At 49.0% G+C, this 121,896-nt stretch overlaps 1 protein-coding gene across 9 annotated transcripts; it reads left to right on the forward strand.

Annotated features, from left to right (window-relative positions):
• Window positions 1–7,221: 7,221 nt before the first annotated feature.
• NFATC1 (nuclear factor of activated T cells 1) lies at window positions 7,222–119,151 on the forward strand. 9 transcript variants are annotated; one of them, XM_055799502.1, is made up of 11 exons: window positions 7,222–7,698; window positions 16,395–17,493; window positions 26,471–26,630; window positions 51,210–51,412; window positions 54,513–54,685; window positions 57,022–57,162; window positions 72,639–72,694; window positions 73,962–74,094; window positions 87,513–88,199; window positions 109,657–109,772; window positions 116,585–119,151. In XM_055799502.1, the coding sequence occupies exons 1-10, from the start codon at window positions 7,566–7,568 to the stop codon at window positions 109,725–109,727; spliced, it is 2,856 nt and encodes a 951-aa protein (XP_055655477.1). In that variant the 5' UTR covers window positions 7,222–7,565; the 3' UTR covers window positions 109,728–109,772; window positions 116,585–119,151. The 9 variants fall into 9 exon arrangements, with proteins under 9 accessions (XP_055655477.1, XP_055655479.1, XP_055655478.1 ...); XM_055799504.1 differs by lacking the exons at window positions 109,657–109,772; window positions 116,585–119,151 and adding an exon at window positions 112,709–113,094 and having other exon boundaries at window positions 87,513–87,892; window positions 88,004–88,199; XM_055799503.1 differs by lacking the exon at window positions 109,657–109,772.
• Window positions 119,152–121,896: the final 2,745 nt, after the last annotated feature.

Here is a 121,896-nt window from a genome sequence, read left to right on the forward strand (position 1 = left end):
CCAAATCCTCTTCATAAAGTTTGTGAAGGTGAGCCCAGAAAAGTTTAAAGCAATGATTTTGGGTTTGCTGGACTTTAACAAGGTTACTGACTGTGCATCAGAAAATGAGGTCAGTAAAAAGTATACAAGCGTTGGAGTATCGATATTGGAAGGATAAACTTGGGTTAGAGAAGAGAGAAGTGCAATAAATAGGACTGTGCACAGGGAGAGAGCTAACAGGCTGGATCTGCCGGGGCTTGGTGCCAGGACTTGTTCTGTTTAAGAGTTTTGTACAAATGAGCCCGAGGCTGGCGCAATACTCTGGGTGTCCAGATGCGGATGACATCATGATAGGAGGGGAGGCTGCTGATAAATTTCAGGAATGCACCAGACTACAGGAGGATTTGGAGGCACTAGGGGAACAGGCTAATACAAAGGAATTCAATATTACTCAATGAAACGTTATTCGTTTAGGGAGAACCAATAGCACATTTAAATGCAAGTTTAATGAACTAGAGCAGGAGGAAACTCATGAAGGAAAAGACTCAGGCTGGTGCTGAGGAGCAACCCAAGTAAATAACAGTACAGCTGCAATTTTGGAAAAAGGGCTCATGCTGCAACCAAAGGGTCCAGGACTTCACAGCAGGTCACTCATTTCATGGGGCAACCAGGGTGCTCTCGGCATCGGACTTGAGTCCCAAACGGGCCAGTCCCTGGTTATGGAGAGGGAGGCTACACAGGGCACTTCGCCGCTGCTGGACCTGCGCATGGGGATGCGGAGCCTTGGATCCGAGGGGAGATGCTGCAGTAGCATGTATCTTGGCAGGGACAGCTGAGTTTGGGCCGCCTGGGCACGTGGCTGTGAGCACAGCTTAACAACCCTGCTGCCTGTGGTGTAAATCAGATGGGCCTAGGTCTCCTCTGGCTGCAGCAGGAGACGCGCTCGGGGACCAGCTAGTGGCAGAGGGGAGAGGACAAGGAGTTACAGGCGCCTGTTACTAAAGGCAGGCTTCCCAGGGGATGTAGAGCTTATGGGCTTGTCGAGTGGGAAAGGAGCCCCTTTTGCAGTAATAGAGCCCCGCGCAGCCGTTCCTAACTCCTGAGCATCCAAGGCTGAGCCGCTGGCCACTGGGCTGCCGTGTGAAGCAGCACCGCCACACCTGCAGCCAGCCCAGGCTCCGTGTCGGTCCCCCTGGGTCACCACTGCCACAGAGCCTCCTGTGTCAGCTCCACTCCTGCAGGTGAAACATCAGCATCTGGAAAAAACTGCTGTGCACTGCTGGACAATGAAGGTGCAACCCTGCAGCTCAGAGGATGGATGAGGTGGAAGCCGCCGTCCCCACAGTGTGCAGGAACCGATACCTACCAGGGTCCCGGTCTCCCGCAGACATCGTAAATCTATTTCCCTTCCCCTTCCCCGCGGAAGGGTCTGCTCTGCTGCCGGCTGGTGTCCCTGGGTACCCAACCAGCCTCTCCTTCATTCAATCCTAAGGCAAAAAACTTGTTACCACCCCCTGTAACAGCAACTGGGGAAGTCTGAAATGTAAAATATTTCTGGAGCTAAAATATATTGTCTGGTAGAAAACATTGTCACTGCTCCTTTGCAAGCCTGTCTGTGCTGCACAGGCATCAAAACTGGCCAGATCTTTAGTACTGTTCTACAAACGGAGCATTATACGTGCTCTCATTTTTTAACCACCCACCGTACCGCACATTTCACTGGTGGTGCCCAGGAAGAAACGTGGAGTATCGGTGTTTTCATTTCTGATGGTTTTGCTGTGGGAGAGGGTTGCCTGAAGCGCCTTGGTGGGACTCGGGGGTCACGCCACGGAGCTGGGGTTCAGCCTGCTGCTGGCACCCACCAAGCAGCCGTGGAGGGGAGATGCTACAGCGGCGAGGGGTCTGCCCCGAACGCCGGGCGCCTGCCTGCCTGAGATCCAGGTTTGTGCAAGGGGCAAACCTAAGAGGAAACAAAGCGGCACCAATGCAGCGTGTATCATTATGAAATTATTTCTCTGAACTAATGTCTCGGTTTAATTCAGTCGCAGCTTTCTGTATATGGGTCTGGTGTGGCTGTTTGATGTCTGTCTTGATTTTAAGAAGTCGGTGTCTGAATGGGTGACTGTAGCTCCGAAAAGGCTTAAGGTCCTTTGCCTGCAGTCCCTGGCTGCATTCCTAAATAGTCATTTAAAAAGAGTCCACTAAATCAAAAGCCAGGTAAATCAACAGAGCACTCAGCGTCGTAATGAGACCGGTTATAAGGTAAATTACAACATTATTCAAGCACACAAAATTCCTCCTCTGGCATTTGTCCTGCTAAGTGCAATGCACCTTAAAAGTGGTGAAATGATTTCTGGCAGGCTGTGAAAGAGGCTGTGTCTGGGGGATGGGAGGCTGAGCCCAGCCCCTGCCTTTGCATCGACTTCTGACTTTGGGGGGGCTTCTGGCAGCAGCTGGCCACCCCTCGGGTGTGCTCTGTGCTGTGTGTGAGGTGGTCATGGGTGTGTTTGCAAAATGGTCCGATGTCGGCCGTGAACACTGGCCATGTGCTCTCTCACTTCCCAGCAAACCTTCTTACAATTTTCAAAGCAGGGGATTAGAAAGACTTTAATTAGGGACTTGGTTTGGGGGGCTTGAGACTTATAAATCTTTTGTTACAATGACTGAAATTCTGAACAGATGCTGATGCTTTTGAAGCTGCCAAGACCCAAAAGATGGGCGGGCAGACCCTAAGGAGGTGGTCGTTATTATATATATATGTTATATATAAAAGGCTACAAGGGCAAGAAGCCCAAAACAAAACAAAATTTCTGTGCGGAGCATGGGTGGCTTTTTCTGATCCGTATCTTGGATGGTGGGATTCTGTGTGTTTATTGTAAGAAAATATGTGATATTGGTAAACATCAGAGAGAGGAGTCCCCGCGACCCTGCTTTCAAAATACTTTTGTACAGACACAGCTGAAAGATTCTCATTTTGCAGGACACGGCGTGGAGAAGCAGTTGGCCTCGAGCCTTGCAAGCCTGTCTGTTGTGCCACGCTACTTGACTATATCCCCTGGTGAGGCGATAACAAAGACATTTTGGTTGAATTAGGGGTTCTCCGAGGAATACTGTAGCTACTGTATACAAAGTTCCATGCAAACCCTCCCTCCTAGTCCGCTGAGACCCAAGGGAAAGGAGAGAAAAGCAAAACACAAGAGGGAACACATGCACTCACACGACTTAATATAATGTGAAACTAATCTAGTCAGCATGAATCAAACTCTTGGTGATTAAAACATCCTGTATAAATACCCCTCAGGTTTGGGGATGCTTTTTAAAGGATAGCACTACATTTACATGCAAGAGCTGAGGACAGAGGGAGTATTTATAGCTTTGCTCGCAAAGATGAACAGAAGGGGTAAAAAGCAACCCAAAAGTGCCCGTTGGAGCTCGCGGTGTTTGGCTCCTTCCTGCAGCAAAGGAGCAGTGCCTGCAGCTCGGGGGCTGCGGGTGCTCCAGCAGCGGAGGGCTGCAGCCCGGCAGTATCCCAAAGTCCTGTGGTGCTGCAGCTGGGTGGCAAGAGGGAGGGAAAGCTCCTTTCCTACTCCTGCCCTCCTTCCTTCGACGGTATACAGATATTTTTTTCTTGTGATTTTTCCAGTACAAATTGCTTGCTGTCAGGGCAGTGGAAAATCCGTGGGAACCCAGAAAAGGCTGTGGCCTAAGACAGAGGCTCTGTGGCCTGCTCTGTTCCCTGCAGTGCTTCACCCCCTTCTTCCCAAACTCTCTCCCCAGTCCAGCCACTTCCCATGAGGGAGAGCCGTGCCGTACCACCGCCCAGGAGCATCGCCATGCTGTACCACCTCCCAGGAGCATCTCCTCAGCCCACGGCCACACGGACAAGCTGCTTAGCCTGACCCAGGCTACACAAGCCACTGTGTGCTCTGCCTCAGCCGAGGTGGAAAGGTAGAGCGGGGCAGCTGAACTCTCCCTGGAAAATAACCTAATTACTGGCTATCCAGGGGGCTACAGGCTGGTGCCAGGGAAGGTTCCAGAGCAGCTCACCCTGAGTCCCACCACGTGGCACATGCGGGGCAGCCGGGGGATCAGGCCCAGCCAGTGTGGAGTCATGGAAGGCAGGTCCTGTGTGACCTTCTGTGACAAGGTGACCCGCTCAGCGGATGGGGGACAGGCTGTTGTGGTGCCTGCTGGGGCCTTAGTACTATCTGCTCCCAGGGAAGGAGCGACAGGAGCAGAGGGAACGGCCTCGAGCTGCGCCAGGGCAGGGTTAGGGTGGGGGTGAGGGGACATTTCTTCCCTGGAAGGGTGGTCAGGCACCGGCACAGGCTGCCCGGGGAGGGGGCACCCGCACTGGGGGCGTTTAAGGAACACGTAGATGCAGCACTCAGGGACATGGTTTGGTGGTGGGCTGGGCAGTGCTGGGTTAAGGGTTGGGCTTGGTGATCTCAAAGGTCTTTTCCAACTGAAATGATTCTGTGATTCTGAAAGCAGCAAGAGTGGGAGGGGGAGCACCAGCTCACCCCCTTCTCCTTGCTGTGGGACACATGGATGGAGACAGACGGCCCAGGGAGCCCATACAACTCTTTGCAGCAGAGATGGACAGTGGTAGAAGAGGAGCCAGTGGAAGCACTTGCGTGGAAAGCTGGAGACGGTTGGCTGCATGGTGATGAAGGCAGGTGAGACACAGCCTGGCACAGCATCCGTGCCAGGGGAGGACTCCTTGCTGGGGTACCCATGTGCTCAGCCCTTGTGTGAACGAGGCCCCCCCAGCTCTGCCGTGAATTACCCACAAGGGGTTAGGGAGCCTCATGTCCAGTCTTGGAGCCCGAGCTGCCAGGCGATTCCCACATGGCCGAAGGGTGCCAGGGAGCGAGGCAGAGGGCTGCTCCATCGCCCCACTGCCCCGGGACTGCTGAGCTGAAGCTGAACGCACAGACCTTCCTCCTCCGTGCTGCATGCGGGAGGCTGAGGAGTCCTGGCGCATGCCTCAGACAGCGAGGGGCTGCTGCCTCTGCTCCTGCTGACCCAGTGCTGCAGGTCCAGGTTGCCCCACATGCTCCAAGACTTTATTTTTTCTGTCCTTTTCTTTTTTTTTTCTCCATTTTTCTTCTGTGGAAAGAGTTGTAGGTTTGTGTTTGGGAAAGTCCAAATTAATTAAGACCAATTGTAGGCATAGCAATTACGGGCAGGGTTTAGGTAGTAGATGGAGGGAAGCAAAGCAATCAACGGCAGGCCGTCCACACACCTCGGCGGCAGCACGGGAGAAAAGCCTTGGCATCTGGGAAGTGCCTTTTGAAAGTGGCCAGGGTGCATTTGCTACAATAATCCACTGAAACAACAGCCGTCTAAAAATAAGGTTGTTTTCTGTACTAAGCTCCTTTTAACTTCGTTAGTCATCACCAGCTCCCAAAATAAGCTCCGTGTAACAGTCTCTCCTAGTAGCGGCTGTAAACAAACTTGGGGAGCCGGGAGGGGAAGGGAAGGGGAGCAGCGGGCGGCCCCGGGACGGCGGGGCCGGGGTCGGGGCCGGGGGGGGCTCGGAGGGGCCGGGGGGCGGCCGCGGGCCCCGCGCTGCGCTGCCGCCTCTGCCTGCGCCGGCTGGCGGGGCCTTGGAGCGGAGCCACGGTGGTCCGGGCAACGGCATTAAACAGGAGGAAACAGACGGGGGATTCCGTCATTTCGGGGGGAGCGCGGGGGGGGCGGGCAGGAAAGGAGAGTCCCGCTGAGGGGAGCGCGGCTGCCGCCCGCCCCGCGCCTCACCCCCGCTCCGGCGTCCCGGGAAGGCGCCGGGATCTCCCCCCCCCCCCCCCCGCCCCCCCCCCCCGCCCCGTCGGGCAGCGACCCAGGACCGGGGCGGGGGGGACGGACACGGGACACCCCCACCCTGCCGGTAGCGCCGAGCGCCGCCCCGGGGCCGCGCCGTCGGAGGGGGGCGCTGCAGCACCGCCCCGCGCCCGCCCCGCTCCGCAGCGCCCCCTGGCGGTGCCCGGCGGTGCAAGGCCGCTCCGCGCCTCTTGCGCGGGTGGCGGGCGGCGAGCTCCGCGGCCGCGGAACCCACGGCGGGGCGCCTGGGGGGAGGCGTGGGGGGCCGGGGCCGCCGCGGGGTGAGGGGTCTGTCTTTCCCCCTCCCGATTCGGTTTTCCTTGAACGAAAAGCGCTGCCAGTGCTGGTCGGGTGCCGGTGTTTCCCCCGAGGGGGCGGCCGGGTGGGCTGCGCCGCGCGGTGGGGACCGGCCGCCGCCGTGATTTAGTGGAGGAGCTCGCCCCGAGGAGCCGGCCGCGGCCTCCCGTTCCCCAGAGGCAGGCAGGATTTCGTTTATATTGGATTTATTTCCAACCACATATGGGTGTCAGGCACTAGATTTATGATTTTTTTATTTTTCTTTTTTTTTTCCCCCTTCATACACCAAATATGCCCAAACCCATCCCGCCTCGCCGCCATCCAACCCCCCAGGAAAGCGCAGTCCCCTGCTCCTGCCAGCTGCGGGGGCGGGGGTGGGGAGCGCTCGGAGCGGGAGCGGGGCCGAGGGGGCTCGGAGCGGCGGGGGCGCCCCCCGCCCCGCGGGCAGCCCCGCCTGTGCCGGGGTGTCACGGCCACGTCGGGAGCCGGGACGGGGCATCCCGGAGGTGGGAGGCGGGAGGAGGAGTCGCGGTGGGCTGGAAGCCTCTCCTTTCACCGCTACGGAGCGATGAGATACAACTGTGTTGCTGAGATATTTACAGGATAATAATAAATAAAATAATAATAATAAAACTGGAGCGACTGAGACCGAGTCCGCCGGGTCTGTTAGCAATTTAGCAGAACGGGATTTTCCTTTCCCTCGCCTGCCAGTTGATGCTCTTTTCCAAATTTCCACAGCGGGGGAAGCCTGCGATTTTTTACATAATGATTTCAGCATGCGAGGCTGCCTGCCTCGCTTTTTTTTTTATTATTTTATTTTCCCCCCTCCCCGCCTGCCCCCCCCGCCTTCCCTCCGCGACCCGCCTCGCCGCGCTCCCCCCGCGGCAGGGGGGCACCCGGTCCCGCCGGCTGCCGGGACCCCGCGGGCGGCGGCGGGACCGGGGCTGGGCGGACAGGGGGGGCTCGTCGCTGCCCGCCGGTGCCCGCCTCCCGCTGGCCGCCCGCCGTCGGCGTGGCCGGGGCCCAGCTGACATCACGGGGCCGGGGCGGGGAGAGGGGCCGGGAGGGGAAGGGAGGTGGGGGGGTGTTTTCCAGCTTTAAAAAGGCGGCGCCGGGCGCGCAGCCCTGCGTCAGAGCGAGACTTCCCCGCTCCGCACACCCCCTCGCCCCCGGCCCCGCCTAAGGCACCGGGCGGGCGGGCAGCGCCCGCCGCCCCGTCGCGGGCAGTGCCGCCGAAGTCCCCACGCACACCCGCCCTCCCCTCCATGCCCCGGCCCCGGGGGGGCGGCGGCGGCGGCGAGCTCGTGTGCCTACGCGGGCGCGGCTCCCACGCCGGGGGCGGCGCGGCCCCGGCCTCCGGGGCGTGAAGGCGGGCGGGGGGGGGCGCGGCAGCGGGGCAGGCGGCGAGGGGCCCGACAGCGGCCCGGGGCGCGGCGCCGGGGCTCCGCCGCCCCGCCGGGTGGATGCCAAGCGCTGCCCCGCCGGCCGCCGCCGCGCCGCCGTCGCGGGACCCAGGCAGCGGGAGAGAGGGGCCGGCGGCGGCCCCGCAGCGCGGCCCGCGCCCGCTCGGCAGCACCATGAAGGCGGCAGAGGAAGGTAACGGGCGGGCGGGCGCGTCCCCCGGGGCTCCCCCGCCGCGGCACGGAGGTTTGCCGGCGGCCGCTCACTGAGCTGGCTCCGCCGCCTGCCGCCAGGCCCGGGCCCGCTCCCGGTGGCCGGGGCAGCGTCGCAGGGGCTCGGAGGCGCCGGCGAGGACCTGGGGTCGGGCCGGGGGAAAAGCCGCGGAGGAGATCGGGGATTCCCCCCGCGGAGCCGGGGCTGCTCGGGGGGAAGGTCGCGATACAGCCCACAATCGCGGCCGTGCCTCGCGTGGCGGGGGCAGGAGGGACGCCCCGGGGAAAGCGGCTCCGGGCAGCGCCGGGCGCCGGGCGAGGCACCGGAGCGGCCGGGCGCGTCGCGGCCGGGCTGCGGGGCTGGGCCTCGCGTGTCCCCCCGCGCCCCCGGGGCTGCCAGCCCCCGCCGCCGGCCCGGCTCCAGGGCAGCCTGGCCCTGCGATTCCGGCTCTGTCCCGACTCCTTTCCATGCCCCGCAGTACCTCCGCAGTAACCAGAAGTGCGCCGAAAACACGGCGGCAAAGTTTCTAGGGAGAGGGACGGATGGTGGGCGGGGGGCTGGAGTAGCTGCTCGCCCGGGCTGAACTTGACCCTGCCAGGAGCTGGAGCCGGGACCGGCTTCTCCTGCGCCAGTCGGGACAACCCCCCCCCCCCCCCCCCCCCCCCCCCCCCCTCCGCCGCGGAGCATCGCGACCCAGCACCGCTGCGCCCCCCGGGTAAAGCCCCGCTTGCCTCTGCCCGCGCCCCGGGAGCGGGACCGGCACCGGGCATCGCCGCGGCAGGTGCGGGCCCGGGGGCAGCCCCGCTGTGCCCCGGCCCCCCGCCCGCTGCCGGGCTGCCCGCCGGTCTCCGCGGCCGGGGGGGGGGGGGGGGCGGGGGGCGCCCCGGGCCGCGCATTGTGGGGGGACGTGGGGAGGAAGCGGAGGGGGGGGGGGTCGCGCCCGCGTGCGCGGTGTTTATTCCGCGCGAGGGACGGGGGGCTCCTTCCGCGGGGCGGGCCGCGGCAGCTGGAGGGGCGCTCAGCGCCCATCTCCTCAGTTTGCTCGGGGCTTTGTTTTTTGGTTGTGTTTGGGTTTGTTGTTGTTTTTTTTTTGACACAGATGTTTTCACTCCGGGGGTTCATTTCACTTGACAGGATCCTGCCAGCGCGAGAGCTGCAAGCGCGGCTGTGACTGTGGCTCCGCTTTTGAAGCATGCGAGCGCCTTTTTGGATGAAAGTTAATTACGTTTTATTTAATAGCATTGGCTTGCGTGCCCTTCGCGCGCGGGGACCTCCGCGGGCTGCAGGGACGGCGCGTCCAGCGCTCGGGGCTCCAGGGGCACCAGCGCACCAACCCGCAAAACCTGCGCCCAAAGGCAGCTGATACAAAATCCGTACCGGAGCGTCTTGTCAAAAAAAACCCAAACCCCCCCCAAAAAAACAAGCCCCCCCCCCCCCCCTTTTATTTCTCTGGCGTTTCTGATGCCTGTGCTAAAATGTCGCCAGCCCTCGTCAATAGTTCTCTTCCATGTTGATGTATTTTGTAAGGGACTAAGAAAACGAGGCCAGCCAGAAAGTGTGACCCAATCAAGGAAACACGCAGGGGAGCCCTGCAAGGCAGGATTGCTGCCGCCAAATTAAGGTGCCCCTTGATTGCCAAACTCCGGCAATCAGAGAAAATACTTTATTTCTTGCATAGTCGGGGAAGAAACTCTTGCAGCGTGCCCCGGTGGGAGGACCCCGCTTTTTTTTCTTTAGGTGGGAGCGAGGGGTCCTTCGGCGCGGGGACCCCGGCGGGTTAGTGCCGCGTACGAGTGAGACTCCACAAGCGGCACGGGGACGGGGTCGCCGGGGCACACCGGCCCCTTTCGCTCTCCCGTTTAATGGCACTGTTTTAACTGGATTATTCCCTGGCGCCACGCTGTTACTCTGTCCCCACGTGTGACATCGCTTCGGTTGTGCCTCTCCGCCGCATATCTCCCCCCTCCCTCCGGCGGGGTGGGGGGCGACCCACGCGGTTCAGGGCAGCGCTGGTAGTTTATGGCACTGGCAAATCAAAGCCGCCCGTAAACAAGTTCGCGGCGACGTACCCGGCTCGCAGGTACCAGATGTGGGAGAGGCAAAGGGGCGAGAACAGCAGGGCCTTGGGAGCCCCTGCTCGGCTCCCCGCCCCGGGGGGAGATGGCAGGAACCCGGCGGGGAGGGGGCCTGCGCCCCGGGGGTCGGGGCTGTCCCGCCTGCAGGCCCGGGACGGGTGGCGCGTCAGCCCGCGCCCTCGGGGCAGGGGCTGCGGGAGGCGGCCGGGCAAAGCGGGTGCTTGTCCCCGCGGCGCAGCCCCTCGCCCGGGCTGGGGGCGAGCCTGCCCCAGCATCCCGGGGAGAGCACGGCCCTGAGGGGCTGGCAGCCGCGGGCGGAGTGGCTCCGCGGCTGCCAAGGCCTTTTGCGCACTCGGGTGACTCAGCCCCGGCGCTTCGGGGAGGCGGCTGCGAGCAGGAGACCGAGGGCAGCCCCACGGCGGCCACCCGACGGCTGCCTCGCCTCCGCCTCAAAGCAGACCCTATGCCCCCTCGGTGCAGAGCCTGGCCCCGCGGCGGGGCCGCCCGCTGGCAGCACCCCGGGGCCAGGGGTCCTGCGTGCCGGGGGCTGCCCCCTCGGGTCCCGGTGCACGTCGGTGCCCGCTGGCTCCTGCAAGAGACGGGACGGCAGCGCGGCTCGTCCCGGGGAGGAGCGAGGAAAGTGTAACAGGCTCTGATGGAAAAAAATGAGGTTTTCCTGGCACTTTGTAACGGAGATTTCAGCCATAAGCCTGGAAAATGGTATTCCCTGAGTTTGTAAGGGAACACCATTTCCATGAGTTTTAAAAAACAACTATTCCTTTTGAAATCTGGCCTGGAGCTCGGGAGCCGGGGCGAGCCGAGCTGCTAGGGCTCCTTTGCCTGGCGGAGACTTCCAAACGTCCGTAATCTGACAGGAGTGCGTTTCAAAACAGAAAAAAATAGTTTAATGTATTTTTAAAATTGATTTTTAACGCCGCCGCTCGCCTGGCCCCGCCACCGGAGCCCTTCGCAGGCGCTGCCGGTGCCTCGGCCCGGGACCTTCCCGTGCCGGTGCAGGAGGCAGCCGGGAACGCTGCGGGTCCCGCTTTAATGCGCTTTTTATAGCAGTTGGCACTAGTGGGTGCTGCAACTAAGCAAAATAAATAATAAATAAACGACAGCGAAGCCTCCTGCCTCGCAGAGGCGGCGCGGTGGGGACCCTCGGGGGAAGCCTTAGCGGCAGGCAGCGAAGAGGGGGACGGGCCGCTGTTCCAGACGGGCGAGCAGAGCCCCCCCAGCCCCCCCCAAGCCCCCCGGCCGAGAGCGGGAAGCGCCGCTCCTGCCCCGGAGCCCTGGGGCAGGTCGCTGCCGCCGGGCGGGAGCAGGTGAATGTCTCGCTGCCCGCGGCCTCCCCAACCCGCCCCCGCCAAGCCGGGGGTGTGTGTGGGGAGGTACTCCCCGCAGCCCGGTGCCGGGACCCCCCGCGCGAGGGGCGCAGTCGCGGTCCCGGAGGGGGTTTCCCGCAGCGCGCAGGCTGCGCGTGGGGGACTGAGCCCAGACCGGGGGGGTGCGGGGCGGGGGTGTGCGTGTGCGGGGCGGTTGTTTGCATCGACCCGGAAACATCAGCAGCGGGCGGGAGGCGGATCAGAGGCGGTGGCAGCGAGATAGGCCGCCCGTCGGGGCCGGGGTCACGTTACCGCCCGCAGCCGCCGCGTCCTGCGCCGTGCCGGGGCTGCGGCAGCCCGTGAGCCGGCCGGCAGCGGCTGTCCGGGCGCAGCGGGGCGGCCCCGACGGGGCGGGCCGGGGGTCGCGGTGCCGGAGCGTGGCGGGGGTCGCGGCGGAGCCATGACGGGCGTGGAGGCCGAGCAGGAGTTTGATTTCGATTTCCTCTTCGAGTTCAAGCACAGCGATGAGGGCGGAGGTGGGTGGCGATGGGGCACCGGGGGCGCTGGCGGACGGGTGTTGCGGGGATCCTCCCCCCGCACAGCCCGGTTGGAAAGGGGGGAAGGTTTTCCTCCCTGGGGGGAGGGGGGCTGGTCCCCGCCGCAACGTGGGGGAGCGCGACCCTGCCCCTGCAGCACCCGGGTGAGCGGTGGGGGGGGAGGAGGAGGTGGACGGTGCCTCAGTTGTAAAACTTCGGGACTTTGCGCTATGCAGACCCCTGCGCTGCCCGCTCCATGGCTGCCCCCACCTGCCCGCGGCCCCCGCGCTGCGGGGGGCGGCCCCGGCACAGCCCTCAGCGCCCCGAAGCCCCTGGGGGTGGGCGTGGAGGTTGGGTCTTGCCCCTTACAGCGGCGGGCCAGAGCCCGCTCCTGCCCCCCTGCCAGCCCCCGGGAGCCGGAGCTAGTTAGGCTCGGGGTTTAGCTTGAAGGTCACCCGTAAATAAAAATAACGGGCCTGGATTTATCCCGGGTCACACCGTTCATAACGGCGGTGTCTCGGTCCGGCTGACTCGGTTTATGGCTTGGAACAGCCCTGGCGGTGGAAGGGGGCGGCGAGCAGGGCTGGGACCGACCCAGGGAGGGTGAGTCACCCCGTGCTGGCCTCGGTGGCTGCTCACCAGGAGCCAGGCTGCCCGCCCCCCCGGCCCTGCTCTCCCTTCGGCTCTGAAACTGCAGCAGGTTCCCAAACCCTGGCCCGCCAAGATGCAGGTGGAGGTGCAGAGCTCCCCTTCCTGATGCTCTCCAGTTGCCCAGCTCCCTGGCACATTGGTGGTGTCCAAATAGTTGCTTGGAGCTTCTCAGATTTTAGAAAAACCTGCCGTTTTAAGAGTTTCACTCAGCTTTTCAGCCGAGTGTCCCAGTAGTTAGACACCTGGGAAGTGGAGGGGCCTGAGTGTGTTAAAGTGTTAAAGTCCTAATGAGAGAAGTACCTAACTCCATTAGGCAATTTTGAAACATGAATTTAAGCATGGACCTAGTCGTGGCTTTGTCTTTAGAAAGGTAAAATAGCCCTCACCTCTGCAAAGCCCCTCTGAGCTGCAGGTGGTCAGCATTCCTGCTTCAAGAATGTGAATAAAACCTGATGGTGCCCTGTGCCCGGTGCCTTGCAGGATCAGCCCATTAACAGCAGAAAGGAATAAAACCTTTGCTCTGCGAAATTAACTGGAGAAAAAAAAATCTGAATTTTTTATGTTGTCACAAAGTGAAATGTAAGATGTGAAGGTGTGCTCGCAAATCAAGGGGTCCAGTTTCTTGTCCTAGTTACACTTAATGCAAGTGTGGATTTGCTGGAACAGAGCTGTTGCAGACCTGCGCTGCTCTATCCGATACTGGGTTGGGCTCAAGATATTAAAATACACTACTGGAAGTGACTTGGTACTAAATGCACGTAAGGCGCTGGGGGCCTCTGTGGCTCAAGGTCGTGGCAGCAGCCCCAGGTTGAAGCGTACCTGCCTCTTGTCCACGCCGTTGCTGTCAGGTAACCCGGCACAGCTGCGTTAGGCGATGCAGTTTCATGCTTTTGCACCCTCCTCTCTCCTGTCCCTCAAGACTGGCCCTAATTCCCCCGGTGAGGAAAGCATCAGCATGTTACGAACGCTGACTCTGTATGTGTATGTGATGAATTTTGTCAGTACAGAAGTTATGGAGAAGAACGTGCTTTTCCAGAAATTATAGCTGGTGGGTTTTAGCTCACAAGCTGAGGACTGGGTCCCGTTCCTAGTTCTGGCTTCGGGGCTTTTGTATTTGGTGGGCATGCTTTCTGTGTGCTGCCTGGAAATGTAAGATACCTGAGTGTATTGGGAAGTCTTTGGATCTTGCTTCTCTCAATTTTGAGTACTGTTATGTGAGAAGTTGTATGACACAGTGTATCTCTTGGCCCTTTAAAAGGTCACTTAAAAAATACACATAATAACTCTAGAGAGACTATTACTTGCCACCTGCGTTAGGGGAACTTGTTTCTTGGAACACTTGAGGCTTTCTTTTAAATTATATATATATATATATGAATATAATTTTTTTTAAACTGGATTCCGAAGGCTGGTCTGAGCCTTTATATTGCTCAGCCTGGGCTGCAGATCTCCAGCAGACTTTGGTGTTTGAATTTCACCCTAGTCGTGCACTAGATTTTAAGAGAACTGCTGGGCTCACAGCGCTTTTCACGCCAGTAATAATTATCCCTGTTATTTTGTTTCTTTACCTATTTATTTTTAATAAAAGACCTAAAGGCACTGATTCTGCAGCCAGCGGATGCTGCTGTTGCCTCCCGCCTGTAAAGCCCACCTGGTGGGCGCGGAGACGGGGCAGCCTGCGGAGCCCGTGGTCCCCTGCCTGGGGGGGAGCTGTCTGGCTGTGTGGTGGGGACAGACTGGAGGTGCCACCCAGCTGTGCCATGTCACCAGTGCCATCCATCTGCATGCCAGGCCAGGAGGCCGTGGAAAGGCCCGGGGGATGTATGTGGAAGTGCCTGGCCAGCGTCCTGGCAGCAGTGCAGTGCCAAGGACATCACCTTCCTCTGGAGCTGGAGGAAGCAGGGAAGGCACTGAAGCTGCCTTACCGGCACTGCTTAGACCCTTTCTCTGAGCTGATTTCTGAAACGGAGAAGATCTTACCACTGCTGTACCACTTGGTTATATTTTTTTTTCAATGCAGGTGGTGGTGGTTGTGGTGGCATAGAGCGGCCATGTGGCCCGGCAGCAACTATAGGGGACTGATTTTGGGAGGAGAGGACTGTGATCTCTCAGGCAGGTCTGCACCTCGCTGTGACCACTGCAGTCGATTACCCCTGTCAGAGTAGCACCTCTTTCCCCATAGCTCCTGCCTGCCTTGTTTGAATGGAGCGTGAAGCTGCAGCATATTTTGAATAATCCGGTTTTATTTGTGGCATGCTCCGGTGTAATTTAATGACCCTTCCTCAGTAAACGGGCGGTCTCTGAAGGCAGGCGAGAGAGTGAGTTCAAAAGGTGGTGTTGCTCATCGTTCCTGACTGTTACCTGACGTGACATGCATCAGCTGGAACATCACAGAGTTGCTGTGGAACTGCGACAGCACAATAATTTTTCCTAAGTACCGTTTGCCTTGGAGTCGTTGCCAGCAAGAAAGGCGAGTGGGATCGCCGGAGATGACACCAGAGAGGGCTGAGCTGATAAACAAAAGAAAGACAATAGCCGGCTGCGCTGCTGCGGCCAGCGTGGAGGCTCCTTTGCATTTGCAGCGCTCCCGGGAGCGGGTCGTGTTGGGAATAACAGCTGCAGTAATTAACGCAGCTTTTCCCTGTCTCCTAGGGAAGGTGGGCAAGGGGGGCGGCCGAGGGAGCTTGCCCCCCGCGAGGGGAAGGGGCAGGCTCCCCGTGCGGACCGGCTGTGGCTGGGGGGATGCAGGGTTTCCCCTCTGTCCTGCAGGGAAGTGCTGCTGCCGGAATGAACCTGGGGAAGGCGGGTGTGCTGCAAGCGCAGCGTGGGGCTGGGGGCAACCCGCAGAACGGCGTTAGCCAGGCTCAGAGTTCAGTGGCTGTTGTCTCTGATAGAAAAGTTTTGCTGCCTTGTCTCAGTAAGGCAAGACGAGCCGGTGCAGGGGCTGCAGAGCCTCCCAGCATCAGGAGGGTGGGTGGCTCCTGCTCCCATCACAGCTCGCAGCACCAGGGGCATGCTGCTCCTGGTTGTGGGCTCCCCACGCGCAGCCCACCAGTGTCTCCGTCTGGCAATGGGAGACACGCAGGCGGCCCTGAGCTGGAGGGGCAGCGCTGAAGGAGTCCCTTCAGCAGAGTGGCAGCAAGGCGAGGCAGGGACAGTCTCCTGTGGACCAGCTTTTTGCTGCTGGTCCCCGTCGCGCAGCAGGTCTGGAGGCATGCAAAGGGCAGGTTGTTCCCCTGCGTGTGGGCAAGGAGCCCGTTGGTGCAGGTCTGTGATGTGATCTGTCACCTTCCAGGTTTCCACGCCAACCATGCAGCTCTGCTAGTGCTTTTATACACCCGGAGCTGCTCCATGGTTAGACCGTTGGCCGAGTGTGCGCTGCTGGCAGCGCTCGACGTGGCGTGCACAATAACCAGCAATTTTAGTGGAATTTCAGCTATCGCAAAGTAGTGAGACATCCATGTTTATCCTTCACCTGGCCTCTGCCAGTTGGGCTGGAGGGATAAGTGGTCCCAGAAACCAGAGCAGGTCAATAGATCCATCTTGTTCCAAAATCCTAGTTAACTGGAACCAGTTGGAAACTTGCTGTAATGGAAATTTTGGTTGTGTATAGTTTTTTTAACAGGATGCAGTTGATCGCGTTCTTTGCTTTAGTCTGCCTCCACTTTTGTTTTTCGTCTTGTGTTTTTTGTGTATTCCAACTTCTCAGGGAGGCAATTAGGCCCACTTACATAAAAGCACATCTCTCGAGCAGCACTGCAGGGTGTGAACGCTGAAGTACCGTTGTCTGAAGACTCGATTATTTGCTCTGAAGGTTTGCATAGGAAGAGTGTCCTCAAGACAAACTCAGTCTGCATACATCGCCCTCCCAAGATAGCTTGTCTTGTGCTGTTCGGCTACCAGCATTGGCAAGGATGCTGGTCCACAGCTTCTCCGCTGGCGCGGTGTGCCTGTCGGCTGGGTTGTTATGGAGAGCTGTGCTTTTGTGTGTTGTGCCATGTCCCTCCACTCCAGCGGGGTATGTTACTGAGCAAGTATATTTGTGCCGCACCTCATATCATTCTTTTTTTGTTTGTCTGTTTGTTTTCTAGAACACTATAATTATACATCTTCAAATGTAAATGCTGGCTTGCCTCTAAATGTGGCACATTCCTCATTGTCAACTCCATGTCATGGCCTTCAGGCATCAAATCCCGTCATTTCAGTTGTCCCATCAACAAATCATCCTTCTGGTTACGGAGGACACATCGATGGTGGGGCCTCCGACTACTACCTGCCACCAAACATCAGACCTAATGGAGCTCCAGCGCTAGAGAGCCCTAGAATTGAGATCACTTCTTACATGGGACTTCATCATAACAATAACCAGTTTTTCCATGATGAGGTTGAGGAGGCCATCCCAAATGCCAAGCGGTCACCTTCCACTGCCACTTTGAACTTACCGAACATCGAGGCGTACAGAGACCCGTCCTGCCTGAGTCCAGCGAGTAGCTTGTCTTCCAGAAGCTGCAACTCTGAAGCGTCTTCCTACGAGTCCAACTACTCGTATCCGTACACGTCACCCCAGACCTCCCCGTGGCAGTCGCCGTGCGTCTCTCCGAAGACCACTGACACAGAGGAGGGCTACCAGCGCAGCATGGTGGCCTGCACTCTGCTCAGTTCCCCAAGGCACTCTCCGTCAACGTCTCCCAGGACGAGCATCACAGAGGAGAACTGGCTGGGGGCTCGCAACTCCAGACCTCCGTCTCCCTGCAACAAGAGAAAGTATAGCCTCAACGGCCGGCAGACCTCCTACTCCCCGCACCACTCCCCCACACCTTCCCCACAGAACTCACCACGAGTGAGCATCACCGATGAGACATGGCTGGGGAACACTAACCAGTACACCAGCTCCGCCATTGTTGCCGCCATCAACGCCCTCACCACTGACAGCACCATAGATATGAACGATGGGATTCCCATCAAGTCAAGGAAGACTGCCATCGACCATACCCCGTCCATGACTCTCAAAACTGAACCGGCTGGCGAGGATCACGGGACCATATCGCCAACCGCCGATTTGTCACCAGAGGATTTCTCCAGCTTTCAGCACATCAGGAAGGGAAACTTCTGCGAGCAGTACCTGTCTGTGCCACAGCATCCCTACCAGTGGGCCAAACCAAAGTCTCTGTCTCCAACATCCTACATGAGGTAAGGAACCCCAGCCTGGAGGGCAATCCTGACAGTATCTTTATTGCATGCTTTTTTCCCCTCCTTGCCCTTTCTGTCTCTGTCTCCTGCCAAATCTGCCCATCTACCCATTGCGCGTAGCCCTGTCTTGTGATGCTGCCTCCGCTGTTGCCGTGGTGTGACCACGCGTAAAGCCTGCGGGGGTTAAAGAGGCTGTTCTAGGAGCTGGCCACACGTGGGTTGTAACTGGTTATCTGCTTCCTGGGGGACGAGGCCCAGCCCTGGCAGTCTGGACATGGGGCATTCAGAAGCTTGTCAGGCAGCGAGACAGTTCGGTACCATCAGACCTCTGGCTTTACTTGAAATGGATCATCCTGTCTTAGGTTTTGTTGCAGGACAAGGAGCTGGGCTCGTTATTGTGGCTGTTACAGGGCTTTTTACATTTACGCTTTGTAGACAGTGAGTACAAATGGAATAGGAGTACGGTTCTTTTGTGCATTATTTCAGCTTTTACTTCACTACACCTGAAAGCTGCTTATCAGTTGTCCTTCCTTCCTGCCCTTGCTGGACAGTGATTTTATTTTTTCCCTCTTCCCCACTGCTTTTGTGTTGAAAGAAGAAAATCGTGTTTGTCAGCTGATCATACTTAATATACTGGTCGCATTAATTTATCGCAGGAGGACCCTGGGTAGGGAGAACTGCAGAACAGCCAGAGTCTGAGTTACATCCATTGCTTTCTGTTTTGATCTCGGTGTTGGTCTTTATTTTGAGGTCTTCTGAAGGCTGTATAGACAGAAGCACATGCTGCAGGAGGACAGTTTTGTTTTCCAGAAGTTTGCAGGCTGTGCTCAGTCGCTGGCTGTAATGGCCACCCCCTCTCCTCTTCCAGCCACTCCCACCCCCCCGAACACCTGGCCTCCTGCTTTTGCATTTTCTCAGAATGAAAGAAGTGGGCTGAAATGTTTGAGTTAGGGATGCGCGCCCTGGCTCTCAGCCTTGGCAGCCTCACTCTTCTCCAGCCAGCACCTCTCTGCTACGTACTGGCTCCCCAAACTGAGCCTGAGCAGCCCACAGCCCTTTGCGTTACAGCATGTCATGCTGCAGTCCACTTCCTCATCATTCTCCTCCTCCTCCTCTCCGCGTTGCCCAAGCTTCTCACAGGACCCACGCTTGGTTTCACGTTGGGAAGTGTGGCAACCCCTTTGGGTCTGGCCACCTGGAGGTGGGCACTGGCTGCCTTTCAGCGCTGGGATAGAGGCTTCTAACACCGGGCGACTCTTTGGAGCCTTCCCACGTACTTCAGCAAAGCCTTCCACGTGCTCCCACTGCAGTGCTGAGCAGCCCGCGCTGGTCAGAGGGGCCGCCGGCCGGCTCCTGCGCTGGGGGGCTGCTCTTTGCCCAGCGCTTCCAGGGCACTGGTAGGACCAATCCGGCTTGTGCCCTTCAGTGGCAGCGGGGGCTGTGGGTGCTGTGCTGCTGTCCGTCGGGGGCAGCCGGCATGCCTGCGCGCTGACACAGACAACAAAGGTGAAGTGTACAAAACGGAGCCCCACTACGTTTTGTACTTAACATTTTTTTCCACTGTTTTGGTCTTGTATAAAATATGTTTCCTGGTTCACAATATGTTTCCATGTGATCTCATTAACTCGTGCTCTAGGGCAGTTGGAAGTTACTGGTGAAATGTGATTTTAAGTTATTTTACCAATCAGATACACTGACCGTGCTTCCTTCCACCGAAAATACCTCCCGTTTTATGTATATGAAAGCGCTGGGCAAGTGAGCACGGACGTCAACAGGATCACAGCCTACGCAACAGAAACTGTTATTTTAAATCTTTCCAAAAAAATTTGTTAAGAATTTGTCACAACAGAGCTGGATTTTTTTCCTGTTATGTTACACATCTGTTCTATTTCAAACACAAGGGCTGGAGGGGTGGGTTCCAAAAAACAACTTGGGCTCCAAAATCTAGCCGGTCATAATGATTTTGAGATAACCAGATTTGATTACCTCCTCTGTCTCTTCCTGAATATGCGGTACAGTTTTCATCAAAAGCCAGCGTGCCTTGGAAAATCACTGACGCCTTTCCCTCCCTCTCTGGCATTCCCATCTCTTTGGGGGCAGGAGGGAGCCAGATCGGGCATACCCTCAGCCAGGTGCCGTCGCCCTTCCCAGGGTTTTGTGGCGGGCATCAGCCTGAGAGGGAAACCACTTTTTTCTGTTGTTTTAAAAATTGATTATGTTTTTCATTTGGTGTAATTAAAGCTCTACCCACTTTAGGCTTTCCAAGTCCCAGAGCAAGGGAATAACGAGTCCATAATAAGGTATAATACATAATAACGCCCGCCCTAACAGAAACACTTTCTGTTCTTTCTGTGCCTCGTGCTTCCCTCGGGTGCTTGCAAGGGCTGTGAGCCCAGCGGCTCAGCCGGGTCCTCGGGCTGCGGGCTCTGGGAGCAGGACCCCCGGGGCTGTGGGCTCTGGGAGCAGGCTGGGGCTGGCACCCCCCGGGCTGCGGGCGCGTGGCTGTGCTCCTGTGTGGGGCTTGGTGCACGGGTGCTGAGGCTGCGAGGCAGGGTGGGTGGGCAGAGCCAGGGCTGAAGCCACATGGGGTCACCCAGCTGTGCCGGGGGGTTGCCCATGGTGCTTTGGCTGCAGCCCAGGGCCTCATGCCAAACCTTTGGATACAGGAAACGAGACGGGGCAGAGATTGTCTGAGGATGCTTCAGAATGAGCCCTGAGGTAGCGATGGGGACCGTGCCTTTTCCAGACCAATAGTTCAGGATTTGTGCATTGTGCTATCTCACTCAAATGTGAGAAGCTTCTGCCTGTAGTCCTTTTATAGTTAACGTGGCAAATAGTTTCAAAAGAAGCGCTCTAGCAGGCAGTGATGGCATGAGCAGGTGATGCTGTGCTTTCCCAAGCCCTCGCTGTCCCAGTCACGTTCCTTTCAGTGACATTCCCTGCTGCTCTGCAGTGCTGTGCAATGCAGAATCTCTCACAGGCAAAAATGCCAAAGCCGAAGTGGACGTACATGGCTGGGCTTCTGCCCTTGGGTACTGGGGCACTGTTAGTAGCTGTTTCCAAAGCTAAAATCCCATTTTTATTTTTTACCTGCTCATTAGCATGTCCCAAATCATCCTATATTACAACCAAAAGTATAGGCGCTCATGGAAGTGCTGGGTTTCTGAGTATATTACACATTTTTTAGGACTTCCTCTTTAGCCTCTGTATTTGACCAAACACAGCCTGAAATTTCCTAGAGACAGTTCCATACTCGTTGAAGAGCAATGTGTTGTACTTCTTTCAGGCATCATCAGTTTAATCCAGGAAGTATGTTGGCCTGTAACACTTGAGTTTTCATTAAATGTAGTGTTTTGTAGGGGAGGGGGAAGAGAAATGGTGGGGTTTCTTGGTTGGACGTATGGCATGTATGAGGTCTACCACACCAAAAAGGAGCTTCCAGAAATAGACACCCAGCTCCAGGTGGCTTATAAAAGCCCCCTACTGTATCTTCTTGTACAGTTTATATTTTTAACCGTTGAAAGCCACATTTTATTTAGCTGGAGTCTCTTTTTCAACCTCAAAAATATACCTGTATGTCCTTGACCTCACAGGCACAGGGTCATGCCGTTTTGCAGAGGGAGGCTGCAGTGAGGGCTGGGTACCAGTCTGCCCGCTGCCAGAGCACGTTTGGCTTTTATCTGCATCACTGGGCTAGTTTAATTTTTGTGGATTTTTTGGATTCCACTTTTGTGACTGTGACAGTATTAAACCCAAGCATGCAAAAATTGTCCACTGAGGCCCCAAACCATATGATTTCCTTAAACATCATGATTTTAAAATGTCGCATGTGTTTTTCCTTCTTTCTTTTGATTTGTGGACCTTTGTTGCCCTTTTTACATTTTTTAAAATTTTTTTTACATAGATGTTTTGTTCCAGATCATGAGATAGGGGGCCGCCTTACTTGGGAGAAGCTGAGTTTCTCGATAAACTGGGACTTTCTGAAGATGGGAAAGGGCACCAGCTATCTTAAGAAGACATGGTCCCCCGTGCAGCAGCACCGGATTTGCTGACCTGCGCATTCATGGCCAACTTGCGTGTTTATGGCAAGCCAGAGGAAGTCCCTCAGACAAAGCAAAGGCAGGGCTGTCTGGGCAAGACCCAGTGAAGTGGGGACTGGTGGCTGTGTGTCGGTGACCATCTCCTGGGGCTCATTAGTATTAATTGAGGGGCAGGGAGAGCAGGCAGGGCAGAGCCCACAATGCCTCTGTTCTTTTCCTCTCTCTTGCCATATTCGTGGGGATGGGGGTATTTAGATGCTTTAACAAGTCGGGTTTGCCCCCACGTAGCAATTGATTAATTGGTTGCATTAATTGATTAATTGATTGCATTAGGTTGCTGCACTATAGGGCTGAAGACTGCTTGGAAGCCTGTTTGAATGAACTGATTTTTTGTTGGTTGGTTTGCTTGTTTGATGTAATCCTCCCCACGCTTTCTCCTGCCTGTTTTTCAGTTCATTCAAACACCCCTGTGAGCATCTTATTAATGGCCTTCCTTCACCAGCTTGTTTTAGCACCATGTGATTCTAAATTCAGAACGAGCAGAAATGCGCTGCCAGCCACTTGTTATCTCCATTCCCCCAGCAATAGTTTCTTGTTCTTTCTCTAAGCCAACAGATGCAAAACTTCCCATGCAAATCGATCTCTGAATGTGAGATTGTAGGACAGTAGTATTGTCTGGGCGTATGACGACAGCGCTCATTCTCAGACTGCAGCATGAGGAAATCCAGTGCCACATGCACTCCACGGAGGAGCTACTTGCTCCGCATGCCAGCAAAGCCCAGCCAAGTCTGGGGTGGGACGCAGCATCTATTTTAACAGCTCGCAGCCGGATTGCTCAATTGTCAGACAGGAAATTAAAAAAAAAAAAAAGAAAAAAGAGAGAAAAAATCTACCCGCGTTAACTCATAGGTGAAATATAAAGTGGGTATGTCTTTCTGACCACAGTCAAGTTGGTGGACATATAGGCATCACCGTTGTTTTCTCACTTTTCCAGAAAACACCCAAAGGTCTTTAACAGGCATCCGCTTCAATGTGAGACATGGGTAATAAATAATAAATTGTAACCATATTTGCATTTGGTGCACAGTTGGAGCAGGGGCAAGCTGGCAGCCTGGCAAAAGTTTCAGCAGCCCTGTGGTTTCTCTAGTTTATGTTTTTGTTTCTGAAGGAACACTCCCTGTTAGAGAAAATGGGTCGAGTGCAGGGCACTGAGCCTCAGCCATGCTCCTGCCGAGTCCCTTGGTTTGCTCTGGGTGCTGAGCCACGCTTGCCAGCCGGCTTTCCCAGGGTGGCAGAGCCGCTGGCTGGGTCATGCCCCCCGCCATGGACTAGCCCCCACATGGGGCTGGCAAGCCCTCCAACGCCTGTCGCACAGCAGCCTAGGTAAGGCCAAAGATGCTCGCATGCCTCTTTTTTCAAGTGGCCTTGGGCATCTAGTAGCTTAGAAAATGTAATGGTAATTTAATTCCCGATTGCATAGCAGCCATGTGAAAATGGGGCTTAAACACCTTTGCAAAGGTCAGTAGAAGTTTTTGGCTTTGTTTCCTCGCTGTCTTTATTCCAGTGTGCTGCTTAGTATCTTTCCTTTTTGCTTTCTGTAACTTGATAAATCTCTCTGCTAAAGGCAGAAGTCAGCCAGACTGGATAATCTGTTTTTGATTTAATCATACTCTGTATCTGGTGGATGCAAAATAAATCACTATTCATCTGTATTGTAATCTGATTTATGTAGGACCCAGTTGCATTGAGCAAGTTTTCTGCAGCCCAGCACCGGGTTTTGCAAAGCCACCTCGCCGCAGCGTCCCTCTGCGTGGCGTTCGGGGGGCGACAGTTAGATTTATTGCAGCGTGGAAAGGCATGGGACAGGTTTTCAGCTGGTGGAAAGTTGGATCCGAGGGGAATGCGGCAGCGCGTGCTGGCCAGGCATCCTGCGCCAAGACCTTCCCTTTCTCCTCTTGACCCTGTGGAGGGGCTCTGCTCCCCTCCCCGTGGCGCTGCCTGGGTGAGGTGCTTTGGGCCTTTTCAAGTTGATAAGGCTTGTTTGCAGCTACCAGATTTTATTTTACCACTACACCATTCGCTTGGTGACTTTTTCCTTTAACCATGTTTAGCCACAGGAAATTAAATGCACGATGAAGATAACCTAACATAGGAAATAGCTCTGACAGCCCCAGCCCATGACACTGTTAAAGGCATCACTCGGCTTCCTTTATCAGGAAAACTGCCATTAATTGTCAATTTATAATCGGGCAGGTGGTATTTTGGAATTTCAACAATAGATTGCAGGCTAGCAGCAAACTATATTTTTGTTTTCGGGCTTTATTTGAGAACATGAATTGTACAACTTAATTATATTGACATTTTCAGGTGCTGATTTGAAGGGGGGGTTTGTGGGTTTTTTTCTTTGTTTTTTTAAAGAGATGTAATTAGTTTTGGAGCTATTACTTACTTCCACGCATCTTAAAACAAATCCTTCTTCACCTGAGGGCTACCTGCTGCCAGTCAGAGTTGTCCTTTTTAATTAAGTGTTAAAAATTTCTAATCTGATGGATGTTGTGTCCTCAGAAAAAAAGAAGATCCAGCAAGTGAGAATTTACTTGAAACTAGAAACATCTGTTTAAAAATGTGTGCTGATCATCACCAGGAGAGACACAGCTGTTTTGCTCTTCTGTCTGTCATTTATCATTAGTCAAATGTGGCTTATCCAGAATTTTGGGTTTTTTTCCAGACATTTTCAAATTAAAGTATGTGTACCTAGTGTGGTAGGCAGAGTAGCGGCTATATACAGTGGTTGAGAGCCTGTAATTTTTTGCCATCACCTTGCGCTTTGTACGAGCGTCTAGCAGTGGAAGAGTTTCTCCTCACCCCCGGGATGGGCCCTGGCCGCTCTGGGGGAGCAGCGTGCGCAGGAGCTGGGAAGGTGCAGCGTCCTTGGAGCTCCTGTGCTTGATGGGGGGGCAGCCAGGTTCAGGATTTGTGCTTGGCAGGGTCTTGCCTCTGCAGAGGGTGCCCCACGGGCTGCTGCTGGGCCCAGATGTTCGTGGAGCCCTCACAGAGGAGCATCTTTCTGTTGGCCAGGCTTCCGTCTGGGCTGAGCTGGGAACTGTGTGGATACTTTCTCCCCCTCTGTTATTTGTGAGGATGCTCCCTGTCCTGAGGGCTGGAGAGCAGAACGGCTGGAGGTTTGGATCAAGCTGGGCTCGGGTATCAGGAGTGCCCACGCAGGGCGGGTGGTCCTGTCCGCACCCAGGGCAAGGACTTGGTGGCTTCAGCTGAGCCCTGTAATGCACGTAGTGCGTGTCTGTAGGCGTTCAAATCACGTGGCTCAAACTTAAAAGCAGCGAAGAAAGATAGTGTAGAGAAACACAGCACCGTCTGAAGTCCCACCGGTGTATGTGCACTGATGCACTAGCAGATGCATGTTAGATATGCTGGTGATAATGGGCTGGATAAGCACTAAAAAAAATAAATAAGGGAAAAGCAAAATAAAAGCCAGTGGAAGTGGTTAAAGTCTCTGTCCTGCAGTGGGCGGCAGCAGGGACACTTTGGGGGATGTGAGGGCTGCGTGCCTGAGGAGCTGCGAGCACATGGGTCACTGGGGTGGCAAATGGAGTGCTCAGTCTGCAGCTGGATGTGTGCTTGCAATGCGTGGCCAGCGCGGAAGCTCCTCTGCATCCTTTCCCCCCGCCGGCTCATGTGGGCTGTGATGTAGCAGGGGCACGGGGGTCCCCCAGGGCCAGCCCCCACCAGGCTCGTCAGCCTTCCAGCTCCCTCACCGCTGCTGCGGCCGGAGGAGCCCTCTCGCTGTGGCAGGTAGCCCTGCTCCGTGGGACGGGGACTGGGATTTGCTGCTCGCTGGGCATCTTCTCCAGGGTGGTGGAGAGAGGATGAAGTTTGGTGTAGGGAGGCAGGGTAGCATGTGGGGTTGTGCTGCGTAGTTCTTTGTCAAGGCTCCTGAAGGGCACCTGGTGCGGAGAATTCGCCAAAGGGAAGAATATATGCTGAACATGAAATCAGTGTTTTCATTGTGAAGCTTTTTGCTTCAATTTCAAGATCAATACATTTGTCTCAGGCCTGCTGTTTCTACGGTGCTTGTTTGCCTCTTTTTTTTATTTTTTTTTTCAACCCAAAGCATCGACTTGGCGTTCCTCACAGCCAAGCTCTCCTGACTATTTCCTAGACTGGTTTTACACTGGAGTTGGGTTTCTAAGAGTGACACTTTCCCCACCATTGCATGATGTCAACCCTGCTTGCTTTTGCAGTGGTAATGAGTCCATAATATTTCAGTTAATTGAAGACTCAATACGGGGCCAGAAGAGTGAGCTGGGTTTCCTTCAGGCTTGTGCGTCACCGTTGGTAGGACTTGTGAGTTCTGACCTCAGAGCTTGCTCCCTTGTGTGCATGGACCAGAATGAGATTGGCTTCACTTTGAGACCCTCTGACGTGTTTTCTGTTGGGAAGGAAGCTGGAAACGGCTTTTTTTCTTCTTTCCACCCCCTGCAAACTGAGCAGATTTGTTGAAATCCATTAGATTCATTAAATGTAGAACCCCTCCAGAGCTGGTTTGGCATTCACTTTCACAGCAGTGAAAGCAGTAGGTTCCTCTGCATCTTCCTGCCTACCTTTTTTTTTCTCTTTGGTTCAAGAATCAATATATTAAGATCTTTGTAAGCTGTGTCTTAACATTTTTCCATTTTGGTTACAAATTGGGTAGCATCTGGGCCACCAGCTATTCTTGACCTGTAAATCTTCATAAAATAACCATTGCCTTCTAAATTACTTATGTTGTGGCATTACCCATATTGATGAAATTTTAAATGTAAGATGGTGAAGGATGAACTGCGAAGCACGGTCTCTAAAGTAATAGTGCTGGATGCTTGTGGTTTGTGATAGTGTACTTGATGTTAATTTTTAATATGTTTTCTTTTCCATTATAGCCCATCCCTGCCTGCCCTTGATTGGCAGCTGCCATCTCACTCAGGACCTTATGAACTGCGTATTGAAGTGCAGCCGAAATCCCACCACCGAGCTCATTATGAGACAGAAGGCAGTCGAGGGGCTGTGAAGGCATCTGCGGGGGGCCACCCTATCGTGCAGGTACCAAAACTTGTAACGAGCAGCACAGGTTGTTTGTCTTGGTGCGCTGCTGTGCACACCTTTTCTTCTCCAAAACTGAGAAGCGATGGGAGGTTTTTCCTGTCCTCAAAGATTCCTGCGCCTTAAAGTGTGTTTTAAATGGGGTGGACCAAGCCTTCGTTAAAAGCAAGGTGAGAGCATCTACTCGCTTTCGGCAGCATGAGTACAGTGCAGGCGGGGTGCTGCTCCGTCAGTGTGCAGCTCCACAAGCGTTCAGCTGGCAGGCGGTGACTGGGGACCTATCTGTGCAGCTGGATTCCAGGCATGCACTGTATGCTGAGATCAGCTGGGGACGTGCCTCAGTACATTTAGTCCTGAACTTGCGGTTGGGTCTCATCAGAGCTGCAAACACATGTTGGAGGGCAGAGCTGTAGCAGTAGTGTGGAACTATGTTGCTGGTCTGGATGTTGCAGCGAGTGCTGAGCTTTTGAATTTCTTCTGTTTAGTCCCTTAAACGCTTCCAGCCACCCTGGAAAGCCTCTGAGGTCTGAATCTAGTTTCATGAGTTCTACCAAACTCTTCAGTTACTGCATATAAAGCATTTAATTTAATAACACTGTAAACTGACCCTTAATTCATTTATATGACTAGTCTCATTCATTTTTAAAGGACCCTTCGCAGGGGTAGGAAGAACAAGATTTCATTGTTTAACACACACACAAAGAGAAAAATAGCGGGAGAGAGCCAGCTGTGCCTGTCCCTCCCTAGCTGCTCCTTTCTCCCCCAGAAGTTAAAATGTCCAGTGCCTTCTGGCAGGGCTGTGACCTGCTGTGCAGCAGGGCCCGCGTTGGACCCTGGCCGGTGGCCACGGACCCCCGGCTGTCAGGGGGGCAGGGGCTGCCACCGTGCTGGCGCTGCCTGGCTTTATGCTGCAGCTCTTCCTGCAGGAGCAGCGGCTTGGCGAGGGAGCGGGTGCGGGAGGCGATGTGCAGGGAGGCGATGTGCAGACCGCGTGTGTAGGGCTCAGGGGCACGTGTGTTTATTTGGTGTAAAACCCTGTTAGCAAACACAGTGTTTTGAAGGAGTGATGCGAGTCAGAGATGATGCCGGGCAGGGACTGCGCCTGAAGAATGTGTGCGCTGCTGCTGCTGCTGCTGCTGTGGCAGCTGGGAAAGGAAAGTGAAGGGAGTTGTCAGCAGCAAACACAGTTCGCTCTTTAGCTCTGCCAAAACTCATCAGTGACATAGGATTATGAAGTGATCTGCTGAAAGACGAAAGGTTTTAGCAGAACATTTGTAAGTGATATTAAAGAGGAGTTTGTGGCAGACACGCTTGATGACAATTAATACCTACGCTCTTTGTGGCTTTGATGCAAGGAAATGTAAATGGGGAGGCATCAATTCGCAGCGGCCAGCCTGGTGTTTAAAGTTTCCTACGTGCTTTTTGAAAAGACTGAATGTGATGCCAACATTTAATTGGACTAAATGTGTCCAGACATTTCCCCTCTCATCCCCTGTCCTGGTCTGTTGGGAGGGAGCGTGCTGCTTCCAAACACAAACAAGTGTCAGAAGAGAGGAGAGGAAACTGCGGAAGGGCATGGAGGGAGAGGGGAGGAAGCAGCCAGTCCTAGCCCTGTCAGATGGCTCTACCGGTTTAATAAGGATTAATGCATTTTTCAGTCCTTTCATTACAACCTGAACACTCTTTCTCCAAAAAGAACAGAAACATAAAAAGGGCCAGAAGAGGCTTCTCCACACTGCATTGCCATCCCGGCTTGAGTTATCTGTTTGAGGAAATACTTTAAGGCTTCTGGCTTAGACCAGAGTTGGGTGGATGGATGAACAGTACTTCCAGAAAGAAAGAACTTATAAATACTTTTTATGAGAGAAGTAGTAAGCACTTACAAACAAAGAAGGACTTTAAAAACAAAAATGCAAGGAGGAGGAGGAAATCTAGGGAGTAACTTCTGATAAACTGGTGACTGACAAAAGCTGCAGTCTGCATCTGTACATCGATGTGTGTCCAGATGTTGCAGGTGTTTGGGCTGGGTTAGATTCAGTTCACTCTGTTACACAGAAGGGAGCTCAGGCTTCAGAGTTCACACTTGGGTGTAAGCTCAACCAGTATCTGAGTGTGTTCAGCTGAGAGATTTCAGATCAAGCTTTTCCCTCTGATATTTCCTGCTGTTTTCAGTGATGCTGACTCAGAAAAGCCCCTCATAAAACTGCTCTGACCTCTCGCACTGCCCTTGTGTGTTACTCTTTTGCCCTCTGTGGGCAGTCAGAGCTTTCTTATGTCACTGCTTTGGGGGAGTCTGCTTAAATTCTGCTTTTGTTAAAGCTCTCCACCTTTACCTTGGGCAAAAGGAGAATGTGGAAGAGGTCTCTTCCTCCCTTCTCTGTTTCAAACCCCCTCTCACTCGCATCCTGCTTTCCAAACCAGGAGATTTTCTCACGCTGATACCTCCACATATCTGTGCAGCATGCTAAGGCAGAGGAGAAGTAAATCCAGAAAGCATCCACTGCTCAGGGCACAGTTCCCCAGGGCACAGTTCCCCAGCAAAACTGCCGGGAGGTTGCTTTCCCTGCAGCCAGAGTGTGTTTATCTTTTTTTTCCAAGCAACATTAGCTTCCTTGGTGCTGCTCCATCTCTTCTTGTAGGAGGTGGAACATCTGAGAATCAAAGGTTTCAGAGGCGAGCGTGCTGGACGAGGTGGCACAGGAGGACAGGAGTGTGGTGTGTCCCACCTTTTGGGTGTGACATGAAGCCCAGTGTTAGGAGAAAAATTGGGAGACCCCTTTTTTCCTTGGTTCTGGTGGCTCCCCCAGGCTGGTAACTTTTCTCTGGAGCTGGAGAGGGCCCCATGTGGGAGCTTTGCACTGGGGCTGGGCAGCGTGCTGAACACCCGCCAGTGCCTGCGATGACTCTTTTCTCCCAGACTGAGCCAGGGAAGGGCTGAGCATGGCTGGCTGCCAGGGGTTCATGCCGACCCCCCGAGGGGCGAGCCTGGCAGGTGCTGGCAGCTGCCTGCGGTACCAGAGCCTTGCCCCAGCCCGGTGCTGGAAGGCACCGCTCGCTCCTTATCATCTCGCTGTCATCTGCCCAGAGCTTGCTCATGGAGGCTCCTGCCGGCTGTCCTGGGCGTCTTTCATCCACCAGGATTTCCTATGGATTTCCTTCTGTGGGGTGGCTGCCCTGTCCCTTCTGCACTTTGGAACGATACAGTTTTGGGTGCTTCAAGTTGTCTGTGAAGGCTAATGAGCCCGATAATGCAATATTCCCCTCTCTCACATTGCGCCATTGCCTGTTTGGGTGTTGGGCTGCCGTGGCAGCCCGAAGCTATTGCCGTTCTCGATTGCTAAACGTTTTGAGAGTGGGCTGAGCCGGCACACCTAGCCAGCTGAAAGTGCTGCAGCAGACTGGCAAGCCAGCGGTGCCAGGGAGCGATGCTGGTGAGCTCATGGCTGGCACCGGCTCATACCCCTTAGCCGGGGGAAGTATTTTGCCGGTTGTCGTTGCCTTCGGTGAGTGCAGGCTGGGTCCTTCCCTCCCTGAGTCAGAGCAGGGCTGCTGCCCCAGCTGGTATCAGGCGCGACGAGGCTGCTGGCTGTGCCAGGTGAGGGTGAAACTGGGGACCACTTTGGGGAGCAAAATCATGGTTCGTAGCATCCTGCTGGCACCTCTGCACTTGCAGGAGCTCACGACTCAGGTGAGGTTTTCTCTAAATGAAGCAAGATGAAGTCAGTGGTGGCTTCAGGAACCCCACAGGGTTAGATAGCTACAGCCATATTTTAAGTGAGGTGAATTTAATTCAAGGGGTTTACATCCAGAATGCCTTAAAAACGTCCTCTGGACCTATCTCCCATTCCTCATTCAGACCATGGCAGTGAGGAGTTGCTCAGGATGGGGTTTACATTCCAGCCAGCGATGGCTCTGTGTCAGCTGCAGGTAAGTAATCTGGCAGATAAAAGTTTGGGCTCCCTGGGGAGGGATGGCACCAGATTATAAATATATGGTCTATAGATATTCTAATTAATAACTCATCTTTGGAATAAGTCAAACACGTTGGCTGCCTGAGATGGAATTTTTACAAGCAGGGTGCGGTGTATCTGTGAGATAAAATCCAAGTACTCAAGAATGTTTAATTAAAGGGTATGATGTACTCCCGTGGAAGACTGGACTAAATGGTGAAAGAAAATATTCAAATGCACAGAACAGTCTAGTAAGCACTTTCAAGAGTCATGATGATTATTCAGTTTTTTGACACAAAATATGCCAGGAATTTTCTTCAAGATCATGCTTGATGTGAGGTAGATAAATTGGTTAGAAAAAGGGAAGAAAAGGAGTTGTAGGGGTTTTCCTTTTTTATCTAGGTAATGGGGACTAAGCAGAATTTTTTTCCCTCTTGGAAAAAATAAGTTAACATCGATGAGACAGTGAGTGCTGCCTTGCCTTCCCCTGTACCGCCTTGCCACGAGGTGGTGGAGGCTGTGCACGGCTGGTGTGCTCCAATGCAGAACTTGATCTGAGCCTGCGAGCAGATGCATAGTCTGAACCCCCTCATTTTACAGGCAAAGCACAATAATTTGGCTGCTGATTTGCATTGTCAAAATGTTGTCTGTGCCAGGAGACTTGCTCACAGGAGCTGGCTGTGTTGTTCCTCAACAAGATCTCCAGTAGGCACTTTGGGTCTGATTTTCAAGGGCCTTGAGGCATACGTTGGGATTTTTAAATCCCCTTATGACTAACAAGTGTTGAAGCCTCCCCTAAAGCAATTGCTGCCTCAGTGGTTTTGTACCTTTCCGCATCAAGATAATGAGGCAGCAGCATGCCCCTGGGCTGTTTGTGCACCCCGGTAACACACTCCACGCGTTACTGTTTGCTTGCCATGGGTCAGCTGGTTTTGTTGCGTTTGGATAATGAGCTCAAGTAGCCCGGGTCCAGGTGGTGGCCACCGCAGGTATCTGTCAGAGCCCTTTCATCTGCCAGACCCAGGAGCCATGAATACCTTTTGCGAACCCCTCAGGGAATAGAAAGCCTTGCTGATCAAACCATGGTACATGGAGGGGGGCAGCAGTCAGTCCAGCGAGCTGCAGATGCTGTCAGCTGGGGGCTGGGTGTGTGTCCCCCCGGTCCCACGTGGCACCTCTCGTGCACCCGGCTTCGGAAATGTCACTGGGCTTGTGCAGTTACACAGCAGGCAGGATGGGAAGGAGAGAGAAATGCAGAGCTAAAGGCAAAGACTGGAAAGAAGTTGTTCACCACTGATGCCAGGGAGGAGATAACGGGATAAGGAAGCCGAGAGAAAGGCTCTTCCAGACAGAGTGGGGCGAGCCCTTCACAGCACTGCTCTGGTGCTGCACAGCAAGAGTGAGCCCCTGGTTAATTTAATGAAGTACAGGGTATGAGACTAATCATATCCTTGCAGTGAGTGTGTAAGTGCTTTTCTTGGTAGGGGTACCACAGTGCTGCCACCATTGTTGGGGGCGTCAAGGGAGTTGGGAAGAAAACAGTCCCTGGTGGGTCCAGCTCATGGCCATCTGACCGGGAGGAGTGGATGTGGAAAAAATCTTGTTAGTGGCTTTCCCCTTCCCCCTCTGGGTCTATCGCCAGAGAAGAGGGCATATTCTCGTGAGTAAGCAGTGATTCAACTCATCATGCCACCATAAACTTCCTCTCTGTGCTGCTCTTGACTTCTTTGTAGAAGACAGCATCACCCCTTTATCCAGATGGAAATACAATCCTTTCTTATGGTGAGGATATAAAGACATTGGCAAGCACCTGTTAGCCAGGTTGCAATTAATAGCACAAAGCCATGCAACCATACAACAAACCAGACAGGGAGCCTATGTTTTATAGCCTTGTTTTAGACAGCCGGTACTTCTTAAGAATAAATCTAACCTGAATGGCTTTCTCACTTCTTGCATCTGTATAGTTAAAGCTAACCTCAAACTGGCAGACAGATAATCAAAAGTGAAAAGTAGAATGATTTGGCAGATGTTTTAAGGCTGCTATTGCTTCTCTAAATCCAACAAATGGAAGAAAGCCCACTGAAAGCTTTCTATCATGGTTTTTCATCATTAGAGGATCGTGTTTTGGGAAGGGGGGAGTTTCTCTCTTTTGTGTTTCACATGAAGCCGGTCCTGCAGGGTAGGCGCAGCCATAGGGTGGCTTATGGCCCCCTGGGAAGGGCAGAGCCCAGGAGGGCACTGCGCTGGGAAGTGTGCTGCTGTCAGCCGGTAAAGGTTTCACAACCCTGAAAACGCAATTTCAGCTCTGATTTCTGAGCGGTCCTGGGGACAGGCCTCTGCTGTTCGGTGCAACAGCCCCTTCCAAAGGCAAAGCAAATTTTCCCGCACCCAGCGCTGTGGGGACGATCTCTGCTCTCCTTCAAACTGATCCCTTGCCCACGCTCAGCCTGACCGACGTGATGCACATCCCGGCTGTTGGCATGCCAAGGTGTTCAAGCTTTCCAGCCTGAAGGATTTAGCCCCACATCCTGGCTTTGCCAGCGGTTTGGGCTCACTGGCTGCTGGCAAAGCATAAGTTAGTGGTGGCCTTGTGGGAGGAGGGGATGGAAAGTGGTCCCACTCCTCCGCTGTCTCTGTCTCCGTTCCCTTGGGAAAGGGGGGTGATGGTATCAGCTCCTGGTTTTCCTCTTCCTTGGCGTCTCCCGGTTTCCTTTCTGCCTCATACTTTGTGACAAGGGAGTCAGTGGCATTGCTCTCGCTGTGTGGGGTGTCTTCTAGCCGTCCTCTGGTGGTGGCTGATAAGGCAAAGAGCTTCTAGGTTAGACCTAGGAAGGAAGGAGATGAGTCATCCTTATCTCTAGCACTGCTCGCAGAGCCGTCCTTTCTGCCTCCCTGGGCAGGCTGGTTTTGGTGGTCAGCAGCACACGCACCCGGCGTGGTGGCAAGCAGCATGATGGAAGGCTCTGCAAGACCAAGGCAGAACATGAATGCAGTAGCCTTTCTTCTCTTACTCCTCATTTACTTTGTCCTTGGGTCTCACACTGCTCCTTTCACTTGGTGAATTTTTTGCAGTGTGGACAGGGTTTTTCCTGCACATTGTCTGAAAGGGTGATTGATTGTTTTAGAAGCATACCTCAAAAACGTGTATCACTACTTTCTGGGGACGAATCAGGACTCATCCGTGACTGTTTGAGTGCTGTGCTGCTTTTTGTCCTGTGCATCCCTTATGGCACCTACTTAATAATTGCATCACTCCTGCTAAAAGTTGCAGATGCCCTGTCTCTTGCTCTGTTTGAGTTTTATTTCTAGAAGCTGGCATTCCCCTCTCCTGCCAGCGGTCAGGTCCCAGGCAACATAAGTAAAATCCTCCTTGCCTTGGTTTTTTCTACATACCTAAATAAAGTGTGAGTGTGTCTGTACGCCTGGGGAGTATCCGTCAGTGGGTGGTGCTCAATGAAGATGGAAAGAAAGAAATTAATATAATAGGCAGGTGAAATAAATAGGTGATTTCTTTGCAGCGGTGTGCTAGGAAGATACCTGCATGAGCTGCAGCAGCCAGGCAAAGAGGTGTTTGTGGTACTGCTGGTGAGGCTGCTGCAAATGTGCTTATGGAGCTAAATGTTCCCAGTTCCTTCCTTTACACACGCTGTCAAGATCTGCTAGAGCTCAGGAGCCCATCGAGTGATCTGTTCACTCTTACATTTCTTCTTTAAAAAAAGAAAGAAATGGTTCAGCTTGATACAAGAAGAGAAAAGCAACAGCCAGTGAGATTCTGGAGAGGTTTGGCACATTTGAAAGTTTTTTAAATGGTCATAATGTAAAAACAAAAATTTCCAATTGCTTAATGCATGTTCTAATAGGTCTTTGTCTTTTGGGAATGTTATTCGAATGCCTGAGCTGTTCGTGTTAAAAAACGGCCCCTGCATCTGCATGGTGATTGCTTTCTCACAAGGCCAGTTGATTTTTCCCCAGTAATCTGTGGTGGAAGCACCTTCCACTGAAGATGCTTGCAGCAGGGGGAACACCTAGAAGCGATGAGAGTCTCAGAGTCCGCAGGCCAGAGTCCTGCAGACCTCTCTGAGCTTCACCAGCTCTTCTTCTGCCCTCCCTGTACCAAGAGGGAGCTGCAGACGCTTCTGGTTAGCCAAAAGAGGCTACCGGTAGTGCTACAAATGGGTACCTGCTTTTCTAAGGGAATTTACAACATGGGTAGATCTTTTGTGTGCCCCAAATTACCAGACCTCAGTTACAAAAAAAAAAAAAAACTAAACCCAACAAACAGCCAAAAAAACCCCAAACCCAACCACATTCAAAGCAGTACTGGGATATTCCTGGGGTCAATCGGCTTAGCCTGCTTAATTCAAGCACATGCTTAGGAGTTTGCTGACTCTTAATCAGTTTAGCTGTTTTTAAGAAAATAAGACTGTGGATGGGTAAGATCTTGAGGACTGGGTTTAAAACAATTTTACAGGGAGGTTCAGATGATACGTGAGGCTGTGGTCTAGGCGTGAACCACGGTTGTTACTTGACTTAGTTTTGGTGGCAGTTGAGAAGACCTACACCAAAGTTACCAATCAGCAAATCTGCTCCAGACTTGTCAGATTATTGCACGTTGACATGCACCCAAAAGCTGAAATGAAACACGGTTAAAATTAAAATGCAGCCTTACCAAAAGCCAGATGCTTCATTACGAGCTGAGCTAACCTACCTGCCAAATACTGCTAACCTGCATGAGGCAGGTGATTAATTTTTTACAAGTCTGCTTTCGTAACTAGACATCTGTCCTCTATTCCTAAAACTAATATCTCAGGGCAAACGATATTTTTTTTCTTCTGGGTACTCCAAATTACATAAAACTTATATATCATGAAAATTATATTGTGTGCATTCAGTATGAAGGTATAAGGGGGGGTGGGGCAGTTCGTATTTCAGATTGCTTTCACACCAACGTAACTCCATTGGAATAATTTCTGGTTTTATACTTTCTTATTTTTATATGTAAGAAGAGTAAAAAAATCACATCCATAATGTACCTTGTAACCTGGAATGTCAGTATATGTGGTTATAATATAGATTTTCCATTTTAATCAGTCATTGTTCCAAATAACAGGCTGAATCAGTGGAAAATGTGGTGTCAAATTACTCAGTTGCTCTCTCAAAGTACGTTGCAGCTTTCATTATGAGCAGGGGTTTATACTTTCTTTCCTTGTGAAGAATAGCTCGAGATATTCTCTGATACGTGCCATGAAAAGGAGATGATCCATTACAGCATCTGCTATATACATACACATAAGCAAACTACGTTGCTTGCTGTTGGTGCAGCAAAGTCAAATAAACTTTCTCCTCCCTCCACATGTTTAAGAAATAATTTAGCAAGAGTTGCATATTTTCACCGAAACAGTTGAAACATGCTAGTGATCAATTTACTTGCGCATGGTAAAAATAATACAGGTTGCAGACAGATTTGTAACACAGTTTTTAAACACCTGGTTTTAATGTTTCAGTACCCAATAAAGCGGAGGAACTCCTGCTCTTGGTTTGCACGCAGACATTCTGTGCGCTGGGGTTTAGAAGCCTGCTGCCCGGGTTCCAGATGCAGCCCTGGTGGAGCAGTCAGCAGCCCCTGCGGGCACCGCGTGGGTACGGTGTCGAGAGCTCCTCGGCACTTCGGTTACAGACACCAAAGTGCCCCTCAATGAGTTTTGCTCTTTGACATGATGCTACAGCCAGACAGGCGTCCTGGCAAAAACCCATCGTCCTCACCAGAAAGCGAGCTCCCCCCTTGCCGCTTGCAGGGAACGCCCCTCGTGTGAAAATACTGCTGGGCCAGTCCTGTGGAGAGTAAGGGAAAGGACGTGAAAGAGATTGAGCAAAGTGATCCATTAACAGAGCACTTAAGTGATCCTTACATTTTCGTAAATTGGGATTAATTGTTGAACATGTGCTTTAAGTTTTCTACCAAGTAAGGGTACATGGATCAACTGGCAATTAATCATGTAACTTGCTGTTGCTTGGGTTACTCAGTGGCAAAATCTGGGCTAAGACATCTCTCCCCGCCATGCACGGGCGTTATGAGAGGTTGTGTCACACGCGGGCGTGTGGGCTGCCAGCTGCCCGAGAGAGCACGAGAAAGGGAAGCAAGCGGCAGAATCTGTGCTCTGTTCCTGCAGAGCTCTTCGCTGCCTTTCAGGAGATCCATTAAGCTTTCCCTCGTAAAAATCAGATGCACTTTGGGTATCGGTTGTAGTGGCTCGTATGCCGCTGCTTCCTTCTGATGGTTTTCTGGTGAATGCTGTTAACGGGATCCTCCTTTGCCCCTGTCTGTGCCTTTGGTCCCTTTGATTTTGGGATCCCTTGGGATGATGGCATCTTCTTTTTGCTCTGCCACCATTACTCCTGCCCACATCTAACAGGCATGAAGCCCCCATGTTTCTGAAGCTTTTACTGGATGTCTCAAGAGCAAGTCGGGCGTAATGATGCTAGAGCCAAGCTTCCCATCGCTGTCCAAAATCTGCCCATTACTTTCCTCTGCCTTTAGGCAGACCATACCTTTCTTCACGCCATTTAAGTCTGTAAGTTAGCCTGGTTGCTGAAGTGTGCTATATTTAGCTGTCCCTGTGCCTGTATCAAAATAGCAGTATCAGCGTATCATACGTGCCCTGCTCAGGACATGGATGCACCCATTCTGCTGTACCTAATAAGCCACACGTTGCTGTCCCCTGGGCTGTCTGCCTGTGGCAGGGCAGTGGCTAGCATTCGGGATGCCCACAGCATGCTGCGGCGGTGCAAACAGAAATAGCCAGAAGGGAGTGGGTCGAAAGGGAGATCACGTCTGGGTTCTGGAGAGCTGCTGGGAGCTGAGCCGTGCTTGCAGCCTGGGTATGGTTCAGGCACACGGGGCTTAGTCCCAAGTTTTCGCCCCCCTGCTAGCATCTTCACCTGAGCACTGCAGGGAGAGAGACCTGAGCCTGACCGAGGTGGTTGCGACATGTCGGGATTAAGAAACTGGAGCAGGGGTGCTTGCGGGGGCCAGGACTGCCAGTGCCGTGGCTCTGCTGCTTGTGCGCACTGGGATGCAGCGCTTTGGTTGTGAGCACGTGGTGCAGGAGGGATGCGAGTGCCTGTCTCCAATGAGCCCGACTGTTGCCAAAGCCAGGACCGCGCTGGATGCAGCCAGGGGGCGAGGGTATGGGTGCTGCGTGGTGGGGGGGCCGAGGTCCCACCGCCACCCCCTGTCCTGCGGATCCTGGCCTGGCGTGTTGTTGTTATGATTGCTATGGAAATAATTTCAATGTGTTTTGTAGTTCTGAGATGCTGTGTCTTGCATTGTTTGGCTGGAAAGCTGCTTGACTGGTTTTAGAGGGTGGCTGTACGTGCACAAACACTAGCTGATTTTTTTTGTGGTGGAAAGTAGGAGATTCACAGCATGGTTTTAATTAGAATCGCTCATTTAGTCTTTCACTGCAGTGTGTTCTTTAGTTGAAAGATAATTTAATTTTCTTTGTTTTGGAAGATTTCCGTGCTTGTCTGTGTGAAATGTCTTTATTTACTGTGCCTCATTGTGCTTTGTGCATAGCTTTGACTGTGAGGAGAGTCAAACCCGAACACTTCCCTAGGCTGTATTATTTTTCACCTGCTGTGGCTTTTAATACAGTCTCACTGCTATACATGTACGGAGTGCCTGCGTTCCAGGAGAAAAAACACCGGAGAAAATTGGCAAAGCCTGCAGGGTTAGATTTAGCCGTTAAACACTCATTGACTTGAAGAGGAATAGCACGCCTAAGAGTTGTGAAATGCCAAAGAAGTGTAACTGGTATGGGGCGGGTTGGCTTTTTGTCTCTGAGAAGTCTGCAGAAGCAAACAAAGGCAAAATGAAAAAAAAAAAATGCTGTTGCTCTTTGCAGAACTCTCTATCAGGATCCTGTAACACCCCCTGTGCTACAGGGAGTATTTGGTGTGGCTGAAACACAGTGCAGCACAGAGCTGCTGTGTTCATACGTGTAACGAAATTTAGGTAATGTTTGTCATCTTAGAGTAGAAAAAAAAAGCTACATAAGGTATGTATGTCTTTCCCCATATATGCAGGAATTCACAAAATGGCTTGGAATGTGCAGCTTTTTTTAGAAAAAAGATATAGACAGCCTTTATTCATCAGCAATCCATAATAATCCTGCAATAATTTTCCCAGTGACTTTCAAATTAATTTTCAACCACTTCTCTTGCAGTGGTGTTATTTTCTTTACGTGGGCCTTATGTCTCGGTGCTTTTATTCTGCAGTAATGTAATATTCCTCAATATAGACTCAAATATTGTTACCGAACATAGGTTGTAGAGTGTTATGGACTACGGAATGGCTTACAGTTACAGATTATTACACAAACTCCACCCACAGCTGCAAACATCAGCTTCCAGGGACAAACAAATCTAGACCACAACTTGCAGGCACATGTGCTAGCAGCGTCGAGGTGCACAAGTAATCTCAAGCACATGTCCTGAACACATCAAAGCCCCATTTTCTGATCCCTCCCGGTTGTGAGGAAAACCTTAAAATATGCGAACTGCCGTGGCCCTGCTGCTGGCTGCAGGCGCCCTCGCTGGGGTGGCGGCGGACTGGGGCGGTTGTGCAAGGAGCAAGGCGGCACGGTGGCGGTGCTGGCGCAGGCTGTGGCTCTGCGGGATGCTGGTGTTGGTGAAGGTGCTGACGCTCTCAGCCCAGGTAGATGGTGTATGGGTAGTTACTGTAATCACAGGGCAGCATTAACTGAGAAGCCTGGCCCGAATAGCAGATGCTTTTAGGAGAACCATCTGATGAGTAAAAGCATTATTCTGTTCCTCCAGTCTTGACTAAAGTAAATAAAATAAAGAAAAATATGATGAAATTTGCCCTTTAGCCTCTCGTATCTCCAGTTGTTAGCAAATGCACTTTTCCCTCTTTGTAGCAGAAAAGCATGTAATACGTGTTCAAATTTAATATAAAAATGAACGTTAGCAGCAATAGTGCTCGGGGCTGTATTTTTGTTGTGATTGCAACACGCACCCCAGTTTTGACGCAACAGCAAGGCCACTGAAAATGCACGTGGTGCTGCTGCAAGATTGCCCGTGTGCTGCAGAGCTGAGGTTGGGCCGGGGGGGTTGCTGCAGTCTTTGCACGCGAATGAGTTGCCCCTTGCTGCACCGCTGTGCTGGGGGAAGGGAGGGGACATCAGCTGCGTCTCAGGCATGGGCAGGGAGGCTGGAGGTCTCCATCTTCCAGCTGCAACCACCTGCTGCCCGCCCTGCGTTGTTGGGTGCGAGGTACCTGAAGTCAGGGTGGAGAAGCTGAAGCACTGAAGCTCAGCAGTGCTGGAGCTGAGCCTGCCCTTCCCTGCTGGGCGAGCAAAGGGCTGCAGAGCAGCCATCTGAGCGGGTGGTCCCGTAGCCCTGCGGTGGAAGCCGTAGGTGACCGCCCAAAGTGCGTGCTGGTCGTGGGACACCCCACGCTGGAGCGTGGCCTGGGCTGGCACAGGGGCACGTCTGCGTTTGGGCTGCTTTGGCTAACCGTAGGTGGCTGCAGGTGAGCTCATTGCCTCAGTTTCTCTCTGTAATCAGGGGAAGGCTTGTTGGTGTAGGGTTCAGGGAGCTATTAATTTTGCCTTGATGTGAACTTCTGAAGCAGCCCAGGCAGGTCACACCTTCAGAGTGCATGCCTTGCTGTGCTGGCTGCGAAGGCAGTCAAAGTGACTAGACCCTGTTGTTGTCCAGCCTGTGCATGTTAAAGTTAGGTGGCGTGAATCACCTCGCTTTTCCCTGTTTCTTTTTGACTTGATGTGTTGTGTGTAATTACGCGTAGCTGGGCCCAGCAGGCTTTAAGATCCTACCGGTTTGCCAGGACCGAGGTTTACTTCTTAGGTTAGACACCCTGGCGGGGCGTGAGTGTGGCAGGAGGAGCAGTGCCTGCTAAAGCTCTGCTGTGCCTACTGCTGGCTGGGGGCTTGACATGTGCCAGAGCCTTTGTGTCTGAGGTCAGCAGGTCGATAGAGCTGCTGTCTTGGTTTGTGTGCAAAAACACAGGGCCTGGCCACCAGCACTCACCGTACCTCCCTTCAAAGGAGAAGGTGCTGCCCTCAGCATCCTTGCATCCTGCTGCGGCAACTGCAGCAAGGTGTCGTCCGTTTGCAGCAGCGGGTTAAGCTGCTCCGTAAAGCTCTTACTGGCAAGTTCTGCCATTAACATTTGCAACATGTTATTTGGCTGTCTTGCTAGCTTTAAGCAGGGCTGTGGTATTAGCTTGTCAGTATTTGGATGAAATTCTAGTGCAACAGCTGTTGCTAAAGAATGTTACTCAACATGACAATGTTTAGAATGATCAATTGAAAATAGTCTGTATATGTTGAGAAAGTTTATCTAAGAGACTTTTGTGCTTCTTTTATTTACTTGTGGTTGGAGATCACAGGCCTTTCAGTTCACTTTAGTCCCTGTGGCCTGCTGGGCAGAGCTGCTGCGTTATGTGTGTTGGTCAGAGCCTGCTCTGTTGCATCCTTTGATTTTTTATTTTGGTAAAAAAAGTGACGTCAACCAGTGGCATCACCATTGCCCTCAAACAGTTTACAGTGTGGAATCCAATCTCGCTGGATTTTTCACAGTTTAGTCAGACTGCCTTGGAGGTCAAAACCTTGAAGCTGAGCTATAAGATATACCTGACCTATTTTTATGGCTGCAGTAAGATGTTTCCGTGGCAGGCACGCTCTCAGATAAAACTGCAGCGTAATCGGAGCTGTAGGACCAGGTGGATCAAAGGTGGCTTGTGGAAGGAGAGTAGGACTAGAAGTGTATAGTGACCTGGCAAAATGCACTGCCCTTCTCTGCTCCCAGGCAGGAGTCACAAACAGCCTCTTTATGAATCTTGTGCATGTGGCGACAACACTTTTTTGGAGTTGGGATGCAGAACCTGTCTTGAGGGATATACACATGCAGACAGCGCTCTTCTGACACCAAAGAGTGAGGGGGTTGCATTAAGCTGCTTTACTCCCCAAGGAACACGGGTGTAAATCATGTGAGGATTGGAACCAGAGCGCTGCATTTTCCATCGTGAAGAAAGAGTTACCCGGCCACATGGCACAGTTACTGGCTTTTATTTTATAAGAAGGCTGAAGCCCAAATTGATTAAACATAGAGCAGGCTGGAAATATGTAAAAACTTGTTATGAAATTTTCTCTGCTCTAATCAAGTCATGTATCCATGATGAAGCAAAAGCTATCTGGCAGAGCTGGAGACGGGAACTCGATCAGCCTATGCCCCACTCACTGCTCCTTCAGCTGTGAAGCCATCCTTGCTCTGCACTTTTATAAAATGTCTTGAAATGCTCTCCTTCTTCAATTAGTTTCTGCATTAAAAAAAAAACACCAAAAAGCGGACAGAGTTACCAGGAAATTTGGAAGCCATCGGTATTCATGTGACTTGCAGAAGCAGTGAGGAGGTTTATTTCAGCTCTCCCGCCAGCCTCCCTCCCCGCTCCCTCCATTCCCCAAAGGCAGAAGGCAGGCAGGGTTTGACTCATGGGCTGCCTATTATAACAAGTCCCACTTGGGACGTTGGGCTCTGTAGCGTGCTAGTGCACTATGTGCTTTGTCTGCCTCTATCACTGAGTTTTCAGTTCCTGCTCTGTGCTGTGGCCTTTGACTCCGATGGCTAATTAAATAGCAAGACGTCTTACATAAGACTTTTTTTTTTGTCTTTTTAAAGGAGTTCTTGGCAAATCCAAGAAATTAAGAATTGGAAGTATATTTATAGTAATTTTTGTGGCAACAGAACAGTAAGTCCAATTTTCATGTTATGAATATGGCTCAGTATTTATAGCTCTCCAAATATTTACAGAGATAAAGCCTTTAAACATAGCCCCAGCTTTCTGTCTTCAGTAGCAGTTGAAATAAATGTCGTTTGGATAGGAGTTAAAATTTCAGGGGAAAGCAACCATTTCTGGTCTAATACCGCCTCACTGGTGTTGCTGAACCCCAGATGTGTTCTGCCTGGGCTGTGTTGCCCCCGTCCCGTGCAAGCCCGCGCAGATCTCAGTGTGCAGGAGCGGCCCGCCAGGAGCCTTGGCCTGGAGCAGACAGCCCCAGCGGAGCTGGGCACCCCGCTGCTCTCGGCTCTGCAGGGGCGGCGTTCCAAGTGCCGCAGATCGTGCCACGCTGGCGGGCCACCGAGTGACAGCACGGCGCTCGGGCCTGGGGGTGCTTGACGTCTGGGGGAGCCGCCGGTGGGCATGGGCAGCAGGGCTGGGCAGCATCAGTGAGGGCATCGCGCCCGTCCTGCTGGCGCTGACGGCACCTGGCACACGCCTGAGCATCCCGGCCTGTGCTCAGCCACAAATGGGAGCGTGCTGGATGCAGGCGATGTGTCAGCGGCATGACGAAAGGCAGGTTCGCAAGTACAAGCTTGCCTGGGGTATCTGCTTGAGAATATGTAATAAATTCCTGTTGCAGTGCTCCGGTGATTTATTTTTTTTTTAACTGTTACATGGCTGTGGGTGTGACTGTCCAAACTGACAGCTGTTACGGATGCTGAGGGCAAATGTTTGAGTGGCAGCTGAGTAGATCGAGGGGTTGGGTAGTTCAGGGAGGGCACTAGTGCACTGGACTTACCCCCAGACCCGGAATTTTAATCGTGGTTTCCAGAGCCCCTCTCTCCGTTGCCAGCCTCCATTTACTTAATGCAATTTAAAGCCTCCCTGTGCTTCAGCTTTGTTCTGCTCAGGATCGCACCCAGCCGCAGGTGCGCGCGAGCTGCCGGGGGCAACCCCGAAGGCTCTCACACAGTGGCCATGCAGTAGGGCAAGCTGTCCGGGGGAGCAGCTCTCCTCCCCTGCGACAGCCAAAGGAAAAGGTCTGCATTTAAGTGGCCTGCCTGGCATGGGTGTCCTCTGCATCCCTCCGCGGGGAGCAGCTCTCCGCAGCCCTGTCCCACGGGGAGCTTTGGGAGTGATGGTGGGGAGGGGGCTGGCTGCCAGGCTGGGGAGCGTGGGGAGACAGCAGGGGTTAGGGGAAGGACGTCTCTTCAGTCTTCTGCTAGAAGATGGCATGACTTCCCGGTGTCCCAGTGAATAAGGTGCCCAGGACCTACACGTTCATTCTCCTTTTCTGATGGGCATCCCTCTTGTGAGTCTGACAGTTTCAGGAGCGGTGTGACTTGGGCTGGTTTCTAGGTACGTGTATTTTTGAGGAGGAAAATCCTTCCTAGAAATAGGGACCAGCGTCTTGCGGCTGTTTAGACAAGGAGATTGCATGGTTGTGCTGAGAGCCAGCAGCCACGAAGCCTGTTTTTCCCTGGATAGAAACCGAAATTACTTGTGAGCCAGTGACTGAGTGTACAGCATTCTATTACATTAAGATTAATAATTCCTCGCAGCGTATTTGCAGCTGGAAGTTTTATATAGATCTTTATTCATCATGATGTGAACAGCTGCTCTTTTGCTGCACTGTTGAATTAAAGTCCAAGTGGCAGCACTAGAAAGTGCCACATAAAACACACTCCTGCTGTTTTCCATTCACTCTTCCTGTCCAGCTCTCACCCTCTGCCCAAGCTTAGCCCTTTGCAGGAGCAAGCCATCTTATTTTTATTTGTGGACTGACTACACTTGGATCTTAAAACAGAGTTTGAGTGAATCCAAGGAAAATTAGTTTTAGAAAGGAAAAATAAATCTTGAAAGCAGCACAAAAAAAACCCCTGTAGGAATTCCTGTTACATTTTTACTTGAAGTGAAGGACTAAGGGGCAGTAGCATGTATATTAAGTCAGAAAGGGCATAAATTAGACACTTTTATTGGTTAACTGTGTCAGATAAAGTTCAGCAGAAGCTGCAGAAGAGAAGAGGGTCACCTCAGCTCCTAAGGAGGTGTTTTATTTTCTGGGTTTATTTATTTATTTGTTTAATTATTTCTTAGTCTGAAGTCTGTCTGCTCTGCTGCATCTCGAGTAAGATGCTCCTCTTTTTTTGTTTTTGGTTTGTGCTCTCACAAGAGAACAGAGTGTACAGGAGCATCCCAGTGGGCCAAGTTTAGCACCTTCATTTTGACTCCATGCCAACAAGGAGTCTGGGCCTGAGCTTTGCACCTCATCCGAAAACTGGAAGGGGTACTGCTCAGGACGATGTGCCTCTCTCAGCCCCAGGTATGCTGTGCTGCAGCAGCCTGCATCCTTCTGGGTGGCCAGAAACCTAAAAAGCGCGAAGGGCACGTGTGTGGTACGGCAGCGGCTGAAGCACGTGCACCTGCAGAGCGTGATGCTGAAGGTGGAGAGAAATGGCTCAAAAGAAGCGGGGATGATGCGCACCGCTGTGGTGAGTGGGTGCTGCAGCGGTCTGCAGATACTGCATGCCTGGCTGTGTCTGCAGTGCCAGGGCTGCTCCGTGTCCCTCAGCGGGGGGGTTGCCGGACCTGGAGCCCACCCTGTAGCGCAGGGGCAGCTGCCTGCTGGCTCCCTGCAGCTGCCCTGGCCCGCAGCGGGGGCGCCCGGCTTCCCCCTCCAGCAGGGGGGCCTGAGTCCCTGTTAGTCAGCGAGCCACCGCGCGCGTGGCACTGGGTGCTAAGCCCTTTGGCTTGGGGGAGGAGGCTGAGCGGAGAGCATCTACAGCCACCTGCCATGGGCACCTGAGATGTGTGTTTTCCTGAAGCCTCCCCTAGCAAAGGAGTTTGGAGCCAAAAAGGGGCAGAACAGGTGGAGGGAATTTTGCAATGAGGAAGGCAGCCTTTTTGCATCTTTTCCACCAGCGCCATAGGCTGCTGGCTCCCTCAGCCTTCAGTGGGAGGCTCTGGGTGTCAGCCGGGGGCACGGAGGCAGGTGAAGGTCGGGCGAGATCTCTGCGGTGCACACCAGAACAGATGCCCAGACTCCTGACTTCGCCCTCGGTGCCTTCGCTTCACATCACAGTCATTGCTTGCAAGACCAGCTTTTCCCTCTTCCCATTTAAGCCCATGGTGCGATGGCTTACGTCTTCTAGTGCTTCTCCATGGTAGCTGAAAGTACATTCTTTTTCTTAAAAATCAGATTGATGACCCTATTTTTATGTGTGCTTGGTGCTCGCAGCTGAAATCAATACCCAAAATGTTTGTGCATTTTCTTTGTAGTTCAAATAGTTTGATGTTCAATTTGGTTTTTAAAAAAATCAGGATGCTGAGCACTTGCTGATGCTACTTTTTGAGGCTGTATATTTGGTACTTTTTCAAGATGTGACAATTTGTTTCATTTTATCATTCACTTGTGCAGTTACAAAAAAGACCTGCTGCTTGAGAAAGTTCGCAATCAAGCGATTTAGCATGTCGCTCCCAGAGCTCTGGCTGAGAGAGGAGAGCAGCAATCACTTCATAAATTTCACTGTTTTATAGATTTTATCCTGTTTGACCTTTTTGAAAGCATTGGAATTATGTTCAAAACACTGATGGGAAAAAAAGGGACGGAAGCCCCCTTTCCCCAGACTGGGTGTTTAGTCTCACTTATGATTCTCTCCAGACCGACTCCGGGTGTTCCCTGAGCAGGTCTCAGAGTGCAGGTGGGATGGATGGATGTGTAAGGCAATGCTGAGCGTAAGCGCTGCGGTACCTGCTGCAGGCAGCGTGGCCATCCCTTACGTGGTTGGATAAGAAAATGTCAATGTTGTCCTTACTATTTTTAGAGGCATAAGTGGGTGTATTTACTTGTTGCCTTTATTGTGTACTGAACGTACAAAGAACAGGCACACGTGTTTGTAGATGCATGGCTGATAGGGATGTTACCTGTGGAATTTTTGGGCACATCCTTATCATTAAGGATGCAACCCCCAGTAGCTTGCTGCCTGGCTTAGAGGGTCAATGTGAAGCCCCTGGTCATGCCCCACTTTGGTATTTGTGGGAGCTCTGCCCTGAGCGCCCTGCGCGGGGCTGAGCCCTAAATCAGCCGCTGCGGTCATTTCATGTATTTACAGAGTCAGAGTGTGAAGGAGTGGACTGCTGTTGGGTGTTTGCAGCCTTTTCCCAGAGCTCCCAAGGAGTGCGCTGAAAAGCTGTTCTGTGGGGCAGTTCCCTTTTTTCCTGGCGGCACGGGTGGGTGTGCAGGGTGTACCTGGCTGGGGGGTCCCGTCGGAACGGGGCCATGCTTTCGGTGGCCTCCCGGAGCCTCTCCAGGCACAGAGGGCTCCCTGTTATGACAGGTAGCTTTCTGAGCATTTAAACAGATACTTCGGCATGCCAAAAGCATAAAGCGCTTGGAAGGGAGCACACAGAATATTTCAACCATGTTTCTTAAAATAAATGCCGTGGCTTAAATAATAGAGGTTTTCTCACAGACTCTAGAATAACCACTGATGCTGAAATAGCATTTGAGTTATTGGACGTGACATTTGCAAAAATTCCTCAAAATTCAGTAACTATAGTGAGGTTTGGGGAGGTTTTGCTTTTTTTCACTAACGCTGGTGTTAAAAGCTCCTCACCTCCTTCTGCTCATCGTTTTTCAAGTCTGTTTAATTCCCATTGCCAGATTTCATAGATGTGCACCGGGCACACAGTTGGGATCCAGGCAGGCTGGGTGCGCTCATGTCTGGGATAAACCTCAGGTTATCGTTGCTGTAGGACTGAATCAGGCAGTACCTTGCAGTCGCTGTGGGCTGTGAGGGATGATGCAGACCGTTCCTCTTGCAATTTGCTGGCCGCCGGAGGAAGATGCCTGGCATTCAGCGCCGCGACACCTGGACGGGCAGAAACATTGAGCCCTGACGCACAGCGCTCGGCGCTCTCCCCGGGGAGAGGCTGGGGTTTGCTTTGGCACCCGGCGCCGAGATGAGCGGCAGTCTGCTGCTGAGAATCAAGACGTGCTGGTGGGAGAGGGCGTTGTGAAAGCGATGACGGAGAGGTGTAGGAATCCCAGGGAAAGCTTGGTGCGGTGGAGCAGTCGCCCAGCTGGTGCAGCCTTTCCCTTGCTCTTGCGTAAGATGATGTAGGGTGACAAAGAGCTTAACTGTGATCGGTCCTGTTTGGCTGTTAATTACCAGTAACTGCATCGCTTCTGATAGAGTTAGGGGAGTATAAAACAGGCCCACAGTTAAGTCTGATTTTGATCTTAGCAGCTTCAGACAATATAAATGCAAATATCATTTGAGACCAGTTCAGACATTTTCAGCAGTGTTGCTCAGAGGGAAAAAGAGCAGAGTAGTCAGTGGTCGGTCAGAACGAGAGAATTATGACCTACTTTCATTTCAAAACCCAAAAACACAGACCACAGAGGCCTTATCTGCATACCTAAGTTTTGCATGCATCTGCTTTTGCACTAAACCGTGTGACTGCTGTATCCTCACCTTTATTTGGGAAGGAAAACTCATTCAAAAACATTGTGCACCTGATCCGGATTTGCAGCTAAGTCCTTTTGCACTTTCACAGCAGGGGAAAGTACAGCTCTTTCCACTTGCATCTACATATTGCCAAGCAAAGCATGCTTGGTAGGGAAGGCATATCCTTTATTATGAATGCTGTAGCTGAGAGCAGCCTTTGTCACCTGTGCTCAGCCGCTGAGTCATTAAGAGAAGAGCTTTGGACTGTGTTACACAGAGAAAAAGATAAAAATAGGGTGTCTGACGCATGCATCCCATGTTGCACGCCAGGAAACAGAATCGTTATACCACTGAGTACAGTATTCCAGAGCATGTTTGGAAAATATGCATGGATGTGAACGTGCAAGATCTTTCCTCACCAAGAAAAACACTCAGTCCCCTTTTCCCCCCGTCCCCTTTTACATCTGTCCTGTTGGATATTCCCTTTACCTGTTGATAAATCTGTCAGCCGGCAGTACAGCAGCTCTGCCTTCCCTGCCACCGCTCCCCTCGTTGCCATGCTGAGCGACATGATGGTAATGCTATGCTCCTGTATTTTGAGGGAGCCGCAGAATCTTCTTGCTGCGCCCAGCTGAGGGTAAGCAAAACGTTTCCCATTCTCCAGACACCTACAGCATGCTGAAAACTCCCAGAGCTCCACACTGTCTGTCACAGAAATCGTGCGTGGGGTGCATGATCTAAAATTAGTCACCCAGTATGTGCCCCTTTAAATGTTAATCCTTGCATCATTTTCTTTTATTGCTTCTGTTGGCATACATGATTATATGACATAATACAAAAGTAAATAATGTGATGCAATGGGTAAAATGCAAAGGGAAATACATATTGGAGATCAGGCACCTCCTACGGCAGAATGCGGCATGAAGCTTCCAGTATGACGTGAGTGCGGATTTTGCCTGTTTTGAGGGCAGCAAAATCAACTGTATAGTGATTACATTAGTCTTTCTGGATGTTTTTGAGAATTCCCAGCTCCAGAAAACACGTTTGTTCAGTGCTGGAGCCACTACTTGTCCTCAGGTGCCGCAGTAGCTTCTGGGCAGTGGGTAAGTGTGGGGTAATGGACCCAAAGCAGAGCCCAGCATGGCTTTGCGACAGGGCCTTTAAAAAAATCCAAGCATAAATTAGTCTAAAGATCACAAACTTAAAAAACCAATGCAACACGTGTATCTGAGATCTTATTATTTATTTTCCAGCATGTGAATGCTTCTCGGGGGAGGGCAGGTGCGTGAAGCTGAGGCCTTTGGGTGTTTGGTGGCCTCCTGGTAGGAACCCGTGGGAAAAGCACAAGCCAAGACTTGGCAGGAGGTTGCGAGATACAACAGCAGCCAAGTTCAGGTTTAATGATAAAGCCTGAAATAGCAGAATCCAATGCAAGACCAACATTTTTTGTCCCCTTTGCCCGGATTCAGTAAAACATATGGGTACCTCAGTGTGTGATTTTGCTTTTGCTGAATTGAGGTTTGAGTTACTCGCTAGTCTATTTTTACCTTTTAAGCGGCCTTGTAATTCAATATGTGTTTGTTTTAATTTTACACTCTCTATAAAAAGCACCATCCATGACGAGTTGGAGAAGTGACCGCTGATAACGCGTAGACGTTTACCCGGCTGGTGTGTCACACTGCCTTATTTTCCCCCTGCAAACCTGCGTGCCACTCGATCAAAGCTGCCCCGCAGTACCCGTCACCTTGGCTGTGCCACTGTGGGATCAGCCCGGGCTGAATCCAGGTCACTCTGCCAGCCCCGCTGGTGCGTGCCCGGGCTGTCAGGCGTGGGGATGGGACAGCAAGGAATAGGATGGGGACTTCCCCGTGGCCACCAGCCGTTCTGGGAGCTTCCATTGGCGATGGGAGATATGCCTGGGCACAGCGTCCTTCCTCGCTCATGCCTCAGTCACCATGGTACCTGAATCACGGCCTCAGGCATTCCTGTTGCCGTCATTGTGTTCGGTAGCACTGGGAAGGCTCCGTGCCTGTGTTGGCACTCACCAGAATTTGGCAGAGCTCATGGAGCAAAAGTGACTAGAGGTCTTTGCTCTTAATAGCATTCCTGCTGTCAGATGGTAAAATACCCTGGGGAGATAGGCCTTACGTTATGATGAAGCCACCAATTACTTTTTAAGATTTAAGGAGAGTGAAGGCAAGCAAAACACAATCATCAACAACATTTGATACAGATGTGTCCACTCGCTTTCAGCTTTGCTTTGCTTTGAACTTGCGTGCACCATAAATAAAAAGTGTTGCTTCTTACTAAATTAAGGCCAGTGGTCTAATTTTGATCTGTCAGGTTTAGTGGCGGTGGGTGACTTGTTGCCAAACCCACCTGAACCGTTCGATTAGGAACCTAAACCTACGACAGAGCATGCAGGCTTCCTCTGTGCATCTCCTGGGAGCCATCATCACCTTGCCACGCTCCTCTCTTGGCAGGGGCAGCACCCTCCCCTCCTCGGGACCAGGCGTCGCAGCTGACTGCTGCAAGGTCACTATTTTTGTAAGACTCGTTTCCCAGCGTCGGGCAGCAGCGTTAAGCTGAGGTTGGAGCCGTCCCCAGGCAGCTCCACCCGTGGTCTCCTTCGCACCACCGTGAAACTGGAGTAGCTTCTTCAGGAGGGGGTGGGGATGAGGTCAGGCTCTGCTCCGGCTTCGGCCCCCGCCGGCGGCAGAAATAACTCTTGTCATCAGAGCGGTCACTGTAATGTGGATGAGGTTCAAGTCAGGCCCAGTAGCTTCAATGAGATTTTTGTGCGATTATAACAAGAATTTGACACACATGGTGAGCTACTCGCCGTGTATATGTGATCTGTTCCCATGCTGTCCCAGGAGGTATTTACCAGCATAAAAATCACTTAATGAGGGGATGTGTGAGGAGCAGCAGCCTGTGGCTGCACGAGGGACGATCCGGGAGGCTCAGGGATAGGTGGGTTGTGTCCTGCCCACTGGCAAACCCCGTCTGTTTTTGCCACCCTCAGTACTGGGAGGGAACATTGGCTTCATTGTGTTTTTTTGCGAAACGCCGCAGCAGAATTTATGCAGAGCTTTCTGTGGAGGTAGCGGGAGCACTCCAAAGCTCGCCCCATCTAAAGTGCCTCAGGTCCTTTAGGATAATGAGACATTTTCTGAGTGCACCTTTTTATTGTACCAATATTATGTTACAGGAAAAATGGAAGGGGGAAACTTAACACATAGCACCTGTCGCAAGTTCTCTCCTTGAATTAGGCTCTCCTGCTTATAAAAATTTAATTGATTCCTAGCAGTTTATGTGCATGGTGCTCAGTGGGCGTTTTCTGTTCTCTTGCCAGCTACACGGTTACTTAGAAAGCGAGCCACTCACGCTACAGCTGTTCATTGGGACTGCAGACGACCGCCTGCTGCGACCCCATGCTTTCTACCAGGTTCACCGAATCACTGGGAAGACCGTTTCCACCACCAGCCACGAAACGATACTTTCCAACACCAAAGTCCTGGAAATTCCACTTCTGCCAGAGAACAACATGAGAGCAATGTAAGACCCAAGCATCCTAGCAGTTTCCTCTTGGTTGCCTCGCTTGATTTCTTCTGCGTTGGGTTTTGTTTGTACACAATTTTCCTAGCATTTTTTTTTTTCCAATTCTCTCTGTAATAGTAGGTTTTCACATCTTTGCCAGGACAAATTGCCCCTCATCAGCTTAACAGCAAAATGAACTTCACAAATATTTATGACAACTGATTGCTTTCATTCTAGAGTTTCAGCCAACGTGCTTATTTGCTATTTAAAATAAGTATCTCAGTTACCAAGCTGTAAATATCTCCTACCTCAGCTCCTGCATTTAGTTTCTAAATATGACACCTCTTGCTCCTATATGCACTAGCACAAGGAACAGGGCCTATTAAAATTTATCTTTGGATGTCAAAGGAAACTCGTAGAGAGCATTTCCAAATACCCGAGTGGTTTTTTGAGACAAATAAAACTACTCTTATTTCTTACGTAATAAAAATCAGCATTTTTCATGGCATTTGTTTAGAAGCAAAGCTTCTAGAATGAAGAGGAAGAGTAAAGGTGATACACCTTACAGGTTGGAGTTACTAAAGTGGGGTATATTTAGTCCTATGCAGGGAAGCAGGCATGGACGTCTTAGGATCTCTGGATTAGTAGAGTCTGAGTGACGATGAAGTGCCCCATAGGTCCATTACACACAGGTGAATTTCATTACAGGATTGTATATAAGGGCTCAAATATCCCCCTCTGTCATATCATGGCATATGCGAGACCCTCTGCATTATTTAATCCCATCCTCTCTGCCCCACTCGTTGAAGTGATCCTAGCCCTTATCAGAGTCCTCTCCCCCTTGGTTCAAATCATCCTGACCCTTACCCAGGTGTCTGCCTTGGGAGGAATCTGTGTGCTGGTGTGCACGTACAGCCCCTGGCTTGCGTGTCAGTGCGAACATGTCGTATTTATATAGAGATGCACGCACCTTAGTGTGTATGTATAGGGAGACAGAAAGATAAGCGGGTAGGCAGATGGAAGGCAAGCAAACAACACTGGAAAATCCCAGGGAGCTTACTAAAATCACAGTTTCGCTCCTTGTTATTCATAGAGTTTTCTGTGCCTTAATGAAGTGGGAAGCGGTACCAGGCACCTGAAGCCCTGCTGCATGCGCCGGTTATTAGAGGCTGGTTTGCAGTGTCATGTACAACATGCCCCGGAGTGCCTCATGTAAATAGAAGAGCCAGAATGCGTTTAGCTGCGTTGCCAGCTGGGCTGAGGGCAATGGCTCCAGACCTGAGGACCTCTGTCACTGCATTGTGTTAAAAGCCATGGCGAGTCTCAAAATTATTGCCCCCCTGCGCTGCCTGCGGCAGGCTGGCACGGCTTCACTGAGGTTATTGGGATTTTACCAGTCCGTACCCACGCGGTGCTTATTTGGCCCTCTGTTTATCCAGGTTGAATCACGTTTTTGGCCATCTAGGAACGTTGTTACTGTTTCAATCATCTTTCTCCCTAGAATAAAGGTAGTCACACAGTTTGGGAGCCAAGCTGAATATTTTCATGACGTGTGCCAGATTGTAGTAGAGCGCTCTCAAGAACCACAAACAATGCTTTGGCATATATCAGCCTTCCATGTCAGGAGTCTAAAACCTCAAGTAGCGCTAACAATGAATTGGAATTTGGAGCCAAGGTCTTTTCTCACACATACTTTGTGTATTCAGGCCTTGATTCAGTGAAACACTGAAGCTCATCTGCATGTTTAGACTTTTGCACATTTACCTGCTCCTGTTGACTTAAGATTTTAATGTCCATGACCTTCCAAGCCTGAGTTTAAATGCTGTTTCTTCTCTGAACTTCACTGGCTCTGAACTAATTGTCGTTAAGCACTTTGAATTTATTTTACGAGTGTTGCTGTAAGAGGGACAGCATTGAGAAACACAATGTTTCTTCCATACCTTATGGATCTTTGTGTAGAATTTTGACATGGGTACAAATGTTTCATATTTCTTATGACTTCCCCAGCTAATATGTGTTGTTGAGAAGCTTTTGTACTTCCATTAGTTTCTTTGGTTGTATCAGCAAGGGCCTCTTTGTTATTCTGAAATCCATACTTCAGAAAAAATGCAGATCAGGACAGTGCTGCCATAGTTCTTGTTTGCACTTTGCTTCAGAACAGAGCTTCAAAGGTCTGGGGCAGGAATTAAACTCTTTGAGTGCAAAATAAAATTAAATTATGCATATTCAGCGTAATAAAATGCATGCCAGAGACCAGTATCCAGAAGAAATTGCCGTGTAGGCTTTGTAGTTGTGGCCAAAGCGGAGGTATTCTTGCAGTGGCTTTTTGAGCATGTATGTTTATATATCTTTTGTTCTGGGAACTTGCTCTGAAATTTGCTTTGACAAAAATCCTGATTTGTAAACCCGTCCAGGAGAAAACCAATGTTAAAGAAAAAGGAGAGAGAGGTTAGAAATAGTAGTAGTTCTGTCTGATGAAAAGTGTGTTTTTCCGTGATGTTGGAGGGAGGACTCTGAGTTTAGGTTTCTTTCATGCAGAGCTTCAGCTCAACGCTCAGCTTGAGAGTATTTCCAACTCATTCAATTCCAAACATGCTGACAGTAGAACTGACCTCAGGGAAAGCTGTGCTCATGAATAAGCATTTTCAGGACTGTGCCCTGGAATAAAAATCATGTCAGATTTTTCTCCAAATGATTTGTAACAGGCAAAATCATAAGTAACCCTCATTCTGGGTTAGTAACACTTGCCACGGTACTGTCTCATCCCATTGACGTTTCTAGTCTCGCTGTTTCTTCAGGCTTGGGTTAATCTGTAAGTACCATCCTTACAGGATGTGTTGGGGAGGAAGGATCTTCTAGATTTTCTTCCTCTGGGAACTGAAGTAATGTCCTAAATTTGTGTGCTCAACAGCAGCTGTTAGCTACAGATAGCCCCAATTCAGCTACTTGTGGATACAAGCACTACGCTTAACAAAGTCTGCTGAGCTCAGCCTGGTCATTGGGTCATGTCCGACTCAGATTTTTAAGAAGGATGTACAGGAGAGAGGGAAGATGCCGCATGGTCATGTCTTCCTGAGGTCTGCTTGAAACGGACTGCTCTGTGTTTCCTTTTGGATAGCATCGACTGTGCCGGGATATTAAAGCTCCGAAACTCTGACATCGAGCTGCGCAAGGGAGAGACAGACATCGGTCGCAAGAACACACGCGTGCGGCTGGTCTTCAGGGTTCACATCCCACAGGCCAACGGCAGGACCCTCTCCTTGCAAGTAGCCTCCAACCCCATTGAGTGCTGTAAGTAGCAACATCCTTCTTGCGCTGGGTATTGTGCCACTGATGTGCTATACATTGGTTTTGCTTTGCCTTCTAGTCAGTGAACCTTAATTTGCTTTCCAAAAGCAGGTGGTTTATACTGAAGACAAAATATCCATGTCTTAGAAAAAATGTGTAGCTGCGTGCATTGATTTCTATAGGAAAGATTGTGCTTAAAACAGAATTGGAGTAATAGTAGACCTGGGAATGACAAGGGAGGGTTTGGGTTTTTTTTTTTTGGCTACTCCCTGTCATACAGGTAGCTGCTGTAGGAGTTTTCGAAAACAGCTATCATGTCCTATTCACCCTCTGTCTCTCCGTCGTAAAGCAAAAACCAGCAAACAAAACCCCAAACCCTTTGATGAGGACCTAGCAGTGTACTAGAGCTGCCACACTGGCACAAGCTCCCTGCGGCTTCAGAAAGCCTCCAGAAACCAGGTTTCCGCACTGGGGTCTCTTTGATTGAACAGGCTGAGTTTTATCAGATACACCGGGGCACCCTCCAAAGGCTGCATCATTCTTGCTCCGTGAGCCTCCTCAGCCTCCCACACACAAAACCAAGCCTGTTTGCTTCACGGAGCTTTAACGCTCCAGCCTAAGTGGTGGAAATGGAATTTCAGCCTAGCTTCCAATGCTAGTTTGGTCATCTGGGTGGACTGAAACAGTTTTTTAATGTTTTGTTGGATTCCACAAAGTGGATCTGTCTGATGCTGACAGGGTAGGGAGTAACTTACAATCCAGCAGGTATGTGGGTGTTGAGCTGCGGGGGTGGGGAGCAGCGAGGATGGGGAGGAAGGCTTGACCATCCCTAGCTCCGTGCATGCTGGAGGGTTGTGTCTACGCTTGTCCCTGCGTCATTGCCGGCTGGAGTCTGCACAGTGTGGCTGGCAGGTCCCTGAGCGTGTCAGCATTCGATCTCTTGGTGGCACGGTGCTGTATCAGGGATCAGTAGTTGGGAGGGTGCAGGAGGGAGCATCCCTGCATTCCTCCTGCAAAGGCAGTGTCACTGGCTCCAGACCGGTGACACCGCTCCACCCTCCCACTAGGGCAGTCCGAGCGCAGGAGAGGCAGAAGCTGTAGGAAGGGGCAGTGCTGTTGCTTCCCTCCTTCCCTGCCTGTCATTTAAATAGACGGACGAGCGTTGGCAGTGGGCAGGGCGTTAGGTTAAGGTAAGCCTGTGATACTGATGAAGAATAGCAGAGCCTTCTTACCTACAGCAGGTAGACTGGCATAAAGCCTGGTCTCCTGTCCAGGAGATATGAATGGGATGAATAATTTCCCCGTTGTTTCTTATTCAAGGGCAAGTTCTAGGCTAACAGGCGAAACAAAAAGTGTGAGGAGTCATGGTTTCATCCCACTCCTACTGAAGTTGACTAGGGCTTTTCAGCTGCTATATAGCAGGATAAGGCACAATTTGAATGCATCCCGAACTGGTCTGTGCAAAGGTGCTGAGCTCAGGAAGCCACTAAATATGAAGCCAACTGGATCTGTGTCAGTGAACTGCAGTTTTGAGGGTTGTGTAATGAGCAGAAGTGTGGTACGTGCATCCTGAAAGGAGCGGAAAACAGGAGAAAAAATAAGTGCTAGTGCTATTTCCAGTGCAGAATGTGAAATCAGCTGGTGCCAAAAACTTTGTGCATCTCTTAGAGCATGTGACACCAGGAGGAACCATGTAATCTGGAGAAAATGTCACATCATCCCTTGAAGCACAGCCACACTCACTCCGTGTCCCAGTTGGGGGGTATAAAATATGTGCCATGAGAACACCGGATTCTGTTTGCATGGGTCCCCTTGTGCTTTGGCACTGGGGTGTGGGTGGAGGGGCATGCTGTAAGTGCTTCTGCTGTGCCACGAGGCCCATGGCTGCTGCAGGACACTTTCCAGAACTGACAATACAGTACAGTGACTGGAACAGAGTTTGGACATGGATGGTTGTCTTGTCATGTGTGCCTTGTAAGCACACAGCATATATGTTATAGATAGCAGAAAAATTTAAAATAAACGAGTTTCAAGGAAAACACACTTTTGGATCCAGTGCAGCTCAAGCAGAGTTTTGAACAGCTTGTTCTCTGTGAGCCTTTCAGCTCCGTGCTGCTGTGTTTGATAACCCTGTTGTTTACAGTCAAGGCGCTTGAAAACCAACCATGTTTCCTGCAAACCTTCTGACCTTTCTCTATTTCTATATCAAACTCAGCTTATCTAATGAGGGTAAGAGTTAAGTTATTCACTAATGCAGTATTTACTTCTTTGTGTGTATGTGTGTTTGTGGTTGCACTTTTTTTTTTTTTTTTCTGTCTATCTTCCTTATAACTCTGCAGCTCAAAGATCTGCCCAAGAACTGCCTCTGGTGGAGAAGCAAAGTACTGACAGCTTTCCTGTTATTGGAGGGAAAAAAATGATACTGACCGGCCATAACTTTCTGCAAGACTCCAAAGTCATCTTTGTGGAGAAAGCACCAGGTATGTCTTTTCAATCTAGACTCCGGTCTGCCTTTTTTCCCCTGTTTTAAAATCTCTGCCAAATGATGAAAGCGTAAATGCGGTAATGACATTTTCTTCTGCATGTAATCTGTTTTCCATGTCAGCGGGCAAAGCTGTGAAAGTGATCTGAGCCGTGCCTGACGCTGAGGTTTGGCGCTGTGGCAGGTGTAGTTACAGGTAGACAATAGTGGCATTGAAAGACAACGTTTGGCATTTGTGCTTGTAACAAACGTGGCTGTGTGGGGCAGGAGCTGTGAAAGGGGGTTGAAGCCTCTGCTGGCATGTCCCGGTAAAACCTGCAAGGTGGTGCATCTTGTTAGACTTCTCTGTAGTCTGTGGAGGCAGTAGGGCTGGTGGGACGGGCGTGTGTACCTGTGCCACCTCTGTCTTGGTGGCATCGCCAGGCACCGCCTGCGTTTGAGGGATATGTTTCTGGTTTACACTGAGGATCGAATGGGACCGCTCTGTCACCCGGCACAGCTCCTGCAGTGTTTTGGTGATGGGACCAGTCCTCCTGGGGAAGGTCCAGCACCAGGCTGGAGCAGGGCGAGCAGTGCAGAGTGGGTGCTGGGGTGGGGAAGGGAGGTGCCTGCAGGAGCGGTGGGATGTCTGCTGGGTGGCGGGTCACCGAGTGACAATGCACCCGTAACATGTGCAAATGCCCCTGCGGGAAGAGGTGCTGGGAGCGGCGCTGTGAGTCAAAGTCAGGCTCTGAAACGAGATCGTGAAGGGTAGTTTTGAGCCTTGTTTTGGAAAGGGTTTCCGTGGCGCTGGCACAGGCCATGGATTCCTCAGCTGCCAGCTACCCCCCCCCCCCCCCCCCCCCTTGAACTTTAAACAGTCTTGGGCCTCCAGCTTTGACACTGCGCTGTTTAACCCTCTGTGCCCACGGGGTTCCCATGCCGTGCTCCCAGCCAGGGCACCATGGGTGGCACAGGGTGCTGGGACAAGGCAAGTGACAGTGGGGCAAGCAGAGTAGGCTTTAAAGGCAAAGACATCCAAGTCTCCAGACTCAGGGGAAGAGCAAACTTCCCTGAAGTTCCCTGGTAGAGTCCTGTGTTGGTGAGGTTTAAGTCACCAAAAGTGCATGTGGGGTGGGGGTAATGCCCTGGCTGCTTGGCGGGAGCCAGTCAGTGCCGTTCCCGTGACCCCCAAGTGCTGCACTGCACGTGGTCGGGCTGTGGCCACAAGATGAGCAGAAAGCACCCTTTTTGTTTCTTAAGTAAGTTTTAAAAAAAAGGAAAAAATGTGGTATTGCAATTTAGAAAAAATGACCTCTGCTCGCTGCATAGTGTGACAGGAGGGAGGAATGTGACTGTCTACATTCAAATTTCCTTTGCTGCACAGAAGTGGGTTAGTGTGACACGTCAGGAGCAAAGTCCTTGATCTGTCTCATTACAGGAGGGAAATCGCATTAAGGGGTGCTGTCCTTCATACTTATTTTCTCCCCTTTTCCTTTATTGAGTTGGACAAATTGGGAAGTACCATGTCCCAAAGGGTTACGATGGTGATGCTACTCGCCCAGCAGCAGGTACCACAGCGTAGATCGGGACACGGTCCCCCTTAGCGTTAAGTACGCCAGAAGCAGGATGCTCGCTGTGTAGCCCTGAATTACGAAAGTGCAGAACAGGGCCAGCCTTGTACTTCTTATCCAGGCAGATACCTCCCTGGAGCAAAAGGAATTTGAGGCTGCACAAAGACAGCCTATAGACAGAAAATCATTTATGTAAGCAACATTTTTTAAACATTGTGAGAGATGAAGGAGTGTACTGCTGCACACCGGGTATGCTGAGGAGGATGAAAATGGTCAGAAGGCCTTGCCTGTCACCCTGAAAAACTCCTGTGGTGAGCTTCTTGGGTGCATGTGCTGGTGGGACCAACCAGTGCAGGAGTGTCCTCCTACATGAAAGTGCTACCAGGGATCCCCCTGCACCCTCCCCCTGGCACGGGGTCAGGGTGGCACCGCGGGCATCAGGCAGGGAGCTGCTGCCATTGAAGAGTAGTCAGGATCCTCAGGTCGGCATTGAAGGCAGTGATCCGAAGCTGCCCTGCTTGGTCTGGCAGCGCCGCGGCGGGGCTGTGCAGTGGCCAGTGGCTGGGCAGTGCTGCCCGGGGGAGGCAGCTGCAGCGGGAGCCTGGCAGCTCGGGAGTGCTGAGCATCTCCGGGAGCGGCAGCCGCGTTGCTGGAATGGTGCGGGAAAAGCGAAGCTCGGGCTGAGCTGGGCTGGGCTGGGCTGGGCTGAGGGGCCTGTGGGATTCTGTGGCCGGTTGCGGGCTGTTTTACCTGACGAGCTCCGTGCAGTGGCACAGACGAGCGCGGTGCATCATCGCCGTCGTGGCAGGCTGCTCCGGTCCCGTTTCTGAGTCGAGTCGCTGTATTTAACGCAGACAAACAGGCATTACCAGCCTTCGCTTGTGTAAATTGGTGAGGTGTTATCTGTGAAAGTAGGTTGGGAGAGGGAACACCAGCACAGTTCCTCTTTCTCTTAGGAAGCTGGTTATGAACTTCTGTGATTAGCTGGAGAAGTTCATTAGTTTTGCTGCTGTTACTGCTTTTGTTTTTGAATTTGAATGTTAATCATGTTCCCAGTGGGTAGCAGCCAAACACAGCTATTACAAAGCAATAGATCACAGGGATTGCTGCACTTATAAAGAGAACGTATCTTTTATATCAACTTTTAATATTTTACTACATGAGCTCATCCCTTCAGCCCTCACTCAGGCAGAGTCCCCAGGCTGGGAGGCAGTCTCCGGGAGCTCATCTAATTCATGCTAGTCTGCATACTTAATTGGTTAACGCAAAGAGTTTCAGAACACTTTTTGTTTGCCTTTTATTTTTTCATCCCCTTCTGTCTGAATAATTTCTTTAAGTCTGCCAAGTGCATTGTGGTCCACTGAATGTTTTTCCAAGCATGAGTCTCAAGCTCTCGTCTTCAGGGCTAGCCCTCAGCTGTTGTAGTCTCTGGAGGAATGGCATTATCCTGGCCTCCCTGCGTGGGGAGTCAGTCTGAGCAGTGACTCATACGAGAGGGAATCCCTGAAGAATGATCAAATCAATCCTTCAGCAGGGGAGGCAGCAGCTCCGTGCTCAGCTTAACCCGTTCCTGGCTGCTTTAGATGAAACAGAGCAAAACACACTTCGCAGTCCTGGGATGCCGCATCTCGCAGAGGAGGCAGTGGAGGGATGAAGGCAGGGCACCCTGAGGAGACCATGGGAGGAGCACTGTGAGGACCTCCTCTGTGAGGAGAAGCCCTCCTGGTGTGGTCCAGCGCTGGGGCAGAAGGCACCCCTTTGGATAAATAATGAGTCTGTTCAGAAGTGGACTAAAATTTGCTCAAGCCTTTTACAGTACTGTAAAAAAGTTCTCATGTGTTGAAATGAGTCCTTATTTTACGGGATTTTGGTCAATGTTTTATTGCTTGCACATCAGACCGTATTTTCCAGTGATGAATGATGATATAAAATGACCGTCCAAGAAACCTAGTGGTAGTAAAACTGTGTGTGCTGAATGTGCTTTGAGCAGTTCACTCTCAGAATTTCATCAGACTCAGAGTCCCATAATGACTTTGTCTCTTACAAATTACAATAATAATTGTTTTTATTATTTTTCACTTTCTGCCTCTCTTCATAGTCACACTTTCCCTGGTTTCAGAAGGGTCTTGTGAGCCTGCGTGTTGTGACTGTTGGGTGCTAGGTTTAGGATGTCCAGTAGCAATCTGGTTTTTGTCAGAAGAATTAGTACTTTGTAAAATATAAAAAAGTCTGCAACTTACAAGCAAGGGCCCTTGGTGTCTGAATGCTGGCATTCACTTCGAAGGCAAAGTGTGCATTGTCATTACAGAAGCAGGTGAAATGTAGCTGATGTTTGTTGGCTCTGGGAGGGGGTGTCTGACTAGGAGGGACAAGATCCTTCCCAACACGCACATCTGCAAGAATTATCCTAAAAGACACTGGTTTTATTTAGTTACCTTTAAAAAACTTTTTATTTCAATTCTAGATTATAAATGTACCAGGCAACAAAAATCTTGAGGGAAGTTCAGAAAGCGCAGAGGTGTTTGGAGAGTATATTTTAAGGACTATATATCCATCAGCTGCCTTTTTTTGGTAACAACTTCTGCAAACACTGTGTATTTGTTTTCCAAGCTAGTGTTTTGAAGGTAATGAACACAAAGCAGCACAAAAGCCTAACAGAAATGGCCAGACTGCTGGCTTCTAGTGTATCAGATTATGATTAGTAATTTATAGAAATGAATTGCAGTGGAAAAATCCTAGTTTCTCTTCACTTGGTTCACAAAATGTTTCCTGTAATTGATGAGTGAAAGTTCACTGATGAAACTCAAAGCCAATATCCCAAGCACCAGAACGCGGGAGAGCTAGGGATATAGTCTCCCTGGCACGCTCTAGGAAGTTGCAGAGTGGCCCGGGATGTTTCGGGATTTAGAAGGAGTGTCATGCTAAGATCTGAAAGAGTTAATCTACCCCAAAAATCCCTCCTTGCTCAGAAATCGCTCCTTGCTCCTGTAGCTAGAACAATTTTGGCACTGGAACTAGCTCAAGTATTTCTGCACTTCACGGATTTGGCCAAGTCTAGACATACCTAAGAGATCAGGTTAAACTGACTGAAATCTGCATTATTAGGGAGTTGCAATCTATGGGAAGGAATGGATATGTGGTGTATTATTGCTAATTATCATTCAGTTGAGTTTCCACTAGTTAAGTTAGAGCTCCAGCCCCTTTTCTTTGGTTTTGTGCTTAGTGACCGGAGCTCAAGGCAAGAGTTTTAAAGAGCGAAAAGGCAGAAATGTGTCACCCAACTTCACTACAGGGTTAGTCTCTCAAATAACACTGACTTTGAAATTTTGATTCTGGGCTGTTAATGCCGAGGGCCGTTTTGTCCTGGTCCAAGGCCCACATCCGAGCTTCCTTGGGACAGGCATCCCTCCCTGGAGATGCAGCACTCTGTGACAGACATTAATAGAGCTCACAATTTGTAGTGCTGTTATCTCCGAGTAACTCCAGGCTTGCAGACTTCAGTGCTTTTGAACCTGTTGTTAATTACTCAGACTGCAAACCAACAGTGATCCTAGCACCTACATGCCCTGTAACCTAATTGCATAACACCCTCAGCTGTTGTGCCCAAAGCCTTTGAAACTCTAGTTCCTGAAAGACAAAGAATTAAACAGCACCTAAGCAACAATTCCTCCAGGGATTTTTCCCTTTTTGATTATTTTCAAAGAATCCAAATAGTTTTTCAGATTTAGCTATTGCTTTTAACTGTTCATTCTGCTGTTTGTTTTCATTTTGTTAAATGGATTTTTCTGTCAAAACTGTTCCTCTTCCCTGCTGGAACAGGTTTTGCTCTTAGAACATGAAGGCGCTGACGTGGCATGGTAATAGTTATACTAGAACAGATGAAAGATAGCTGGGTGAAATCACCAAATTTTTTGGTGTATATGCCAAAGGAAATCATGCTTTTCTGTAAGTATTTCAGATGGGAAAACTTACAGTTTGCCTCCCATTAGGCATGCAGTCAAGGCTGGTCAGCCGCATGTTTGCACAAGGTAAATGTGATATGGAAAAGAAGGAAGCTGGATGAATTTAAGTGTCCACTCAAGCATTTCACAAGTCTTTTTGTTCCTCTCAAATTTCACTGTCTCTGGCAAAGATTAGAACCACTCAGTTGCTGCTTTAAGGTAAAAATGTCAGTCAGAGAACTTCAGTTCTGTTTCCTGTATGTTCTGTGAGCAAAAGTTGCTTTGTACGGCAGGTGACTCCAGTGCAGTGTTTCAGCTGCGGGAGAACTTACAAAAAGTTCTGGAAAATGATATTTTGACGAACCATTTGCGTGGCATGTGGACGGAACGGATGTGCTGGGGAAGCGTGTGGGCTTTTTGGTTTGACTCAGCTACTCTTTGGAACTCAGGGTTTGGAGTCTGTTTTGACGTGATGTGATGTGATGGGGAGACGGGTGACCTGAGTCTTGGCAGAGCTCCATTTGGTAAAAGATCTTACATTCTCAGAGATCTTTCCATTTATCTTTCCATTGCCAGTAGCAGTCACAGTTTGGGGGGCAGCTGGCCAAAAAGGGGTCATGTTTCACGCTGGTAATCAGAATGTAGCTCACATAATAAATAAGCCAGTGGCAAAACTCCCTTTCCCCCTCTAGTCAGATGGATAGATACTACATAATTTTGTCTTTATCTGTCTGTTTATCCAAGTTCAGGACGCACATTCCAGTTGGCAGTGAGCAGTTGCACGCTGACTCATGTGCAGTGAGGTTAAAAATTCTGGAAACTAGATAAACTGGAAACTTCAAAGGCATACAAGTTGGGAGCATGCAGTTCACGTGAAGGTCACTTGAACCTATTTCCTAGAGATGTATTGATAGCTGAAGGGGGTTTGGCCACTGCCCAGAAATAGATATCCTTGGGCAAATAGTGTCATCAAATGAAGGAGTCATTTGATGGTGGAACCCTTTCACGCGCACCCAGGAGCAGTGATGTAGCTTGTAGGAAATGTCAGCACGTGTCAGTTTTTCCTGGCTGTTTAGTCTGGGGAATGGTGAAGACAGAGCGGGACAGCAGCCATACGCATGAGGTGGTATTGGTGGCAGCAAGCCTCATCCAGGGTGTTGCTCTTACGGTGAAGAACGAGATCAATCAATCAGAGATACTTATTGTGGACGACAAGAGAAAGAAGGAATGACCATATGGTCTCCAGTTAAAAGTCACTTGTCTGAGTAATCCTGTAAATTTGTAATTATTACAGAAACTGTGACTGGGTGCTTGGAGTTTATTCTTTCCTGTCTTTTTCCAGACTGAGTGGCTTCAAGCAGCTGTATCTGTGCAATCAAAACTTTGTCTCTGAACTTTTATAACTAGCCCAAGATTCCAGATAGTTTTTACTGTTACGGTTCCAGCAGGGCCCTCTGTCCAAACACACAGGAATTCACAGCCCTTACCAGAAGGCTGAGAGTGTGATGCCAACAGAAGTCCGTGCCTGAAGACAGGAGAGGAAGGGAGTGCGGTGGGTTGGCCTTGGCTGGCTGCCAGGTGCCCACCAAGCCACTTGCTCACAGCCCCTCAGCAGGGCAGGGGGGAGAAAATCAGATGGAAAAGCTTCAGTGGTCAAGGTAAAGACAGGGAGATGCCAGTTACTGCCACAGGCAAAGCGGGCTCCACTTGGAGGAAGTAATTTATTGCCAATTAAAAATAGAGTAGGACAGTGAGAAACAGAGGCAAAAATAAAACACACCTTTACCCTCTCCTCCCATCCCAAGCTCAACTTCACTCCTTCATTCCCAACTTCTCCCTCCTCCCCTCGGCTGGTGCAGGGGGACGGGGAGCAGGGGCTGCGGTTCCAGCATTACTCCCTCCCATGGGAGGCAGTCCTTTGTGAACTGCGCCAGTGTCAGTCCTCTCCATGGGGTTCAGTCCTTCAGGAACAGGCTGCTCCATCAGGGGTCCCTCATGGCCACAGTTCCTGCCAGAAACACCTCCTCCTGCGCGGGCTCCTCTGCACAGACCACAGCACCAGCCAGGAGCCCACTGGGCCAGCCCGCCTCACCATGGTCTTCTCCAGGGGCTGCTGGGGAGCCTCTGCTCTGGCACCTGGAGCCTCCTCTGCACCCTTCTGCACTGACCTGCCGCTCTGTCACATATCGTCACTCCGCTCCCACAGCTGCTGCGCAGCGCTCTTTACTCCTTCTTAAATGTGTTGTCAGAGAGGTGCCACCAGCTTTGGCCAGTGGCAGGTCCAACTTGGAGCCAGCTGGAGCTGACTGTGTGACGTGGGGCAGCTTCTGGCATCTCACAGAGGCCACCCCTGCAGCCCCACCACTGCCAAAACCTTATGATATAAGGGGATACCTCCAAAGTACTCAGTTTTGGGGAGCAGTTGCTTACATCTTTCAGGAAAGCACAGCTCATCGTCTCCTGTTACTTCCCTGACATCACTAAGAGTTGGTTCATGGCGCAGGTGGGCATCTTTCAGGAAAGTGAGGAGAGATGAGGGGAGAGGAACATGTTCCTTTTAGGTCTGTTGAGGGAGTAAGATTACACCTTCAAAAGTCCAATGACATTGAAGAGAGGAACAGAGAGATAAGAGATGTCCAAAGTGTGCCTGGTTGTGGGGAAGCTGATGTCAAGGCAGATAATCAGAGGCGAGGAGGAGGGATCTCTAAGATTGAGCCTGGCCATCTTGGAAAAAAGAAACAAGAAAAGGGGCGTGATGGGGACAACGAGATGGAAAGGATGAAAATGCCATTCAAAAGCTTACTGTTTAGACTCTGCTGAAAAGTCAGGAGGGGTTGCCATACTGGGATGTCTCTGGAAGATGAGAAGTTGTGGCTATGTAGATAAAATGAAGAGTTTGTGTCTTAAAAAATAATCAGGAAGGAAGAATTGGAAGCATTTGGATCAAACTTGCGTCTTAAGATGAGAAAGAAGTAGGAGTAGCTACAGTACAGGTGGTGGTGTTGGCATCAAGCACAGAAGTAGTAGAGGAAAAGAATTGTTCATGGAAGGAAAATTTGGAACTGGGTTTAAACTGGCTGTGAGGTTTGTTTCTCCAATAGTCTCTGAGAAAATATGAAACAGATTAGACTGAAAAAGATGGACCAGGAATATTTTACTCAGTTTCAGCTGTGAAGTCACAGGTTCAGCCTACAAGAGGTTCCCAGAGGGAAGTGAGATTGGTAAGACAAGGAGATGACCATATGAGTGGAACCAAGAACAGAGTGAAGTATTGTCATGACTGCTGGTGAGTGGCTCTGCTGGGTGTGCTTGGATGAGGCTGCCTGCTCTAGAGGGGTGTTGCAGGGATGTCAGACTGAAGTTTTACTTGGAAGGTGAGTGTCCTAGACCTGGAATTACTGAGAGTTATTAAATAAAACCCTCAGACCAACGGTAATTTGAATAGGGGGAGATGCCAGAGAGCACAAATTGCATAACCAGCTTCCATTCTGCTGAAAATAGGATCTGGCACATCATTCCAATGGTTTTGGCTCAAAATGAACCCGCATCAGTTGTCAGCACAGTGCCTCCTTTTAATTACCTGGGCTAAAATTACAGTTCATTTGCAAACACTTGAACTCAGGATAATTAAGTCTGTTAGACGTACTGTGGTAAAAGCTGCTCAGAAGACTCACCGTTCAGACAAAGTGTGTCCCTCGCCTTTTGGCTTGCCCAGCCGAGCAGCCAGCAAGGAAGCGCGCATCTGGCACAGGTGCCAAAGTACTATATGATACAGTTTCTACTGGATTTTTATCACCTGGTTGATGCATGGCTCTTTTATTGTTAATGTGAGGTGAAAAAGAGAGAAAATAACTGAGAACAGCACACGCGTGACAGGCGCGCCTAAGTCTACATGATATTAACCTCAGTACTCCAAAAACATTAGCTGAAGGAGCAGACAAAATCCATATGCTGCAAAAGTGCTGATGAGGAGGCACAAACAAATGCAGCAGCTTTGATGTGGAAATAACACGTAGGTCAGTTATGCGTGAGCCCTGCCGTGCGTGGCCGGCTACGTGCAGGGCTCGAGGAGGTCTCTGTAGCAGGACGGTGGGCTGTGAGGGGGCCAGGGGAATGGCTGGAGGTCTTCCTGGCAAGAAGGAGGGAAATCCTGTAGGCAAAAATCAGACCAGCCGTGTGGTCTCTTAGCAAAAGTCATGGAAGAGCAGAGGGGAAATCCAGCAGCCAGAGAGGCAGGTGGGGAGGAGGTGCGGGGCACTCCCACGGCCGGGGGGCATCCTGCTCCTGACAGAGCCCTCAGAAGTGGCAGATCTCAGGATGGCGAAGTGCCACAGAGGCTGTCGAAAGAAAGGTCCCAGCCGCTACATTGCAGGCACTTACTCCTCACTCCCTCCACATTTCTGGTTGTTTTCTTGCTCTTTTCCTGCCCCATCTCCCCTATGCATCCCCTGGCAGACTGCTTGGCTGGTGCTGGTTCACCATTATAGCCCATCCCTTGTAAAAGTCTTTAAAACATACACTGGTGTGTAAACATGGGCATAGGCTTCCACAGAATAGATTATTATTTGTCTTGCTGGTACCCAGCTGGGGAGATGTTCACAGCAAAGACGCCCACAAGACCAACCTAGGAGGGTGCCCCGGTTCCTGGTGGCACCCCTGGCTTTGAAAGGCTGCTGCCCCTGGAGAGAAATGGGGCACTAGCACACCCATGCCCATGCACATCATCTGCACGTCTGCACATCTGCACATCTGCACGTCTGCACCATCTGCACATCTGCTGGTGGGTGACACAGTGCCTGTGGGTCGTGCCCGGCGCTGGTGTGGGGAGTGCTCTCCTCCAAGCCACAGACCTGCCTCCTCGCCGCTTTTGTTGCCATGCCAGGCGCAGACCTGGCCCAATTTGCCCTTCATCTGGAAGCTGATAGCATCTGTGCAGGGCTGGATGACTCTGAAGTCTGAATGACAAGGCTTTGCCTTGGCCTTCATCCTCTCCTCTGGCTCGGATCCCATCCTTGCCATCCATTCACAGCCCAGTCATCGCAGCACTGCAAGTGTACTTCCAGGGAAAAGGGGCTGGGGTGCAAATTGAAAACTTGCAAATCCTTCATCCCTAAGGGATTTGAGTGTGCACTAACAGGGCTGCATAGGGAGGTAGGCAGCCTTTGCAGAGCACCTCAAAATGATGCTGCATAATCACTCAGCATTGCATCTGTGCCCTGCCTGTTGCGGATGTGTTGAAGTAATCTGGGATGTCATATAGGCGTTATTGATTAGGGTAATCTCACAAGATATTAATCAAGTAGTGGGTTGCTTTGGGAGGGTAGAGCTAGTTTCACCATCTTACTTGCAATATATGAATATAAATACAGATTTACTGTCCAGCCAGTGCAGTCAGACTGTTGAGCTGCAGGCTGGAAGGGTATATAATGTACACTGTGTACAGGCAGTGAAATCCTAGATAACATCTATTCTTCTCATATCTCAAGCGAACACAGGACTGCTAAAGAATATAGAATGTTTTAACCTCCTGTAGTAAAATGAAATCGCTTAAATGTATCTGAACGCTCCCGTTATGCCCGTTTCATGGAGGCAAGGTTTGAGTGGTTGCCAGATGTTGTACCCTCCTGAGTTCCTAGGCTTGTGGGGTCTTTTTGGTACCATATATTCTTTCCTCTTTCTGTCATCCATCGGTCTATAAGGGACGTTACACTGGTGGTTTGACATCTGTGAACCCCTGGCACTGTGCTTGCAGTGTTCCCTGGGGTGTGGAGGTGAAAGCAGCCCTGCAGACCCTGGGGGATCTGTCCTGATGGACAGTGAGGGGAGGGAGGTTAGTAGAAAAATGTCTTTGGAAGGTCTTTAGAGTCCTTTGCATTGCTCTTCCCTGAAGAAAATCCATACGTTGTGATCCACTAGGCTTTCTGCATGAGTAACCAATGCCGCTAGATTTATACAACCCCTTTTTAGGGCTGCTTCTGTGTTAAAGCAGGCCTCTACAGTGCCTTTTTATGTGGAAATCTTGTAGCTGGGTGTGGTGGGGAAGCCGTTCAGTGACTCATACTGCAGGGAATTCCCTGATGAATTAGAGTATTTTTACTTCTGGACTTGTGTGCAGTTTCCTCCAGCACCGGAGCGAGCGGCTGATAAGAGCAGACTACAAAGGCCCATTCACTGCTCAGCCGCCGCACGTTAAAACAGGGTGTTTATGCTTCGCAAAGCTGAAAATCCACCCCACAGAACGTGGGAGCTTCACGGTATTTTTGTCATGAACAATCCCAGGTGCTCCGAGTGTCACCACCCCAAAAAGACTGAAGGGCTGAAGCGGCTGGTGGCGAGGCGCACCCGAAGCAGGGGGGGCTATAAATAGCAGCGCCCAGGCTGTAAATGTCAGCCTGCCTGGCAAACCTGGTGGCTTCAGCCGGCAACAGTGCCGGGGGCCACCTGTCCGTGCAGCGCGGGCACAGAGCCGGAGCACAGCGGGGCTCCTGGCTGCCCCGGCACCGCTGCATCCTGCACTGCCAAGGACGAGGAGGAAGAGGCAGAGGAGGGATTCAAGGGTCCCTCTTCCAGCCCTTGGCACAGGTCCCCAGGCGAAGCGGTGGCTTGGTCGGGTTGACCGCTGCTGCTGGTGCTGGCACCAGGGGAGTAGGGCACTCCGCTGGGGAGAAGCCCTTGCAGTTCTGCATGTGGATGTTTTGGTTTTATTTTTTGTAAAAAAAAAAAGGCAACAAAACCCAACCCACAAAATAAAAGAAACCCAGGGTAATATCTTGACACAACTTTTCAGCTATATAAAGGGATGGCTTTCTGTTCAAAATATTAGACTATAAATCTTCAAAACACCAAAATAAAGCCAGGCATTTGGTTTGGAGAAGACACTTCTAACTTACAACTTGGTAAAAGTAAATAGCGAAATGAAAGGGAGTGAAATAAGACCTTTGGAAAAGCCGTTTTCTCCCTTTTCCTCCCTGCCGCCTCCTCTCCTTCCTCTCCTTCCTCCATCTCCCGCCCTCCCCCCCCAGCCCCCAACAACTACCCATTTGGGTACGGTAATTCCAGAGAGTAAACTTTAACGGGAATGCCTGAAATGTGTCTGCTTCAGCTTTGTGTTATGTCTGTAATTTGAATTATTTGCATTTTGGAAAGGTATAAATTGCTCTGGTGTACTTGGGTTGGCGGGGGGCCAGGAGGGAGTTGCCTCGGGCCCGGACGGGGCAGGCTGCTGCAGATGTGGCAGGCGTACAATGGAAACTTTTGTGGTCGAGCAGCCCTCACTCCTCCAGCGCACGCTGATGGGAGGTGGCATCCCGCCTGCTCGCCGGGGTCCCGGCGTATGGGCACTGTGGGCAAAACCGTTTTCTCTGGCGTAGGCAGATTGTCTTGATGCTTCCGGCTCCCGCAAGCCATTCTGGAGCCATTATTCCTTCTTCTCGAGCTTTTTTTGTATTTTATTTTTTTTAATTTCAGCTGAACTGTATAAACCTGCAAAACATGTTTACTGTAAGAGGTTGACGTAGTGGTCTAAGGTTTTCCTCCTGGAGCTGGTCCCAGTCCGTGGGCGTTGAGATTTCCCTCTTGGTTCACCAGACGTAATATGAGGAATTGTCTTTTTCTTTTTTTTTTTTCTGTCTTTTCTTCATAACAACTTTTCCTCCCTGTGTTTTTGTTAAATGAAATGTCACTAGCTGTTAATGAGTTGTCTATCCCCTACTTCTTCCCTCTCCTTTCCTTCCCCTCAGTCGCAGAGCAGCGATGGTCTGGACAGTCTCAAGGGAATTTCTTGGAGCGAAACCCGTATTGTTCTTACTAGCTTCCAAAGATGAGCCACAGCTCAGGATTTTCGTTTTCCTAATAGTTTAGATTACAGCATTTAAAATATTTCTGAACAAACTCTCTTTGTCATCATAAAAATTTCAAAAGCGCATAAAGGCAGTGCTGCGTGAAGTAATTGAAAGATTAGCTAGAGATGGAGTCGTTTTGAATTTTACTGAAGTATCGGCAGGAAATAAAAACCAGAAACCTGAATCAGATCATTCGTCTTGCAAAGCAGAAATTAAACATAGCAAAAAACCTGAACTTCTGGTAATCCGTTTACAAAGGCAAATTGAACACATGTTAACTACTAGTCTGGATGTCTGTAGAGTTAAAAAAAACCCAAACCCATGAACAATCCCCTTACAAAGGAGTTCCTAGGCTTTGCAAAAAAGTGTTGGCATTGTGTTACTTCTACAACCGATTGATTGAATTAATTGGGAAGCGGAGGGTGTTGTGGTGCTGCAGGGTCTGTGTGGGGAGGGGGCTGGAGATAAAGGAGCTGCTCCCCAGCGAGGGCTGAGCCCTGGCTCGCCAGATTCCAGTCAGGTTTTTTCTGCTGACAGCTCGGGGGAAGCATCTGTTGGATAAATTGTGAAGTGATCTCCAGTCCTCCAGAGAAGTCTGCTTCAATTCTGGCACTCTTGAAAGGCATCGTTAAGGAGACTCGAGCACGGTCTGGCTGCTCCTTCTCTCCCCCCAGCCGAATGTGGCAATACCAATTAAAGGAATTCCTTTTCCAGCGTCACAATTTAAAATGCAGGAAGAAACAAAGGGTAGATCTGCTAATTGTTTCCTACAGAAAGATCTGCCAAATCCGCTGTGCTATTTGTGCTGCAGCCTTCACGTTGCACTTCTTTCCATACGTTAAAATGAAAGGATTTTTGGACGTTAAAACAATCGCCAGGGCTAGTCCCTCAGCAGCATTCCTTTCACAGTAGGACAGCTGTACACAAAAATATTATTTACAGACATTTGTAATAAATCAGGCAGTTCTAAATGCGTCACCTCCATCCTGGCCATGAAAGTGAGGAGAGAAGAAAAAGTGCATTCACTCTTTTACCTTGCTCAGAGCTGTTTTTCTAAGGCAGGCCCAAGTCTATGTGATGAAGTTCAAAATAACTAATATTTGCGTTTGCATGTCCCGATGCTGCAATATATGTGCAAAGGAGACGGTGCAAAGCCGCGCTTTCCCATTCATTCCGGTGGCACCTGACAGTGCTGGGACTCAGGCAGCCGCGCATGTCCCCACCGCCCAGCTTGGACAGCAGTCTGCTCGTGGTCTTCCATACACGCTTGTGTTTTTCTAGGTCTGCAGAATGGAAACCTTACATTTTGTATTTGTTTCCTGATTTCTTTGCTGTTGAGTTTTGAAGCCACAAGGAAGAAAAAAAAAACAAACCAACAACCCCGTTACTGACCAGTGCCTTCTGTATCAGTGAGGCACAGGAAAAATGACCAGACAAACCCAGTTTCTTCCAAAAGGCAGATCCCCAGAGAAACTGGTAGCTGTTGCTGAAATCTGTGTTTGCTTGAAAACAGAAATACAGTAAATTAGGGGGATCCAATGCACCAGTAGAGGCAGCTCCAGAAGTGGGACCGCCGCAGCTCAGTGAAACCAGCTTTAAAGAGGAGTCAGAGGCTGTTTCCCAGCCCATGGCTTCGCCTTTTATCCCAGCAGCAGAATTACAACAAGCCAGACGAGGAGTGTATTGAAAGGAAATACTGCATGGCAGAGGAGCTTCCTTAATGCTGCTGGTTTGGTTTTGTTTAATATTAATGTTGAATGTGACTTACTGCATAGGTGGCGATCAAAAGGCCTCATAGAGAGCAGTGGTTTCGTCTGAAAGTTTGGGAAATTGGGGTGTGTGGTGGTTGCGTATTTTGTCCAAGCTAGTGGCAGAATAAGCACCCAGTGGCTTTTCCCCGTCGCAGTACAGTGTGCTCTGGATTGTGGTTCACCCCTTCAAAAAATCTAAGTGGTTTCCCATCACAGGTGACCCAGGTGGCCTCCTGGCTGGGCAGCGTGGGGGCAGTGCCTTCTAAGAGCTGGTTTTCATATAGGTGTTGCCCCTTCAAAGAGATTTTTTTTTGCAGAAGTCATTCTTTTGTTGGCTTAGGAGAGGAAAAAAGGATGGAACTAGATATCTTTTTCTTTTGTCTTTTAGATGGTCACCATGTGTGGGAAATGGAAGCCAAAACCGACAAAGAAATGTGCAAGCCAGTAAGTCTGCCTTAAATATTTTAACATCAAGATGAAAAATATATATTGCCTTCTCCAGCAGTGTTACTAAAGAGGGATTTCCAAGGCTTTGGCACTGAAACAGAACAAGTACTTAGGCCTCCCCTCCTGGAAATCTTTCTTTAATGGGAGCATGGGGTAAAAAGCCTTCGCTGGAAGCTATCCTGAAAGTAGGAGAGACCATTTGGAAAATATTTTTTCATTGTCCAGGATGGGCCAGCCCCGTCTGCTCATCTTCTGTCTTGCTGGGTCAGTTTTTCCTCTGCTCCCAAAGCAATTTCTGATCATTTTCCTTGGCTTTCGTCTACTTTCAGCAGAAGAAATGTGAGTCCCCTCACAGGAGCTCAGCCCCACAGTTGGAGAAGTGTGGCTCCCTCAGCAACGACTCTAAGTGGGAAATATGGCCACTGTTCCACCTCCACAGGAATACGCAACAGTTTGTTAGCTGCAAACCTGCTGGAGACATGCAGGCAAACAATTTAAAGACCTCAGCTGAATGCAGGCCAATGCTAAGAGAAGCGTTCCCTCTCATTCTTTCAAAAAGTGCCAAGGGACAGTTTGATGGTCATAGCAGATTTCGCTCTGCATTTGTGTAAGCTGATGCCCGAGCAGCTAAGTCGTTCCTTAGCCCCGTGCTGGAGCATTTGGTTTCTGACAGTGGAAGATCCTCTACACGCTCTCCAGCCCTTCTTCCTGTAGCATGAGATGTTCTTGCAAGATCTCCCATCCACAGAAACCAGCATGCTTAAAACTTGCAGAGTTTAACATTTCACTGTGGAAAATGGAAATACTTGAATAATTGTATGCCTGTCTGAATTCTCCTTTCAAAGGAGGTCCTGCTAGGGTGGGATATACTGGGCACAACCTGCCAGATGAGCTGGCCTTTCTCCTGCTGAGTTAGAGAACACAATTTGATTGTGGTGCCACGTTCTTGTCAGAGGCAGGAGGCATACAGCCTTGTCCATATGCGGTATTGTCTTTGCTGTCCAAGGGGAAGAGGTGAGGGCTAGTGATTCTGTAAAGACCTGAGCCAGGCTAAAATCTTGTTTCACTTCTTCTGGAGTCCTTGGTTCAGAGATGGAGGACGGCAGGGGCTATCCCTGCCCGCGAAGCCCACCAGCTCCCCTGTAGAGAGTGCGTTCCTCCATGTGAGCCCGGGTACCTCCTTCTCGGGGTTAACACATGAATACTGGTGTATAGCTTGACTGCCTTAGTCGTGCCTTGACTTTCTGATTTATTGCTTTTGCAGAATTCATTGGTGGTGGAGATTCCACCTTTCCGCAATCAGAGAATTACCAGCCCTGTTCAGGTCAACTTCTATGTCTGCAACGGAAAGAGAAAGAGAAGCCAGTACCAGCTTTTCACCTATCTTCCTGCTAATGGTAACAAAATATATTCCTTCTCTCTGCTAGTAAAAATGAGAGATAAGATGATTACTTAGAAAGATAGACGGCTCTGGTAATTCTTTAATAACCCGAGTAATTTGGAGGTATACCTGGTGCTGTAAAATGAGAGCGAGAATCAAACCATGAGAGCTGCTTTTCTCTCTGCTGCCCACACAAGAGACCTTCCTCACAGATTATTTTCTTTTGTATTGGTGGCAGAGACCTGTTGGAACAAAGACTTTTTTCTGCTTTGGGGACTGGAAAGCCCTAGCAGAAACCCAACACGTGTAGCCACAAATCATGGCCGCACAGAGCCTTCGTGGCCCCGGAGGTTGCGTTGCATTTGAATGATGCTGCTGAATGTGCACGGCAGCATTGTGAGTGTGGGGGGGCTTGAAGCTGGAGGTGCTGTGGGGATTCTCCTTCCAGGCATCCTGTACCTGGCTGTCTGCTGTCTTGCAGGGGGTGAAAACAGCCCTCCAGACTGCTGCTGCTGCTGCTGGTGACGATGCAAAGCACCGTGGGGGTGGGGGGCGGAGTGCTCCATACAGAACACTGCATGGGTAGGAAATGTTCAGTAACACGTGCCGGGTTTTATTAGAAGCTTGTATTGGTGGCTGTGAAGTGACAATAAAGTCACTCACACTAGCTGAATTCCAAGCAGGCTTGTATGAATATTTTGATAGCAAGTAAATTTAAATATTTTTTTTTTATTTGAAATAGACATTTTTCTGAGAGTACTTTTTTGGGGGAAAGTAGGAAAAAAGGGTGTTGGTGGTGGTGGTGTTTTGGAAGGAAGAGGAACTGGAAAACTGATTAGGTTCATGCTTGTTTGTAGACTTTCCAAGTGAAAATAGTCCATCTCAGGAAAATTCCCACAAAGCAATGCTTGAGTCATGTCACATGACTTGAAGAGACCTGCCAACTTTTTGCAGGTGAAATCCCATAAAATACACATTTGGAATTTCACCCCATTAGCTTGCATGCACTCCAGACTTCTATCAGGACTTTAATTTAAAATGAAAGTACAGGAAACCTGAGATGGGCAACTGACTGCTCATGGCATATGTGCTGCATAGCTCTGCTTCACCCAGGCGGCCCACTGAGGCAGCCTTCGCCCCCAGTGGGTATGTCTGAGGGTATTTAAAGGCTGTTCGTCTCTTAAATTGGGGGTGGGGGGGGGTGGGGGGGGTGAAGAAAAAGAGTTGTTATTCTCTTGCACAGCACTTTTCAGCAACAAATCTTTTGTAGGGGCCGACAGGTACTGCCTTGCCACCCAAGTATTTCACATACATGCCTGGTAACTGCTGTTTATTAAGCAGCATCTTTCCTTTCCTGCTCTGACATAGGCCTTTTCTTACCATTTTATTCCAAACCACGAGAATAACATTCACTGCTGCAAAGTTGGTTTGTGCTACCATCGTTCTCAGTTGGAAACATTTGATGTTTCGTTTGATGTGAAGAGATGGGAATCTCTTGCCTAGTGACAGGCAACAGAGAACCAGCCTAGGCTTTATTCTGCAAAGACATCTTTAATTATGGTAATAGCTGAAAACATCGGGAATCTTGTTTAGTCTGCTGTACTGATTTAAATTCATGTGAAAACTTTTTGTTAAAGCATAGGGAAACCTGAAAGAAAAATGTACTACCAGGGTAGGGTAAAGGGAAGCAGATATTCACAGCAAATATACCTTCCCCCCATTCCTGTTTGGTTCTCCACTCACATTCTCTTAATATATATGTCTATGTGCCTACAGGTAATTGAAAAATACCTTATGTTCTTTGCTAACTCATAACAGTAGTAAAAGTGCACTTCTGAAATCATCAGATTTAATAGTATAGTATGTTTTTGTTATGCCTGTGTTGTAGCTGTAAATTTTTGCCCTTATGTTGCTGCTGGTGGCTGTTTCCATCGTGCCTTCCAAAGGTAGGTACGACCACTTTGGCTACGTAGTCAGAAAACGTGCACAGTAACTGAACTCATCATTTACTCTGCTGTATTTCTAGGAGTCATTTTAGGATGTTCTGGTTATTTTGATTTCAGACACAACATTCTTTTAATGTTTCGAGACATTGCAGAAACCCAAAATTTAGTTCATGAAGCAAAAAATGCTTGAGTCAGCAACCATTCTGTGATCAGTGTAAAAAAATGTAATGGTGATGAGCACTATTTTGGTCCAGGTAATGCTTTGTCTCTTCTTTAAACAAATCCCTCAAACACAGAAGGTGTAGGATTTTGACAAGCAAGTGTCAGAGTGATTGTCAAGTGTAAGATGTGGTTTTGCACAAATCACATGGTATCCTGTAAGCTGCTTCTCCTTCCGTGCTTCAGGATGAGCCCAAATGCTAAGATTTCAGTGCCCACCATCATTTTGCAGGTATTTCTGCATGAGGGATCTTTTAAAAGCCACATGGCGCATGTTAGACATATATTTTACAGCTCAACTGGACTGTGACAAAGCAAAATAGGGGATATGGGCTAAAGCCTAACACTGTGAGCCCACCGGCCATGCTCCTGGGCTGGTGTGGGCACACAGAGATGGTGTGACCAGCAGGAGAGCCCTGGGCTCGTTGTGCAGCTCCCATCCCCACTGCAGAGCAATACTTGGGTATTTTTCCTGTAGCTCCTGTTTCTCCTCATTCCCTAGGGGAAAACAGCCACTGGATCCAGGGACACATGGCCTCACTCATCCCACCTCCCGTGGATGGTCCTATAGCGTCTCCATGGAGTTCAGCTCTGTGACAGGCAGCCAGCACCAGTGCCCTCTCCAGCAGAGTTACGGTTTCGCCACCGTAAGGCTTTCCCGTGCTGCGGAGATGTGGCAGGATGGTACTTGTCCTCTGCGTTAGCTCAAGTGCTTTGAGGAGCAGGGCCTGACTTGGTGAAGATGAGTTCCTGCCTCTGAAAAAAAAAAATGCTGTAAAAATGAAAGTCTTACTGCTCTGTAAATGAAAAATCTAAATAACAAAACAAAACAGAAAGTAGGGGCTTCACAAATGAGAGCCAAGGTCTGGAAAACGGGCTTGCTTAAGTTTTTGGCTTGGGACAGATTGTAAACCTAAGTGTTCGTAATCCACTTTTAATTGAGGTTTTGATTTACTGTTCTGCTGAATTTAGGCAGTCCCCGAATCCTGTATTAGCCTATATTGCACAGAAATGACTGTAATGTCAGGTTTTTTAGTATTCCTTCAATATTATACATCACTGAGCAATTGCATATCAGTTTTGTCCTGGAGCCTGCAGGCTGTAGGCTCTTGAGACTCCTCCGCAGACATGCCTGGCACAGAAATGTAACTGGTTTCCATACTGTTCTGGCACAGGTGAATTCCCGCAGCTTATGTGGTAAGTACTAATGCGTTTTGCATTGCCACATCCCATCAGAATGAGAGGGGGAAGGCCCAGGACTGGCGCAGGACGCTGAACTCAGGAGCCTGAGCAAAGCACAGTGAGGAGACGCTTGGAGGACATGAGGCTTTAAAGTCCCTCCCCTGCTGCAGCTCGGTGCTCTGCAGCTCTGTCCTGTGCAGCGGCACAGTTTGGAAAGCTGTCGGTGAGCCCTGCATTTGTAACCCTACCCTCTAGAAAAACGCTTGGATTTCATTGCTGTTTATGACTGCGCATCATTTTGCTTCTACGAATTTATTATAGCATTGGCCCATGTATGCGTTTCAAACAGAAGGAGTAGTCAACTGAAATCGCCAGACATAAGCGGTAGTGTTTGGGGTGTAAACTAATCTGGAGAGGCTGAAGAAGCACGTGAGCAACCAGACGTGTATGCTGTGGTTCCAAATGCTGTGCTTTCATCTGCTAAGAAAGCTGAAGGAGTTCTCCAGCTCAGAAGACTTTAAACAACACACTAAGTGATAAGGGTTAGATCTCTGTTTATTCAGATTTCTTTTAAGTAGGTACATCAGAAATAGAGGAAACGTGTTGAAGAACTTATTTTTCGCAGACAGGAATGAATGCTCTCTGTGATTTCTGTTATCTAATGAATGTTGATACCAAGAACAGTGAACGTAGAAAAGTTTTTCTTTGAATTTTATTTAGACGAGTAGTGATGTTTGACTAAGCAAAGACAGGCTAGTTTGTCTAGGAAATATTTAATAAGAACTGGCATGAAAAATACACTTTTGCAAAGAGTTGATAAGCATTTTCAGTTTCTGTTTCTGTCAGGCTTCTTGTCAAAGCATTATTAAAAAATCATTTCACTACTACTAGTACTTGTTAAACTGGTGTTGTTATGCTGGGCAACTTTTATTTTGAGATGCGATGCGCCGGATTTTGGAGTGTGCAGCCTTCGCTCGCAGAGCCAGCTTTTCTGCAGCTGCTTTGCCTCATTCAGGCACCAGCACAAGCGCCCGTGGTGCCGAGCTCTGGAAACCCGGCCACCTAGACAGGCGACCTGGGGGGTGGAGGTCCTTTGTGGGTATGGAGCTGCGCTGAGAGCCTGCCTGTGGTGACGCGGTGTGCCTCGGTATGGTTGTCCACAGCTCTCGGTGTGCCTGTGAATGGGGTGAGCAGTGCCCAGTGCTTGCTGCTGTCAGCATCCTTCCCCACTTGCCGCCTCTGCTCTAGAACTACCACCCGCCTGCCCTGCAGGTGGGTACCATCCGCAGTTCCTAGTGATGGCGCTGAGCGGCCATGCCTCAGTTTCGCCTCTGCTCCTCTGCCCACAGCTCACTTCCCAAGCTAAAAGGTGACGCCAGCTGCCTTAGCAGAACACAGTGCAGTGAGGATGCAAAGCGGTGCTGCTCTGATGTGACAGAGCACAGCTTGTGCTGATCCATCGCCTGACACCTCTTGCTTCTTGAATATTTGTTGACTTTTCATGCTTGAGGCTGGCCAAAATATTAGCCTGGCTGTGTCTGCAAAATTACTAGCCTGGCTGTGTCTGCAAAATGGTGTTGATGTGGAGGGCGGTGGAGGGAGCAGGGCCAAATTCGGTGCCTGGGTTGCAAAGGGACCCTAAGCTGTGGCATACGTGGAGTGGCTGTGGCAGTGCCATGGCAGGCGGCATCTCAGCGACCCCGTGCACCTGGGGAGCCCAAGGAGGGGGCAGGGAAGTCAGTAGGTCAGTGCTGTGTTCCTGGGGCCGTATGCGAGGGGACCTGGAGCCTCAGACCTGCTGGAAGTGTTTCCGTCCAGCCCAGGGAGCAGCCGGGCTGCTGTGAAGCCGGCACGGCAGAGGGCTGGGCCACAGGAGGGACATGGGGGAAGGTCAGCCCCAGGGGATTTTATTCTAGGTGAAAATTCATGGTTGCTCATTTTTACACTGTACACCATTACGGTGTACTTAGTTTTGGCTGCTAGGTGGTTATTGTTCCTTCTGACATTTAACAGACTAACAAAAAGCAGGCGAGGTTTTGTTGGAGTCCTGTTTTTATTTAAGAAGATCACAAAATTCATCATCACCAGGCACATCAGCCCCTCTGCTCCCTTCCAGCAGCCACGCGAGCTCTGAGGTGGAGCGGAGGAGACAGGCGTTACGCCCTTGGGTGCTTTTGCTCCCTGTTGCTGGGTCCCCACTAGAGCTGCCCGTGCTTGGCCCGGGTGACATCCCATATCAGCCAGAGCCCAGCTAGCTGTGTCTGACCTGCAGATGCAGGTGCTTGGGTCTTTAGAGGCGAAACTCCAGCTCGCTATGCAGTGCTGCATCTTCATCTGGAGGGCCAGGAAGGAGCGTGACCTGTGTGATGTCCCTGTCACAGGCAGAGGTGGTCAGGCACTATATAGCAGCCCCTGGCCATGTCTGATCATCAGACTCCATTGCAGCAGCACTAGTCAACCATAATGATTAACTTCCAGTGCATAAAGTTGTCTTTTGGCAGTCTTTTTCAAATATTCCCCTTCAGGTGACAAAACCCAGGCTGTAGTTTTGGTCACCGACCCCCCCTGCCTGAGCGTTTTGAGGGCTCCCCCCGTTACTTCCCAGTGATTTCACATGCACATGTCAGCCAGCATGGGGCTTTAGCATCTTCCAATTAGCTTAAAAGCCAAAAGGTAAAACTTGCGTGAGGGAGAGCGGGGTTTAGAATTACATGGGCTGGATTACAGGAGATGCTTATTTTTGTTCTCCTCAAGTGGCTGATCACCATAATTAATCTAGCCCAGTGATTGATCCTAAAGGGGACACGGTGGTGGTGGCTGCTGGAGGTGAGATGGCGAGTGGGGGTTTGTGGTGCCGCCGGTGGCAGGCACCGCATCCATCTCTGAAGACAAAGACCATGTTGGAGCTGGCATGGCTGAGATCAGCTGGGTCCAGACCCCTCTCTGGGGGGACCTGGGGTAGGACTGGCTTAGTAAGGATGCCCTCCTGCCAGCCCGTCCTTGCAGAGATTCCCGCAGGACTGCCAGGGATGAGGAGCGTCGGGCTGCCCCCATGCTCCAGTCCCACAGTCCCCACAGTCCTGTTCTCCCCTTGGTGGGAGAGCAGGAGTAAAATCAGTGCTGGTGGTGTGATGTTGTCCCGCATCATCAAAAAAGGCATCACCTCAGTGAATTTTCACGTGTCTGACAGGACAGGGAGAGCCTGGGGCAGCGCAGCCCGGGCGCTGTGCACAGCTGAGCCTCCAGCCCAAGGCAGCCGTGGAGCCAGGCGCTGCGCCGTGGGGGCAGCAGTGGAGCAGCTCAGGCAGGCATGCCACAGGACTTGGTTTATCCTTTTCAATGTTGTAGGACTTAAAAAAGTTTTATGATGGAAAATTAATCATGCCTTTAAAGAATTTTGCCCTTTTCTTTTGGAGGAAAGGTAACACCTATTTTCTGTGCTAACACAACCCAAACGCCCTCCCACCTGCCTTCCCCTCCCCCCCAGCCACCTGCACAGGGTATGCACCAAGCTACCACAGATAATCTTCTGTCTGATAAATATGCGTTGAATAACCTAATAGTTTAACAGCTGTTGAAAAGCATTTAGTAAATGAGTTAGCTGGAAAGCACTTTCTAATCAGGTAATGGCACTGTCCGAGGTTATAGGCTGAGGTGTGTGCGCAAGGCTTCCATTGACCTGGGTGCTGCTCCTGCATATCTGATCCCATAGAAGTACATCCACATAAACCCGGGGGGGCAGGCAGGCATGGCTAGGGTCGCCCTCCCGAGGAGCAGTACCAGCGGCAGTGGACCGGCAAGGGAGGGTGAGCGGGTTCAGGTGCTCATGTTAGATAAAAGCCGCAGTTGCACATGCCCACTGCCGGCAGCTGCTTGGCAGCACGAGGCTCCCTTGGTTTTGGTGTCACCATGCTCTGGTTTTATTAACTACAAAGCAAAGACTTGATAGTAGCTTTGCCTTTAAATAACGTTTTGGTTGAATTGGTGCCTAGGGAAAAACACCCGCCTCACAGCCAGCCTCCGCAAGGGCCCCTGTAGTGGCCGTCACCATGACTGTCTCATGAGATCCCCAGGGCTGCGTGCCTGTCCCTTGCCACGGAGGTTGCCACTGCTTCAGCTGCGTTGGCAGGTTGTTTCAGAAAGTTCTGCTCGGCTGCTGCTTCTCTGGTGTTACCAAACAGGGGGGTTATAGCTCCCGAGGGCAGCCAGCCCATGGCCTCTCCCCAGCACCAGAGCGCTCCAGAGGCAGAACGAGGGGTGAGGTCCTCGCTCCGCTCAAGCCTGCTGGCTCCGGACGATGCTGCGGCAGTGGCCAGGATTTTCTCTTTGCCTGAACCCAGAGTGGCCGAGCTGTGCCGGAGATGCATCCTGGTGCTGCCCCTGGCCGGCCAGCAGCAGCTGGGATGAGCTGCGCAGCATCCCCGGCAGGAGCGCCTGGCCGCGGGGGAGGGGATGCGCTGCCTGGTGCAAAACGGGCTGACGGGGGGATTTCAGAGACACAAACAGCATTTCAGAGCTCGGCTCAGTAATGGAGACATAGCCATCTCACTCCTCAACCCTCTGAAACTCTCATCCCAAATTCTTACCAATTAGGAACATTCAGTCCAGAAGTCGAAGAAATGTGTGTGTGCGCACACGATGAAAAAAGTAGTGTTTTGATTTTCATATGCTAACCGAAATCTGCATGCCAGTGCCAGGGAACTACATCATAGTCTGCACCATGAAAGGTGGCTATTTTGTTTGATAGGTTCAATCAAACTTAAGGGTAAAATAAATATATTATAGTGCCATAAATGTCTGCATTGATAATACTACATGGAAATAGGAACTTGTTAGTTTAATGTTATTCAGGACAAACATCTGTTTAATTTATATGATTATATTTTCTCAGTTCACGTATTTTAATAGCACCCCCCAAAAAAGTTTAAAAACCCATCTGGATTGCTAAAGTGTAAAAGCAAACAGACTTTTTAGAATTGTCAAAAAATACATATAATTTATATTTAAGCACTTTCTGACTCCCTTTACAGAATGTGCATGATTTATTATTTTTCTTCAAGGTTTGATATATTAACTTTTTACCTGCTAGAAAGGCCTTTCATTCCAACATGGGCTCGCAGGACTGGCAGGACTGTTTCTCCCCGCTCAGCCGGCACAGAAGGACCATTGTCCCCTGCCTGCGCCGTGGTGTGATGTCAGAGCCCTGGGCTCTCTGAGTCACGAGCTGTGATTTATAGCCAGGGCTGCTGCCAACGCGCAGTTCTCAGAACTTCGTATTAAATTAGATGACATAATGACATGAGTCCAGAGGCTAAGGAGGCATCATCGAACCATTGAAAACCAATTAGCACAGATTAAGTTGCTTATCAGACTGATGTGGAACTGTGAGCTCTGTCATATTTTAATATTCAAAATCAGGGACTTTTTCAATATTGTCTGTCGGCCGACCTAAGGCACTGTGAAGTAACAAGGGTTTAAAAATTCCCCATACAAACTGAACTTGAATTCATTTTTTCTTTTTTACAGCAAGGGCCTGATTCTTCAGCAGATTATGGTCTCTTAAAGGAGTAACATTACTTTTGAGTGTTGATCATATGTAAAAACTCCATCATCTCTTCTGTTTACAACTGCACAAATTCTGGCTTCGTTGTTTCAGTTTATTATTGGCAAATCTCGGTGTATGACAAATTCAGCCACAATTTTTCATTCTAGCCAGCTGAGAGTCTGCAAGACTGGGTGTTAGCACCACGGAGCACTTCTGAGACAGAACACTTGTTGCCATTTGATATGGCTCTGCTGAATTTGCAAAATGGTCCGGTTTCTGCTGAAAGTGCTTGCAGACTGAACAGCTGTAGAGCTTTCCAGTTAATTGCCAGTCCAGGCCTGCTTATGACTACAAGCATCTCTTTCAACTGGTGGGTTTTTACTAACTCATTTAAGATTTGAAATATTTGAGCTAGAAGTTAGTCAGGCTAAAACTGTTCTCTGCTAAATATTAATCCTGAGAAAATTAACTGTACTGTCTGCATCACGTCGCATCTCCCTGTGTGACATACTGGCTTGTGCAAGTGAGTGCCGGTGGAAATGGGTGTGTGTCGTGGCAGCTAGCTTACTGTGCCTCCACAGGGGTGTATTTGACGATGAAACTCCTTTTTCTAGCTCGGGTCTGTAAAGATTTGCAGTTAAGCGTGAGTCAGTAGGTAACACTAGTCCACAGCTGGCAGGTGATCAGCCCAGGCCGCACTGGAGGAACCCACTGGGTTCCTGCCCAGGAAAATGTGGTGGCAGTGGGCATGTAAGTTTTGTGTCCTCAGCTGCTCTGAGTCCGCTGCAGCTGCTCGCCCCAGCCCCCCAAGCTGGTGGGTAGGGTGTGTTAGGAACTGGGAGCCTTACTACGTGCAGGTATTTTAAGCTGTTTGGGTAAGGCCATGAGCACGGTGGTGGTGAGTGGGTACTGGTGGGTACCAGTGGGTGCTGGTACAGGCTGTCCCTGCCCCGGGTTTGGAAGGTGTGCCTGGAAATGGCCACGGCTCCTGCCCCGGGCTCTCTGCAGTCCTTTGCAAAGTGGAAGTGAACAGGTGCTCTTTTCAAGAAAGAATATAAGGTGATTTACACCAATTTTTGACACACTCAAAGTATTTTCAGAAGGACCTGGAGGTCAGACCCACAGGTAGTTTGAGTTTGGAAATACAAACATTGGCAAAGATTTTTGGCCTTTGTGACTCCATTTGGTGAACTTCCATAGGCTGGGGAGAAGCAGATACAGGATGGAGTGTCATGAACAGACTGTTTACTGGTGTGATGTAGCAGTCTGTGGTGTATCTGTCCTCTGCGAGTCAAGCAATACAGTTACTCGTGTAAAATACAAAAGCTGAGTTCTCACCAGAAAGGGAAGTGTTAATGTCTTACGTTTCTGCTGACATGCTCAGCTTTGCAGGTCTGACTCCAGGTTATCTGGGTCATTGGTAACGGTTTCTCTAGGGAAAAATAAAAATCAAAATCTGAGTTTCCTTCTCCAAACTGGTACCCTGTGAAGACACACTTTTTAAAGGGGAGTGAGCGGCTGCCATCCCAGCCGGCAAAGATCTGTACAGTCACCCCACACAGGGTTAAGTGTCTGTACAAGTGGCAGAGCACTGAAAAGTCAGGTACCAGTCCCTTCACCGTTTCAGCATCGATACTTTCTGTGTCTTTCAGTTCAGTGTGATACCTGTTGTATTGATGAGATTAGCATACAAACGAAATCTGTGATACTTAGCAAGGGGAGACTCTTTTACTGTGTTGAAAAAACACATTAAAGAAGATAAGGAGGCAATTCAGTTGAACAAGTTCAGGCATCTCTAAGCCTAAGTGCAGGTAGTATCTGTCCATTTAAAGACAGTTTGTTTCGCATTACATGAAATAGCTGATGCTTGGGGGTATCAGTTCAGAGCAATACAAGGGGACAAGGTAAACTGATGTCAGATGAAATGGAGGCCCTACTTAATCTCATCTCCCTCCTTCTGCTTCCCCTCTGGCTGCCAACCTGCCATCAGCAAACAAGCTACTGTGGCTTACCCTGACTGCTCTTGTAATTAAAACCAGTCTCTTATTTTCCCTCTGAACTCTGAATTCACGGGCAGCCAGGAGTGTCCTTGGTTGCTGTCACCATGTCCAAGAGCTTTTTTTGACCAACAGGTCTGGAATAGAGTCACTTCCACCCATCAGTCCTTCACCCAGTGCAGAGCAGGACTTACTGGTTACCCTGTGTTGGCTGTGGCAGGTGTATTTCAGTGTAGCAGCATACGCAAACAGATTCCCAGTGTTCATGGCCACTAATACAGACCCCACAGCATTGCTTTTGTAAAGAAAAAATTCAAAGTGACATGACAAAAAAGAGCCTGGTAACCCAAGTAGCAAGGGTGTGCCACAGAAGAGCTACAGTGAACAGTCAGCCTGAGGCTGGGAACCTGCCGCCTTTAAAGCCCGCAGCCTGCCTGCCACCGGGGCTATAACCCTTCCCTAGGTTGTAACAAGTCAGACAACTCCAGGGTTTATTGGAGTTGAATTGCCAGTGGTTGAGCTTGGAATTATTTAGCACAGGTGTTTCTATAACAGTGATATATTGGGAAAATTCAGTGTTCAACAACCATCGTATTTCCAGCTGTGCTGTGGTTAGTGCTAGTACAGTGAACCTAATATAAAACATGTGAGAATATTTGCTAGCTCAGGAACTTGTTAAAGGTATTTTCTTACAATATCTGAGCTGCTATGTTTATCTAGGTGCATTTCTTTGGTCTTGCATTTTCATAAAGGGTGTGATATTGGTTTTATAAAGCTGTCACTGAACCTGGAATCTGCTTCTCTGCAACCAAGTGCGTTACTAGCCCTGCTAGGCAGCGTGCAGCACACGAGCAGGTGAAAATAAGATTATGAGAAATCCAATGACAGTCCATTATCCTTAGCACATTTGTCTCTAGCAGCACCTGTGCATCTGTTACATATAGAGACATGTTTTTACTAGGGGTGCTAGAAGTCTTGAAACAAGTGTTGCAAGCATCTATATGTAAAAGAACATAAAAGGAGCAAAGTTAACAGGAGGCTAGGGGACTGTAAAACAAGGGTAGTGAAGTGCATTCACCAGCAGCAAAATTTGTGAGTGTTAAAAGAGGTTTTATATGTACACATGTACACACGTGCATTTTTAGGGGTTCAAAAGACTTGTACATGAACATAGTAAATGGCTGGAGAACATATGTTGTAAACCACATGCAAATAAAAAGTACAGGGACACTCGGGCAACATGCCTGCACTCTGAGTTGAGTTGTGCAAAGACATTTCATTAATAACTTTCTATCACAATGGGCCGGTTATTTTAATATTCTGAAAGATACTCTCTAGTGTCACCCTAAATTTCCAACAGCACCTTCAAGAGATGGCTGTTCCTGTGGATCTCTAAAAAGAGATCCTCTAAAAAAGGGAAGAAGATAAATGCCACTGTGCATCTATACTCAATCATTGTATGCATTAGAGTTTTATCTGGCTAAAAAAAAATAAAAATCATCTACAGACCACCTTGGCCCTATTATTTATACTTTTCCTGATAGATAAAGTGGGTGTCTTTTATCTATGCAGTGCCTGTGTTGTAGGAGGAGCAGCAAAGGCATCTCTCTCCAATTTGAGAGAGAAAGATGATGTGAAAAAGCCACTTTGGTTGGAGGAACGATCTCTTCTTTGATTTGAGAAAACATCTCTACCTTTGCCATGACCGAGTTGATGCTCAGAGGCATTGTGGACATATAGACAGTCATTCTGTCCGCGTGACAGTGGTGTGTGGGGACACAGCGTGACAGCTCGGTTAGAGCCTCTTTGGGAACGGTGGGTAGAGCAAGCAGAGGTCTAGAATGGGTGTCAGTTTTTCTTGGTAGCCAGAGACTGAGTTAACATTTTGTTAGGAGCTGGCATTAGCAGTTTGGATCCAACTTGGAATCACTGAGAGTTGGATGCCGCCTCTTTAATATTTTACACCCACTGGCTGGTTAGTAAGATTAAACGTAATCATGTAAAAACTAACCAAATCAAATCCCACTCTTTCAAAAATACCCTCATAATTGAAAACTTCTTCTACATAGTAGTTTGTCATGTATCTTTGCAATTTTGCTCTCACGGAACTTTGAAAGCCCCATCTCTACCTTATTATGCTGCAGTTTACTGAATGTGCAGACATTTATCAAATGGGCCATCAGTAGCTGTAGAAATGCAGTAGTATATCCAAGTTAAAATTCTTGCTTTGATTACTACAAATCCATGGAGCCCTTGGGTCCAGAGCTTCCACTGAAGCACAGCTATTTGCAAATAGATTTTTATAGCACATTAGTGCTGGAGGAGAGTCCAAAGAAAATAGTCCTTTTCAATATTAGAACCAGCTGTGACTTTCTTGTGCTGATGACTCATTCATTTTTTTTTATAGGGTGGGAGAACTAGGCAAAAGACACACAAAGTCTTATTCAAGACGTTGTTTGTTTTGCAAAGGGTATCCTAGCCACAAGCCAACTTGATCATACCAATACGCAACTCATGTTTATTTAAAACTTTTTTCTTTTAACAGTTCCAATTATAAAAACAGAACCCACAGATGACTATGAGCCTGCTCAAACCTGTGGACCAATGAACCAAGGCTTAAACCCTCTCTCTAAACCATACTACAGCCAGCAGATCATGATGCCCCCCGACCCTGGTTCATGCCTCGTGGCTGGCTTTGCCTCCTGTCAGCAGAGAAACACCGTGATGTCACCCTCTCCCAACGCAAGCCCCAAGCTGCACGACCTTTCGTCCTCTCCTTACAAGTGCATCCCCAACCCGGGCCACAGTCACCTCGGACTTCAGCAGCCCGCTGGAGGTGTCCCCACCATTCAGGAAGTGCCAAGGTCTATAGTTGTGCACCCAAGCTCCCCCGAGCAATCATCTCACATCATGCTGCAGCCGCAGGTGAGTCAACATCTGAGCAGTAGCTGTCCCCTTGGTTATCAACAAACACTCTATCCCAACAGTCCCTCTTCTCCAGTTCCATCTGTTACCCAAGAGCCAACCTATTTGCAGTCCTGCAGTCCAACTCACTCATCCATAATGGGTCAACAGCAGCAGCAACTGCCGAAGGTTCACAGAAATGAGTCTCCAACAACCCAACCACTGTCATTGCCAGAGTTGCATGAGGAAAGTAATCATAATTTGGCCCCTATTCCTGTAACGATCAAGCGAGAACCTGAGGAATTGGACCAGATGTACCTGGATGATGGTAAGTCTTCCGCAGCATAGGTTTGCATTCAGCCATGTTGCTATGTCAGTAAGTTCCCTTAACCCTCTCCTCCTTTTGAACCCTGGTGGAAAAAATTTTGATTAACAGCCTGGTGGAATGGTGCAGACTTTTGCTTGGATTGTCTCTATATGGGAAAGGGCTCTTCAATTTTGTTTGCGATAATGAAACTGTATTATCTGAGCATTAGATGCTGTTAGCGACCACAGAGCTAGCTGCATGACCGATAGCTATGTCGCAATAAGTTTAACTGTATGGTCTTGGCTTGTGCCCATGCCAGTGACCTGTGGAACTGCAGTGAAAACATATTTAACATTGTCCCATCCATAATACAGCGAAATGTCCGATGTGCAAATCTGTTCACTGGAACTAAATGATAAACTGCTCTACCTCAGTTGAGAAGGTTCAAATTAAAAAGGGAGGCACATCTTTCAGTGTAACTTCTCAGTTTGGTGGCATCTGACATTGCGACTACTTTTTCTTCCATTCTTACTGTAGCCTTGCTGCTGCTTTTTTTTTCTTTTGTAAGATTCTGTATGTATATGTATTCTACACGCACCGCTGAAAAGTTAAAATGCTGTGATGAACCTGTCAGACTAGTTTCCAAAGATTTATTAGTTGAACGTAATAAAAGGGATAATCTGGAATTTGATTATGTGACCTCACTGAACTGTGATTTAGCACTTGCTGCTAAGTATCCCAGTAGTATTCTGGACCCTCACCTTAATGCAGTACGTGAGTTCCCTTCCAATAGCCACATAATTTTATATAACATACCATGCTATTTGAAGAATGCCTTTGAAACGGCTGCATTGAAAGCAGTTGGTGCCAAGGAACATCTGAATGTGATTGTCTTTCAGGGAGAATTTAAAGACAATTCATCGCACTGTTTTTAAGAAAAGGACATTTAGTCATTCTATTTTAAACAGCATGATGCTTGCTGAATTAGGATTACAAATGAATGTTTTGGAGCTGGAGTAGCGTAGAAGCCTTTTGCTTTTTGACTCTAGGAAAATTATTTTTCTTAACAGAAGTTATTATTGGTTACATGATAGACAGGTCTAAGGAATTTTTCCTAATCAGGAGTTCAGTTCACTGAAGGTTTGCATAACACATCTTTTGTGACAAGGCTTTCGTCATACAGCTTGCCTTTTTGCCACATAGCTATGTTGTACAGAGAAAATTTCAACAAAACGAGCAGGAAATGTGCACAAATGACAACAGAAAGCCATGCCCAAATTTTGCTTTTGGAAGAAACCAGAAGTTATCTATGGAAGGAAGAGAATACAAATAAAATCTAGTCTATAGCTGTCTTTCATAGAAAAGCACAAGAAATGGGTTCTGCCTTACCCCTCCAAAATCCAGGCATGGCTTCTCTGATGGCCCTGCGGAAGCTGCCCTGGCTGGTCCCAGCCGGAGAGACGGGACTGCAGCTCGGGGCGAAGGGGCAGCTCCAGTCATGCCTACTTCAGGTTTGTCCTGGAGGAGCGGCGGAACCTGCTACCATGTGGTCTGAGAGAGAGATTTCAAGTTTTTTCAGCAGTGCTCATTCTCTCTGACAAAGCATAAATAGTTTAGTCTTTACCTCCGTCTCTCTTCCATCCCCTCTTCTGGACACGCAGTCCTCTGACAGAGAATCCAAAGTAGTTGTAGAAGCCACCATGTACATCCTGTCTTGGTCAAATACCCCCGTCCCGTGCTCCCCTATTAGTTAGGAAGGGCGGCATCGGGGCTGCCTCGCGCAGTCTCAAGGGTGGTTTGGCCACCACGGTGACTGCCTGGAAGCCACCAGTAGCTCCTCTGTGTCCCAATAGGTGCTTTTCACCCAGACCTACACTGGAAAGACAAAGCACTCCTTGCAGGCAATGCCTTTGAGCCTGGTGCCGTTCTGTTCCGACCTCTGGCCCTAGCTGTGGAACAAGGGGGAATGGGTTTTGCAGAGTGGCTTGTAAGGAATAGGAGCAACTCATTTTTCACGTGCTTGATTTTTTTTTGGAGTAGGAGTTTTTAAGCCATCACCATTGTTTCTTGTTAGTATGGTATCCATCATGAAGTGTTTTCCTTGTTGGAGGGTTGGGTGGGATACCTGTGTTGTATGGCCATATTCTGAAATTCTGAGAGCCGGAATGTCAAATCATACCCATGAGTAAGGAAGTTACTCTTTTATATATATATACAGATTGCGGCTTTACCTCTTTATAATTTGTTGTCTCACTGATTCAGTTCTGATCCCTTCAGGCAGCATGATCAAAACGTTTTTCAGTATTTTTTCAATTTTTGTACCTATGTACATGAAAGCCAGAGAGGGTTCAGCTGTGCTTGACTGCTTCCCTTGCCTGCTCCTCTAAGTATACCAGCTCCTTCCCTCATCCCTCAAGTAATTTAAAAGTAACAAAATATTTTAATGACATTAATATTTAAACTGTCAAAGCTTCACTCCATTGAAGAAGTGTATCTTCAAGGTGTCTTCTAGCTACTGAATACCTGCAGTTACTTGAAAGTGCTTAGGAAACATGGTGTAGGCACCTGACATTCTCCTGTAACTACCACACAAATAAAGTATCTAACCAGTTTATGCCACGTTGTATTTGGTAAAATTCTGGTCGCTTGTCTACCATTTTGGGGAGGTTTGATTTATGTATCTAATATATGTAAAGCAATCTTGGACCAGGTATAAACAGAATTTTTTTGGTTTCAGCTTATGGGATCAAAGCAATATTCATTCCTTTTGGTCTGGAGTATATCCAAATATAGACCATCTATACTGCAGAGTATAGATGGAAAAAAACAGTCAGTGAGTTTATATAAATATATATCCTGTGTATGACATTTTTCTGTGTCTATAATGGTGGGCAGCTGAAGCGATATAAAGGGAGAACCTGAAGAGACTTCCATTTTGGCAAATAAGTTTTGGTCTTGGCAATCTTGTTTTAAATCAAAATCTACAGTAGCCACCTGGGCTACTCATTAAATGTGCTGTCCGTTTCAGTATGTGAATATATGATTCAACATGTAGAATGTATTTAAAACTCACCCCGTAAAGTGATACCTGATATATTATGGCTATGCTCCTGATATTGAAAGGTATCTGGCTTGTATACCAGCGCTGGTTTCAAGTAATTCTGAGCTCAGCCTCCTAACAAAGGTTATGGCTGACTCCCTTTGCTGCTTTCACGGCAAGAGTTGATTAAAAGCAGTTGAAATGCGACGCTGACGCCTGGTTTGGAAGCCTGGAAGCCCATGGTCCTCTGCAGTGGGAGGGGGCTGTCTCCTGCCGTCCCGCTAGGAGCCCTTGCAGGACTTGGCAGGGTGCTGGGGGACCCCAGCAGCCCCTGCAGGGCCCATGACGGTGGGGGGTGACATGACATTCCCTGTTCAGATCTAACCCGGGAGGAGTGTGGGGTGGTGGAACTCGCGGACAATCCTTAGCCAGGCAGGCTTGAGCGACCTCTTCGGTACAAGTCCAGGCAGTAATTGCTTTTAAGAGAAAAACTTTTGCCTGGGGATTGATGAGTCTGATGTGCTGTACAGCTTTTGAGGCATGAAGTGGAGTTTTGCCTGATGAGGTGGCCAGCCTGGGGAAGCTACAAGCCGGTGAGAACTCTTCCTGGCCCCTTGCACCAGTTGTTCTCCCAAGGGGATGTGAAAATGTACCTAATTTGTATCTCACTTTTGAATGTGCCCCTCTCTCTGGCCCTCTGACTGAGACCTGCGTCAAAAGCTGTGCTAGTCTGCTCTTGAACTAATCCTTCTTCTTTTCTGTTGACCGGGGCAGGCTCAGATAATTTTTCCAAATTTTGACTGCTTTACTTAGTGGTAGAAGGAACCCCAAGCCAGAGGTGGTGGAGTGTGAGTTCACACAGCTTTCGGATATTCAGGTAGCTGGGAACTAGCCAGGCTCACAACGGGAGATGCTGGAGGTGACTTGAAACCACCTTCCTCATCCCTGTTCCCATTTCCCTTTCCTGGACCTAGCGTAGCCTGGGTGGAACACAGAACTGAGCTCCAAGCCTTTCATTTCACCAGGATGGAGAGAGTTCAGTTAGGCATGCTAATGCCAAGAGACATTTTTCAGTTTGTAAGTGGCACTCCCACAAGCTATTAATTTTTTACCTGCAGCAGAATGACACTCAGTTGTGAAATTATTTCCTGCCGTTAGAAACATCAAAGCAAGTACTTTTCATTACAGATGAAGCTATTTCAAACAGGCAAGGGGGAAACACATTGGTACCAACAGGAAAAAAAGTACGACACGTGCTCTCAGCAGATTTCGAGGTGTATTGTGCACACTGAGATCCCATTTGTTGTATTAATGCACAGAGCTTTACAAAAGCAGTTTTTCACTGAAAGCAAAGCAGCATCCTGGAGGATTCTTTCCTCAAGATGTGCCTGAGTACCAAAACTGAAGAAGAGCTCGGCTTCTTCGAGTTCTGCATGAGCTCTGATCTGAGCTTTTGAGATGCGGCCCCAGCCACGTTGAAGTCGGCAGTACGCTCCTTCTGCCGGCAGCAGGGCCAGGGTTCCACCCGCCGCTGAAAGAACTCTTTTCCAGAACGCCCCGAGTCCTGTGTAGGAGCCAGAACTGGAATAACAATATCGGAAAGACAGATCTCTTGTCTGAATTTTGTATATTAATTCCACCTCCTCCTCTCCACACGGACGCTTTCATAAAGGTCCCTATCCTGATCTCAACTTGATTGGATCCATAAATCTTTGTGTAGTAAGATGAAAATACGTAGGCCGTAAACAAAGGTATCTGATGTTTAGATACGTGGCTAACAGAAAGTATCAGAAACACATCATCATCTTTTTTAAAACAAGGAGGCTTTTGTTCTTGTGATTGTCTTTGCACAGCTGTGAGTTTTATAGCACCGTGCCAATGAATGCACTCATTGCAACTTTTATTTTACTCTGAAAAGGTAAATTGGGAGCATTAAGCCCCCAATAAGTATGTAAAAGTGGCGAAACCACAGGTAAAGTGTTACTGAAAGCTGCAGCCCTGCCAGCCATTTCATTTTAAACATGGCTCTTTTAAAAATAACTTTTGCAGTAAAAGCTGTAACTCCTGGATGTAATATGAGCTATTGCTAATGTCATTCCCATGAATTGCTTACAGTGTTGAACTGTTAGATGTCTGACAAGTCCATATATCTCCTATAGAGTATATATGAATGTTTTTTTGCCTCTAAACCATATGTTCTTTTTTCACTCCTCTATATTCTTCAAATGCACGTGGTTTGGTGATATAGTTTATTTGAACAGGAACCGTAGCAGACAGAATTATTCTTTTGCTGAAATGTATCCTTTTTCATACATCTCAGCTTCGTGATTAAAGTGATCGGGTCTTGAGGCATTAAGTTTAGTCTGCTGCTGCCACAATTATGCCTTTGAAAACTCCTGAGTGCACTCGGTGATTTCCAGTAGTCCAGATGTCATTAGAACAACACGCAGGTAGTCTGCAAAGCCCAGTAACACTGTCTACACTTTGGTCTGGCTTGGGCGAGCTTTTCCCTCCCTCCCTCTTGGCCAAGCCTCGCAGTGCTGGGAGAAAACAAATAGCTTTCCTCATGGAAAGTTTTACTTAATCTGGCGTGGTGCCTGCGCCTAGACCCTCCTCATCTCTAATGATGATTGAAAGCGTACATGCTACTGTGATAAAACATGCTGAGTCGTTAGTGTTCAGGGCTGGGGCTGCGTGCGATGAGTAAGGGAGGGCTTGAAGCAATGCGTTCCAGTCGGACTGTCGGTGGACTGGCACGTCTGGGTCTGGGGGGTTTCCTGGTACACGAAGCGGGATCAGGTTTTGCCGTTCCTAGTGGGTTTGCTGAATTGGGCATCCCTGGGGGCCTGCAAGTAGAAGCCCCCACAGAGCAGCTGGCCAAAGTGGGCGCGCTCCTGCTTCTCTCCGGTCCCAGGCGTGCGGCTGCCCGTGGAGCAGAGCTGCCTGCCTCTGTGCGGCAGCGTGCCGTGAATTTGAGCAGCAAACTCTGCTTTCTTCTAACATCAGTTAGCTTTCCAGGGAGATCCTTGAGTCTCAGGCTTTCAAGGAAGTGTCCAGTCCCTTCAGCGAAGTCCTGAGTGCCTCCGCGCTCGTTCGGTGCTGGCAGATGCTGGCGGAGGCAGGCTGAGTGATGGGAAAGCTGCAGAAAAGCAGCAGGCAGCGCTCTGCAATGTTTCGATACTCAAGAGTATTTTTAGTGTTGAAAACCCAGTGTTCGCTCGATGCGCACCTGCACGTGCACCATTGCAGTAAACCCCGCCGGAGCCCCGCCGCACCCCCTGCTCTCCACCGAGACGGCCCGCAGGGGCTCTGCAGTGGGCTGGGGAAGTCGCTTCTCACCCTGTGCCTGACTCTTCTGCTATTTCCATAGCAATGGCTGTCGGCATTGCTGTTTCGAATGGTAAAGGTTTTGTGGGTTATTTTCTGTAAGTTTTCCTTGGCGACTGGGGGAGCAGAAGTTGCTATATCTGAGCCTGGGTAACATTTACATCTGCTTTTAAGCCTGGAGGAGTGCCAAGGAAAATACGTGGCTTGCAGAAGCGCAAGCTTCATGAGAGAGCTTTGTTCCAATGCAATTCGTTTTAGGAATATGTTGTTTGTCTCAGCCGTTCCTGCAGAGCTGTGCAGTGTTAGCTGGTCAGGTGTGGCCTCGTGGCTTACACACAGCCTGTGTGCCCTCGTGTCCTCAACCTGCCCTGGCAGAATGCTTCTGGGGAAGTTGTTGCAGAAACCTCCCTCTTCTCCGGGGCGCGGAGTGCCACAGGGACCCCTGCTGTGTCCCGGCGGAGCTGGGCTGGAGCGAGCTGCCAGCTCAGGCCAGCAAACACATACGTGTCGGAGGAAGCACTCTCATGAGCAAACTCCCCGGCTCCACATACGGTGCGCTGGGCCAGGCGCTAGCAAGCCGCGGTTGCTGCTAGATCGCAGAGCAGTGGAGGGCTTGCCTCTGCTCCCACTTAAGTCAATAACACCGTTCCCTTTGGGTTCGTTGGGAACAGGACCAAGCCTATGGCTGGTAGTTAAAAAGCATAATGGCTGCATTCATTGAAATCTGGTCGCTGATAGACAGGCAGAGAGGGAGTTTTTCCCTAGCAGATTTCGGCATGGCACGGCTGATTGCTTCATCTGCGTCTGCCGGCTGGCCGGGGGGCTTGGTCCCGGCCCTGATAGTGGCCTGAGCACCGCTGTCGGGAGTGGGCTGCTCGATAACCTGGCTCCTGGCCTTTCCTCCTCTCTGAGGAACTAGTGCTGATTGCGTCCAAGGGGGGCACAGGCTTCACACAACAACCTTATCTCCAGATGGGGAGGAAGCTTATGAAAAAAAGCAGACCCTCAAAATGTTCCCCTCCTCCTCTGTCACCGAGGAAGCCTGCGAAGTCTGGACATTGAAAATGCCTGGAAACAATCAGTGAGGAAAAAAATACAGTAGGAAAACCGTAGTCCCATTCCTCGTTGGCCAGCCTGGCTGGGTTTGTCTGCAGACCAGGGGGCTGGCCCACCCTCTGCCACCCTTACAGGCTCCATGTTGTCTCCCACATGTGGTCTCCCACATTTTCACGCTGCGAAGACTACTGCCTGGCAAATACCAGAACGCGAAGTGAGATGGTGCTGCAAAGGTGTCGAAATTCCCAAGATGCCTTGTCCCTGGGCACATGAGTTGCAGTATGAGTGCTTGGACAGGCTTGAAGAGCAGTGCTGCGAGCTATCAGGGTCTGCAATTAGTGGAGCAAGTTCTTTGGCCCTTACACGGTTACAGCTCATGTTATCCAAGCATCACATGCGCACAAGGACATTGCTCCCTTACCTTGCCTTTGCACAAATAAGCATGATTTTTCTACTGAATTTTGGCCCTCCTGCAGCCATGTGAGAGTGCAGAAAACAAGATTTGACTGTTTATGTCTGTGCTGTCCAGATTGCTCTGGATGATAGATTTCTGTGGGAGCTAGGGCTGAGGATTTGTTCCATTTCATAACTCTTGTCATATCTTTGGGGTTGCAGAACAGGTATTGTAGTAGATATTACGAATCAATTTTGATACCCTGGGACCAGCAGTCACTTCTTTTTCTAGTGCTTCAGGGAAAATACGTGTTTCATTGCCACCTCATATACAAAATCTTCTGCAAATTACTTAAGAAATAGAAAAAAATGCTATTTTGGGTCACAAGAGAAGCTTCCAAAAATAGAAACCTGAAGAATGTTTATTTTAACTTTTATTTCAATCCTGTATATGTAGATCCATACACACATAAAGTATGTGTGTGCATATATGTGTGTGCACACTACACAGACATGTATGTAATGAGCTGTAAGATAGCGTGCTAATTCTTTTGCTTCTTTGAAGTTGTGGTGGTGGAGAGTGATGTAAGTCTCTTCCACCCATGACTGACTTATCTGAAAATCCTGCAGGTGCCTGTTGAGTAAAACCTTTTAGAAATATGTGGTCAGGTGGAGAAGCCCATCTTGTGGACCTTCTGTTGTGCACCATTAGTTTTGGAACTGACATGCCTGTTGCAGCTCTGAAATGTGGCTCCATGCTGCCGTGTGCCTCTGAGCTGCAGTTGCTGCTGCTGAATGTCTTGCAGGCATCTAAGGTTTTGCTATCCGGCTACTCTTTTGGAAGACTGAAACAACTGGTAATGATGATCTCTTCGCTACTAGTTGGCTTTTTTTTCTTTCCCCTGTGATAACTCTGTGTTCATCATGCTCCAGGCTGTGCTTGGACTCAGCTATTCACTTGAGGGCTTTCACCTTGGAGCATCTACCCAAGCTATTAACAGCTTCTCTAGGCATCTTCTCCATACAGTGGTATGTCTTGGGGTCAGAAGTACTGGGAGGTTCAACTGTTCTCCATCTAAAATGACTATGTGTGAAATTGTCATATAGAAAGAGGTTAGCAGAGAAACTGGTCCTATTTTTTTTCAGTTTTGCACACTCTTGTTGACAACGAAAAAAATAATATTGTTGAATCAACTGCAGGCAGACTACGCTTTGTGCGTCAGCAGACAAACACGGTGGCAGCGGCTGCTTCAGAGAACTTTCCAGGGATTCTCCCACTGTTTCCTTGAAACCCAGACTGGACTTTACAGGCCAGGCAAGCACCGCTACACTCTGTTGAAACCCTGGACTTGCAATGGGATGTGCTGTGTCAAATTGCCCGTCAGGAACCTGCTGCACCTCCATCAGGCACACAGTGCTGTAGTTAGAGTGAAAGAAGGCTTGAGAAAAAGAGAAATGAGAGAAAAGTTAAATATAACATCCCCATAAAAAAAAAAGATGAGCAAAGATGAATTTTGGAAGTAGAGGGGAAAGGCTGAGCGTGGGTGTGAGAGAGAGGATTCTGTCTAAAACTGGAACGGTACAAATGAGTAGTGATAGCCCAGGATTTGACTGCTGTGGAAAAGTGTATCTAAATAATACCTTACTTTGCCCCAAAATAATTTAAGTATAGAGAAAAATCAGAGGAGGTGATGAAATAAGCAACATGCTCATTAAACATACGTAGCTGAGGAGAGCGTGGGTCTGAGCTGAAGCGGGAGGAGCCTGTGCGTGTGGCTCTGCGACGCAATGGCAGCACTGTGGGGAGGTGGGAGGCTGGAGTGGCCCAGCGCCGCTGGGGCAGGAGCCTGGGACGACCCTGGGAGTTCCTTTGCTGTATTGCCAAGTTGTCTAAAGAGCGAGGAAAGGGCTGCGGTGCTGCTGCTGGGTGGAGAGAGCTCCTGTAGGGAGCCCAAAACAGCCCAGGAGCACGGCAGAAAGCAAGGGGGTGGGATGTGCGCTTTGGGGAAATGCAGTCACGTCACTTGGACGGAGTGAGAAAGGTTTGTATCCGTTTGAAGACTTCTTTTGTAGTGCAACAGGGCATTCAACAAAAGTGACAAAGATCAGAAAGCATTATCCATTGGCTCTTCCCCACTCAGAAACTACCCAGAAGAAAATACTGCTAGGAGGAGTAGAAGTGATCAGCCTTTGACAAGGCGGAGGAGGATTTGTAAAAGCTCATTCTCAAGGTTACACGATTGAAGAATAAAACAGGAAATCCCCTTACTTTGCAACTTTCAAAAGATGGCATTCAAATTACATTTAGGATATGATCCAAATGCCATGAAAAATTTTTCCATCAACTTCAATGGATGTTCTAAAACAGGATGTGTTAAATCAGGGGAAATAATAACAGAGTCGCAAGTAAATTAACAGAAGATTCACAACACATGATGAATCACTGTATTAAAGAATCAATTAGAGTCAGCTATTTAAATAAAGGCAGAGTAGTAGCAGAAAAAAAATTGAACTAGAAACAAATGAGAACATCTGCTGAAGTTTCCAAAGTTATATTTAACATTAACTTGGGAAAAGCACCTGGGCTGAATGGTGTCTCATCAAAGATTTGTGTTTCCAGACCAAAATCACTCTGATACTTTAAACCAAAATAAAAAAATATCTTCTGCTCAACCAAAAGAGAAAATTCCTCTCTAAACCCTTCCCTACGGCTGAATTTTGTTATGGGAAGTATCACCATCTTACACCAGAGAAGCAACCAAATGCACACGCTTCTGTACGAGCCGGTTGTGTGTTTGGTGAGATCCAGCACCGGGGCTGCTGCCCTGCTGGCTGCTGCACCCAAGCCGCAGCTCCTGCCCCACTGAACCAGTTTACTGGAACAGGGCCTGCCCTTGCATGGCAGTACAATTAGCTAAGGGTGGGCTGGACTTTATTAAATGCAAAGAATATTTCGGATTCAAGCACTCAGCACAGAGGAGAGTATGAAAGGCGAGCAGGCTTTTGGTAGGGATGCCAGATTTCCTTCCAAGAAATTACAAATGGATGGGCCATTTCTTTGGTTGTGAATATTCGGGGGGGGGGAAAAAGAGCTTTTGAGATTCAAGTTTGACACTAAGTTTACTGTCTCTTTTAATGTTAGTCAGGAAGGTGGTAGGAGACAGGACTGCCTGTGCCAGATCGTATGGATGTGACCCTAAAGACGTTTGGTCAGCCAGCCGTATACCTGCTGCTGCAGAGGCTATATTTAGGGTTTCTCTGATGATGAAATCTAGATTTCTGCAACGACCAACGTAATTTCTCTGCTGTCAGTTTAGACGTTGTTTCAGGGAGGAGCTGGCAGATGCATGTGATGCTGGATGGGGCTGTATCATGCTTTTCGTTGTGCACGGTCCCCTGAGCAACGCTGGCCACCGCCTCCCCCCCCTGCCTATTTTCTGAAAAATGTTGGTGTTCAGAAAGTTGTCTGAAAGCAGATTTAAATTTCATGTGAGAAACTTCCATTGAGGGGAACCACCACGTCAGGGGGAAAACCCCACACCTTGAGACACTGAAATGATTGCAAGAATTCTTCTTTAAGATGTCTAAGTAGGAATCTTTCTCATAACATGGAAAAGACGTCTGGATTTTACATGGCTGCTGCCAAATGAAAATCTTAAGGGTGGGAGGATTTACCTTTGGTTATTCCTGATGGAGACACCTAGAGTAAATCAGCACAGACCCACCTAGGTGTAGTGCAGCCGCACTGGTTCCTGCCTACTCAGCCCCCAGACCTGGTTATTTAAGCACGTGTGTACTCGCTGCGGGGACAGTTCTTCTAGTTACAGCCTTACTCGAGATTACCCCACTTTTAAGTACAAACAGACATTTCTGTGTACCTTTTCTTTTCCTTTACAGACTTTTATTTATATTATGTATCTGTATCTCACATGCCAATGGAAACCAGGAAAGGAAATTAATTTGTATGAATGGACTTCATAAATTTCATGATTTACTAGTAATGAAGTCCTGGTTTGCAGGATGAGAAATAATAGGGCTTTTCCAAAATATCTTAATCCTTGGCTATGATTAGTGGCATAAAATGAACCATTCTTTCCTATGTGTTGAAGTCCAAGTTGTGCTCCATGTAGCTATGTGATATTCTTTCCAGTCTCATGTCAGTAAATAATTGCAGTGCTGCTCTTTAGTCTGTCTCTGACCTTCGCTACGCTTGCCTTTCTTGAACAAAAGCTGAGAATTGCGACAGACTGATCCCCTTCTGTGATCTGATTTAGTCTAGTGTAAAAGGAAAGTTCATTAATCCTACTCCCAAATTCCTTAACCAGTTTACCATGCATGTGCTACTCCATAAGCGTATGTAATACAGCGCAGCCATAACAGTGCTTAAAGCAGGATTAGGCAAAACTTCACGTTTTCTAACTGCTTCTACTTTCGTAGAAATACAAATTCACTTTCTTTCTATCGTCTAGGGTGAATTATATTTTTTTTTGGTAAAAAAATTATTTTAACTAGTTTAGGGTTTATGAGTTTAGGCTAGAATATTGTCTAGTCTGTCTCAACTTGGCCACTTTATGTAATTCTAGTTGTTATTACCGGAATGTGAACCAAAGATGATTCGTGTTTTAAGGAGGCTCTTTTGGGGATGGGAAGAACCAAGTAGCTTAATATCTACTCATTTTAACAATTAAAAACTGGCAGCTGAGCTGTGTACTCAAGCAAGGATTTTTGGGCTGAGAGAAATGTTTTAGAATCTAGAAAAGAAAAACCACATGCTGCTAAACCCTGCGGATGGTTTTCCACTGTGCCCTAGGAAGTGGGCAGGGCTCTGGGAGCAAGCCGTGCCGCATGCAGCACCACTGGGGCCAGCACGCAGCAGTGAACACAGAGATGGGGTTGTCCTCTCTCAGTGGTAGGAACCAGAAGTCAACCTGCTGGCATCAGAGCAGTTGTGTATGCTTCAGAATTCGGGCAAGGAAGAGAAGGGATCCACTTGCCTTTTTTGCGTATCAACAGTGAAACATTTCCAATAATCTTAAGGTATAATGAGCAAAACAGGGTGTTTACAATGCAGTGCCTGATTCTCTCCTGCCAAGCCATCAGACTTGCGCCTTGTGCATTTGTAGACCACCTTTACCTATCTGCCTGTGTTTAATAATAACTTGACGCAAAGCCCACTGAAGTGACTCGGGATTCTTCTGTAGACTTCTGTGCTCTTTGGATGAGGCTCCAACTCAGCATCATGAGAGCCTATCACTTAATGCTCTTGAAACAAGTCCTATGTTAAAAACAAAAAAAAGGCATGAAAATCTCTTCATACTGGGTGAAAATTTAAGGGCCCACAAGTTGATAGCTCCCCAGAGTTGGTAGTTCCCAGCACAAGTTCTAGTTCCCAAAGTAGCTGTAAAAGATTATGTTGCATTAATATGTACAGCTTTGCGACACATGCAATAATCTGAAATACTGTCCTATTGCACATGTAGGGTGACTGTGTCGCAGGGCTGTGAGAGCCCTTGCTTTGGTTGTTTGGGCGTGCTGGCAGCTAAGGCAATGTTTGTGTTGGTTACAAGGTCGAAGCCAGGGGGACCTCATGGAGCCCTACGTCCATGTGCATTGAGAGGTAGATATTTTGTGTGAAGGCACTGTGCCTGCTACTGTCCCCCTTTATGCCAGTGGGAAGGAGAAACATCTCTCCTGGAGCAGTTGTGCAGGTGTGTGAGGTCCCTCTGTGCCATTTTGGAGGTCTCTTGAGTTGCTGCACTCTGTCGTGTGGTCTATAACGGGACAATGACAGTGGTATACCATGCATTTTCTCCATGGAAAACGGGATACTTTCAAGAATTTTCCATTTCTCAGAAGCTGGGGGGTCGTGGTGCTTCTTTCTTGTGCAGCGCTTTCTGTTGCAGCTTGCCGTAGATAGCCATGACAAAGAGAAAGCATGAAAGCTTCTGGGGTAGAACATTCATCCTCACTTATCTGGCCCTCGGAGACATTAGCTAATCAAGGCACGATACTCCATACAATAGGACAAGTGCTGTAAAGCTACCTCTGTTATCCCAGCAAATGTGAAGACTTATCATTCCCATGGCCATTTTACAGGATTTGTTTTCTTCTGACAACAACATCCACAGCCTACGGTGCTATCAGCTTCAACAATGAATCTGATGCTGGCTCTGTGTTATCTGCTCCCTAATATACTGTCCTTTTTTTTCTTTTTTTTTTTTTGTTCCCCCCCTTCTTTCCCACCCCATTTGTGAGAATTTGTCCCCTGGAGCTCTTCTCTATCAGGCCCCTGCAGCTGCTGTTATTTTAGATATGGCAGGAAGTAGGTACCGGAAAACAGCGAGAGCTCGCAGTGCTCAGAAAAATCTAGAAATTCCTCTGATTTACCCCAGGCTCTGGCTCCAATCAAAGCTGGTTGCAAGAAAAAAAAAAAAACCAAAACCAACGGAGGGGGGGGTAGTGTCAGCGGGGGGGAAAGGCCCAAGCAGCCAGCTGTGTCAGCAGCGGGTGTCAGGAAGGGGAGCTTCAGCCACCACCGCCCGCAGGGTGCAGGGATGCTCGAGGTCGGGCGAGCCCAGCAGCATTCGGCTGGGAGCAGCCCCACGGCACCCTGCCTCACCAGCCATGGGAAGCCCCTCTCGCCTCCCCCGGGACATGCGTCTCCTAAACCCATCCCTTCGTAACGCTCTCGCCGCTCGTGCCCGTGTGCCTGAAGCAGAGGAGCTCACCTGGGGCTCCAGGAACACTTGCAGCAGCGCTTAGCAAAGGGCGCCGGCCAAAGGCACTGGTGGAAAGCCACTAGGGCAAGAAACTTACATCACTACTACTACTATTATTATTACTACCACTATTATTATTATTGTTATAATTTTACAGCTCAGCCGGGATACTTCTTCATCTGCTAAGCAAAGACATTTTTAGCCACTTTGAATACCTTTTAAATCAAGCTGACTCTGGAGATGACTTCTAAAAGAAAAGGGGAAAAAAAAGGAAAAAGAATAAACACCTCTGAACCTTTCAGTTCAGCAAGTGGTTTAGAAAAAAGGCACCACCACCCCCATATACAAAGGCACAGAAAAGATACTACCTTTAGAACTGGTTTTAATAAAGAAATCGTGCTCTTTGACACAGCAGATAAGGAGGAAGATGTCCACCCACAGATATCTCACACCATTAGCGATCTAGTTAACATCTGTAAATGTTTTAGGGAAAGAAATTACACTTTGAGACATTTCTTTTTTAATTACAGGCTCCAGATGAGATTTGTTAGAGCAGGGAAATGTATCCCATAGCGACTGATGTCAATAGCAAGCAGTCCCTAAAGCCAGCCAGGATTGGGAAAGCCATGCTGTTTGCTGCTCTTGGCACTGCTCCCTGCTTTCACAATGTCAAACTTAGAACCGCCTTTATATGCACTTTCCATTTTTTTTTTCCACAGTAGCTGTTGCCAGCAAGCTGTAAACTACCGTATATCACTCAGATTTAAGAACCTAAACTTTAAAACAAATTAAACTCTTGTTGACATTGTAATAAAAATCAGAATCGAACTGAACAGCTCAGTAAAACTGCACTTCAATTATTTTATGGATTTAAGATTGTTTTCTAGGATTCCCAGACTCCCAATACAGCAAAGTTATTTCCTCTTGGCAGATGTCTGAAAAAAAAATTCATTGAATGGATAAAATTATGTGGCAGACACTAAAGGGAGGAAACGGTGTCTCCCCAGCACCTGTAAATATTTGCTCTGTGTCTTGACCAGAAAAGCCTTTCGTCCGTACTTTGAAAAAAAAAAGAAAAGAAAAGAAAAAAGAAAGTCAAGGTATTTATTTTGTGAGTTTTTAAGAAAATAGAATTTTTGTCTGTCAAAACCCAGTTCCTAACTCTTATGTGTTTGTGTGGTTTTGAACGAAAACAGCAAATACGGGTCTGACCCACCCTTGGGAACCCCGTCCAAGTGCAGGTAAATGCATGCAGCACATGGGTGCTCCCAGCGCTGGCCTCTGCTAATCTTTCATCTCCCTGCTTAGCAGTTAACGTTGGGTATTCTTTTTATAATTATTTTTTTCTTTTCCCCCCGTTCTGTAAAATGGAAACAGAGGTTTCCATCTGATTAATTGCCAGGTTTCCATTCTTCATACTGTTTCCTCTCAAAACAGTTTGGAATGAAAGTATTTCAGAAATGTGTGTAGACGGAAGCTACTGGAGATAATAATTTGTTTCATGTTGATGTGTTTTACAAAAGGTGTGGTGCCCGAGGAAGGCTGCTGTGTGGAGCAAATAGCAATCTGCCTGCGCAGCCTTCCACCCAAACCTTTGTTGCACTTCACTTTTTTTTCCTTCATTGCATCCATGAGATGTCCTTTATGTCCCTAAGGCCCCAGCCTGAAAAGCCCCACGTTCCCAGGATCGTCAGCGAGCGCTGACCCTTGCTGGGCTGCTCCTGTCACAAGGGTGCTGCTGAAGCAATCTTCAGCCAGATGTTGCACATCCGCATGCCCACAGCTGGGTCCCGGGGTCTGTGTGTTCTGGCTGAGCTGCCCGGGGAGCGGGAGCCGCCTGTACCCCCGAGCAGCGTGTCACTGCGTGGGTTTCCCAAAGCCGCTCTGTTCCGGGATCCATGCGTTCACCTCCTGATCTCAGCTGGCTGACTTGACCTAACCGAATCTCACGTAAGCAGCCAGTTCTCTTCACTGTAGCATTAATAAATTTTTTAAAGCCACTTCTGAGTTACTGTTAAAGTTCTTCCACTCATTTTGTTGCCTGGAGCACCTCTCCAAGCGCAGGCCAAATTCCTGCTGGAGTTTGGCTGTGCTGCCAGCTCGCAGCCTGGGCTGTGCAAGCTCCCTGTCATTCCTCAGCCATGGAGAAGCGAGGGCTTTGGAGTCCAAGTACTCAAAAGAGGCAGAAAAGAAGTCTGTCGCACATTGCGAGTGGTTGTTTGGAAAGTGTAATGCAAACATTTTGAATGAAATTTCAGGTCCTTAAGTGTGCTTGAGAGACGAGTGTTGTATGCCTGTGCTTCTCAAGTGCCGTTTTCCTAGCTCCCCAGTGCTGGCCGCAGGTTTGCTGAGCTTCATTCTTGGGGCAGAATAAATTTCCTCTCTAGTGGAGAGCACTGGGCTTCAGCACAGTTCTTGCATCAAGCGCTGAGCTGCACAGGGGAAGGTTTCGTCTTCCTTGGGAGTCCGGCTGTGATTCTTACTGAATTTTTACAGCCGTATCTGGTGTTTTTTCTGTTGACATTGCTCTGTCGGTCCAACATAAGGAGCCATTCTGCAGCTTAACACAGCATGTGGGAGAGGAGGAAAGACGAAAAGACATTTTGCCATGTTTTCAGCTTTGTCGCACTGGGACCATGTACAAATATGAGTATTCTTGCAGCTGCTCTCATTTGAGGCGCTTGCTATAGACGGTTTTAGTATCCGAGGAGCCCTGGAGTCCCAGCAACCGTCTGGACGTGGTGGTTTTCACAGCTATGTCTTCTGTGCTGGGGAGGAGAGCGCCTGATAACACCCACGGATGGCTTCCCACTGCAGCCCAGCTTGCATGGATACGGCTCCAGTGTGGTGCCCCAACATCAGCCTTTGGATCAAACCTTCCCAGCCAAACTGGATTGGAGTTTTGTCGTAAAAAGTTCTTTACCAAGCCGTGGTGCGAAACCAGTGGAAGAGCGTCATTAACTGCTGCCAGTGCTCTTCTCCAAGGAGCCACGGCAGGGAAGACGCGTGGTCCTTTTTGACCAGCAGCGCTCTTCAGCAGCAGATGCTGCTGTGGTTAAAACAAAATCCTGTGGCATCACGTCCAGCTCGCATTATGGTGGTGACCAAGTCATCATGCCACAAGCAAATCTATCACATGATAATTTGCCTGCATCATTTTTTTTGCAGGCTGTTTGCAGCCACCCATGCAGGGTCCCAGAACCAGCCCTGCTTCTGTGCCCAGTGCTGAAGGCTAGCGGCCGTGTTCCTGAGGGTTGGAACCTAAGGATTTCCGCCAGTTAGCACAAGCTTTCCCCGCCTGGCCCCTAGCAGGCTCATGGGTGGGTATCTTTCCCCTTATCAAACACATTAAAAATTGTTACAGCCCCACCCAGCCTTTCTCTTCCCTCAAGCAGCGTGTGTCCGCTCACTGAGTCATCCATGGCCGTCATTTTATCTGTCTGAGCAAAAACCCTGGGAATGAGGGGCTGGCAGCCAAAGCTCAGCCTTCACCAGAGCCGTGGTGGGAGCATGGCCCAGCAGTGGCTGCCCCCCAAAGCAGCACAGGCGCATCATGTATGGCACACGCAGCAGTGTCCGGGTGCTGTCGCTGCCTCGGTGCCCTCTTCGCTGGGTGATGGGGGTAATGGCACTGATCTTTGCTGGTTAGCATGTGCTTTGAGGTTTGCTGGTGGAAATGGCTGTAAAGGAGAGAGGTGTTGATGATGATGATGATGATAACAGGGTGAATGGGGTCCATTTAGAAAAAAACCAAAAAAACCCTCCTTGCTCAGGAAAAGATCAGATTGACCCTATTTTAGCCTGTCTCCAGAACACTTCTGGTGTTGAGGCCCAATGTTACCAAAACCCATCAGACTTGGAGGCTGGTTGAGTGGAGAAAGAGCCAAGTTTCTTGGTTGTTCTCAACCACAGAAAGAAAAGGGCACTCACCAAATACCCCGGTGTGACCCAAGGTGCTTCTTTCTTCTTTCTTCCATTCATTGTTTCTTTGCTTTATTTGGTATGCTGAGGTGCACATGAGGTGGTTTCTTACGAACAGCAGTGCAAGGTGGCTCATTTTGGAGGATTCCAGATAATCACTAGGGGCCACACTGCTGTTACATAAAGTCAATTAAAGAGCATACGTGCACATCCCATTGATTTGATTTAGAACTAACAAAAGCTTCAGTAGTATGCAATTACAAGAAGCTTAATGACCCCTTTATATTGAATGCAACTTCTGTGGCAGCTAATATGCTTTGATGAATTGCTCATTATGTGCAATGTTGGAAACGCTTCTGAAAAGATTAATAATTGTATAATCGATAGAGAAATTCAGTTGTATTTGGCTTTTTTAAAATGCTGAAATCAGTAAGTCGTAGAGATTATGGATCCTCTCTTGTTCACTGTTTTCCTCCTGTACCGACAGGATTATTACTTTTTTTCTAAAGCTAATCTGTCACTTTTCCACCACACGGAGAAGCTCCTCCTGGTGTTACGGGGGAAGGTACACACAACTACTCTTTGAGCCCCTGTCTGTGCAGGGTGATTCTGTACACTAGTAGATTATGGACAACCTGCTGGTTTTAAATTGCTGGCTTTCAGTCTAGCAGTAGTTTAAGTTTCATCACGTGGCTTGAGAGAACTTGCAAAATAAAGATATAGATTTTTCATCATTTGCCTGATAATTTAATATTAGCTGAACTATTTGTGTTATGCCTCTCTCATCTGATAACTAAAATAATGACTTTTTAAGTTCTTCCTATTGCCATGTGAGGTCCCAAAGGCTGGTGCCAACTGCTGGCAGAAATGCCCAGTGCTGGGCTGGATGCACACGCATGGGTTGCCCCTTCAGCAGGGCAGGAGGTCCCCAGGTGGCAGCCTGCATGGGTGGGCTCTGAGCATCGCAGTGTGGGCCAACCCACTCCCCTTCTCCCACTCACGGCCTGTAAGCTTTGGGAGCTGCCGGCCCTTGGGGCTGTCAAGGGGGCTTCAGCCTTGCTCTTCTAGCAGTGGGATGCTTTGGGAGCCTCGTGTCTCGGGGGTTGCCTGCGCCCCAGCTGACTGCTGGTGGTGAGGTGCAGCAAACCTCTCAGAACTATCTGAGTAAAAAGGAAAAAAAGGAAGTTTCGTTCCTGTTACATTCAGAGTTTAATAAACACTGCCAGAGTTGTCTGGAGGCTAAAAACCAGGTAAATCAGAATTGCTTAAAATTTATTTCGAATTTGAATCCGCTGTCGTCATACTTCAGGGCGTGATTCGTGAGTTTTGAATGCCGGGGTCTGACAGCACTATTTTACTTCTGGGTGCTAAACTGGAAAGTAAAACCAATCCCCAGGATCAGTCTGTATTACTGTATTTCTTAGGGCAGGGGCAGGTTTTGGTTGTCTTTAGCAGAGCGGTGCAGGCTCTTCCTTATTCCTTCCTGAGTGGTGCCCAGAAAGCGTCCAGCACCACCGGCCTTGGGTTTTGGCTGCCTTAGGTAGCGTTTGCGCAGTCCTCCTGTCGTGTGGAAATTCTGTGTAAAACATAAAACATGTCTGTTTTGTTTCCCTTACAGATGCTCTTAGGAACGTAAACACATAATTTTGGTTAAAGTGTGGTTTATTTGTCTGTTGCCCAGCCCTGCCCTCACACGCGCGTGTCAAACATGGCTCACATCACACCGCAGCAGATCCCAGAGCCTCCGCGCTGCCGGGACCCCCAGCTGCTCCGGGCAAGCTTGGCCGGCCTGAGGGTCACTGAAAATTCCTGTTGACTCTCTGATTCTTTGGTATAAAAGCTAAGCCAGGCTGAGTGCAGCCATCCTCAGGCCGAGAGGAAAAACAAACCAGAGTTTAGACCCCAGTATGCTGGGAATCACTGCGGCTCTGCTGATTCCTGAGATAATTCCCAGCAGCCGGGGAATTCACCCCTAAGTGTTTGCAGAGCAAGAGATGCAGGGCGTTTCCAGTGTTGCACATGGGAGGGATGACAAAAAAAATCCAGACCCGGGAGTTTTGGTGCGATAGGATGGGACTCATTTAGTCTGGGCACCTAGTCAAAAGCCCCAGTTAAATTATTGCCACACGTTGCTGTCATCGCACCGCAGCGAGGAACCTTTCCCATTAGCCCTCCGCAGCGCAGCCGCCATGGGGGATCCCACATTATTTGGAGCTGTTGGGCTAAATAAAGTGGAAGGTAGAGCAGGTAGAAAGTGCCACCAGGGTAATGGCTGTCACGCACAACAACGCCATCCATCGTGCCAAGGCGACGTCTGTATGGGAGGATCGTGTTTTATTAAAGCCTGCTACTTGTTGTCACTCGCTCACTCCACTGTCCTGTTCGCTGTCTCCAAAAATAGCATGCCCTGTGGTGGTGGCTTATTATGGTTAAACAGATAAAAATAAGTTTAAGGTTTAAATGCATCCAGGACACCTGAGGTAATACAAGATCTGACTTCTTTATGGAACGTGTGAAGTTATACTTTCCATTGCTTCACAAGACTTGTTTTGTTTGGTTTTTAATTCAGTAAGCTTCAATGTGATCTATAGTTTCGCATTACAGGCTGGCACCTCAGGAATTTGTACCACTATTTTCTGATTTTTTCTTATTATTCACAGGACAGTACTTACTAGCTTTGAAAAAAGAACTTCTCTGAGACAGCCCTATCTATTTTCAGTGATTTGTTTGTTACAGCTTTCATATGTCAGAGAGGAGTGCTGCTTATTAGTAGTGAGGAAGTAGGTACCCTGATAAAAACTGCAAGATTTTACTCATGTGATGGAGGTCATACCAGGAGCTGCATTTCTTTACTCGCTGTGTATGTGTCTATATTTAGTGTTTTCTCTCTTTAAATAAAATCTGTACGTGGAGATAAGGGAAAGCATTTTTTCCTCCTGTATTTCTGCTTCTTCTGCATTTATTTGTGACTTTGAATTCCTCTTCAGTGATGCTAATGTGTGGCATTTCATCTGAAATGAAGGGCATGCGAGAGCACAGGAGCCCGATGGAGCAAGATGTGGCATCACCAGTGGAAAAATCCAAGGGCAGTAATTACAGACAGCAAAGTGAACGTCATGCTACAAAGCACTCTACAAGGTAGCGTGGTGTCAGCGTCAGACTTGTGAACTCACTCCAGAGTTATGTTTCCCTGCCCTGTTCATGTGCTGAGTAGTGACGGTGTGGTCAGAACTACCCAGCGGAGAGGGAGACACAGTCCCCACTCCGTACCGTTTGTAAGCAGTGAGCTGTGCCTGACCCGGGAAACAGCGCGCTGAGGGGTACCTCCACGCTCTGGAATGAGGGATGTGGAGAGATCCCTCCCCTGGATATCACTGTGGTTGCACCAACATAAGGCTTGACCTGAGCTCGTGGATTCTGCTGGAAGGCAAAAATGATGAGCCAAACTGAGGCAGGTTTGCTTTCAGGACTGCTGCTCTTTTCTGGAGATTGCTCGACTTTGATACCTATGCAGTCTGACTGCTGTCAAACACAGTCCAAACGTGGTGTCCAAACATGGCACCACATTGCTTGGGCAGCTACACCCACCTGAAAGGTGAAGCATTATTGTCAGGACACAGCAGGATCCAGGCATAGTTTCACACAGGCTTTTCACCCATGTAGCTTGAAAGATGCAGTTGGTATTACTTGTATTTTCCATGACATGTGCACCAGTCAGAGCAGGTTGCTTTTGTTCCTTTCCATCGAGAGAGCATCTGAGCCTCCTGCTTTGGTTCTGCTCTGTGGTAGAGACGATGGTCCCCAGTGCCTGCAGGTGGACATGATGTAACAAGCAAAAGTTGGTTACTTGGCTGTGGAAAAAACCTTGATGTGACCCTGAAGCCCTAGACGCCTGGGAACATGCTGTGTGGCTCTTCCTGTTGGTAAGGAAACCAAAAAGCATCCTGAAGGGACCAAACTAGTGCCAACACTGTGTACACAGGAACAGGGGCAGGTACATGTCCAGTGAGTCACAAGGTGCCAGCTCTGTGGAAAACCTCTCAGTGCCCTTTTGCTTCAACTCTATCACACCCCTCACCTGTGTATTAAAAACTAAAAACAAAACCCCCAAAAAAGTAGAGTGGAGAGCCACAAAGCTCGCTTGTGAAAGAGAAGCACACAGTTGGAAGGGGGTGCAAGTAAAAGCAGCTCATGGCTCCGCTGCTCGGCGTCCTCGTACAAGCCTTTCTCTGCTGCTGCCGAAGCGGGCTGAAGTCAGTGGAAGGACGGTTGTCGCCGTGCGCAGCCTGTGGTGCCATGTGTGAAGAGGCACTGGCTTAACCCGGAGCCGTGGTGGCACCGCTGACAAAGTGAACGGAGACGGGATACATTTTCAAAGCGCCATCCCTCCCTCCCAAAACCGTAGACTCGGCTTTTGGTAACGGTGGGTTTGACTGTGGCTCTCAGCTCACCTTCCATCTTTCAGACTGCTGGGAACATTTGCCTTCAGGAGCGTGAAGCCTCCCAGACTCTGGTATCTGTAGCCCCTGAGGCTCCCCTGGCAGGCAGCGCGCTGACCGTGCCACCTCCCCGCGCCGCTGACCTTGGGACCTCGTTGAGCTGCACGGGGCCGGTGTCTGGGCTGGAAGGCAGGACTTGGTCTCAGAAGGGCAGGTGTTTCGTTAACAGAAGGCCACAGTGTTATCCGTATTAGTAGTCAGATACAAGGAGAGCAGAAATCTGCAGAAATGTGAAGTTTTGCCAGTTGATGGAATCCACGTACAGCCACCAAATGTTAAAAATATTCCATTTCCTATGAAGTTCACGTCTATATATGGAACCCACATTTGTTCAGATAGATCTGGTTGTCCTGTTCTGTGCAGGAACCCAAACTGTTGCATCGGTAAGACACTGATTTTGCTAATTAGCAAAGCAAAAATTTCCATTGCAAGGGCATTTTAAAGCAAAATTAAATACAAGAAGAAAAAAACTCCTTATTAAACTAAAATGTGGTGTAACAGCTCACCACATCCTGCTGCCGTGGCATCTGCTGTTTAGCAAAGGAAAGGTTCCTCTTTCAGGCGCCTTGACAGGTAGAGAGGTCACGTGTTACCTGCATTTCTCAGCACTATTAGTTTTTTGACTTTCTGTCAGTGGAAAAGCTGAACATGACAATGGAAAGTATCAGTTTGGGGAAGGCATTGTGGGGAACTGTAGGTGTTAGCTATGAAAGCGACAGTGCCACCCTCCCCAAAGCCAGCAGAAAAACAATGAAAAAAATCTGATGACAAAGGTGCTGTAAACCATTGTGCTCAGCTGTTTAATCTGATAGGGATCAACCTGTTGCTCTAAGGGAAGAGCTGTGCTAATCTAGGCACTGAAAATTAAACAACTTGCGTGATGTTCCAGATCTGCTGCTAAGCTGTATGTAGGACCTCGGGCAAGCCAGGTAGTTTCTTGGGTCTTTTCTGTCCTGTCTATAAAGTTGGACTTTTTGAGTACTCAGGTTATGTTGTTTTAAAAATGCATGTAAAGCCTTTGCAACCTTTCTGTGAAAAATGTTGTGCTCCATCAAAACACAGCTACTCCTGGCATGGTGCTACAGACATGAAAGGACACATATCCAGGCAGCAGCGGAATCAAAGACCAGCATTTGCTTCAGGAATGAAGCTCAAACCCCAGCCAAAATACTGAATACTGCTGTTCTGTGGCGCTCAGACAATCCCCTTGTAGTAACCGGTTTGTAAGCCAAAACTTGAGCATTCAAGACAGCAACCACCTGACTTTTCTCAAGTATATAATAAATATTTTGTTACAAAGGTGAGAACTAGGAGGAAAATACCTGTTACTTTCTCTGCAAGCAGTGTATCCCACCTCTCTGAGGAGTTCTGCTGTGATCCTACAGGACCTGGTGGAGCCCTGAGAATAACAAGGGGAAGGAGTGTGATGGACAGCAAGGGAGATGGTGAACAGGGAACAGTCAGGTTGTTCACATGATGCATGAATGAAATTATCAGGAAACAAATTTAAAACACAAAAAATAAGAAGTACTTTTCTGCCATAACGTCCTTAAACTGTTGTACCTGTTGCTGCAGGAAACCGTGAAGGCCAAAGCAGGTTCAGAAGGTTCTTAGAAGACTTCATGGGACAAAATTCATCAAAGTTCACTAGAAACAAGGATGCATACCTCCTCTTGCTCACGAAGCCCTCTGGCAAACTAATGATACCCTAGAGAAAGCATCCCCGGAGGTGTGCCTGGTTCCTACGCTCCTTCCAAAGAAATGGCCACTGGCTGTTGTGGCAGATGCGACACTGGCATGGATGGACATACAGGATGCTTCAGCAGAGCCGTACTTCAGTCACATAATTTTTGATTGATGGGAAGGACAATCTTAGTTCAATCTACAACAAGAAAATTTGATGTTTTCTTGCCAAAATTAAAAAACCACCACAGTTGTGGGTCGAACAAAACATTCCAAAACATTACATTTGTTCCAAACTAAAACATTGCCTAACATGCAACAAAAATGTTAATGTTTTTTAGTATTAAAAGAACCAAATTTTCCAGAAATTTGCAATAAGAAATGTTGATGCTAAAGACATTTGTAACTATTTGAGAAATGTGATCTGTATTTTCATGTCACTTTGACTGGACCAAAACTACATTCTCCCCCTGCCCCCCAACAAGCTTTCCCTCAACATCCGTCTCTCAGACCTGGAGGGCGAGAGGAGAGTCTTCATGGGAGCGCTGGATGGTGCGGCTGGAGGTAGCGGGGAGCATCCTTCCAGCCAAAGCCAGTAAGCGTCACCCAGTGCAGCCCTCAGGTGCGTGCAGCCTGGATTCCCCTGTTCCCACCTGCCGGAGGGTTTTCCTCCCTGCCAGGGTGCCAGGGCAGGCAGCGCAGGAAAGCCCGTGCCCAGCACTTCCCCTTTCAGCTTGGTCTTCAGTGCTGTCTGCTGGCGGCCGACCTCTACAAGACCGACCACTTTGCTGGATCATGTATTGCCCCACCTGGGCCACCTGTGTGCAACTCTGTCCTTCTCTGTAGGTTTTCCCACTGTGTTATTGGGATTTTTTTTTATTATTTTTGATGCTGCAGTGGGTGAAGGGGAACAAGCGACAGTGAAACAAAACAAAACCTGTGCCGAAGCCACTCCATCCTTGGGCCACCGTGGGGGAGAGGGATGCTGAACGTCCTCCTGGTGGTTTTGGCCCTGTTTGATTGTGAGATCCAGGGGCAATGGATGTGCATTGGTTGAGGTTCAGTTGTCTCCCAAATCCACACTGACATTGCCCTGGTGACTGCAGTTGAACATCTGTCAGATGCTGGTACACAAGGACACCAGCCTTGACTGCCACTCATCCAAGCAGCAGAAGCCCGCTTCTGTTAAGAAATTAACCTGTAATAAAAATGAGCAATAAAGCTGAAAGTCTACTCTGTATCCTGTTGGAGATGGTAACAAAAGGCTAAGTAATTTCATCTGGGGACAGGTTGGCTTGGCTGCTGAGAGCTGGAGAGGGTTTGGCCAAAGGACTGTGGTGGTCCCATGGGCTAAGCCAAGGCAGGTGGTCTCCCAGCTGAAAGAAGTCACTCTGTCTCATGGGTAGACCACATGTCCTGCAGCACTCGAGTGATGGAGGATTCAGCTGAGGGTACCCAGTGTGGCTGGAAAGGGAAGCTCTGAGCGCCTAATCCAATTTTGGAGATGGACCTTTGGCTCTTAGAACCTCATGTCATCAAATACTTTTTTTAAAAATAGCTTCTGAAATACTTTTACTAAACGCTTTAATAGGGGAAAGCATGGGCTGTTGGGCTGGGGGATGTTACTTCTTAAAGTTTTGCTGAATGAATCGAGTAAGAGTAGCTCAGCACGTGCTATAGCATCAGTCTGAGATTCAAGATACCTGACTGAGATGGGGAGCTCCTTGGTGTTTCCACCTCCCTGTCCTTGTCTGTGAAATACTGGTGATACTTAGGTTCACATTTTACAGAAGGGCTGTGAATATTTATTATTTAATGTTTCTAAGCACAAACTAGCTGTACAAAGACCAAAGATAGCCTTGAGTAGTATCTCTAATTTTACTTGATATAACAGAATCTTTGAGGGAGGGTTAGTGAAACGAAGACACTGGCTGGCCCAGGTGGGGATTTGCTTTTGTTGTTGTGCTCACCACCAAGATACCACCGTGTGTTTTTGCTGCACACCCAGCGTTGCTTTGAGAAGCTTATCAAAGAAGCAATCTTTACGAAAGCAGCATGGACAGATCATCCCAAGCAGAAGTGCTCTGCTTGCATTCTAGTCAGAGACTCAGTCCCGAAAGCTGCCAGAGCCTTGCAGCTTGTGAGTGGGGTGGCACTGTGGGCAGTGCTGGAGTTGCAGGACAGCCTGTGCCACACAGCAGGGCTTGCTGCTGCCATTTGTTTCTGCTGTTCAGTAATTTTGAAGATGAACTCCACAGCACTCTCAAGAGAAAGAACTGCTTTGTCTTCACATCTCATTTCCATACCGCCCTTAGCTTGCTGCCACAAATAGGTAGTTACAAGCACAACTGATATTTCCTTTCTGAAGTACGGTGTGCGTATCCATTGGCAGAAGTGGTTTTCAGTGGCCAGGACCTGTGACACAAATCCTGACTGATACATGTGCTGCAATTACTAAACAGGCAATAGGTCTGCAGAAAAAAAAAAAAAAAAAAGAAAGAAAAGAGAAAAAAAAAGCCAACCAAAAAAACCCAAACCCTACTAATTGCTTCAGGAAGTTGGCTTTAGACAGTTTGGTCTTTTCCAGTAAACAGGTTTTGTTATCTGAATGGTTGTGAACAGCAGCCCATGAGGAAGGGGAAACATGGGCTTTTCCGTGGTCCTTCCATGACGTGGGCATGTGTTTCCCACTCCCAGCAAAGTCAGGGAAACTCTGGAGTGGCGATAGCCCTAGTGATGGCATTTCGTCTATCTTCATGTAAATCAGGTGGTGGCAGTGGCTGTAGGGAGGCGGGTGGAAGTCGGAGGGATGCTGTGTAGGCCAGCGTGGATGGCCTTTGCCAGCCTCACTCATTTCCTGTCCATCTGCCAAAAATCACAAGCTGATAAACGGCCGTAATTGTAGTGTGGGAAACTGTATTGCTTGATCATCTGCAGGGGAGGGGGAGAAGAGTGAAAGACGGCTCGTGAATAAAGAAAACAGCACTTTTATCAGTGGAGATGCAGTCTGACCAGCCGATGCCGAGATAGTGGACCTTGTTTATTCTTTCCTCTTGACTCTTGCCAAGGGTTTGAACTGGCCTGTCGCTCCCACCTGCCCATCTGGGCAGGAGCGAAGGCTGCATGTCCGCCTGTGCTGGTCACCACGGGAGGAGGTGCCTGTTCACACGCACTATAAGCTCCAGGGAATGGGCAAGCACACAGCAGTTTCTTCTCTTCTTCTTTTTCTTTCTCCCTGCTGTCATCCCACAGTGGAAAAAAACAGCACGTGAAGCTGCATTCTGTGTAGGCATTGCACCTGCACGTACCCAGGTTCGGTGGCGGGCAGCTCTCTGCCATCAGTAATTGCCAGGGGTGACATACTTTTCAAACAGCTCTTTTTATGGAAGGGGTAGATTATTCTAAGATTTCCTGCGGTTCTTTTTGCTTTACATTTCCGAGATGGTTCAAGAGCAAATGAAATGTTTTATCTGTAATTCATTTGAAATGTTAAATATGTTTGATGCAATTGAGGATCCAGGATGCTGTTGTTCATGTGATGCCTGGTTTTACACAGTATTTAGCATGTCGATAACCTTGGTTAATCCTGCTGTTTTGCACTGTGATCAGCCTGTACAAGCTACCTTGTGATGTTACACTTACTGTCCAGAGTTGTACTGACGCTGTCAAGGAGTGGATGCAAGTTTGGGGGGGCTGTGGACTGAAGAGACCCTCCTGCAGCAATGGGATGCTAATCAGTGCCTTTTCTCTTGTCTTCTTTCTTTGCAGTAAATGAAATTATAAGGAATGACCTTTCCAGTACCAATGTCCATTCATAGCTTTCAATACGGACCTAGTATGAACCCCCTCCTCACTTTTGACTTGGCTGGCGTGTCAGCCCAAGTAGAGAGATACCGAATAAACTGAAGACATTGCCTGGTACCACACTCTGATCTTCCACCTTACTGAATGTCAGGAACTGAAGATTTACCTCTTGCTTACAAAGAAGTAGCTCCTCAACTTCAGCTGATGAAACAGCTCCTTTAAAGAAAATCATCTCAACAGAAAGAGGAGAGAGGACGCTCCGAGACGGCGCATTTCATGGGACAAAACTAGGAAACTCAGCAAAATCTGAGTGCTTCTTCCCAGTGCTAATCTTTTTTTGGCATGGCACCGCTGGAATACAGCCCTGGAAGTGCCTTATTTTACCAGGTTGTGGCATCAGGGCATTTTTAATAAGCTTTGAATTTGCTACCATTAAAGTGTTGGTAGGTGCAGAAACTATAGAGCTTGCCTTCTGGAGAGTGATATTGGAAAAAAGCATAGGACTCTGCAGCAAAGTAGGGGTAGCCATCCCTACTCCAGCAGGGATGAATTCCAGAATTTCTTCAGCTTTTCCTCTGCTGTAATGTACAGCCTATTGCCTTATTCTCAGTGCATTTCAAAAGACTCCTGATTTGTCATCATCTCAGCTTTCTTTTGCATATTGTCTTTATTACGTGCTAATGAATCATAGGATTGTTAGTAGTAGCATGTTAAGATTTTGATTTTAATCCAGCTTCAGTCATAGCACAAGTGAGTTGAATAGCACAAAATAAAAAAGGTTGATGGACAAAAAATTGAAATCTATCTTTTACATGATAGATGAATGTGTATGCATGTACATACATACTAGTATATATGCATATATTTATATATGACAAATAATATAGATGATTGCCTAGTGAGGGCACTGAATTTAGCAATAATTTCAATTTCTGAGAATGCATTTCAGATCCACAACAAGTATTTCAGCTACTTCTTTTGAGGGTTTGTTGCACCTGAAGCAGGTATGCATTTTCTTTCCTCATGCAGTTAAGCAAGCACTTTAGATAGGCAAGAAGGATGCATACAAGATACATGTTATTTACCAAATGACAAAATATGAGTTATAGTAACTGTAAATACCATTATGGAAGAGTGTAAAATATTTGTTCAGTTATAATGTTATTATTCCGCAGAAGCCTTATAACTCTCTGCTACATGTATGAAGAAGAATATTACCAAAAAACCGCAAGGGTTTAATATGCAGCGCTGTATAGTGTGTTTTCAGATTAGCTAATGTTTCTGGAGCTACAGGTAGGCATGTAGTGTAGCCTTTAACATTGTATTTTTTACAATCAACCGCTTATTATATAACTAGCAACAACTTATTATTTCATATAACCAAAAAGATAAAAACAAAACTACAATAAAATAGCATGACTTAAATTAACAATGTTTAACATTAATATTGTGCCTTAGGAATCTGTGCCCCCTCCTGGAAATAGCGCTGAACTACTCCCGTGCTGGGGTGGCTCCACCTCATGCAGTGGCAAGGAACAGGTTTCACAAGGTGAAATCCTCCGAAGCGTTTTAAAACATTATTCTGTATAATTATGTCTTACTTTCTTTAGAAAAAAAAAAATGAAAGCCATATTTGTCACATTTGCACATTACTGTGAAGACATGAGAATATAATATGGCTATCTGTACATAATATGCTGTTATCGGTCCTTATAATGGTCTGTTATTCTTCAGCTGTTTAATCCCAGTTATTTACCCTGTATTTAGCGTTGTAGACATTGCATGAAATATTTCTTATAGACTGCCATATGAAAAGTTAAAAAGCTTGACAGATGTCAGCTTGACTTGTAGCTAGAAAATAGATCCAATAAAGCAAAATGTTTTGCTGGAAGCTAGTCTTAGAGTGGTTCATTTTATGTTACCTTGACAAATCTTTTCTGATATAAAATAAGCATTTTTACTTTATATACATATATATATGAATATGTATCTCCATCTCTTCTATTTGAAGCTGTTTGCATCCTGCTGCATCCTGCTAATGTAACCATCTTAGTATGGAAGTAAAGTCTCTTGTCAACAGACTATTCTTCATTTTCCCCCTGCATTTAAAGATGTTGCTGCCAAGGAGAGAAAATGATATATGATATAATTCTCAGATTTTATTATCTCAGTATTTCAGAAATGTCAACAGAGTGTGCATGGAGGAATCTCTGGTTATGCCAAAGCATTTTCTTATTCATATACATAAATACCTTGGGTGAGGCTTTTACGATACAGGACGATACACACACACACACAGAGGTGCACCCTCCACATGTTCCTATTTCGGCAGTAATTTTAGCAAGGTTTTCAACTGTATGAGTTGGATATGTTGCACGTCCTTTATCCTTATTTTTATTTTCCTTCTCAAAGCTATTTTGGAAAAAAACAACCAACCAACCAACCAAACCTGTTTACTTTTAAGCCTGGATAATGGAAGATTAAGCATCTCTTGTATATGTATTCATAAAATAAAAATGAAAGCAGAAATATTTCCTGTATGAGACTGCTATCTTGTTTTTGTACGTGTGTTATGGTTGTTGCTGTCAGTTTATGAAAATGGTTTTCATCAACCCTTTTGGGAAACAAAGCAAAACCAAAAAGCCACAATGCTCTGAACTTACAGCATAGTCCTTATAGGTCTGTGCAGAAAAGCTTTTGTCAGGGGTGATTCTGATGGTTAAAAAGAGCCTTCTGGATGGATTTTAGGCAGTGAAACAAACTACCTTATTAACCATGCAACAAAGTACTTGCATCTGTTTATATTGCTTGGACAAAAGCTTCTTTTGCTCTTCCTGGAACTATTTCTGAAACTAGTGGGTTCTAAGGGTAGGCTTTGCATCCGTGGCCTTCGGGGTCGGTACCAGAGCCGTTTGTGTTGGGCTGGAGGCGAGCGGAGGGCTGCCCACAGGCTGCGGGAGGGGCTGGCTTCCCACAAGCTGCCTGGGGGCGATGGATCCCACCTGTACAATGGGTCCTACCCCCTGAATCCCCACCGCTGCTCTGCTGCGAAGGAGAAGGGTGACAGGAGGGTGCCAGCTCAGTCAGATCTGGGCTGAGCACAGGCCCAGGTCTCTAGTCACCCCATCAGGTGGGGCATTCGTTGGCACCAACATGTGACACACTTGATGGCACAGATCATACAGGAACACTGGGAAAACCTGAGCTGCTTCGAATTTTCTAGACCAAAGCCAGGTTGCGAAGTACCTAAGCCCAACAGCACACCTACCACAGCCCTCCAGGTTTAGGTAGGCATTGAAACACCTTTCAAAACTCAAGAAGCGACACAAGTATGCATTTAAGCCTTTGTTGAATGAAGACCTTTCTCTGCCTTGGGTTTGTCTTCCTGCAAGTACAGGGTGACACAGCCTGCTCTGTCACACCTGGCTTCCCTGGGGCTGCTCCCAAATCCCACACGAGGTGCGGAGAGGCAGATGTTCGTTGAAGCCCAAGTACAGCACGGCTCCTGCGAGGTGACCGGTTAGCATGTTCTTCCTCCACTGCCCTGTCCAGAGGGTGGAAATAGTGATATTGACACCTCACATGACAGCGTGAGCCATGCTGTTGATGAGGTTCCTGGAAAAAGGAAAACACTAAAAACTCAGTCACAAGTTCCCTGCGCCTCCCGGAGACGGTGGCATCGCTTGGTACTGATGCAAAACGGCTGGTCACGAACTGAATTCATCCAAGCAGCGCACTTCAGCGTGGTGCTCCCTGGCTTCCTCCGAGCTGCCTTTCCCTCTCGCTTCCACTCATCCACTGCCTCCTCAAAGCGCAGCAGGCCTGGGCATGGCTACATTAACCACATCTTGACCAGACTCCTGTAGGGAAAAAGAGCCTTTAGCAAACTTCTAGCTGACTACTTTCATTCATAACCAAAGCAGAAGGTGAATCCCACAGATCCATCTGGTACTGTTTGACTAAATAGCCTTGCTGGAGTCATGCCTCTGAGATTTTTCCTTTCCAGCTGAAAATGGCAAATTTCAAGGACTTAAGTTTCTTGGACAGATCTGTACTGCCTCGAAGCTAAGCTTTCCTTCACCATGTGTGTAACTTTATTGCATTCATCACTGTAAATCTATTGAATTTGTCTCAGTAAAAATAAAACAAAATCCCTCTCATCAAGTATATTACAGAGGAGTGTTAAGGTCAATAGCATAAGATCTTCCTGGTTTCTGTAGCTCTTTTTTAAACAAATGGTTTAATTTTATGTCATAAGATGTGATTGGACTGCTCATCAAACTAAAGCGAGTCCCATCTTCTCCACCTCTGCACACGCTTGCCTGATACAGAGGTCGTGTTTGCCTGGTTTAATTTGCCTGTATTCTTTCCTCTTTCTCAGCAAGTTAATGTTTTCCTTCTTTGAACCTCTTTCCAAAAAAATATAAAGGTTTTGATTGTCTTCTTTTCAGGTAGCCAGATAATTTATTCAGAGCAGATCAGTTACAGATTCTCGTGCTGTTGGCATTAATTGCAAGCCATTCTTAATTCCAAACCCAGCTTCTTCTTTTTTTTTTCTCTTTTTTTTTTTTTTTTTTTTTGGCCAAAGAGACTGCACTTTTGTACGTGCAGACTCATGGAGCCTTAACAATTCAAAGGGCTGGGTTTTCAGGAATATGAGGCAACTGGTAGTACACCTGGCACTTCCCATCGCCCATAGGCACATTAGCTTTTGTCATTTAAACTGAAAAGTTGCTGACTGTCGTGCTTCCTTAGCTGCTTTCAGGGTCAGGCAACCCGCAAGTCACTCTTCACAGATGTGGCAAATTCATTTTCAGTTGTTTTAGGAAATCCCTTTTTTTTTTTTTTTTTTCTTCAGCTCAGGGAAAGAGTTTCCAAAAATGCCGTCAGCATCAGTTTCCAGCATCACTTCTGAATTAGTTTTGCACCCGCAGCTCCCGTACCCAGCCAGTTTCCAGCACCGCTGACGTCGAGGGCTTTTGGGTCAAAAATAACCTAGAGCAAACAGTGACAGTGAGTATCGGTGGCAGAGCTGCGCTAGCCCAGGGCAGTCTCTCAGCCCCATGGCCTGTTCACTGGCATGACTTCACTGCCCCAGAGCTGCTCCAGTGGCACCAGCCACCCAGTCATGCACCACATACAGCTGTTTGAGGCATCCCCTCGGCCATCGCTCCCCCTGCCTGGCTTCGGGAGGCCCTACACGTGCTGCCGGGGCCACCACATGCCCGTGCTGCCGGGGCCACCACATGCCCGTGATGCTGAAGATGTTTCTGAGC

Source organism: Falco peregrinus, chromosome 3, assembly GCF_023634155.1.
Source record: "Falco peregrinus isolate bFalPer1 chromosome 3, bFalPer1.pri, whole genome shotgun sequence".
Lineage (NCBI taxonomy): Eukaryota > Metazoa > Chordata > Aves > Falconiformes > Falconidae > Falco > Falco peregrinus.

What these genes read in the sequence shown, in the direction of transcription:
- NFATC1 (XM_055799500.1), top strand. Translation starts at nt 7,566, where the DNA reads ATGCCAAGCGCTGCCCCGCCGGCCGCCGCCGCGCCGCCGTCGCGGGAC. An exon ending in TCTCCAACATCCTACATGAG is followed by an intron (nt 17,494 to 26,470) that starts GTAAGGAACCCC and finishes TTTCCATTATAG; the next exon opens with CCCATCCCTGCCTGCCCTTG. An exon ending in ACAAAGAAATGTGCAAGCCA is followed by an intron (nt 72,695 to 73,961) that starts GTAAGTCTGCCT and finishes TTGCTTTTGCAG; the next exon opens with AATTCATTGGTGGTGGAGAT.